This window comes from Psammomys obesus, unplaced genomic scaffold (assembly GCF_907164565.1).
Source record: "Psammomys obesus unplaced genomic scaffold, mPsaObe1.curated_primary_1811, whole genome shotgun sequence".
In the NCBI taxonomy this organism is placed as follows: domain Eukaryota; kingdom Metazoa; phylum Chordata; class Mammalia; order Rodentia; family Muridae; genus Psammomys; species Psammomys obesus.
The window spans coordinates 2,016,773-2,152,040 of record NW_026590663.1 but is presented as its reverse complement, the minus strand read 5'-3'; the positions used below and the strand labels follow the sequence as shown (position 1 = coordinate 2,152,040).

Sequence of the window (135,268 nt, the reverse complement as noted above, 5' to 3'; positions counted from 1 at the left end):
CTCACCTGCTAAACAATTACCTCTGTCCTTTAATTCTGTTACTGTTCCATGCTTTCCCATCGCTGAACAGCCACTGAAAAATTCTAGCCACTTTGCCCTATTTCTCCACTATGTTGTTATCTTTCTTTGTCATCATTTCAGTGTGGTCCTGGGAAAGAGACAAGCGTGTTTTGCCAACCCATTGTCTTTAAACTACTTTTATGGCAAGAACTCAAAACACCAAGAAGATAAAACAATACAGAATAAAGAAAAATAATTAAAGCAAGGCAAATGTCTTCTAGCTGCTATCATGAATCACTGGCAAGGACTGGACGAAAGGGCTCTAGAGACCCATGATGCACTCCTGTCTTAGTTGCTTTTCTACTGCTATAGCAGAACATCATGGCCAAGGCAACTTGCAAAAGGAAGGGTTTAATTTGGCTTATGGTTTCAGAGGGTTAGAGTCTATGACAGCAAAGCCCAGGCATTGCTGAAGAAAGGCTGAGCTCACAACTTGATCTGTGGCCAGCAGGCATAAATGGGAATAGCAGAAGGCCTTTGAAATGTCGAACCTGCCTCCTGAGACGCACCGCCTCCAGCAAGGCCACGCCTCCTAACTCTTCCCTAGCAGTTCTATCTGCCAGGGATCAAGTGTTCAAATACAGGCGCCTAGGAGGCCATCCTCACTAAAACCCCCGCAGCCCTCTTGCTGCCACATTATTAACACTACCAGTGGCCAGTGTCTTTGCAGACTAATCCTGATGATTTCTAGCACAGACCCACGCTGTACATGTTTGCAACTGTTAATTTCTTCTAGCTTACACACACACACACACAAAAACCAAACATATGTTAATTTGAGTTTTGTTTGTTTGTTTGTTTGTTTTGCTTCGCTTTGCTTTCTACTTTTGGATTGCTTTCAGACCTTTGTTGTTTAAAAAATATTTAATAAGACACGTTGATGAAGACCCAAATATTGCTGTAATTCATTTTTTTATCCTTTTATAGAAAAGCAGTCTGTATATTTAAAAATGTAATGGGGCACGGCGGCACACACCTTTAATCCCAACACTAGGGTTGGGGGCAGAGGCAGAGAAATCTCTAGAACAGTAGAGATTTGTAGTCTTTGGGACTACAAAGAAGGGCCCTGTCTCAAAAATTAAAAAAAAAATAACTGTTTTAATTAAAATGCAAGTAGAGATGTAGTCACAGATGAAAAAGGCAGGGCAAGAAATAAAGAAAAGATGATGGATGGTGGCAGCGGATAAGGCAGCGCCCACATGCAACAAGAGAAAATGTTTGGGAGTGGCCAGCCATCTGGTGCCAAATTGGAACACTGTTGTTTCCAGATGTCTTCTGAAAACCCCATCTCTGCAGCAATCACACACTGGGCAGATTTATCTAAATTGAAATACAGAAGAATTGGCTTGGTGACGGGTATTAGTAAAACACACAATTTTACTCTATTCCTGAACTGAAATCCATCATCTCTGAGCCACTAGTTGTTCATTTGGACCTTCTAAGGTTGTTTCCTGTTCTAAAATTTTGGTCCTTGAGCCCAAAATCTGGCCTCTGGGCCATCTCCTCAGTTTTCCTGTTTGTACCACATCCTGTCCTAAACCATGGAATCTGGATTTAGCCCTGATTTAGAATTTTGCTTTTCTTGTTGCAGACTCCACCCTAGACATATTTTTCTCCCCAATTTATGTTTAAGGTTAAACTAAAGTTCATGTAAAATGTAGTAAAACAGAAATCTAGAAAAGAAAAAGAAGGCTACAGGTTATTGTTCACAGGTAAAAGAAATTATTTGTAACTAGAAATGAACCATTTCCTCTCTGATTTGTGAGAATGATTAGTTGTGTTTTTCAAGAATTTTCTAAAGTGGGGTTAGGGTTTTTGTTGTTGTTTTGGGTTTTTTGCTTGTTTTTGTTTTGTTTTAGGTTTATCATCTAGCTGTCATGACAATCACAGCCTCTGAAACAGAGTAAGCCCAGGATTTTTGATACTAAAAGGTATCATATAGTCATCTCTCTACTAGATAATTTTGACAACAATCTAGTTTTGTTTTCCTTCATAAATGTAAAGAACATCTTAAAATTGTATGGCTGTTTAAAGTAGTAAGGAACCCTTTGTTTTCTCTCTTCAAATACAAGAATTATCAAAATCTTTGCAAAGCAATGCTGATTGTTTTGATATGAATAGGTGCTTCCCACCCTTTCATTGTTTTTACATACTCGAAAGCTGATAGGATATTGCTGGAAGTGGCGGCACATGCCTTTAATCCTGGTACTCAAGAGGCAGATGCAGGAGGATCTCTGAGTTTGAAACCTACAAGGTCTATAGTGAGAGTTCCAGGACAGACAAGGCTACACAGAGAAACCCTGCTCAAAAAAAGAAGCAAACGAACAAACAAAGTTGAGAGTATTTGCATAGCAGTCTGGGATACCAAAGCACTATGATCCTGAAGCAATATGTGTAGGATTGATAACACCCCACTGTTTGTGCCTCTATTGCTTCGGCCCTCTATATACCCCAGTAGAATGCTTTGGGGATACAGTAAGACATTTCAAAAATTGCCAGAAAGTCCTCCTAATCATCTTCCTCACCACCCCACCTAAGTTTTAACCCCTGCTTATCCCTCCACCTACCCAAGAAATACTTCCTTTCAAACTACACTAAGCATATGTACTTTTACACTGTGCTACTACATTTTAAATTAAAAACAAAACAGAATTCTATTATTTTATGCCATGACAACATTGTTGCATTACATTAGCAATAAAGTTGTTGACCTGGGAGTCTGTATTTACTGGTCCTGGCAACCATTAGTTTCTCACAGCATCATTACTCATGTGATTTGAGTAGCACATCTAGTCAAAAGCCAACCAAGACGTTGCAAAGTTAAGGAAAAGTGTCCTGAGTTTTACTTAGACAGCGCTGAGACTCCTTAAATTTTCTATTCATGACTTCCTGCTGACTTAGATTTTTAGGAGGTGGAAAAATGCTAGTTTATTACCGCGTTGAGCAATATTATCATATGCATTCAAGTTCATAGAGTAAGAGAGGAAGAGAAATAACAGAAAGTGAGGGCAAAAAAGAGAGCTGTAGTATTAAAAAAAAGTTTTTCTCTTTACAGAATTAATTTTATAATAAGAAAATACACAATCGTGAAATCTCCAGGAAATAAGTGCTGGAAAGCCTATGGCAATTTAATTACATGATTTATTCAAAGACGTTTTTCTTACAAGCATGAAACATAGGTTTAAAATTCGAAGAGAACATAGTGACGGCGGGAATACTCTGAGTTCTGGGGTCATGTTGAGGGGCAAGCTGTTATGTTGGTGTGCAGGCAATTGAACTAGCCTGCCCTCAGGGGCCTTTAGGGTCCTGCCTGTGTCCTGTGTCACACCTGTGTCCTCTGTTATCACCTGCACCAGGTGTGTGGGATATAACCCTCCGTGCTCTCTCTCTCTCCCTTCCTCTCTCCCCCAGTTTCTCTCCCTCTCTCTGTCCCTCTCTCTGAGGTGCACCCCTTTCTCTATCTCCCCTCTCCCTTTCCACAATAAACTTCCTTCCTAATACCAAATACAGTGGGGCAGACTCTTAAGCATTCTTATAACACAAGCATCTTCTGAAATTTTCCTAGATCCCCAACACTTAGGGAACAACCCTAAGAGGGAAACAGAGTCCTCTTTATCACTAAACAGGGTTAAGTGTTGGTATTAGAATACAAGGAAAGGTAAAGAAGCTTGTCCATCCTTTGCAAGTAACACAGTCTTCCTGCTGCTTTAAGCTCAAAATTTGAAGAAGAAGAAGAAGAAGAAGAAGAAGAAGAAGAAGAAGAAGAAGAAGAAGAAGAAGAAGAAGAAGAAGAAGAGACTCGAAGCTATATGGAAGAATGAAGACAGATCTGACAGGCAGTTGTGTGGATGGGAACTGACTCAGAAGTACCCTTGGAAGGAGCCGTGATTGGTCCTGGAGGTGGGAAAGCACTGGGAAGAAACTGCAGAGCTTAAAACTGCAATAGAGCCTCAGAGGAAAAGAGAAGCTTCTCTTCACAGCCCAGGGAAATACTCCAGTAGAGGGACAGCTTAGAGTTAAGAGAAATAAAAATAAAAATAAAGCTGCCGTGAGAGGGATGGCGGGCAGTGCCCAGAACATAGAGCCTTTAGAGAAATTTCACAAGCAAAGGGAAATACCTGGCTTTTATAAGTTTGTTGGGAGGGGGTTGCTGGTGAGATTTTTTTTTTTTTTTTTTTCACCACAAAAGTTAGTTTGGGAGAATTTATGTTGCAAAGGTCCTGGCAAAGTGAGGTGCTGGTTAGGATCATGAATTAGAAGCTTAAAAATTAGAACCTGTTCCATAACCCAGAACAGGTTCTTAACTCTGTCTGAGAGAGAGAGACAGAGAGAGAGAGAGAGAAGCAAATGATTGATGATTATGGCCCAGTTCCTTAAGGCTGTGAGATCTGCCCTCTTAAGACAGACCAGCGTCTTTAAAGGACAGGCTGTAATTTAACCTCTGGTATGGTGGGGCAAGACAATGAAAAGTTTCCTCCAGCTTGCATTCTTGCTGAGGCCATTTCCAGGTTTAACTAAAATCTGATCTCCGTGACAATCCAGGGAAAATTAGCCAAGTCTAATCTAGGAACTAAAGGTCAGAATGTCCTAACTCTTTTAGCTTTGATAAAACTGCCTGTTTGTTCAGAACCCACCTTCTGCTAAGTGCTTATCTTAGTTTTGATAAAACTGCTTGCTTCGGGGGCTGGTGAGATGGCTCAGAGGTTAAGAGCTTTGACTGCTCTTCAGAAGGTCCTGAGTTCAATTCCCAGCAACCACATGGTGGCTCACAGCCATCTATGATGAATTCTGGTGCATAATGAGATCTGGTGTATACATAATAAAATTAAAAAAAAAAACTGCTTGCTTCAAGCTCTTCACTCTGTAAAGCCCTGACCCTGCAGTCACCTAATAAGATGCCAGAACACAGTTTCTGTCTTTAAAAACCCCGTGTTCTGGACACATTTAGATCCCGGAACAGCTGGGTGTGGTCCCAGCCAGAATAATGGAATAAACACTTTTAGCTGGCTATACACTGTCCCTGAGTGGAGTGGTCATTTCTGAGGTGCTCCTATAACATCAGATGTTAAATAAACTCATGTTATCAGTTCATCAGGATACTGACCAAACTCCAGTGGTTTCCAAACTTTAGAGTCATTGGGAGGCTTGTAAGATTCCTAACCTCATCACACACCAATTAAGCCATACTGTCTGGTGAAGGCAGGGAGAACCAAGCATCAGTATTTGTGTGCAGTGTGTGTGAGAGAGACAGAGAAAGAAAGAGAGAGACAGACAGAGACAGAGAGGGTCTTGTGTAGCCAAAGCTAGATGCAAACTTGCCGTGTAGCTGAGGATGACCTTGAACTACTGATCTTCCTCTTGAATGCTGATACAAGTGCTTATACTTGTATAAGGCACCATGACTGTTTTCTTTTGTTCTTGAGTGATAGGGATGGAACTGAGAGCCTCGGGCACTCTACAAACTCACAACCCCCATGGAAGTATGCACATTTTTAAGGCTCTTTAGGTGTTTCTAGTTGCAGCAACATTTGTGAGTCACTGGTGAATGCTGACTGGGGGTTCTATCCTAAAGCTTACTCTGGAGTCAGAGACCTCCTCAAGACATCTCATGGCCGTTCTAGAGCAGACAGTTATTTACCTACAGGCTCTGACTACCTCCCGATTTAAAACACTTTCTCCTTCTACCGTGAGAGCTAAAGTTATATTTTACATTTATGTCACTGTGCTTAAGAGATCTATAAAACAGAGATCTATAACCTATAAGTCCCACTTGCCCAAGGCAGATAACTTCCTCAATGCTGGGGGCCATTGTTCCTGTAAGACGGCAAGCCACTTATTTTCACTTCTGTAAACGAGGTTGGGTGCCCCAGCTGCACAGGTTGTACTTGATCAAATGTACACAGGAGAGATGTAGGCAGAAGGTAAGTCAGGACGTATGCTTGCCTCTGATCGGACCAAGGTGGGAAGTATGCAGCCTTGTGAATTTTGCCTCTATAAGTGCCTGACTAACATAATTCTTTGCCATTCTCTGGGAATCCCGGATATGGATCTGGCCAGCATTCATCATCCTGGCCATTATTTAGTAAAGCTTGCTTCAAATTTGGCACAACAATTGTGGTAGTGGTCTTATTCTTTCCAGGGGGATTAACATTTTCCCCCTTTTTAACTACTGCTCACTGACAGTCATCAGGATAGATACACATGAACAGAGCAATGATATAATAGCCTTTTTTAGTGCGCTGGAGCAATCCAAGCAAAAGAACGTGAGAGACGTGGCAGTTAGCAGTTATTTTAGTGCTGCTAGACAGTCAAGTAGAAAATTTATGCCAAAAACCATCAGCTTCAAATCCTAATTATCCCATTTGACTATCCATCATGGCCAAAATTAGTCACTCTCCTCTGTGCATTTGCTCTGACTCGTGGCACTGCATTGTAAGTAAAAAACACCCATAGGAAGCAAAGCTCTTCTTTTTATTCTATTTTGTACAAGGTTCAGAATTGAAAAAGACTTCACCAATAACCTGAGCCAAATCAATCACTTAATTACACCTGAGGAGGAGGCCCTATTCACTCAGCAAAGCAACTAGGGTCCCAGAAGACTCACACAACTGTAGCCTACTGCCTCAGGGAAGCAGGGTGAGAGGTGATGTGAGACCATGAGACTTGACAGTCACTCTGGGGAGGGGCATGTGATTCTGACATCAACATGTTTGGTTCTCCTAGATACTGGATGGATTGTGTTTAGTACGACATGGATATTAAAAAATTAAAAGAACTAACTGCTGACTGCCTCAACCAGAAAAGGCAATGTGCTTGCAGCCTTGAAACACTATACTGTGGTGGCAGCTGAAGAAAGCAGGGATGGGCTGACTGGCCAGCCATGAAAGTGGGGCTTAGCAGGGCTGTCACTACGAGCCTTGAGCCTCGCTGAGCTCTGAGCAGCTGCTGTGTCTCTCAAGGAACAACACTCCATTCAGACCCTCAGGTCCTCAGTTCCAGAAATCTGTAATCCTATTGCTAAGGCTGGTCTGGGCAACAGGGACAAAGCATCATATTCAGTGAGGCTATTGGGGTGTATTGTGGTAGAAAATATCACAGTATTTCTCCAACCATGCACTGAGTCTTTACAAGTACCCAAAAGTGTGACAGAAGAGATGGGAGCACCACAGAGCCAGGCACACGTACCACATTGTAGGATATTTGATCACACTGTGAACCCTGAGTCGGGGTTTTTTCCTGGAAGAACCTGTTTCTAGTTGTGGTATGGCTCAGCCCTGGCATAAACGCTAATCTAAGAGCTTTCTGTTTGAATTAAATAAAATCAATCATATGTCAAGAGGCAAAGCAAGAAATATAGTGAACATAGAAACAAAACAGAAAACTTCAAGGTGCAGTAGCCAACACCTGTAATCCCAGTAGTGGGGGAGGCAGAGGCAGAAAGGTCTTTGTGAGTTCAAGACCAGCCTGGTCTACAAAGCAAGTCAGGACAGCCAAGGCTACACAGAAAAAACCTGTCTCAAAACAACAACAAAAACCAAGCAAACAAACAAACAAAACAGAGAGTAAAAGGAAGTCAGGAAAGATAGAGAGACATACAGGGAGTAGAAGGAAATAGCATTCAGTTTGAGTAGTTTTTGAGAGCACAGAGAAGGAGAGCTTCCTTTTGAGACATCCTTTGAGGAAGGTCAGCTGGATGCTGTCTCTGCCTCTCCGAGCTAGCAGGCTTTCACTCCAGCATGTGGCTCTAGAGTATTGGTAAAAGTGAAAGATTGAGATTTTTGTTAAAAACAACAGCACTAGCTCTGCTTTTTGCATTCAAAGACAAATCTCACCTCTGACCCGTTTAGAAAACTAAAGAGCTGTCGTAGGTTTGCTCTGGTTGTGCCGGGAAGTCTGGGTGGGCCGGTCCTCTTCTTGCCTGGCCCCATCAGCCTAGTTCCCACTAGCAGAGAAGTTGGGAGTCACCTATCCATTCTGGAGTAAATATATTCTAAGTAGACAGTTGTGCTCCTCCCTTAGGCCACCAGACTCTTGAAAGGACGAAGCACAAGAAATTAGAATTCCCCCATGAGTCTCATGCTGTGAAAAGAAAGGGCTGAGAGCCTTGTGCCTGCCAGGGGCAGAATTTGTCTCCAGGAAGGATTTCACAGAGATTTCTGACAGCTAGTCAGACAAGACCACCTTGAAGAAGAAACTGGAGCCAAGACAGCAATGATGGATGGGACCACATCCTGATCAGGACTGCTTATCTAGGCACACTTCTTTTCCTCCATTTAAACTTAACACTCCCGTACCAAGTTAGGATACCAGAAATAGCTGGATGCAGGAGACTGTCACTCAACCACTTTCTTTGTTCCTTTTCCCCAATGTATTTGCAATGAATAAAATCTGTTTTTCTTTTCACTACTACTTGTTTTTAACTGGCTAACTGTGGACAAGAATGACAAGCACACCCTATCAGGGCTGCCAGGCCCAGCTCAGGTCTGAACATAAAAACCCCAGTAACAATGTAATTTTTAAAATGTGTCCAAATCAGAACCCGAATGGCCTTATCCTCTTGTTCTGGGGCTTGAAGGAAAATGGCACCACACACTGCAGGCTGTTTGTCCTTCCCTGAAATAGTCGGGCATTCTTTTCTAAAGCCATTGAACTGGTGCAAGAAGGAAAAAAAAAAAGAGGCAAAAAGCCATGGGCTGGAAGGAGCTATGTTTGCACCGTGAAGGCAGTGTCCAGTGGCTTTTTAAATGGGTGTTTGTCAGTTATGAAATCACTGACATTTCTTTTCTTAACTGTGATGGCTAGTTTTCATGTCATGTTTAACACAAGCTAGGATCCTCCGAGAAAACGAATCGTAACTGAGAAAACACGACCATAGGATTGGGTTGTAGGCAAGTCTGTAAGACACATTTTTAAAGTCATGATGACATAGGAGGGCCCAGCTCACAGTGGGAAGAGCCAGCACTGGGATGTTGGTCCTGGGTGCTGTAAGAAAGCAAGGCAACTACATAAAATTCAAGTCCAAGTGGATCAAATACCTCAACATAAAACCAGACACACTAAGTCTATTAGAAGAAAATGTGGGGAAGAGCTCAAAACTCATTGGCACAGGAGACAACTTCCTGAACAGAACACCAGCAGCACAGGCCCTAAGATCAACAATCAATAAAAGTGACCTCATGAAACTGAAAAGTTTCTGTAAAGCAAAGGACACTGTCAATAGAACAAAACAACAGCCTATAGACTGGGACAAGATCTTCACTAACCCTACAACTGACACAGGGCTAATATCTAAAATATATACAAAACTCAAAAAATTAATCAACAAACAAACCAACAAATACCAACAGGAGGAAAGGAGGGAGAGGGCTGTGTTTAGGCTGTAATGAGATTAAATCAATAATCAATCAATACATGAAAACACAAACCAAATAATCCAATTTTTAAAATGGAGTTCAGAGTTAAAAAGAGAATTCTCAACAGAAGAATCTCTAATGACTGAGAAACACTTAAAGAAATGTTCAGTGTCCTTAGTCATCAGAGAAATGCCAATCAATATGACTCTGAGATTCTATGTTACACCCGTCAGAATGGCTAAGATCAAAATCTCAAGCAACAGCACATGCTGGTGGAAGATGTGGAGAAAGAGGAATATTGCTCCATTGCTGATGGGAATATTAACAGTTGTCACGAGGGCTGGAGAGATGGCTCAGTGGTTAAGAGAACTGGCTGCTCTTCCAGAGGGCCTGAGATCAATTCCCAGCAGCCACATGGTGGCTCACAACCATTTATAATTAGACCTGGTGCCCTCTTCTGGCATGCAGACAGAACACTGCATGTATAATAAATAAATAAATAAATCTTTAAAATAAAAAAACTTAACTTGTCATGAACAAATTTGATTACAATACAATGTGCTTTGTGTTAATATTTTGTGTATTTAAAACTGTGATGTTGTGTCTTTCCCCGTCTGTTCTGACTCTCTGACTCTGCTTGTTAGATGTGAGATACACACACACACACACACACACACACACACACATATATATATATATATATATTATATGTATAGTGTCACAGAATAGATATATATATGTGTATATGTGTATTATCTGTGTTTATATGTATATACACATACATATGATTGCTTAAGACTTCTGGAAATTGCTTTTAGATAATAAAATACAGAACCCCCAAGGCTGATTCTCACTAGAGTGTCTACTTTTTTTTTTTTTTTTTTTTTACAAAAAAATTTATGAGGGTGAGAGAAAGATTTCTGCAGGTGAGCAAAGGTGAATGTGACCGACATAGCCCAGTTCAAATCTATCATAAGCTTGCTTGTAAAATCCAGTTTTAGTAAATTCCTTCTTTGTGGTTCATACTATCTAATTTTGATGGCTCTTCCCTAAGACTAGATAACATTTCTGTATTTTGACCTGTTAACTTTTAAACACGACTGTGCTTGTATGGCTTGACATCTCATTTTCTCTCTTTCTCTCTCTCTCTCTCTTTCTCTCTCTTTCTCTCGTGTGTGTCTGGAGGATTTAGGTGTAACTAATTGAAGGGATAATAACCCAAAAACCTCACGTGGGATGAGATACACCAAACATAAAAGTTGACTTGGCTGGTAACATTTGCAGACTATTCTGATCAGAGAAACTTGAGATGAAAGCAACATACCAACCTCCATGGTTATTTACAACTTTGACTGTCGGGGAAGATCTGCAGACAGATTCTTGCTACCCAAAGTCCCTTCTTCCTTCCAAAGACCACACATGGTGGTTTGAGTGTGAATGGCCCCCATAGGCTCATGTGTTTGAACACTTGGTTCCTAGTTGGTGGAACTATTTGGGAAGGATTGGGCTGTGTGGCCTTGTTGGAGAAGGTGTGTCCCTGGGGTTGGGTTTTGAGATTTCAAAGACTGGTTCCCTTTCAAGTGTTTGTTCTCATGCCCCCTGCCTCCTACTTGTGGATCAATATATAACCTCTCACCTATTCTTGTCACCATGCCTTTTCTCTCCCATCATGGAATCTAACCCTATGAAACAGTAAGCCCACATTAAGTTATTGTAAGTTGTTTTGGTCATAGTGTTTTGCCACAAGTAATATAAAAGTAACTAAGACAAAGACCATGTATTGGTTGTCAGCCTGGGGTCTGTTAGGAGAGCTAGGGCAGAGTGGGAAGACTTTGGGTCACTGAAGGTATGCCACTTAAGAGGCCGTTGGAATGCTGGTATCGCTTTGAGCCTCCCTTTCCCACTCTTCTCCCCTCCCCACCTCTTCTTTCTCCTCCATCTCTCCCCTCAAGCCCCAAACAACGTGCCATCTAACAATGGGCTTGAAAGCACAGAAATTGTGAGCCAAAAGAAATCTTTCCTCCTCATATACAAGAAGAAGAGGGAGCCCTGAATGAGTGAAGCCCTGAATAAATATGGACACAGCCTGTTGACGACTGCAAAGCAAATTGATTCAGGGCAAAAAAAAAAAAAAAAAAAAAAAAAGCCATCGCCCATATGGGCCAAGCTTAACACTCACTCTTTCCTTGGTGAGTGTTTATGAGTGATTGATCAGTGCAAAGATAAGCAACTGCAGCATCCTCCTCCGGATGTTTACTGCCTGAGACTGCTCACCCGCAGAGACCTCCTACTGAGACACACACACACACACACACACACACACACACACACGTGCTGTACCTAAGAAGCTCCTTTGAACTTCCTGGTTGTGCCTGTTAGAACACCCCACCCGATCCCAGTTTCTTTGTATGTGTGTCTGTGTGTCTGCTTTGCTTTATTTCTTTTAGGCTGCCAGCCAGGATTGTGGGACCCAGGCTGTGCCAGAGTGATATGTTTATTATCTTGAGTACTTTGTCATGACAAAAAGCTAACACACTGGCAATGTTTGCATTGTCTTAAAGCCCAAGGGCTTGATAAGATTACTCAAGTGTACTAGGTACATAAAGAAAATTGCTGAGACCCAAATTCTGGAGCAATTAAACATTCAAAGCTTGAGCAGATAAAAAGGAGCTGCAAGAGAGATAGAGAACTACTGTATTAATCTGGTTCCTATTTCGGTGATAAACACTGGGACCAAAAGCAACTAGAGGAAGAAAGGGTTTATTTGGCTTGCCCTCCCTAGTCACAATCCATTACTGAGGGAAGCCAAAGTGGGAACTAAAGCCGGGTAGGACCCCAGAGACCCAGGAGGAGTGCTGCTGTCTGCATTGTTCTTCACGACTTGCTCAGCTTCCTTTCTGACACAACCCAGTTTCACCCACCCACCTACCCAGCGGTGGTACTGGCCACACTGAAAATTCCCCACAGTTCTGCCTACAGGACAACCTGATGGAGGCGTTTTCTGTGGTTCCTTTCTGCAGATGAGTGTAGCTTGTGCCACACTAAACAAACAAACTAATGAACTAACGAATGAAGAACTAATTAGCTAACTAAACAGCACAAGAAACAATTACAAAATGAGAGAAAAGGAAGTATCCTGGAAGCCCATACCCAAACTCTGAATTAAATATTTAAAAACTTGTGTCTATAAGAAGAAAATTTTAAATGAGATAGAGAAAAGCCAATCACTAAGTGAAACAAAACAAAACAAAAGCCCATCCTGACAGCACAGGGAAGAGAAAAAAAACAGAAATCATACATGTTCAATACAAGAACTAAAGCCATTAAAAGGCCATCAGAACAGACAAAGGACAGACAGAGCTGCCAGAACTGAAAGACCATATGAAGCAGAATGGAGCACAGCCACAGAAGCTAGCCTGGAATGGAAATAAAAACACCTGAGTGGTGGTGAAAGGGAGAGTGGACCAGAGGGCAGAGTGCTTCTAAAAATTTTGAAGGGAAAACAGACTAGAACATGATATTTGAGAGAATAGAGAATATGTGCATTCTTAAAAATATTCCAAGAGAAAGATATGAACAGTTCACCATGATTGAGTATTTAAAGGCCAAAGTTCTTGAGAATCAAGAAAAGGTGCCCATGGCTCAGGGGCTGAGGAAATAAGCCAGATAGCTTATTTGGGGCAACAGGAGGAACTTTCATTCCCAATCTTGGGGGCATCTCAGGTAGGGACTACAAGGTGAGGAGAGAAGGAAGGAGGAGGAAGAGGAGAGAAGGGGAAAGAGGAGGAGAAGAGGAGGGAGAGGAGAGAAGATTAGCACTGAGAATTATATAAATGTATACCTATATTATATAAATGTATACCTGCCCAGTTATTGAGCCTAAAGCTTATTAATAAATTCAGTAAGTCACCATCTCATTTATTAGGGAGTCAGAGTGGGTGCTAAGAAAAAAAAAAAAAAAACAAACCTCAAAATATAAACCAACTTTATCCAGTATGTGTTGGAAGGATGCTGCTATTTGAGGATGCAGTCCTTTCAGTCTAGATGGCCTTTTTGAGCTCGGGGCTAGATGGAGGACTCTCTCTCTCTCCATCAGGGCCTCCTATTATCTGCCTGACCTCATCTGGAGAGGTCAGGCACAGATGCCTCTAAACATGTCTGATATATGGCCATTAACACAGTTCCCTGCTAGTTCTTTTTTTCCTGTGCCTACAGGATAATTATTGTGTTCCTGTTCACATGATAGGACCGTGTTGTTTAATGCAAATCAAGCATCCTTGAAGTGCCTAGTTCCAACTAATCATGTACAGTTATCCTGGGAGCCTCTGTCCACACCCCAGGGACTATAAGCATTTGTTCTCCCTGAATAAAGTTGAACTCTCTCCCTGAGTTGGTTTCTGGAGGTCATTTCTGTCATGCTCTTGTCCTTCGAAGTGTGTGTCTTGCCGCCTTCACCTTCTGTTCCTCCTGCCTTCCTGGGCTGGTGGCCAACAACCCCCAAGGGAAGAGAGGATCCACAAGTATACATACTTAACATGAAGTGAGCTTCTTTCTGTAGTAAAATAGTGAGGGGACAGAAAGATAGCTCAGGAGTTAAGAGCACATGCTGCTCTTCCAGAGGACTTCAGCTTTCCATACTGACTCTGCAGCTCACAATTGCTTCTAACCAGGGGATCCGGTACTCTGCGGGCACCAGACATGCATGTGGTGCTGATACATACATATAATATGTAGTGTATACACACACATACACATAGGCAAACACTCATATGTTTAATCCAAACAAATACATCTTTGAAAAATAATGAGTAATGCGATATCAACAGACAGAAAGAGATGGAGCAAGTCTCAGTGCACAGGAGTTTAGGAAAGGTTTTTCAGAAGATTTGAGCACAACTACAAGAAGTTAAGGTAGTTTACCAGCATTCTACCTAAATACGACAGTAACAGCCACTTTCTCAAGTGGGAGCATAATTCCCATATTAAGTGTAGCTGGCCTAGTTTGAAGATGAGTAGTGAGAGATGAGAAGGAATAGAACCCATTTTTATAGTTCTGTAGATGAGGATAAATGAAAATAATGTTAATAGGCAGAAACTCCACTTAGAACTAGGGTGGCTCTCAGAAAGCACTTGGGGCAACAGGAAGAACAACTTAGGGAAGCTGGATGAGTCTGCAAAGTCATGAGATGAATAGGAGGAAACTCTGTCCTTGAACCCCCATCATGGAGTCATGGAGTTACAAGCTGAAGCACTTTCTCCTACACTATTCTTTCTTTGTTTCCTTCTTCTTCTTCTTCTTCTTCTTCTTCTTCTTCTTCTTCTTCTTCTTCTTCTTCTTCTTCTTCTTCTTCTCCTTCTCCTTCTCCTTCTCCTTCTCCTTCTCCTTCTCCTTCTCCTCCTCCTCCTCCTCTTCTTGTTCTCATTCTTCTTGTTCTTCTTCTTCTTTTTCGAGGCAGGATCTCTTCCTGGATGTTCTGGAACTCCCTTCGTGGACCAGGCTGCCTAAAACACACAGAGGTCAGCCTGCCCCTCTGCCTGCTGAATGCTGAGATTAAACGTGTGTACCGCCATGCCCAGCTACTATGCTATGTTTCTCAGAGGAAAACTCATAGCACCCCACCACAGAAGAGGACAAGCTGCCTTGTTAGGACAATATTCTGCAATTAAAATGGTTCAGCTGATTAGTTTCCTCACATCAAATACCAAAAAACTCCTGTTCTGATAAGAAAGAGGATGTGAAGTATTTTCTATCTAACTGCTCCACTGCTCAGTTTATCATCTATACTCGGCTCCCCAGTCATAAGCAATGGACAATGGATAAGAAACTATTCTAGGAAAACTGTGTTGGTAACAGACTCAGAAGGGAAACTGAACAATCACAACTTGAAAAGGACACAAACCCAGATGTTCCCTTGGATCTCAATGGTAACAACTCCCGAGGGATGCACCATCTTGATGAGTTTTTGTTGGAGACTTGACTTTCTGGTAAGAAACGTTGGTGATCCTAGCCTTCATAAGGGCCTACCCTTGAGATCACAGTATAGAGTTCTTCGACTGGCACTCTTCTTATATCATCCGAAGTAACAGAAAGGTTGACCTTCACAAGACCAGGTCTTAAGTGACCAAAACCTAGATTGGCCCCACTATACATACGTTTTTTTATTCAGTCCTCAGAACACAATGTGAGAGTTTGTATTATCTGAGTTTTACTCAGACTAAAATTGAGGTTTGGAGAGGTTAATTACATTCCCAAGTTCACAGAACTAAAATTGACACTCACAGTTCTAATGCTTTCTCTTGTCTCAGACCCGAGGCTCTTGTTTTTCTTCTTTTTTCTTAATGAGTATTTTCTCTCTCCCCTCTTTGCTCCCTTTCTATTATTCTTGACTCTGCTCCAAGGTTGGGGCAAGTTTTACAATAGGCTCATGTGTGGTGGAAGAGTCCTTGATCAGGTGGGATTTGAAAACTGAATGCACAGCCACAGTGCAGCACTTCCATCATACAATAGCACTGTGCCCATCATACAATAACCTCATCCCATTTGGTCCTTTCTACGTCATGCAGCAATTTTCTACGAGTGTTTATGTTTTTAATGCATTTTTAAGATTCATTTCATTTAAGATTCATTCTTATTTTTAGTTATGCATATCTGCCTGAGTCTATATGTGAGTATGCACGTGTGAATGCCAGGGGACTCAAGAGTTGTATCAAATATACAACTCTAGGCGTTTGTGTGCTACCCGTGTGGGTGTTAGGAATTACATTTCAGGCCACACCCTTCATCTCTGAGCCATCATTCCAGCCCAGTTTTTATCTTTCTTAATCAGCTTTAGTGGCGTATGTTAATCAGTTTTGTGCCACAACAACCAACTTGACACAACCAACTTATCAAGAAAAGATATCAACTTCGGTTCATAGTTTCCATAGAGGTTTCAGGTCTGTGGTGAATTGTATTGCTTTGGGCTTGTAGCACATAACAGCCATGAGGATACATAGGCCTGCAACTGCTCATCTTTAGCCAGAAAAAATGATAATAGAGAGGAATAAAAGAGGTCTGAGTCCCATTACCCCCATCAAGGACATGAATGCATTGCAATGACCTAAAGACCTCCCTCTAGGCTCTATCTCTGAACAGCCCCATCACTTCCCACGCAGGAACCATGTCTCTAATGCATGGATCTTTGTGACCATAAGAAACAGCATAGATTGGGGGTTTATATTGTATAGCTTGAACATCCATGATCGAAGTGTCAGAGAATTTAATTTCCTGGTGAGGGCTCCCTTCCTGGCTGGGGAGTGGCTGCTGCTGATATCACCTCCTCTTCCTTCTCTTCTTCCTCTTACTGCTTTATAAAGACTTATTCATGGGGCTGGGGAGATGGCCCAGTGGTTAGGAACACTGGCTGTTCTTCCAGAGGAACCAGGTTTGAACCTCAGCTCCCACCTGGCAGCTCACAACCCTTTATGACACTGGTTTTAGGGGATCTACACCCTCTTCTGGGCTCTGCGGGCACTAGGTTTGCATGTGGGACACAGACATATACACAGGCAAAAAATCCATACGCATAAAGTAAACTAATAAAAAATGTAAAGATTTGCTGGTTTTTGTTTTGTATGTATGAGTATTTGCCCACATGTACACATGTGTGGGGACATATACCACATGTGTGCTTGGTGCCTGCAGAGGCCGGAAGAGGCCATCAGATTCCCTGGAACTGGAGATACGGACACTGCAAGCCATCCTGTGAGTGCATGAAACAAGCACAGGTCCTCTGCAAGTCCAGCAAATGCTCTTAACCACTGAGTCATCTCTCCAGCCCCAAAGCCGACATCTTACTGTGTTCTCTCACAAGGCAGAGAACCTGTGAGTGAGTTTGCATCATCTTACAAAAGCTCCAATCCTTTGGCGGAGCCCCCCTTTAACAGACAGCCCCGCACCCCCACCCCGATCAGGACTGAATCCAAATCTGGAAGTCTCAAAGCTCTATACTCAGAGATTAGGACTTCTACATATGAATATTATGGGTTATGGGAGCACCTATCACATCAACAGAAGGTGGTAACTTTTGATAGATACAAAATTCTGTAGTTTTATAAGTGCAGAATGGTGGTTAACGGCTCTTAGTGGACAAAAATAAAAAGAGAGTGGGCTGGGGAAAATAAAGGTCTGCCCACAGTTTGGCAAGACTTTTCCTTGCTGCTTTCTGAGTGGTGATAATTGCTGTTCATAATTAATTTGATTTAACAGATAAAATAATTTTGTCTAGCAAAATTATCATTCCCTATTAAATGTTTCCAGCTCTAAGTTTTAAGGGCATAATATTTAGTTTGCTTTGGATTAAAAAAAAAAAAAACCAACTGAAAAAGGACTTTAGATTCTTAAAATGTAGAGCAAGTTCTTGCCGTTTTAAAGCCTCTAGTTGGTTTAATTAATAAGAAAAATCACTTTAATTTTTTATAGAGGTTAATTTTTAACACCAATAATTAGAAGGAGAAAAATATACCGCTGGGTCCACAATGCATCACCTGTGCCAATAGTATGCCCACTCGGCTCCAGGTGGCCAGCGCTTTTGGGCCCAGGCTGCCTGGTCCCAGCGAGCACTTCGTCGTCGGCTGGAGCTCCAGAGAGGTGTCAGCCTGGGGAGAGGACTCCCATCCCATGCCCCTTGCTACCCAGCAAGGGCTCTTGCGTCCCGCCGCCCACCCACCCCACGCTCCCAGGAAGCGGTGGCACTGGGCGCCTTGGCTCACTCCCCTGTGCAGTTGGGCCTGCCAGTCATGCAGGCATAAAAAAGTTGGAATGTGACTGGAGGGATGTTTGTGAAGTATTCTTGAGCCTCTGCTTGTGTGATTTGTAAAACCTGTCGCTGCTGGACTCCAGTGAATTCAGCTGTGGCTGCCGAAAGCCTCTGCCTTGGTCTGAACTCAGTTTTAGCCTCTTTAAGGCAGATGTTGTGGCCGCCTCAGAGGAATCAGTTTTGATCCCGGGAAATTAGCCCTGGTACAAGCCAGGTTTTTGGTTCACTTTTGCCAGAGGCTATAGCTTCATTTCTGTGAGTGTGATTCATTGTCTGTGGTGACCGTTCTCATTTCTTCGGATGGGACTCGAACTGACGGACATTGTGGGACTTCCTCTAGCTCTCCCCTGTTTCTCTGAACGCCTCCACCTGGGCGATGTTCTCATTGCCCTGCTTCCACCAGCAATGGACTGGCAGGTGCTCTGGGTCAGGAAAGAATGTGAGGGGGAAAGAATGCGAGGGTGGAGATGTGAACGAAACTGTCCAGGACTGCTCTTGGCCAGGTGGTGACTGTTTTTTGTCTCAGTGTCTCTGTGCAGTATTTGTGTTTGCATCTCCTTTCTGTTTTCTGTTCTGAAAGGCCTCGAGGTGTCTGTGTCTGTAGGAGTGGTGGGACATGACTGAGTGGACACACTTGAGACTCACAGCCATGAGGGTCAAGAGGAAAAGTCCTTGGCCCTGGGGTGGATGAGGAATCCCACCTGTTAGTTTTGGTAGATATGGAATCCCACCATTGGTTTTAGATCAAGTAAGAACAGTTTTGTCGGTTTAAATGTATGTATGGCCATCATATGTTTGTTTTTGACTGATCTTAAATGGTTAATATGCTCTGTATGTCTTGGTTGTAAATTAAGAGTTATTGGGTATGTTTAAAGGTTAAATTCAAACTCTTATTTAGAACATATATATGTGCCTATGTGTTTATAAAGTCTATAAACACATGTGTTTAAATAGCAACAATGTAGATTGCCCAATGGAATGTGATGTGACTCCGCCATCTTGATTGCCATGTTGTGTGGGTAAGGGAAAGAAAAATAAAGATTACAGAACCTCTTAGTCAAAATGAATTTTGTTTACCATTCTATTTCCTTTTAGAATAAGAAGACAAGGCTCATTCCATATTGGTATTGGTGGATTGTTTGCACTGGTGAGTTTGTGTTGTAAAATCTGGTTTTGATTTTTAAAATTATGTTCATGCTTTGTGATTTCATTCCTAAAGAGGGTACTTTATTTTGATATTTCAAAAACAGGTTTTGAGGAATGTTTAAATGTTTAAGGCTATGAAACATTTTAAAGTTTATCAGGCATTTTAAATAATGAGCTTAGGCAGCATAACAAAAAACTTGGGATAGTTTCTCTGTCCCTTCCGGGAAGAAAAAGAAAAAACTTTTGGTATTTGTTTTATTAATTTTACCAAATGAAACCAAGCCATACTGTTTGAGCCAATTGAGAAAATTGCAGTTTTTACAGTGTATCATGTGGAGAGCTGCTTGTTTGTTAAGCTGCTTTGTTTATCATGTTTTCACCTTGACGTTAACCTTGAGAAAGAGAAAAGTGGAAGTTTCGCCAAGTTCCTTAAAACTTACTCCAAATTCCTTAAAGCTTGTTTGTGTGACCTTGGACCATATCTGCTACAGGAAGTAATTTTAGAAAAGGAGTTTGGTAGTTCCGGAACTTCTTTTTGTATTGATGTGACCTGTTTTTGGTTTGCCTATGAAAAATAAGCTCACACTGGGCTCTGGCAGTATCATGTCAGGATGGAAAGGATTTTGATGGGAGTTTTTATGCTGTCTGAAAAGCAAGAGAGAAAGCAAGAGACCAGGATATTAAAGAATAGCTTGTCTAAAGTAAGAATGTCTGGTTAAACCAAAAGAACAGAGTTAGGAAAAGCTAACTTGAAGGTATATAGAATGTTACCGAAGGTACAGTGTATGCATGGAAAGGCAGAGGGCATATGAACTGTATTTGCTTTGGTTCTTCATACCTGTAGATATGATTTGAGAAAGAACTGTAAAATATCTTGTTCTTCATTTAAAAGCCTGGTGATTCTTCAATGCAAAATGTTTCCTTATGCTCTTTAAAGGGGGAAGAATTCTGGCCGATAGGTTTGCTGTGGCCAGAATAGTTCATACAGTTTAAAATTATTCTGTACTGTTCTGTTATATAGTTGGTTCTAAAACTTATTTGATTACAATGTTAGAACTTCTGGTTATGGGAAATTGTGAATGTTCCACAGAGCTTGCTGTACGATGGGAGGTAGCAATGTCATCAGCTACACCTAATGGCTATGTTTTATATTGTCAGCCACACTCTGTGGCAATACGTGGCTAGCCGCCATGTTGGTTCAGGAATAGAGGGGGGAACCATGATTTTACTGCCATCTTTGTTTATGGCTGCCAGCTGTGTTCAGTTACATGTGGCTAGCTGCCATGTTGGTTCAGAGATAAAGATGGTGGAGCCATGGTTTTGCCACCATCTTAGTTTAGGACTGCCAGCTGTGTTCAGTTCTCTGATTAGAGGTATGTGCAACTTTTGTCCTTTAAGCTTTTTGCTGCTCAGTTTTAATGCAATGTGGTAGGATCAACAAGATTTGCTTGCCCCTTTATGAACTGTGTCTGATTAAAAGTTTTGCTTTGATTTTAGTTCAGAAAGAGCAGATTTAAAGTTATGTTAAGGACTGCAGTTGAGTACAAGATTGAGCTTTACCTAGTCTCTTTATTTAGGTTTTTTTGTTTTGTTTTGTTTTGTTTTGTTTTTTTGGTTAAGCCTAGGAAGGGTAACTATGAAGTTTGCCTATATAGATCTACTTGAAATATAGTCCTAAAACATATATCTAAGAAATATGCGAGAATTAGAGTTTACAGCATTCTGTTTTATAGGATGCAGTTTAGAGCTGATGTTAAAGATAGCCAAAGAAAAACTCAGATATGCTGGCCCTCAAGCTTGTCAGAGATCTGATGAATATGCCATTTTAACATGTGTAAGCTTATTGTGACAGAGTCCCAAAATCCTGGCAGTAGCTCCCCAAGGTCTCTGAGAAGATTTGGGCAAGATAGATGACTTTGACTCTGGATTGTGGCATGCCAACACTGGGCAAGACTGCCATAACTGGCCCACTGCTAGGGCCAGTTTAGGGCCAGCCTAAACTATGGACAAAGCTGTGGACACATGGGGAGTCATTGTTTCACATTGCGGGAAGCAAGGAGAGGTCAATCTCTCGTGTTCCCTTTTTTCCACAGAAGCAGTCTCTCATTTTCTGTGCCTGGCTGGACCACCTCTGCTCATTATGTCATGAGACCACAGGAACCAGGGACACTGCCTGGTTGATGGACTAACTAGTCATCTCTGTCATTTTGATTAGTACATAGATTGGCACATTCATTTAGCTTATAATTTATCCTTCTCAGGTCTCTGATCACATTGATGGTTACCCTAAGCTTATGGTAGCTTTACAGCTAAAGAACAATTAGATCCACTGTTAGTTCACTGGTCAGTTCATTAGCTAGTTAGAACTACTAGGTACTAGATCCTTTATTTAGAAAGGCAAACAAGTTTGCTTTGCTCACAGGCTTCATGTTAGTTGCCTATGTCTTATGATAAATAGCTGGATAGAAAGATGTGGAGTTTATGTAGGGTCTGAGGATATAGGACTTTAGGTTGTGAGAATTTAGAGAGTGTTGTTTGGTCTGGGAAAATGTTTCAGGGTTGATAAATGCAAGAAAAATTGGAGAGTCTAAGTAGGTGTTTTAAGGTAATATGAATATGAGTTGTAATGATATAGAAAAATGATTTAAGGCATATTGAAAATGGGAGCTATTTTAGATTTCTCCCCCCCTCTTTGCTACTGTTGTGCTTATGTTGTTATAAGATTTCAGAAGTTCAGAGTTTTGACATTGATCAATATAGTTCTGATAAGTTGATGGAGCACTGATTGTTTATTATTCAGTTACAAGCTTGAGATTTTAATTTCCTTTGGTTATCCTCTGTAAATAGACTTAAAGGTGCTTCTCATCATGTTAAAAACATCTGTTTAATGTGTATGTTTGACACAAAAGCCATAGCTTTTTCTATGGTATTCTTAATATCTGCCATTTCTGAGGCATACTTTGACACAGGAATATCTTAAACATACTCCTTCTAGTTGTTTTGTTAAGGAAAGTCCAAACATCCAGGGTTTAGCACTAAAGCCATTAATGTATTTCTGCCTACTTTCCAGTGTGTCATGGAGGTGGGGGCTAAAAGTAGATGATGAATGTACAAAAAGTGACCAAGCTCCATTGGTGACTGATTACCAACAGCTGTGCCCACAGAAGTGTTATCGTTTCAGACCGTGGACACACCTAATTTGATTATAAAGGTTACAAAACAAACAGCTAAGAAGAACTGATGCTCATTTCATTGGATGTAGTTTTACCTGTTACTCACAGAATGTTGTTTATATTAGATTTGCTGATATGTTACTTATCTGAGTTTTTTAATATATTTTCATTTGTAAACTAAAAATTCATGTGAGCCTCAGGAAACCAAAAAGTCATGAGATCTGGCATAGCACAAACAGACCACATATGAGTTTTTCCCCTGGTCTTGGGATTCCTCACTTTTCCCATTTAATAGACAAATTTTAATTTCTGTCTCTAGTCTGAATTTGTCTCAGCAGATTTTCATCTGTTTGACTCTATTTCTGGATCAGCTATGGACTTCAAGCTGAAATCTAGACTTGCTGGAAGCTGACATGATTGCTCCCTGCCTCTTCAGGGGAATCAACTGACTAGACACTTCTGAGGACTGCCCCATTGCCCAGCCTTATGACTGGCATATCAGCCTTCCTAGTCCCTGATGCCAACAGTCCTATTGTCAGCACTGAAGTAGTTTCAGAAGATGATACCCTTGGCCCAAAATCCCACCTAGCAGGCTGAAATGCTAAGTCAAAAGGGGCTCCCTGACATTAGGTAATATCTTGGGCACCTGCTTAGCTGGCATAGGAACTAGTATTGCAGCAACTGGGCTAAAATCCTGGAGAGACCCTAGAGAGAAAACATTTCAGAGGATGGTTTAAATCCTGGTATAATAGTTCTCCTTGCTTACTACCCCTATGTCCACCCTGAAGGGACCCCTACTCATTTTGATTTTTATTTTTGGCCTTGTATTTTAAATCACTTGATGGCTTTCATGAAGGAATGCTTGGGAGCAATACAGTAATGGTACTCAGACTCCATTTCAGAAAGGTAAATATGTGGGATTCTAAGGGTCATATCTGGAAGACCCAAGATTGGGTCTTCAAATGATCATGGGAAGGGGGGAATGAGAGACCAAAGGATTAAAATCAGTGGCTATTATTTTAAAGGTTATTGCACAGGCCTGAACCAAGGCCAGCCAAATGGAGATATGTCTAGCCTTAATGCCCTGAGGAGAAGAACTAGCCTCACTGCATTCTTTCCTGCCCACTAATTATACAGTTGCTTAGAAACTGGCCCATATGACCAGGCCAGAACTGTTTGTAGTCTTGGTGCCTAAAGTGGACCAATCATTTCAAAAGTCAATTTCCCTTACCCAATCATGTAATGCCAAAGCATGTAAGTCCCTGCTTGCTTTTCTTTCCCTTTGAAAACTCTGTACCCCTAGACCTTGGGGCCACATTCCTCTCCTGTTTCCACAGGAAGTTTGCATCCTGTGTTCGAACATGTATACAATTAAAAAACCTCATGTATTTACAGTGGGGGTTCACGAACTAGGCATAACAACAGGGGCCTATGAGTATATTAAAATCATATAAAGAAAACAAGGAGCAAGGTGCGATGGTGCACACCTTTAATCCCAGCACTCAGGAGGTAGAGGCAGGCAGATTGCTGTGAGTTCCAGGCCAGTCTTCTCTACAAAGCAAGTCTAGGACAGCCAAGGCTACACAGAGAACCACCCCTATCCCGTCTTGAAAAACAAAACAAATCAAAAAAGACAAGAAGTTACTGGATATACCAGATCATGGAAAGGTTGGTACCCTCACACAAAGTGATGGGTATCTAACACCGTGATGGCTGATAGTGTATGCATCCAGGGCCAATGGTCACGTGACTCAGGACTGACTGGCCCTTCCTTGGGCTTCAGCATGGCTCTCCTGATGCTAATGTATTTTATTGAATGCCATCTGCTGGTCTATCTCTTCTCCCATCTGGACCCAAACCTAGCATTTCCTGCCCTTAGACCCACATTCTGTCCTTTACCTCGCAGCTGTACTTAATTTTGCAGCTTTGCTGTAAAATCTGACTATTCCGCAGTCTCAAAGCCGTTTATGCCCTGCAGCTAGTTCTAGGTTCCTTATCTCATCAATGCGCACTCTATCTGCCTTTCTTTCAGCCTACTGCAGCAATCTTTTGAGCTCTGCCTGGGCCGCTCTATCGTGTGTTCATTCTGAAACTATACATATGCATTTACTGTGTGGCGTATGACACGAGAATTAATATTAGTAGTTAATAATAATACAAGAACCTACATTTGTCTCAGTCAGATGACCAAGGAAGGCAGGATTATTTGAGAAAGTGCTGCTACAGAAACCACCAGAGCTTGTAAATTCTTTGTTATTTGACAAATTCTGGCATTGTGGAAGGACATAAACCTGTTACAGGTTCCTTCAAGATAATATTCAATAAGATTGTTCTTTTCTACTCCATAACGGAAAACTACTGAGTCTGGGAGGGAATGTCTTGTGTTATGGATTGAATCTGAAATTTCCCTACAGTCTCATGTTTTGAGCACTTCATCTCTGCCCGATGAGATGATGTATTTTAGAGAGCTATGGGTGCTTTAGTAGGTAGGAGCCTACCTTGTGGAAGTAGGTCCCATGGGACAAGTCTTTGAAGCTAACATCCTGGCTCCTAGGTTCAGCCACTCTCTCCTTCCTGGTCTAGTGCTGGTGAACATGCCTCTTCCACATGGTTTTATCCACCACAACTGAGCCTCTATGCCATGATGGGATGAAATCCTTCTGAAACTGTGAGCTTATATAAGTTTTTCTATAAGTTTTCCCCTTGTCAGTTCTTTTTGTCACATTAATGCAAAATTAACCAGCATACCCCAGATTACCTAAGTAAGCCCTAAATAATGATACGTCTTTGAAGATCCAAAACAAAGGAAGAAAAAAAAAAGATCATGAGAAATAGGTGCAGTGACTAGAATAGTCACCACAAACTAAGGAAGAGCTATAGCCACCAGAAGCTGGAAAAGGTAAAGAAGGAATCTCCACTGAACCTCCAAGTAAATCAGCTGCTAGAATGGGGGAAAAAATCTTTGTCAAGAGAATGGATTCTTTGGCCTCTATAGAGACCTAACCTTCCAGTTGGGCTGGTTCAATGACTTTGGCTGAGAAGACCCCTAGTCTATAGATAATAAAGTGATGGCGCTGATAATTAGTCTTTACTGGGAAGGAAACACAGGTAGACTGCAAGACAGGTGAATAGGCAATACCAGCAACAGGGGACTGAGTAGAGCCAAAGCCAACAGAACACTGTCCTATGTTCCCTTCCTGCAGTCCTGGATGAACATACCAGGCGTCAGCCACCATAGAGTTAGTGTAAGGTTTTAGTGTACGTCTAGTGAAGTTCTATAGCTGGGGTGTTAACATGGATCCAATGCCCTGTTCTCAGGTTTTCCAGTAGCTGTTTCTCTGTGTGAGTTTGTTCTACGTAATGTGATCACATATTGATTTTCTGAATCCATCTCAACCGTGAAGCTACAGAGTTACTTTATTGCCACTAACTTCTCAAGTCCTTTTATAACCACATCTACCTTCTTTCCAACTCTTAGTTTTGGGGATAACAAACTGGCAAATGGAAAAAAAATTACATTGGAAAAAACAAAAGCCCATATCAGAAGTGATAAAATTGCAGTAATGTATAACAGGCTGCTTTTCACCAGGGAGTAGTTATTGTCTTGAAAATGAGATACATTAAAACATTTCAGGATTCATATACAACTCAAAATTGTTCTGTATTGAGCCTATGAGTTCAATAGACACAAGGGGTTAGGGGCCTGCTGTGTTCCTGACAGTGTTTTGGTGGTGGAAATATTCAACTAGTTTTTCAGAATTCCTCAGGGATAGCAGGTGAGCAGCTCTATAATGAAATTGCACCATAAATGTTTCGTGAAAAACAAAAGGCTCTGGTAAAATTGCTAAAGGGCATCTCTAAGAACCATGAGAGGGGTTGGCACAGAAGTTAAGCATTTGGCAGGGTGCTGCTTAGATGCTAAGTTACAGGCATAGAGAGTAAATGTGTGGCCTCTGGTGTCTTGGGAGAGGGTCGTGGATGAGCCTGTGTGTGAGCACCAGTGGGTGTGTCCTGGAGAGGGAGATGTGCCTGCTGGAGGTAAGGAAGGGAGAAGGTTCTTACAAGCCCCCTGCTGTGACTCAGGGCTGACCATGAGAAGGGGATGGAAGGAATATATAAGGAATGTAAGGATAACGACAAAACTGCTAGAATAACTCTCTGGAGCCCTGAGGACATGTAAGGTAAGTGCAAATAAGTACAACCAACGGCTGTACAAACTGGTACATTTGCATGCAAATCAGGGAGAAGTTGCCAAAAGATGCATCTTCTGACAACAGATAGACATAAGGTGAGTTTCATTTCATACTAAAAGCTATATTAAAAGCAGGGAGAGAATTGTTACTGTTTTAATTTACAGGTACAACACTGCCTTAGACAGACCAAGCAGTTTGCTTCAAGTCACTGTGTAGGTGTTAATGGGTGGAACCAGGATCCAAATTCCTCTTTCTAACTCCAAATGCACCCCTGTTATCTCAAGCCTGTCAACATTACCACCGGATGGGGCAGGGCAGTGGCCTGGAGGAATGGGATTTAGAACTTGGGACGTTGGGACGCTGAGTTGACTTTGGAATTTAGACTTTATAATTCCCACTGCTGTTCCTTCTCCTTCTTTTCAGTGAAGTGAGCAATTTCTTTGGCTTTGGCTTCATGAATAGAGATGGAAAATTTGACTATTGAATGGAATGATACAAAATGCCAGATGCTATATTTGAGCAGACCTTCTCTGGGGAAATAAATTACATATTAAAATACAAACTCAAGCCTCAAAGAGACCACAGCAGTTCTACAGAAAATATTTCATACACACACACACACACACACACACACATAGACACAAAGGATTCATAACAAAGCTTTCATATTCAGTCAGGATACAGGCAGAATAGCTTAGATGTGGATGGTCTCTGTGGAAATGAACTTGAACCAAACAGTCCACTGCTGTGCTATTGGTGCCCTGCAATGGTAGAATGAAATCCTTTTGAGATTATGGGCCAATATGAATCTCCTTCCATGTCCCCCCCCTCCCCGCAACTCCCGGTCAGGTATTTTGGTTACAGAAACACAAAAATAACTGATAATGCACTGGGTTACTTAAATTTGTCTGAAATAGTATTATGGAAGATTCAAATTAGAAGAAACATTGAGGAACATGAGTATGAATTCTCTTACTGTGGGAGTGGAAGCAATGAAGACAATGCAATAGACATTAACCTAGAATTTGTAAAGCAATTTAAAAAGCCATAGAGAAGGATAATGAGGCAATTCCTGTTCTATATTTAGGTCACAAGTATACATCAAGGAAAGACATGTTACACATGGAATAATGCCAGCATTTGAGAGTCAGTGCAGCAAAACAGCAGTCCAGCATTTCCATCTAACAGGAGCAACTGAACTAACACTAGTTAGAAAGGGGCTCCACAAATTTAACAGTGGGGAATGCCCAGTGAAAAACCTACAGAAGGAGCCCAAGCAATGTATCAGCAAGTTCTGTTTTATTTTATCTGTTCTGCTCTTTGTGTATTTCTTAGTCCTGTTCTGTACATGTGGGATTTTGGCCCCTACATTGTTGCTAATCTGCCTGCAAGTAATTTCAATAGAGAACAATCTTTAATGGGGTACGAACAATTGGGTGGTATTTTGTTACACATATTCCTACTGCCCTGCCTTTCAAAGCAAAGAGTGCATTGCAATTTAATGTAACTAGAGAAGTTAATGTTTAATAAAAACAGCCTGAGTCCTTTTGTGTTTAAAGGGTTTCCATATCACGTCTTCAGAAATGAAGTTGCAGTCATGAGCAATTGTGTCTTAGGATAACACAACTTTATTTGATACTTGTTCGGTTGCTTTTTTTGTGAAGCTTTTCTGGCCAATTTTTTTTTTTTTTTAATGGAATGAGGACAAAAGTGTTTTTAGCTGACTCGAGACTTACTTAATTTTCTTTATTGAGAGATACCTGAATGTCAAAGGTGTAGTCATATTTTCCCATTTGCTCCATAGCAGTGAAAAATACTTAAGCTATTTACTTTAAAAGTCTGACAAATACATGTTTAAAAAATTGGATATATTTATTTTTATGTGTTTTACATATATGTGCGTGTGCCACAGGCATGCCTGGCACCCTCAAAGGTTAAAAGAGGGGTTCTCAGCCCCTGGAGTTATGGCTGGTTGTGAACTACCATGTGGGTTCTGGGAACTGAACCCAGGCCCTCTGCAAAAGCAACAAGTGTTCTTAACAGCTGAGCCGTCTCTCTAGCCCCTGACAAATATAAGGTTTAAAATACCTTAAAGACTATGAACATATTAGACATATTATATGCTTCTGTGTATGTATAGTGCACATTTGTTTGCCTATATCTCTGAGCATGCACATATGTGGATATGTGTCTCTTTTTTCATGTGTTTAATGTGATCCATGGTTTCTACATCTCTTTTCAGCATTACATACATAATGGTACCATATTAACCTTTCATAAAGCATCGTAAAATTAGGGCATTTAGTCATAAACTTTCTAGGAGGTGATATTTTATGAGGCAGAATTGCAAAGTATTATTTGAGGGATCCACTAATAATCCTAATAATTGTTTGTAATATAAATCTGCAAATAATTTTAAGGGCAGGGAATTTACTTTGTAGTCACTACTTGAATACATTTTCAAAATGTAGGTCACCTTTATACACTGTATCATCTAATTTAATCTATAAGTTAGACAAACATACTGTTTTCATACACTGAGAGACACCCTAGAAGCAGAATGGAAACTATATCATCAAAATAACCAAACTATGGGTTTTATGCAAAGGCAAATGATTATAACACACACACACACACACACACACACACACACACACACACACACACACATATATATTAAACCCCTTAGTTTGTGGAGAGTATTGGGTGTGTACCAAAATATAGTGCTGTGAAAACCATCAACATTCTAACGTTTTTATAATTGTTGTAATTAATAATTATTTTTAATCAATTAATAATTTATAATTAATAGGTCAAATGACTTATTTAAGTTAACTAACATCTTATGAGCAAGGACAAAGTTAGGAATTCTGAATGTACCATGTTATAAAAATTCTGAATCATAGCTTTAAATTAAACCTCTGTTTTATATTTTACCCAATATGTATGGCTATTTTTACTCTGTATTTTCATTAAACTGTTATGCTTCCTGACCTTCTTTTAAAGCAAGATAATTTTCTGGCTACCTCTCACAGTTTGAGCTTATAATTCAATATAAACATACACACACATTAAGATTACTTGTGTGTGTGTGTGTGTGTGTGTGTGTGTGTGTGTGTGTGATTTTAAAGTAATCTTACTTCTAGCATTGGCCAGTCCCTAACTCTTAACAAACTACGGTTACACTATTGACTACTATTTTAAAAACTACCTTAGAAATTAACAAAACAAATGTGTGTTATGTCAAGATGCTGTCGGCTGTTTCATCTGGGTAGGTGTATTGTCATTGTCCAGCATCACTTTGGGGATTCATTTAGCTCAGAGAATTAGGTGTGGCCGTGTTAGCTTTCTGTCAGGGCATACAGTTCCTGAGATTATCAACTCAAAGGAGGAGTGATTTATTTTAGCTCAGAGTTATGTAGGTTTGTATCCAGGTTGGTTAGATTGATTCAGCTTTTGGGCCAGTGTCAAGGCAGGACCTCAAGGCAGGAGCTGGCCAGGAGAAATACTTTAACACATAAAAATATGTTTATATTAAATTATAAGCTCAAAAACCTGCAGGAAGCTACTGCTGTCACAGTGTCAGAGAAGAAGAAAGAAAGAAAGAAAGAAAGAAAGAAAGAAAGAAAGAAAGAAAGAAAGAAAGAAAGTAAGTAAGAAAGAAAGAAAGAAAGAAAGAAAGAAAGAAAGAAAGAAAGGAAGAAAGAAAGGAAGGAAGGAAGGAAGGAAGAAAGAAAATGGTTGGGTTCCCAATGACCCTTAGCAAGCTAACTTCCTCACCTAGACCTTACTTTTTACAGAGCCACCAGTATCACAGACTGGCAACCAAGACTTTAGCACATGGTTCTGGGGACACTAACCCAAACCAGAACAGGTTGGAATGCAAGATACATCACACTCACCGTAGTTCATGCCTTATTGGGGGTTACTGCTCTGATTTGGAGATATTTACCCTCCTTCCCCACACGGTAGTCTCTCACTCAGTACCCTGGATTGAGTTACTTTATGGTGCCTGGAATCTTTGATGGCCATATTTATATAAAATCTATTCTTCTAAATACACAAGAATGATTCCAAATGGCTTATTTCAGTTAACTAACATCCTGAGGCTTTTTAATAAGTTTTATGTTTAAAATAATGTGATGGACCCTTTATAATTACAGATAACAGTTTTATCTCAAACCACACACCCATTGAATTGAGGATGAATGTCTTTTCTTTTCTTTTCTGTTTCTTTTTCTGTTTTGTCTTTTGAGACAGGGTTTCTCTGTGAAGCCTTGGCAGGCTTGGCCTTGAACTCACAGCGATCTGCCTGCCTCTGCTTTCCAGAGTGCTGGGACTAAAGCTGTGCACCACTATACTAACCTTGAATCATCATCTTCTTCTTCTTCTTCTTCTTCTTCTTCTTCTTCTTCTTCTTCTTCTTCTTCTTCTTCTTCTTCTTCTTCCTCTTTCCTTCCTTCTTCTTTTCCTCCTCCTTCTCCTTCTTCTTTTCTGAGATAGAGTGTCTTTGTAGTCTTGGCTGTACTGGAGCTCACTATGTAAAGCAGTGTGGTTCTATTCTTTGATTCCTCCCTCAGGGCATTCAGGCACCACTGTATGGGGAAGATAAGGCAGAGCCTGAAGATAAGGTGGAGTGAGTTTGAAGGATCTAGTCTGGACAGCAGGACTGTGGGGAGAAGTCCTTCTCCCACAGTTTTCAGTTGGTAGAAGTCTCCATTCTGGAGGGGAGGGAGAAGTCCTTCCCTGTAGTTTTCAGTGTTACAGCTCTTATGAGCAATAGTAGCCCTGGGGTGACTTCCCTCCTTTGCAGTGTCCATGCACTTGAGGAAGAAAGGAAGCCTAGCTGGGTGGGTCTGAGGGTTCAGGTCTATGGGTGAATGCCTGGAGAGAGAAAGCCCTCTCTGGAGCAGCTCTCCAAGTGTTACAACCTTTTAGCTCAGATGCAGCAACTCTCAGATGCTAGCTGGTGAAACAGCTTGAGCCAGTATAAACCTTGGAGGAGTGGGAAGGGATTCCAGGGTGGGAGCATATCATTGGTTGGAGCTGGGGTGTTGGTGATGCTTTATTTGCACGGAGAGGAATTCTTCGTGCCAGGCTATGTGAATACTCCAAAAATTGCAGACATAGGGGATCGAGACTATGTGCGCCAGGGCATGCTGGGACAGAACTGGGAGGGAGAGTTCTGCCAATCTCAAGACAGAGATTCCTAGGGTTTGGATACATCTCCAATGTGTTCTAACTCCATGCCAGATTCCCTGGTGACACGGTCCACAGGCCCCACAAACCAGGCTGGCCTTGAACTCACAGAAATTCCCCTCTCTCTGCCTCTCAAGTGTTGAGATTAAAGATATGTGCTACCATGCCCGGCCCAAGAATAGTCTTCTTAAGCGAGCCAAAGAGAGGGACTCTGAAGTTACTCATATGGGTTGCAGCTTGGCCCTGTGAGGTCTGAGCAGTCTGACTCCGGGCATAGTTTCCTTCTACTGCCTCCTCCCTGCTCTGTATTTATAGGATTAAATGAATAAGCAGATGCAGTGTGTGCTGGCACATAGTAAGCGCACATGCCCCATGAGCTCTAGAACAAAAGTGATGATTGCCTGTCGTTATAACACACGTAACGCCCTGTTGATTAGCACCTCCCAGAGCTGTAAATTTCCCTGCACTCCCCTTAGCTGTGACCACTAATCCTGAGCTCTGCTCTCATCTCCCTACCCTAGAGAAACAAAACATAGGAAGTTAGCCTGACTTATCCACAAAACAGGCTAAGTGACATTTCATTCTAAAGAAGTGATTTATTGACTTAAAAAAAATCACCATCTGTACATTTTAACACAAAACATATACACAGGCACATGGATTCTTACACACTGTAGGCAGCACGTTTTGGGAATAGTTTGGTTCTATTCTATTCAAAGAATCAAAACAAAACAATGTTGTTGTGAATCATTTATTAAATTCATTGGTGACCAAAGAAAGGATTCTGAGCTATATTGTATATTATTATTATTGTATATTATTGTATGTTGGGAATAGGAGATCAAACAGACTTTAGGAGCAAGTATTGCATGTGACAAATATAGTTTCCTAACTATATTTAGGAATATAGTCTGTTAAGTTAGAGAGGAAAAAGCTCATTCCCAAACAGGAACTTATCTTCCTGCTCAAGAGGCTTCATAAATTCTCTTAGTGGGATACAGGAAGTAGAGGGCAGGCATGTATACATTAAGTGTTATGGCTTTTTGATACTGTAAAAACCAATTGCTTTTTGTTTGTGGCTGGGGGAATTGGATGGAAATCCAAATTTACAACTTAAATTTTCAGCAGGCGATTTAGAAATAACTTTTATGTCTTGGTTCATTAATTCATTAAAGTAATATATAGATTCCTGCTTAGAGTAAACATGAGGACACATACATTAAGGGAGTGGTGCTTTGAATGAGAATGCCTCTGTCCTTCATGGGTTTATATATTTGAATGTTTAGTTGTTAGTTAGCGGAACTGTTTAAGAAGGACTGGGAGGTGTGGCTTTGTTGGAGGAGGTGAGCCACTAGAGGTGGGCTTTGAGGTTTCAAAAGCCAAAGCCAGCCCAGCAGTGTCTACTGCTTTCCGTCTGCTGTCTGTGGATGAGGGTGTAAAGCTCCCAGCTACTGCTCCAGCAGCATGCCTGTCTACTTCTCACCAGGATGATCATCCACTATCGCTGGTACCATAACAAAGCCCCCAACTAAATGCTAAACAAACAAACAAACAAACAAACAAAGAAACACCCCATGAGAATTGACTTGGTCATAGAGTTTCTTCGCAGTAACTAAGTAACGAAGGCAAGTAACTATGATAAAGGTCTGGAAAAGTGTTGGACCTTCAGAAGGTGCTCGGCTGTTTGCTGTTTCATTGCCTTTCCTGGTCAGAAGCATCAGAATTCATAGTTCTTTTCTAGGTTGTGTGTTTTATGTTTTTGGAGGAAAGCTGAAATTTGTTAACCTAATTGCTATAGTACAAACTTCATTATAATTTAATTTTTACTCCCATAATTTATCCCGATTTCCAAAGAAATAAGTTAATAGTTGCTAATTATTCAGGTACGGATTTGAAACTAGGAATATTATTGTATACTTAGATTGTGTATACGAAAACTTGTGTTCCTTTCCCAGTTACCCCTACAGTCTTGCAAAAGAACATTTGTCGTATTGGTGATAATTTGTAAAAAGAAATTGCATGCAACATGCAAGCAGTAACCTTCCTCTTGGATAGATCATTCAGGGTTGCAGGATTTGATATGCCTATAGGATGTTTGTGATCAGTTACCTAGTTTCCAGGAGTCAAGAGAAGATTCCCTATGATCCTAGTCTGATCCAAGTCTATAATGGGGCTGGGCATTTCAAACTGCCGCGGGAAAGGTTGAGATTCTGTGACTGAAGGGCGGAGGCGCTGACTCACCTCTCCTCCTCCCCGGGTGCCACTCGGCTTCTCGCGGCGGCCGCTGCAGCTCCCACGTGGCAGGTCCAGACTGAGCCACGCGGGGCTGGAGTGGCAGAGGGGACCCTGGAGCTGCGCCGCTGCGGCCCTTCCTCCCCGCACCCCCGCGTCGGCTCGGTCCTCCACCGCCAGGGGGCGTGCGCGGCTCCGCGGCGGCCCGGCCCATCGGCCCCGGCGGGAAGCGTGGGGAGGAGGCTCGGCGCGAGCTGGCTTCCTCCACGGCGCGGGCGGGCGCGAGCGGACGGGGGAGCCGGGGGAAGGCGGGGCGCGGTCGGCGCGATCGGGAGGCGGCGGAGGCTGCCGTCGGCCTCCGGCAGGACTGACGGCCGCAGGCGGGTGAGGCTCGGGCGGGCGGCGGGGCTGGGCGCGGCTGGGCGCGTGGAGGCGGGCGCGGGGCTGCACGCCGGCTGCCTGGCACCCCGACCCGGGGCGCGGCTGCAGCGGGGCCCGGCCGTGCGGAGCATCGCGGCCCGCATAGCGGCGTCTGCGCCTGGCGCCGGGTCGGGCTGCACCCGGGCGCCGGTTTGCCCCTGGCGGTCGGAATCCCGCGGGCTGAGCGCTCCCAGGGAACAGGAAGGGATGGACCGGCATGCTGGACTTGAACTCCGTGCAGGGCCGCCTTGACTCACTCCCGAAGTTTAGGTCTCCGCCAAAGTGGAGCTGCTTTCTGCTTGGGCAGGCTAACACGTAGGTGTCTTTGATGAGCGCTGCCTTTTTTTTTTTTTTTTTCCTGCTGTGTTCACAGCTGTAGTATGTATGATGATGGCCAGTGCTTGTACCTGAATAATGAGTGACAGATGGAGGATTTGAGATGTATCAGGCTGTACCTTGTGGGAAGTCATCAGCTCCAATTTACATAATTACTTCCTATAATGCTGAACTATCACCTAACAGAACTTTTGCCCTGTTTCTTTTTAGGCACAAACAAATGGATACAAAGTCACGAATTTGCACCTTTGCTACCTCACATACAGTTTCCCAGTATTTTCAAGAGCATATTTATTTTTCACAACTTCTCACATGTGTCCTATTACAATTTCTCATACTTTACGGATTAAAATATGAATTTCGCGAGCTATTGTGTTAAATTAGGTGGTAAAGGCAGATTCCCGGGCCTGTGCCATCCTGGAAGGACCAGTGATAGACTGTTACATTTTCCAAGTCTTTGGAAACATTGTTACTCAAACAGTGACACAGGGAGATCTCCATTTAATGCAGAAAATAAAGTTAATGACTTTTCCGATGCCACTGAACAGGAAAGCGGCAGAATGGTTCCTCTGGACTTACTTGCTTAAGCCTATTTCTGGAGGTTGCTAGTTGGGTGATTTCTCAGGCAGTTTACTAGGTTTTGTTTTTAGTTTTGTGCACGTGATTAGGTTTGTTTCATAGGTTCTTAAAAGGTGTTCTCTACTTATTAAAAACAAACAGCTGATGACTTCCCGAAAGTTACAGCTAGACAAAGCGATCTCAAACCGTCCATACGTCACTCGTTATTTGGTATAAGAGCACGGAACATCACATCTATGGCTGTGAACACAGCAGAAAAAAAAATTATAAAATTCTTTTTTTGTAGGAAAATAATAATAATAATAAAAAGGGCAAGATAAAAATTCCTTTAGTCAGTGACATTCTGTGTCTCCGTGGTTTTGGAGAAGGGAGGCCACAGAATGATGGAATTATGTAGACCGGAGTGACAGGCACAAACTCTCAGTGTCACAGTCTCTGTTTTGGTCCCTCCTTTGGTCAGGCTGTTGAGCATCTTGTGTGCTAGTCAGATTGTTGCATGAGCATCCTCAGCAGGCGGCTCCTGGTGACTTTCATCACAGCACCTCCAGGCTCCTTAGGGCAGTGCTGTGGGATCAGCTGTGCTAACTAATGGCACCCAGGCTTACCTGTAATTAGGGCTCTCGGAGTCAGTTTTGAAGGCCATTGGATAATAAAAATAGGAGCTTGTAAAATTGTTTGGCTGATAAAAATTTACCTTAGTGGCTTCTTTCTGGTCTCTGCCACAGGCTGCTGACCCGCTTCCTCAGGGGTGGTTTGGCTGCTGAAATCTGGGAACCTTGGTGTGCTTCAGTTTTACATTTGACCTAAACTATAACTGAAATGCCTGCCGGTGCAGAGGAATCCTGAAACATGAGATTAAAAAAGCTGCAATTCCTTATCAAGTGTAATGTAAAGTAGTTACAGGAAATGAAGATTCCACCACACTGGGTGTAAATTTATGCCTCCCTTTCTTCTTTGTTTTCTTTCTTAAAAATGAAACAAAACAAAACACCAACAATGTTTAATAAGCTGAAATGTGGATGCCCTATTTTGTTCCTCCTGCAGTTTAAATGTGTATTTTGTTTTTGTTGTTCTTTTTAAACGAAGCTTACTTTTATCTTCCTTTCTTTTTGTATGCAGGAGGTGGGGCGAATGTCCAGGCTACAACACATATGTGAGGATCAGGGGACGCCTTGTAGGTGTTTGTTTTCTCTGTGGGAGTTGAATTTAGGATGTCAGACTTGTCAGCACAATTACCTGCTTAACCATCTTGTCAGCCTTTGTCATTTTACTTGATATTTGTCTGTCTATCTTTCCCCTAATAGTATACAGTAGGATTAAGGTATTTAAACAGCTGTAGAATTCTAAAGGAGCAAGCAAAACTAAATGTCATTTTTTTTAGGCTCCTGTACTGTTACTGTTCTGGGTTCCAGAAAGCGAATCAGCCATTTCAAATGGCTACTAGATTTTTAAACAAAATTCTACTTTGAGAAAGAGAAGATCTGTAAGAGAACATATGAACACTTTAAGTTAGAGTAGTCAGTTTTATTGCAAACAGAAGTTCTTTTTCTTTTCCTCACTCTAGTCTCCAGATTTACTGCCTGGCCCTCCCTCTCCACCTGGCAAACCTGGCCCCAGGACAGCCAGCCTCATTTCCATTAGAAAAGAGTAAAAATTCCTATCATGTGAATCATACTTTGGGGATTTTATTTTGTCTTAGCTCTGCCTTGATTTTCACTTTTCTTTTCCTTTCTTAAACTTTTTCTCTGTGTGTGTTGATGTGCTGTAATCCTGAAGCTCTCAGCTCTAAGCCCAAGAGAGAATCATCCCCAAGAGCTTGTTAAAGATGTAGGGTTTTAATGCCTGCTCCAGGGTTCTGATCCCACAGGGCTGCAGAAGCAGAGAAATTTGCTTGTTAAAAGGCACACTAGCAATTCTGACCTCCCTGGTGTGGGCAACACCTTCCTGGGGCCTTCAGAGGCTTGATAGCACGTGTCCCTGAATCCTTGGCCCTATTTTACTAGAAATCATGTGTGTGGAAGCCTCTCTGTGTAGACTGTTAATGGGAACAGCATTGTGTTTCTTAAGATTAACAATATAAGTTTTTAGGCGTCTATTGTTTTAGGGCTACCCTTGTAATATTCCTGTGGGTTATTATGAGGGTTAGGATGTAATATAAAAAAGCAGCTGGGGAGATCACTCAGTCTGTGAAATGCTCACCAGAGCATCTCCGGGGCTCCCTGCTTCGTCAATCTAGCCTAATGAGTACTCTCCAGTTTCCATGAGAGACCACCAAGAGATTAACCAAAGAAGACACCTAACAGTGACACACACATGCATGCATCATGCATACCCTCCCACACAACACATGCACACACCCACACAAACATGTACACCCGAAAATACCACACACACATACACCACATACACACACACACACACACACACACAGTAATTGTATTAATATTTCTTCAGGTGTGCAACCCTGTGTAAACTATTTGTAAGCGTTTATGAAAGGTGCCCTTGCCTGACAACTGCTTGTGATAAAGACTATGCTGGTGGCTGAGCTCTTAATGTACCTCAGGATTGAGGTATCACTCACCGTAGTCTGGTTACCCTGCATATGAGCTTCCTTGCCGATGGGGAAGGTAGCTTAGGTATAGTTGAGGTTGAAGGAAGAGGCTGCTTTCTTTTCAATCCCGTAAGTGTTTTGTTGGAAAACATGGTTTGTATGCATGGAGAGCCACTGGCATATTTCAGTAACTGGCTAGCTCTCGCACATGCCTGAGAGGAGGACACCACTCTGCGTCTCTTTCTGGTTTTCACAGTGTCCAGAGTTCTGCTGTGAGGTTGCCAACTCTGAGCTCTCTGATGTTGCAATACTGCCCTCAGAATGTCTGTCAGGCTTTGGGGCAAAGTTGACCTAAGCTGGGCCCCTCCCCTAACCTGTTTTGAAGCAGAGACAGTGGGTGCTATGGCTACGTTTGCCAGTGTCAGAGAAGAGAGCTTTCTTCAGGCTGCTGCTGATCAGATAACAGGTTTCTGAACTGTTCTTCCCCGTTGCCAACCAGGAAGAGCAGTGGAGAGATAAGGTTTAAGGACAGTTCATGGAGTTCGCGTGGAGGCTTCAGAATTGCTGCGATGGAGTTTGCCTCATCTCCTGCACTGCACAGACAGTCTGGGTGAAGTAAGGAACGCTGTGGTCCGCTTAACCACTTACAGATGTTAATCACCTTCTTTCAATAAATTTTCATTTTGTGCTACTGAAGACAAACAAGAAAAGCCATGAGGTGTTGATTCAGATAACTGAAAATCTGAGAGACAGGCATGGTGGCCCATGCCAGTGACCCCAGCATTCTGGAGATGGGAAACTGAGGCAGGAAGAGCTAGGTGTTGAAATGTGTCAGACAAACAAACAAAAGTAGCCATACAGAGATCATCTGCATCCAACTATTCCCAAGACTTTTCAGTAGAACACTATTCTGGAAGAATTATTCCACTGACTCATTATTTAAAGTTTTTGGCCTGTGATTCTTTATTCTTCCATTTGGAGTATTCCTTTTCCAGGAATGGAATTATTTCTTGTTGTTGTGCTTAATTTTTTTCCTTCCTCTACTCAAAATACAAGATTACTTTGTTTCCTTAAAAACTTTTAAGACTTTTGTTGTTGTTTGGTGTTTTGAGACAGGATTTCTGTGTAGCCTTGGCTGTCCTGGACTCATTTTGTAGACTTGGCTGGCCTCAAACTCACAGGGATTCGCCTGCCTCTGCTTCCCTGAGTGCTGCGATCAAAGGCATGAGCCATGCCACCATACCCAGCTACTTGTAAGATTTTTAATTGTTAGGTAACCATTAAATTTTTAAAAATAATGTTCACGTTCTTTTTGTAGGGTTTTGTTTTGTGGTTTGGAAGAGTCCTGTGTAGCTCTGTCTGCCCTTGAACTCCCTATCTGGGCAAGGATGACCTTAAACTCCTTGTTCTCCTTTTTACCTCATAAGTGTTAGAAGTGTATGCATCATACTTAGTTTTCTATCTGGCTGTCTTTCACTAACTCACTCTCACTCTGTGCAGATTCTATTTTAAAAACCTGTGTCTTCTGGTGTTCAGTCCCAAAGCGTCCTGCCAATAGGAAATCATTTTTAAGTTAGTATTTCTAGTAAGCACTTAGTGTTAAAATATTTAAAATCACTTGATGTCAAAGTCTGTCTGTTAAATTTGCAGTAACATAGTGGTAACAGCTTATATTGCATACTGAGCTATTATTTGTTCTTGTTCAGCAGTACTGGAGAGCCAGCTCCAGGCCTCTTGCTGTACCACTGAGCTCACCCCCCTGCCCTTATTCTGCTTTTTGTTTTTGTTTTGGACAGGGCTTGAAGTAGCCCAGGCTGGCCCCCATCTCATTTTGTAATGAAGGATGATTTTGAAATTTTGATCTTCTCGTCGGTCGTAGTCACTATTTCTGTCGCGGTGAAGAGCCACAATGACCAGGGCGACCCTTATAAAAGAAAGCATTTATCGGGGGCCCTGCTCACAGTGTCAGAGGGCTACCCCGCTGTCATCCCGGCAGGGAGCATGGTGACACGCGTGGCACTGGAGCGGTCGCCAGGAGCTGCCTCCTTATCTGCAGACTGAGAAAGAGCCTGCGCCCAGCGTGGGCTTTTGACGTCTCAGGGCTTTCCTCAAGTAACGCTCCCTCCAAGGCCTTCTAGTGCTTCTCATGTAGTGCCACCCCCTGACGACTCAACATTCAAACACATCAGCCTGTGGGGGTCATTCTTGTTCAACCCACGACTTCAGCGCTACCTCCTGAATACTGGGATTGCATGTGTGTGTCAAGACATGTAGTTTCTATGGTGTTTGGAGGTTGAACCCAGGGTTTCGTGCGTGGTAGGCAGGCACTCTGCTGACCGCGCTCACACTGGAGTTTTAAGTGTTAATGCTCCTCTCCAGTGGATATAGTTTTCTTGCCTGTCTTTTTCATTTGTTTCTTTTTTTTTTTTTTTTTTTTTTTTTTGTGGCCTGGCGGAGATCCATTTGGCTCTCCTTATGTTCAGTGGCTCGAGACTCCTGCCCACATGGCTGCGCAGAAGTGCCCTGTCTATTGATCCATCTCCCCAGCCTAGCAGATGGATTCAAGAGCTGAATTGTAAAAGTTGGTCAAGCATCAGGCACTCAGTTACCCGTTCTTTTTAAATGAATGGCACAGTAGCGATGCCATGTCAGCGCCCCTGCGAGGAGAGTGTGGGCACCGTCGTCGTCATGTGAACCCCATCTACTTCTGTCTGCGACTCTTGTCTCCAGCGAGGGATGGGTTTGGAAAGAGGACCCAGTCCAGGCTCACTCCTGCCTTTTCTGTGAGCGAGCAGCTACAGCTGTGGGCAGGTAAAGGTGTTTCCCTGTTGGAATTAGATTCCTTCTGCTTCTTATGGAGTCCAGGCTTCTTTGCATGGAGGTACGTGTTGATGAAATGTCTGATCAAGCATGGAACTTGTGTGTTTGGTCGGTTCCCTCTGTAGCAAGCCTGCCTTCTGAGGTGGGCCATAAAGGCCATCTGTATTCTCCAAATAACCAGTCAAAAAGGTTCAACTATTGAGGTACCTTTAGGGAAGTTTGCAGTCTTCTATTTTATTTTTCTAAATAAAATCACTCTTCCTTGAGGCTCAGCTAATCATATCCGTAAGCCTGCATAGTCTTTAAAGCAGAATCATTTTCAGAGTAGGCTGACAAATAAAATTTGAATTTCTGAAACAAGAGAACGGTATGAAACCCAGATTTTATTGTCCGTAAATAAAGCTTTATTAATAGGTGGTGCATGCCTTTATTCCCAGCACTCAGGAGGCAAAGGCAAGCAGATCTCTGAGTTCAAGGCCAGCCTGGTCTACAGAGTGAGTTCTAGGACAGCCAGGACTACACAGAGAAACCCTGGCTTGAAAAACTAAAAACGAACAGACATACAAACAAAAACCTCACGGCCAGACCTGGTGGGACACTTGGGAGGCCCTTAGAAGGCAGCGCTAGGCACATCTCTTGAATCTGAAGCCAGCCTGGTCTACTTAGTGAGTTTTAGGCCAGCCAGGACAAGTAAGTCCCTGTCTCAACAGCAAGAGCAAACTCCAAAAACTGCCTTGCAGTTGGAACATCCATCTTTGTTCCAGGTAGCTGTGGGCGTACAGTGGAGGTAGAAATTATGGTCCTTAAAGCCAGAGCATATTTTTGGTCTGACCCTTTCATACAGAAAGTTTCTGGGCTTTTGCCTGGAGTAGTCACATGTATTGTGTTGTATGGTACTGCAGCTTGTTGTTTTTGTTGGTTCGGGTCTGCTGGCCTAGCTATGAACTGGGGGCCCCACAAGCCCTTCCTGAGGCTCAGGGAATTTGAATGGTTTATGCTTAGCATTCACTGCATTAGAATTACAAATGACACTGGTACGGGGAAGCAGAAGTTGTGGTGTGGGAAGGAGGACCGAGTTCCCCTGCCCTACCTAACTGTACCACTCCCCAGGAACCTTCACATTCTGCTGTGAGGAAGCCTTCTGGGCCCTGTCCTGTGGGAGTTTGTGAGACTTCATTACGCAGGCATGACTGAAACATGGGCAACCGTGTTGAAATGTGGTTGGACAAAAAGGAAATGAACTAGTGTTAGCAGGCTGAAATAGGAAACCCCAGCAATTCATCTTGTCTCTGCCACAGTCCTTAGGACCGAGGAGGGTCTTATGATCTGTTAGACAAAGCTGCACCGAAAGGTTCTCTGTGGTTAGCGTCAACGCAGAAAGGTAGATTAGGTGCCTATGTCTTGCAAGAAGGAAGAAAAATCATAGTCTAAGATAACAGATAGCTAGGTAAGTCTTACATCCCTACTTGCGGGAAGGAGTTTGAGGCCAGAAACGACGGATGGAAACCCACTTGTATAGGAAGATGCAAACCAGCACATCCCCGTTACGCACCCTTGTCGTCAGGTCGGGATTGGAGTCCTAATGAGGAAGGCGCTTTGCATTCCTCAGTGTAGGTACAGATGCTTGTCATGCAGAAAGGTCCTTCCAGGCACACCCAGAATGGTGTTGACTTAGAGGTAGCCTGTGGCCCCGTCAGGTTGGCACATGGAATTCACTGTCACAGACAGGACTTCAGTGTAGCCTACATCTACTGTTTTATAGTTTAACATGTTTTTATGTAGTGTCTTGGAAAGTTCCAGCTCCCCAGGGGATGGAAAGCCAGCCCAGAGGTTAAGAGTACTTGTTCTGATAGAGGAACTGGGTACAATTCCCAGCACCCACATGGCAGCTCACGACCTGGTGTAGCTCCAGTTCCAGGGGATCTGGCAGACCTCTTCTGAACCACGTGGGCACCGTCAGCACGAGGTGCTCAGACGAACATGGAGAGCATACACATGACACAACAAATAGATAACAAAAGACCCCTTGCACTTGAATATTGGAATCATCAGAATTCAATTCGTTTGGTTAAAACTGTTATTTGGGCAGCGCTGAATTAGGGTTGGATTAAAGTGGATGGTGGTTCTCTAGTTTGTGAAATGTAATTAGCAATATTTTCTTTTGGCTGGATTAATTTTTTTTTCTTTTAGTATTATGCTACTGTATTTATTTGTATGCATATTTTTTGCATCGTTTTTGCCTTGAGGTGGTAGTGTGGTTTCTAAGACTACACTCAAACATATGTCAGTTTGAGTGTTACCCCTGGAAGGGCTAGTTTGCAACAGAGATTAGCAGTTTCCCAAAGCAGCTGGCATAAGCTCCGCTTGGCATAGCACGTAGTCAATTGATTGACATGGCATGTTAGCAACAAGATCTTATCGTTGAGTACATCAGTGTGCAGGGAGAGCAATGGGATGGGGTCTGTTTGCAAGCACCCTCTGTGCTCTTCCCAAGATCCCCTTGTCCTCATCTATAAGGCCATCACAACACCTAGGGCAGCCAGAGGGTTGGTGGGAGGATTACCTGGCAAGACAGGCCTCTCCTGGTAATTGTTTTTATGGCTTGTTTCTTTGATACAGAACACTGTTGTAATTTAGACTTCATTTCTCCAGGAAGGAATGGGAGTGTCATTGGGCCTGTGCTTTTATTACCGTTGCGCTGTATCTTAGTGAATTTTAGGCAGGTCCTCCTTATGTAGGATCCCAATTCTCAGTAAAGAGATATTATTAAACGGGACTAATCTAGGTACTGGGCTAAAGGAAATGTTTAAATTAAAACATCCAGCGAACTGGCCTTAGGCCCGCTTCTTTGCTCCAGGTCACAGACTGAGTATACCTTCAGGGCCGTGTTCCTTCACCCAGGGGGCAGTGTGGCCTTCCCTGCTTTACTTTCAGGGGACATTGCACTCTCCATGTGGCATCTGGAGACTATACAAAACACTGGAACTTGTTTTGGTCTATCCCTTCACTTTTGGAGCAGTGAATTCCCTAGGTAACTTGTCTTGAATATTTACTTTTTTGGGGGGGGAAGGGGGTCCTGGAACTTGCTTTGTGGACCAGGCTGGCCCTGAACTCGGAGCTCCACCTACCTCGTCCTCCCAAGTTTTGGGGAATATTTGCGCTTTTATCTGTTCTAAGGATACGCTCTTAATTACTAATGTTCTGATTTTAGAAACTAGTTCTAATTTCTGTATCTCTACCTTTTACTGAGTACGTAGAAAATTTGTGTACTTTTGAGTTGCTGCCTCGAGAGTAGCATTCTGAGTTTTTAGCCAAGGTCTTTTATTCCTCTGTGTGTGTCTATTGTCTGTGGACCTCTCTCTTGATTGCCAGAAGTCTTCATGACACACCTCTGACTTTCATACGTCTTCAAATGCTCTTTAAACAGCCAGGCACAGTTTGAACTAGCACATCACAAACACTCACCATACTCTGCTCTTACAGCTATTTCAGTGCTCCTGTTCTGAGGATTTACACTTTTGCATCATTAAAGGTGCAAGAAAGTTAATTAAGGAAATTAATTAAAAATGTGTTAATGACTGAGGCACTTTGATGAGATTTTAATATAGAAATTCTTTTAAATGTCAATTCCCTAAGATATTTAGGTGGAAAACAATTGTGTTCAGAAATGTAGTTAGTTGCTTATAGAGTGGTGAGTTTAGAAGCAGAATCGCTGGGAAGAGCAAGCAGGAGGCTGGTAGCATAATTATACAGATTATCCAGGTGTGGTCCCTTCTCTCTCCCCTCCTCCCCAGGCCCAGCAAGGGAAGCTGAAATAGAACCACAGATGTCTGGTACCCAGATACTTTTCACATTTTTGAGAAAAATTTTCTAGGCCACATTCAGATAGGAGTGACATTACTTTGGCATATGAGAGGGCAGGGAAAGCCATGTGTTGTGAACGCAGAGTTCAATTTCACTGGAAGCCAAAAGAAGATTCATGACCTGTTGAGAAGCTGAGGTCCTTATTTATTTATTTCTTTTTTAAATGTGAAGTCTTGTGGATACTTGAGTATCTCTTCTTTCCTTCGAGAATTCTAGCTGGTGGCTAAGGACTTTAAATAGATAGCATTGACTTTGGCTATTCTATAGAAGGCATTCACATAGATAACAAAGGAAAAAAATAACAATAGCCAACAACTCAGTTAAGTGTTGATGTTTTTTCTTCAGGTTAGATGTGCAGAAGAACGGGAGCCAGCTAAGACTGGTGAGGTTGGGAGCCATGCAGGCTTCCCACCCTATTGCTTTTCTCAGTGAATAGGAAAAGTGGATAATAGTCTTTTCAGTGTTCTTCTGGGAAACGTCTGCTTTTTGTTTTGTTTTGTTTTGTTTTTTGAGGCGGGGGTAGATGAGCTATCTGAATTATTAAATCAGTAGGTGTGTGCATGCTTGTGTTTGGGGACCTGTGTGCCACAGTACATGTGCAAGACATCAGAGAAATAATATATTTCTGACTAATAGGATCCATTACTCAAAACTTACCTTTTGAATTCTGTTCCTTTACAAAATATTGGCTGAAGCAGTATCTAGCTGTATTTTGAGTTGTGTTGTAGGAAGGAAAAGCAAACACACACACACACACACACACACGCACACACACACACACACACGTTGTTAAAATAATATCAAAGAATAGTTTCTTTGTTTGATGTATATCATTCTGTCAGTAATGATAATTGCTGATGTACTTAAAATTATAATTCTAAACTTCTAGATCTGTTGTTTTGCCTATGGGAATGGAAAAGCATAAAGAGGATTTGGTATTAGAGCCAGTGTTTGCTGCGAATGCTTACAACAGTGATACTCAAATCATGAAAAACGAAGTGGCTTCTGTTAATCTGAGAATAAGACCACTGCCACGATTCTGAGCCAAATTTGAAGCAAGAATAGTGGCCAGCAGAGTGGACTGTGGCCAAGTCCATTCCTGGGTTCCCAGAAAATGGTTACATTTTTCAGAAGCTTAAAAAGATAAAACTACAAGGCCACCATATTTCCCATCAGGTCCAATCAGGGGCGAACATACATCCTGACATATTTCCTGTCTGGGTCCACACACCTCCCATCCCCTGACATCCAATCAGGCATTTCTAGTGCAAACAAACTTGTTTCGGGGTGCAAAAGCACGTGGCTTGTTATTTCCCAAGAACCATAACCTCCACCGTTCCAGGAAGTTACCAGTCCTTGGGCAACTGGGCGATACAGGTTACCTTTGGCTCTTACTCGGTGTGTGCTGGCATGAACTGGCCTGTCTAAACGCCATTTCTACCGATGGTTCCTGTTATTCGTAAAGAGCGTGTTGACAGGATGTACGAAGCTGTATTTGAATCTGAATGTTGGGAGTTCCTCATGGATGCGTATTCACGGCGGGCGATAGCCATCCTCTGTAGGCACAAGTATGAGGGCACGTGCCCTTGCTTATTCATTCAGAGGAGCAAAGGACACAGCTATTGGGAGACGCTTGCAAGGAGTGATCAATGATAAAGAGTTTTTCATTAAAGAATGCTCTTCATAGAAAACTTAGAAATGTCATGGTATTTACTTAATTGGTTTTATGTATGTCTTCTAAATTAAACTCAATCTAAGGAAGAATATCCTTATAGTATAATTCATGGTGTTGGTCTTTTCTTTTGATTTTAGGACCTTGTTTCTGAGGAGACGTGCCATAGACTGAAAAAGGAAAAATGAGGGTAGCAGGTAAGATATTTATTTAATCCAATGAAAATGATTTTTTTTATTTTATATTTTTTATAACCTCTTTGATCAATAATGGCTAAAGGAAAGGGTGCATAATTGATTAATTCTTCTTCATCTTCATATTCCTTCTCCAACTTCCTTTTGTGGTGGATCTTGGTTCCTAGACCAAGCTGGTTTCAAGCTGTCTTCCAGCCTCAGAGGTTATATACTTGTGCCATTGTACCTATAATGCTTCTGAAAGTTAAGTACCAGGCTAAAATAAACTAAATCGTGCTTAGCCTTTCCATTTTACATAGTCAGCAAATTACCACCTGTTCATTAGGTAATTCTTACATGTGTTCATTATTACATGTTTTTGTAGATGAAACTTATATTGAAATTACGGCAAATATTAATCTTTATTTTATGGGGTAAACATATTTGCCAAGTAGTACATATATTCAAAGAATAATTTGGAAAATGCAGAGACTGACCTTTTCTTTCTAAGTTCTAGCAACTAAGTAAAAAGGAATTCTAAGATAAAACTTTCTCCTATGTGCAGTTGAGTGTAATATACATGAAGAATTTACAGAAAATGTGTTTTTGCTTTGAATTATTAGTCTAGGTACAAATCCAGAGCATTAAGAGCAATCTGAAGTAACGTGTTATATACATTGAAAATCCTTGTAAAGTCCATAGAATTAACATAGATATTAGTAAGCATTTTTGAAGGGTAGATCCATAAGTACCCAACTGGCCTTTCCCTACATAAAAGTGAAAATAAATTTGTTTCTGCTAGACTGCCTCTAGCCACAACCCTCCCACAACACCAAAGGAGCCTTGCTCTGAGGAATTCTGCTAAGTCTGTGTAACAGGAGAAAACAGGTTGTTTTTCCACTCAAGATAATCATTCATAATTGTCATTTTCTTACAAGCAAACCAAGTATTTTCCTAGAGTCGTCTCTCAGAGATGCCAGGAGCTGAGGCGGGTGGACAAGCAGCTTTTCATAGTTTGCTTATAGTTGCATAGAATCAAGTGGAGTTGATCAAACACCACGATTACTGAACCAAGTTAACTGGAGGTTGCTACACATGCTTTAGTAGAAATTTGAAAAATTGGATTCTCTGTGCTGTGAAGTTACAAAACATCATTTTGAAGTAGTTAAACACTTGTGGAGGAAGAAGGTTTCAGAAACCAAGAGCTTGTTTGTGTTTTTAAAGACATGTAGCCTCTTACTTTGTTTGTTTTCTTTTTGTTTCTGTATGTTCTTGGGTTCAGCAGGACGATCCATAGCTGTGGTCCCCTGTGGATTTTTAAATACGCTGTTTAAATGTGGTGATCAGAGAACGTTCTTATTTTGCACACAATCCTAAATTTATTCTCAGTGAAATGAATTTCATCATCTAGTTTTTATGTTTGTGCTTTTCTTGGCATAGTTCTTGGGGCCCCTGCTTTTGATGGATGAGTAAGGACTGTTAGTTCTGAGTTCACGGCTCTGAACTAATGAAGATCTTCTAAATGAAAATAGTTTCTGGTTGCTCTGAAAGGCTCACATAGCCTGGAGTGTAATGATCCTTGGTTTATAAATGTGAGATCAGACCCAAGGCACTGCTGTCAGTGGCTGGAAGGAAGAGCGAATGACACACCTAGTGGGGAATGGCCGTTGTGGTTGTGATATTCTAAGTCCCTTCCGAGTTCGGCATTGGACGTTGGGACCAGCCCTAGAGACCACGCTCTGTAGGAAGCTCCACTCTACCGCTGTGGTCTGTGCTGCTAACTTGTCTGTTTCTTGGAGCGTCTGGTTCTTCCTTGTTCTAGACCAGTGAGTGAGCAGGTCCTTCTGAGAGACTCAGAGTGGGTAAGAGCAACGCTCTTGCTGCAGAGGACCCAGGCTGAGTTCCTAGCACCCGCACGGTGACTCAACCATCTGACACCCACTTCTGACTTCCACGGGCACCAGGCATACACATGTGTACACACAGGCCAAAACAGTGATGTGTAAAGTCAAATAAGTAAATCTTTGAAAGGCTGCCACTGATGTGACCCTAAAAGCAAGTTTGGCCTTGCACACTGCAGGTTTCATTCATCTACTTTTGGAGACAGTGAGGGCTTATCCCTATTATGTGTGGCTATGACTGCTAGAAAATGAAGTAGAAGACTAACGTGATCTGTCACGATCAAGCCACTGGTCTCTATCTTGATAAAAACGGCGTGTGCCACCTGCTAGCATTCATCTATTGAGCGTATGTATGTGTTGTGCGCATGCGTTGTATGAAATCCTGGGAGAAGGTGGTCCAAACCAAATGGAATTTTACTCTCTTACAGGGTAAAATGTAGGCAGTCAGTAGTTGCTCCAAAAAAACAGGAAGCAGCCTGTGGAGGGGAGAAGTGAGGAGGGGGAGGTGAGAAGGATTAGGCAGTTGGTGGACTCATTGCCACTTCATTCCTGTGTTAATAGAAAAAAATTTTTAAGGCTTTGTTTTTCAGAGAAGTTTTAGATTCATAGCCAACTTGGGAGGAAGGTACAGAGATTTTTCTTGTATCCCCTAGCTGTGAATAGAGCATCTTTAAATAGCACTGAGGGGGCTCTGGTTGTGGATGGCTTTCAGCGACAGCCCCCTTTCCAAACATCTTCAATTCCTCCCCGCCCCTCCCCTCTAAGGATCTAGACTATTCTTTTGGGTCAATGACATGAGAGATTAGATGAACTTTAATATATATATATATATATATATATATTTCTTATGTTGAGTTTGGCAGAAGAAGAATTTGTCATTTAGTGTTAGAATGGGGTACTCTGGAGATCTCCAGGTTTTTTGGGGGGAGGCTTGAGTTCTGGCCCACATCCACCCACTGACTTATCTGTAATCTTAGGGCACTGATTCATCACTGGGATTTTTTTCTCTTTAAGGTTAGATGACTGTAGATTTTGTCAACCTCTTTACCTTTACTCTCAGTAGAGATCAAACCCTCCAGATGAGATTGTGTAGACACAAATAAGCTAATACTGTTTCCGAGTAAACACGCTGAAATCCAGAGGTAGATGGAGAAGTTGTTGTTCTGCTATTGGCCCTTTCCTACCTTGTGCTTTGTGATTTGATTCCTAGATTGGGGTAGCAAGGAGTAAGAGATGATTCATAGTAAGCAGGTGTGGCAGTGACGACTATTGTAAGGTACCATAAAGACACAAAGTCTAAAGTCGAGGCGGGTGCCCTCTGGAGCTTTTCACATAGCCAGTGTTTGTGATGTCCAAGCCTGTTCTGCAGGAGAAATGCCCTGTCTTAAACTAGGTGGTGTTTGCAGTCCCTGTGGGCTCATGTGGCTCCAGGAAATGGGTTGCTGATAGTATAGTACATTTCTCTTCAGCTCCCCACTTCCTAGATGTCCTGGTCTTGGCCTCCCCAGAAGATCTGGTGTTTTGTGTCCTCCCTGGCAGGCACTGCTCTTTAGGATTGGCAAGGATTAGGAGCATGTAGTCCTGCAGGCACAGTTGAGGTGTTCCTTTCACCAGGGCACCTGTAGTCAGCCAGCAGCTGATGGTAGGTACCTCCCTACCCTCCCCAAAGCAGCCTGGACAAGCATCTCAAGTCACCTTGCATCTGAGAGTTCTTTGATTGGGAGAACAATCCTTAACTTGGTGGGCCTACTCGTTATAAATCCAGGGACATTACCGTCTTGTCCATCCCAACATAGAACTGCGTTGGTCTTACTGTTTCCATAGAAATGTGGCGTTTGTATATCAGAAGTTCTTTTGGCTTATAAAAGCATGCTGAGTTATTCCTGCTTTTTTTTTTCCCCCAGGAGCTGCAAAGTTGGTGGTGGCTGTGGCAGTGTTTTTACTGACGTTTTATGTTATTTCTCAAGTATTTGAAATTAAAATGGATGCAAGCTTAGGAAATCTATTTGGTAAGTTTCATGCCTTTTGTTTTTGTTGTTTTGCGTCTTGTTCCGTTTAGGCTTGCTCACAGGAGCATGGGTTCGGGGTCGTCTGCCAAACCTGGGTACCTCGGCAGTGGCCCCACCACTGGAGGAAATGGCTCTCCCTCCCACTGCACCAGTTCAGTCCCAGTGGCTGCTCGGAGAGGTGTGGTGTCTCGCCTTTCCTCCCCACCCAGGGTGGAATGTGGGCCGGTTCAGCCTTGCGTAGTTAATCACGGCCGGTGTGATTTCTTCCGTGCTACAGCCACGTTAGGCCTAGCCTGCAGTACTTCTCCCCACAGCTTTAAATGCTCTCTGTTCCCTCTACCGTAGCATCCCTGAACTTTTAGACATAAACCTTTTGGTTACCTGTGTTCCACCTGTTAGATTTAGGCACTGTTGGAGGGCAAGTGTTTTGTTTTAATCTTCTAACTGTAGTGCATTTTATCTATAAAATGTTATTTATTGGATTTCACTCTAGATTGAACTGGTGCAGATATGAATTGTGGGGCTTGTTTCATTTCTTGTTTAGAATATGTTAGTTCTCTTAACCGCTTGTTTACCATCCAGCTTAATTTAGCAAAGGTCATCAGATTTGCATGCGCCTAGGTTGGTTTCAGGACCCTGGTTTCTAATTACCCACAGAGTTAATTACAGTTCATGCGCTGGTGAGTTTTCTTTCAACTTCCTTTGTAATAACGTAGTAGCTTGAACAGATAATTTTTTCCTTTTTTATTGGAAATATATTCTCTTCTTACATAATGTATCTCCATTACAGTTTTGTCTTCCTCTGTTCCTCCTGGTTCCTCCCCACCACCCCCAGCCAGATCCACCTACTCCCTCTCTGTCTCTCATTAGAGAAAAACAGGCTTCTAAGAGATGGCATCAAACATGCCAAAAAATATATATATATATAGTAAGATGAAACAAAAACCATCACATTGAAGTTGGACAAAACAAACTCTGAAAAGGGAAAAAGCCCAAGAGAAGGCATACGAATCAGAGATCCACGGCTGAACAGATCATTTTGGCTCAGGCTTTTTTGTTTGTTAATCTTTTGAGACATGGTTTCTCTGTGTAGTTCCGGCTGTCCTGGAACTCACTCTGTAAACCAGGCTAACCTCAAAATCAGAGATCTGCCTCCCGAGTGCTGGGATTAAAGGTGTGCACCACTAAACTCAGCTCATTGACTCGGGATTTTTACATTGTATTGCTTTAGAAAAAGAAAACAGACATTTCCGGACAGGAAGAGTGAAAAATTTGTCCACGGTTAATATTGAAAGTACCAAGATAGGCTGTGATCTGAAACAGTGGAATAAAATCTAGAAGGCAGAAAGGAAAGGGCTACAACAACTAGAGTTCTGAACCCCTAAACACGGTGTTTTAGCAGGAGGATGTGGCGCAGTGGTAGGGTGCTAGACATACCTGGCTTAACATGACCTAGCTTCAGTGCCCAACACACCCCGCCCCCAAGCACATCGTGGCAATTTTCTAAACAAGACTTAAAACTGAAGAAATTATAGTGTCACCCTCTGTTTGTCACAAACAGTACCCAGAGGCGCTGGATACTCTTGACTTAGTTCCCCCTGTAGGAACCTCGTAGGAACTGTAAAGTGTCACAGACAAGACATGGTCCTGAACACAGCCTGGCAGTCCTGCCCGGGCTGTGATTCAATGCACTGTTAGTTTCCTGCATGGGCATTCAGCAAGTACAGAACTGAACGACGTCCAGATCATCTCTACAGATACTGCTGCGGTGAATGGCCTGGACCTGGCTGTTTCTACCCTTCCATAGTTAAGCCACTGGGAAGTAGTAGATGCATAGATTACTTGAGCTAGAATTAAAAACTCAGGTACAAAGCAGTTCTAATCCTCTAGTCTGACTTAATTGAAAAGGCATTCATGGAAGTCTGATGAATTGGACAGGCTTGTGTCCATTCCTGGACGTGTTGTCTGAGAGAAATGAGAGATTATGGGTATCAAGTGAAGTCAGACGCAGAGCCTGCAGGTGAGGAGGGGCAGTTATGTTTGTGCTGTGCGTGATACTTTAGCGATGCCCCGTGTTGATGAAAAACAGTTCATCTGCTTGTCTCCAGGGTCTCACATTCTCATAGTTGCAGGCCTCGGGGAAATCTTTTAGTTTTGGTGGATATTGGATAAAAATAACTCTCCTTTGTAAAAAGTGCTTCGGGAGAGTTTCTTTACCTTCAAGCATCTTATCAGCTAACACAAGTCCCTTGGAGATACCCAAAAACTTGATGACTAATGAAGTGATTTCCATGAAACTGCTTTTAATTAAGTAGCAATTACAGGCTTGACATCTGAAATTCAACAAGCAAACTGATTTGCTCTTTTTCATTTTTTTACACTTATTTTTACTGTTTTATGTGTATGAGTGTTTTGCCTGCCTGTATGTCTGTGCACCACATTTGCACTTCATGCCAAGGAGCTAGTGGGCCTCCATGTGGGTGCTGGGAATCGAACTCGGGTCCTTCTTTTACAATAACAAGTGTTCTTAACTGAGCAAACTCTCCAATCCTGATTTCATCATTTTTTAGTCATTCACCCTTTCCTTCTCGCTGTTCACCATTCGAGGCTCCTAAGTGTCGTCTTCTTTGATTGTTACTTGATAGTTGATGTCCTAGGATTCTGTTCTCTCTGGATGTCTGTATCTGTTTGCTGTTTTCCAGTTTCTGTCTTAATCCCAGCTCCTGTTTCTAGCTGGCCTCCATATTGTTCCTCTTAGGTCCTCAACAAGTATCTTAAAACACGGTAGATAGAGCCTATCACTGGTGATACACATACACACACACACACACACACACACACACACACACGCACGCACACACACACACACACATTTCCTTACATGGTTATAACGGTCTTGAATACAGGTAAAGTGTTTTGATCATCTCTTTGTGTGAATGAACGTAGAAATACCTGTAGAGCCAAGCCAGTGTCTTTGACTCCTTTGTTGTAAATAAAAAGAGTGTTGGGCTGTATAGTATCTATTATTTGCCCTGAGGTTATCATGGCACTATTATTTAACCCACTTTCACAATCAAATAAAACACAGACACCTGTTAGATGTTATAATTGCCTTAAAACACCCTTGGGCTGGGCAAATAATTCCATCTATGCTATCTCAATAGCCTCACCATCCACCTCCCAGCTCCCATTCAATGCCAGCCTCCTTAACCCTCCCTATCTGGGCTACCTTCCATCCATAATCCTACAAATACTTGCTTATAATTTTCATCTTGATGTTTTCTTCATCCACACCATCATGGCCCACATAGTTCCTTCTCCATGCTAATGCATTATAGCCTTCTCCTGCCTCCTCTCTTCCTGTCCAGTCTGTTTCCCCTGATTCTCTTGAACTGAAAGCCTGGAAACCTTAGCCACACCTACCCCATTCTGCCCTGCCCAGGCTGTTTAATCAGCCAATCAGGTAGGTTTACACGAGAAGGCTAGGTGTATCCAGGCAGTAACCAGATCTTGAGAACCCGTTATTAGCATCTAAGTACAAGCATCCGACCCACCGCAGACGCTCCTTCCTTTGTACCATCCCAGCAACTGCTCCATTTCTGAGTCTGAGCCCGGCCTGTCTTCTTTCCTCAGTATCTCTGAGTCTGTCTACTTAAAAAACAAAACAAACAAACAGACAAAAACCCCTCAACACTTCTCATATGTTCTTCCCCCAGAACTAGCACACACCCCCCCCCCCCGCCCAGATTTCCTCAGCAGGGTGTTTGTGGATAGACTCAGACTGGAGCCTCTCCAGCCAGAGGGTTATGGTAAAAGGTCCCTAGCCTGGGCTTTCTGCTCCGGGAATGACTGGTGCTTTCTCTTTACGTATTCACCCTGTAGAAGTGGTACAGCGGGCCTGCGTGCTACCTGAGACGGTTTTAAAAGCCAACTCTGGACTGGCAGGGTGGCTCAGCAGGTAAATACGCTTGTCATCAAGCCTGACCACTTGAGTTCAATGCCTAGGACCCACAGGGTAGAAGGAGAGAGCTGAGTCCTGGAAATGGTCCTCTGAGATCTCCACATGTGTCCCTGGGCATGCGTGTACGCACACATATACACATATGCATACACGTAAGTAAGTGCAGAGAAAGATTTAAAATAAACTAACAAATAAAAGCTAGCTCCACCAGTTAGTTATGACTTAAACAAACACCAGTTAGAGGGTCTGTCCTCGGTTTTCTTGTCTCTGAAATGGGATGACTATGTTTGAATGGTTCGTGTTTGGGATGACCATCGAGAAGTACTTGACAGAGCCAGCGTAGAGGAATAAGTGGTGCTTTTCTAGCCCTGCTCAGATCCCACTGTCCTCATTATCACAGATCAGACCATCCACTATCTAATCAGCCCTGCACAGGTCAGGGAGACCAAAGTTCCTGATTTTAACTGATGATACACTGTTTTCATTCTTTCATTCCTTCCTTCCTTCATTCATTCATTCTACCATTAAGTTTTGTTTGTTTTGTTTTCTGAGTCGAGGTTTCTCTGTGTAGCCGTGGCTGTCCTGGAACTTGCTCTGTAGAACAGGCTGACCTTGACTCAGAGATCTGCCTGTCTGTACCTCCTGAGTGCTGGGATTAAAGGCAAGTGTTGCCGTTGCCCGGCTAATTGTTTTTTCTTGATTGCATTTTTTTCTTAATTGCAGTTATTAGTGTGGGTGTTGTATGTGTATATGAGTGTATGTACATAGGTGCCACGGCACATGAATGGTCAGAGGACAACCTGAGAGAGTCAGTTCTCTCCTGGCAGCGTCTGGGTCCTGGGGACCAGCAGGCTTGGTGTTAAATCCCCACCTACTCACCGAGGTATCGCCTCCCTTTTCTTTTTAAAGACAGACCAAAGTTAAGAATTTTTGGTCTTCATATTGCTGATTCTGTTCTGGGCTTCAGTTTTCTCATTTAAAAAAGTGAAAACATTGGGCCAAGGCTCTGTAATTACACAAGGAAATGGAATGAATGAGCTAAGGAAACCCCAGCACTTGAATTTATGGTCCCCACCGCCCCCTCTTCTCCCCCTTTCTGTTTTGTTATATGCTTGTTCAAGGCTCTCCTTCATAAGAATCATTTCTGTGTTTAGGTTCTGGAGTGGCGCAGTTTTGCTGTGTTCCGTGCATTCTCCTTTCCCCACATTATAGCTGTGTGACTTTAATGGTATATAATGTTTTACTAAGTGTTCTACTGAGTGCTGGAACTGTTGACCTGGTCTCCTCTCTTTAAAATCTACATACTGTCTCTCAGCTTCAACTTTCTGTTCCATAATTTGAATAATAGACTTACAGGAAATTCACAGTTATCAAAATAGTACAGAAGTTAAAGCTGAGTGACTATTTATAGTTAGACAGCTGGCCAACATTTATCTTACTGTGTACTTATTAGCCAAATCAGGAACCTGCTGTCCACAGTACTTTGATGATCTGTGTTAAGATTTCCTGGACTAGGATCAGACACTGGGGCTTTTCAGAGTACTAAGTGTAACTGTCATGGAGGAGAGTTGAGACCCACCGTGGGTGTTAAGAGTTGACCTATGTCCTTTCTTGAACTGATGAACCAAGAAACTCTCAGTAGCAGCACTAATTTTATTATGCCAAATACAGTTCTTTTCTGCTGAAGCTAAGGTTTTCCCAATGTTCACCCTCCCTTCTTCTTGTACTCCCAAATCCTCTCCAACCCCCAATTAGGTTTATATGCATTCTTCAGGACTGTGGGTCCCTGGCAGGAACAGCAGCATTTCAATTTACCAACACACACTGACAAAAGTCTATAGATTGTAAATGAATGTTTTCAGACTAACTTTCTGGGTAGAACTGAAGTTTGTGGTAAGTAATTAAACAACCTATAAAGTTTAAAATGATGTTTCGGTAATAAAACATCACTGTCCATGATTTCAGCACACACTTGTCTATAATGAACTACATGGTAGAAAGATACGGTTTCTCTGAAGTGGTGTTGCTGTGTACTGTGTGTGAGCTGTCATCCAAACACACATTTCTAGCCTTATGAGGCGCTTTAGTATGTTTAAAGTAGGTAGTGGCCAGGAGGCCCGTGCTTTCTAACGATACTGTTTCTCTCCCCAGCTCGATCCGCGCTGGACTCAGCCACTCGTTGTAAGTCCCTCGCCTTGCTGTTTTATAGGTCTTTGTCCTGTGTGTGGCCATGCGAGAGCTTATGTACATGCTGTGTGGGCATTTGTGAATAGGTCCCCAGGGAGAGAAGTTGAGTTGGCCCGGCTAGTATCATAGGTTCCTCATTCTCAATGGGCTTTTGCTCTGCTTATGGGCTTCGGCAAATAGGCAAATAGAGGAGACAGCTGCAGCTTGTACCTGGGTGGAGGGAAGGACCATGCTTTTACTGATTCTAGTTTGGGACCAGACATGCAGAAGAACAATTCAAAAGCCTCAGGCACCCTGAAATATAAAGGTATCTTCAAGAATAATTTAAATAGCATCAGCCTTGCTCAGCTAGATCATTGAGCATGCTCTGTTTCTGTCGGTGGTTAGCTCCTTCCCCAGGAGGGTCTGAATTGAGTTCTTGAGTCCTTTTATTTTGGGGCCTTTGCCTTCCTTCCTTTCCTGGTTCTTTGATACCCTTAGAGAAAAACGTTCTGGAAGATTTTAAAAGTTTTTATTATTTGTTTATATTTTTTAAAGTATATGTATCTCTCCTTCTTAATCATTTCTTTTTATATGCATGGTGTTTTGCCCACATGTATGTATATGAACTGCATGTGTTCCTGGTGCTCAAGGAGGCTGGAAGAGTGCATCTGAGTCTTTGGAACTAGAGTTAGGGAACTAGAGTGAGTGGGTACTGGGAATTGAACCTGGGTCCTCTGGAAAAGCAGCTGGTTCTCCTAATCACTGAGCTGGCCCTAACGAGGTATACCTCAATGTTTTTGTGTATATGGTTTGAGGGCTAAAATAAGCTGATTGTAAAATCTTTTTAATTTGTTTTCTAAGAAATCTCAAACCTAATTCTATTCTTCCCAAGCTACGAAGCCTCCCAGGTATAAATGTGGGATCTCAAAAGCGTGCCCAGAGAAGCATTTTGCTTTTAAAATGGCTAGTGGAGCTGCCAACGTGGTGGGACCCAAGATCTGCCTGGAAGACAACGTGTGAGTACTGGCTGGCTCGGAACACGAAGGCCTTGAGGGACAGCTGGTGGACCTGAGGGCCATGGTGCTTCCGAGATGCTTTTACGAACAGTCTGTAATTTCCGTTATCATCATATGGCTTTTCTTTTCCCTATGCATTAAGAGAGTGAATGAGGGACCTGTAGTCATTTGGCTTTGGGTAAAGATGCACATGGCTGTTCCATTTGACTCTGAAATACTGGGGGGGGGGGGGAATTCATTTAAATTCATTAAAATAAAAAAACATTTCTCCAATCATGGTTGGCATATTTTAACCGCTCAGTGTCTCCACAGGGCTCTTGACCCCAGATCCCGTATTAAAAACTGTAGTGTCAGAGTAAAGTCCCATTGACAACTTTTCCCAGAGCAATGACTGCTTCCCATTTTAGGGCAATGTCTTTCATTTCTGATACTTGGATGCTGCATGCTGAAGTGACCTGGTCATGGCAGGCCTGTTGAGCTACTCTAGGCTGCGCTGAGCAGCTCCCGAGTTGCAATGCTCTACCTAGGACACGGCTGTTGTCCTCCTGCCTTGCCAGCTGTCACAGGTTCCTGCCTCTGATGTTGCAAACCCGGTTTTTAGTTCTTTTTCATCTGGGGACATGAGCGCATTTAGAATTCAGGTAAAATAATGGATGTGACATTAGTCTATGTGGACTGAAGAGTAAGAAGACAGTTAAGCAGGGCAAATGGGGCTGGTTCTCCCAGCTCTTTCCCTGTGAGTTTCAGATAGAGCTCTTAAATTAATTTTCAGTGAACTAAGGAAGGATTGACCTCATGGGGCAACACTTTCTTAATAATTGATGCCCATTAAGCCATGCTAATAATGAGCAGCCACTGTCAACCAGTTGGTTACCTTCTGACTTCAGTATCCTGGATCTGTTTAATGATACAGCAAAGTACATGGGCTTTGGAAGTTTCTAGGCCTTTAGAAACAGTCCTCTTCGTTTCACTGGAGAGTGCACTTTTGAGTTTAAATAATAGGACAAAACTTCTTTTGGAATACCTCACCCAACAGATAATCTTCTGCCTCCTTTTTCCACCTCTTTGAAGCATGGAGTTTAGTGCATGGAAGAGGTTAAACACTTTTCCAAAGCTGGTTTTCCAACCACAGTGATGTAGGTCAGAAGATAAATGTTTGTTGGCAGGAGGGCTTAGTATAACCAACCGGGCTTAGAGCCAGAGCCTTTGGTTCTAGCATGGTGGGCATGTCGTGTAGGATTTGCACAGTGTTGTAGAGTGTTTGACCAAAAAATTGAGGCTGCCCACTCATCAGCTGCATTGAAAGAATCACTCTCTCATTCCCACGAGAAATTAACAATTGATGAAGTTTTATAACTCTCAGGTTACGAGGCTGGTCTCTGTAGAAGAGCTTCACCATTGACCAGAGATGTCTAGTGTGGATACCGCAGGGGACATTTCCTAGTCCAGAGCTTTTCTTTCTATTTATTTCTATATGGAAAGCTTAGGAAGCTTTTCAGTGATGCTAACATAAGGAGACTGCTTGCCCAGGGATCACCCATTCCTCCATCTGTTTAAGTGCTTATTGAGTGTGGTTTCCCTCTCAAGGAATGTAGGCCAGTTTCTTTCATTTTGACGCTTGGATGCTGCATGCTGAGGTGTGAAGTGACCTGCTGGTCATGGCAGGCCTGTCCGTGCTCACACTGTTCAGGGCTGCGCTGAGCAGCTCTCGGATTGCAGTGTTCCAGACAGGATGGTTGAAGTTGTCCTCCAGCCTAGCCAGCTGTCACAAGTTCCTCCCTCCGAAATTGCAAACCCGGCTTTTAGTTGCTTTTTCATTCGGTTGCCAAGAAAGCTAGGTGTCATGTAACGTACAGTTGAGCAGGGGTGACAGGTACCTAAAAAGTAAGTGCAAGCAGTCTGGACCCCACCTATGCAGGCAGTGGGCATGAGAGATGCTTACGAGTGGAGTGAGTGAGGTAGACCCCAGCTGGAGATGTCAGTGAGGGGAAAGGTCCCACTTTAGACTGTTGTGGATAGATTCTAAGACACTGAGTGTAGTCTGAGAACCTAGGGATCGGGAGACAGCCAGAGGTAGACCAGAAGTTTCTGAACATCCCAGAGAGGAGGCTCATGCTTACGGGCCATAAGGGAAGAAAGTTCTAGAAGTGAGTGGGCCAGGTCACACATGAACTTCTGAGTAATGCAGGTAAAGGATTGAGATAGTTTCCTAAGTGTGCCGAGAAGGCTTTCAGATTCTCACTGTGTTACAATCTCATTCGTATTGAAAAACTAGTTTCCTAGCTATGTAAAGTGACTCACGCAGTGGAATTAAGAACAATGGGAGAGCCATGGTTAGTTGTGCTACCTGCTTGACACAGCGTTTCTACTCATAATGACTTTATTTGTGCTTGTCTGTCCTACAAGGGCAAGTGTGCAAGTACATAATAAAAATGAGTGTATCCTTGCACCTGCTCGGAGTTCAGGAACGCACCGTTAAGACAACTACTCTGGATTGCCGTGTCTGGGGAGGGCTGATTTTGCTTCCTGTGGTACATTTGTTATTGTCAGAGTTGTAGAGGTTTCACCTGCAGAACCAGAACTATTTTCAGTACTCAGGCAAGCTCCTTCCAAGATGTTTAATGTAGCCAGATCTGGTAGCAGGTATGTGAGCAAAACTGTATTTGAAAGTATATAGTGTTTCTGGCATTTCCTTTACAGTTCTTTTGTTCGGTTGTTTTTGTTTTTGTCTGAAGGTATGCGGGCCAGAAGGCCTTCATGGTTGTAAAGAATAAAGTAAATATTTTAATTGCTGTGACTACTCTGTGTGTTGGGTATCTTTTGTGTTTTTAGTTTGTTTGTTTGTTTGTTTTGTTTTTTGTTTTTCCATCGATGGCAGGTTTTCCTGTATGTATAACACCAATAAGTCTGAAAACTTTCTCAACACACTTAGGAAACTCTCCCAATTTAATTCTGTTTAAAATTTGATAGGCTGCTGCCCCCTTGTGGGAAGCCTGTGGCACTGTGCATTCTGCTGCCTTTCTTCTGTGATGGACTTTTATGTCTTTTGGAATACGGAGTATGTTTTCAAGATGGTGTCTGCTTGAAAAGTCACTGGTGTGTGATTATTAACCAACACTTAGTGGTAACCAGGTCTTTTGGGTAGCATCGAATGTGCTTCCTCGGAGTCCCACATGCTCTGACGTGCCCCTCCTCTGAGGCAGCCCCGCCAGTTGTCCTTCTGTGGTGAAGCTTATGTTCATCTATTTTGTTTTTCAAGACAGGGCTTCTCTTGTAGCCTTGGATGAGCTGAAACTCACCCTGTAGACCAGGCTGGCCTCCAACTCACAGAGATCACCTGCCTCCCTGAGTGCTGGGGTCAAAGGTGTGCTCCTCCTCCGCTTAGGCCCACCTTTGTGTGTGTTGAAGACAAATTCTTCTTTTTAAACATCTTGGAGATGTAGTTTATATACCCACACTATACTCTTCTGTAGCGTGCAGTAGTCACTGGTTTGTAGTGTGGTTCAGTGTCATGTACCAACTCTGCCATGGTCATTTTGGGCTCCCCCCCCATCTATCTTTCTTTCTTTCTTTCTTTCTTTCTTTCTTTCTTTCTTTCTTTCTTTCTTTCTTTCTTTCTTTCTTTCTCTCTCTCTCTTTTTCTTTATCTTTCTTTCTTTTTTCTCCTTCTTTCCTTCCTTCCTTCCTTCCTTCCTTCCTTCCTTCCTTCCTTCCTTCTTCCTTCCCTTTCATTCTATTCCACACTCCACACCCAAGTTCTAAATAACTTTGTTTGCTTCTGTCTCTATAGGTCACCATGTTTTTGATGTTTTATATAGGTGTATCATCTGTGGTCTTTGGTAACTGGCTTCTTCACTTGGTATAATGTTGTCAAGGTTCATCTACTTTATAGCTCATATTCGTTAATTCTTTCCATGACTGAAGGATTTTCCATTATAGATATGCCTCACTTGCTTTGCCCTGAATCAGGTTAATAGGTGTATGAATTATTTCCACTTTCTCACTGTCAAGAACAGTGTTTCTGAAACATTTCTATACAGGATTTGTATGGACGTGTTTTCACTCTCTGTGCTTGTACTGTAGGGGATTTTTGGTTCAGATAGCTGTCTGGCTTTTGGAGGAGCTGTTGTTTTCCAAAGGGACCCCATCTGTTGACCTTTGCACCAACAGTGTATAAAGTCTGGGGTCCTCCACATGCCTGGAGACTATGGTGCCAAGTAGGAGTGAAGTTGTGTGTCATCGACGTCTTGATATGTGTCTTCCTAATTGCTATACTGTCCTGCACTTTTTAAAGTCACCACAGAGAAATTTTCATTTGGTTTGTTTTTAAAATTGATTGATGACTATTGATATTTCGTCATTTTAATTGTTTGCGTAATGTCATTCTTACCCTTTTACTTTTGCTTACCTATATCCTGATGAATTTGTTGTCATCATTTTGAGTTTGGTTCTGTAGCAACCATGGTTCTCCCTCTGTCTTTACTTGGTATGTTTGAACTACTTACATTCACTGCACCCGCTGATGCCACTGATAGGGGAGGCCTTAAGTCTTCCATTCCTCTAGCTTTTTTTTTTTTTTTCTGCTTTCAAATTGCTTTACTTTGAGTTTTATGATTATTTTTTTTCCGTTTGAGAGGACTATTTGGGAAGAAGAGGTAGGATCAGCAGGAGTGGCCAGTGTGGGATGATGGAAGGTAATAAGATGTGTGATTAAAGTATGTGCTAACCACATGCAAAATTATTTGAATTAATGAAAGCCATTCATATTTATAATGTATGATAATATAACATTTTAAGAAGTTTTTCTTCTATTTATTCACTGTTTTTTGAGTGTATTCCTTTGTAGAGACATTATAGTGATTACTGTCTGTTGCTTCACAGTAGGTTTTGGAATTAAGACCAAGTCTTCAGAAAAAGAGGAGAAAATGTTAATTATGTAGACGAGACCTCGTTGTATGTCATAATACCCTGTTTGGTTTGCAGTTACTACACTGCAGCAAACAGAATGAGGAAATAACTGGCTAGTACTGAAAATGTATTTGATTTAGTAGAGACATTCTTATCACCGAATAAATGAAGCATCAACATTATTTCAGTTTTTCTTTACTTTGTCCTTCTCATTTACATAAATGAGTATGTCACTCGGTATGCGTTACAATTATATTCACTCTAACTGTAGTTCAGTTACAGATACAAGTTCTGTGGAAGTCACTTGACACTTTCTGTGAGAACCAGTTGATAAAGAGGAATATATGGCAAAGTATTTTTAGATTTCATTTGCAATTATGTGCCACACATTCTATCAGAAATTTGCAGTGTATGTGTGAGTGTGTGTGTGTTTGTGCGTATGCGTGCGTGCTTCTATGTCTGCCCGGTGCCTCTCTTTCAATACACTACTGAGGAAGTCGCAAATACCTTGAACTCTTTTAACATTGCCTACAAATTTTGGTGTCATATTAAACAAAGTGAGCTGCTGGCAACCCAGTGCGCCGCTGTGCCCTCCGTCTCACAGTGTCATCTGGAATCGCTAATGGTCGGTTAGCTGCAGCGAAGTTGGCTGTCTCGGTAGCCTGTGTGTGGCTGTGGTGTGATAATTAGCAGCACAACATTTCCTCTGAGAACGGAGAACGGTTATGTTGATAATGACTAGGAAAATATTCACAGTGAGGTGACATGGGCATGACAGTGCTCTGCTACCCCTCTGGCTTCAGGTACTTTGGGCAGAGAGTAGTAAACCTCATGAAAGAAGAAGGAGATAGAAAAGCCTGGAGAGAGGAGCTCCACAAGGAGACCATCATAGCCAAAAACCTGGGCCCAGGGGGTACTGCAAAGACCGCTATTCCAACCAAGGACCTAGATCCCCCTGTTTAAAGGAAGCCCATAGGCTGCTCAGTTTCCAAGTGGGTTCCCTAGTAAGGGGGACAAGGACTGTCTCTGACATGAACTCAGTGGCTGGCTCTTTGATCACCTCCTCCTGGAGGGTGCAGCCTTGCCAGGCCACAGAGGAAGATGATGCAGCCAATGCTGATGAGACCTGATAGGCTAGGGTCAGATAGAAGGGGAAGAGGACCTCCCCTATCAGTGGACTAGGGGAGGAGCATGGGAGGAAAAAAGGGAGGCAGAGTGGGGCTGGGAGGAGACAAGGGAGGGGGCTACAGCTAGGATACAAAGTGAATAAATTGTAATGAATGAATGAATGAATGAATGATTGAATGAATGAATGAATTTAAAAATGTCTATATAGCATTTCATGTCATGGTATCACAGTGCGCCTATGGAAGATGAAGAAGAGATGATCTGTTCTTTAGCTTCTTGAGAAGGTAGAGATTGTGTCCTGTGGTGTCGTGGGCTGAAGGGATGCCTCAGATGGCGCTGCACGGTATTACAGAGTGGTAACTGTGGCATGTCAGCCAGGAGACTGTTATTTTAGGGAATTTATTTTCATTTGTGTCTGGGTAAGTAAAGTACAGGTGTTGACAGGGCATTGGATCCCCCTGATGAGGTTACTGGCCTTCTGACGTGCATGTCCGTCCTCTTTATGGTAGGACATGGCTGTAACCACTGAACCATCTTCTAGCGCTATTATACCTTTAGGCATATTATTTGGTTTTATGAAGTATTATTTGAGTTGACATCATAGTTGACTCCACCTAAGGCCATCTTTGCTGTAGTAAATGTTTTTCAGTTTGCTAAGTTGAATATTTGATATGTGTATAATACTCTTTTTTTTTAAATTTTATTTCTGTGACATGTTTATAATTATACGGTATAATTCTAATGTTTGCCTTATTTCCCTTTAGTTTAATGAGTGGTGTTAAGAATAACGTTGGAAGAGGAATAAATGTTGCCTTGGTAAACGGTAAGAATAATTATTGTACTTTATCAATGTAATCAGTACATATATATACATATATACATATATGTATACACACACACATGCCCTCCTCTGGTGTGCAGGTGTACACACAGACAAAAAGAACACTGTATACATAATAAAGAAATAAATCTTTTGAAAAAAGGGAATCTACCCATGAGTAGCATGTCTTCTTGGGCACATTGTAGCCATGTGCACGGTGTGGCAACCTTGTGAAATTACCAAACTACAAATCTAATGCTAACTTGGTGCCATCTTGCTGTATCTTTCAAAATTCTCAGTATGAAAAAGAAAGACGGGAGTACGGGTTTGTAAAGTGACAAAGGATGATGGATCGTGAGATAAGTAGAGGGAGGAATAGAGTCATAATTTGTTGGGAGCTTTCAGTACCGTCCACAGTCTTCCCACAGGATTATTGCTGGGAATAAGTCCATTGCACCCTGTGCGTAGTGAGTGTTCCAGAAGTGAGTCTGAAGCATTCAGCCCATGGCGCGCAGGGCGCTTCCTGTGTGCAGCTGACCCTATTCAGGCACAGGTTGCTGTAAGTGCCTGGGGCCAGCAGAAACTGCCCACGGTTCACCCCACCCCAGCGGGGAAGGGCGCTGCTTGCTGTGTTCAGAGGTGCTAGTTAGACGACTTTGTACTTTCGCTTTCCCCAATAGAAATTTTAATGTCTCTTTATCTATTCACTAAAAGTAAGATAAGCGCAATTTTTTAAAAAATAGCTTTAATATAGAGCGCGTTTCCGTTCTGATGTAGGCAGGTAATTTCTTTGCCGTAAAGGTGATGTGTGGGTGGTAATTCTCACAGGGTGATGAGCGCACATAAAAATGAAGGGTAGTGTTAGAATCTATCTGAACTCGGTGATGAACATTTATGTGTTAGAATCGATCTGAACTCGGTGATGAACATTTATGTGTGTGATTCAGATTGTGAGTTCTCTGAGCAGTTCCCTCTGTTAATGAGCTCACGTCATTCATTGGGTAAGACCGTTCTTTCTACCCTCATATTTCAGTCGTGTGACTTAACATGTACTCTGTCTCTTTCAGGAAAAACGGGGGAGGTGTTGGACACCAAATATTTTGACATGTGGGGAGGAGGTATGTGTGACTTGTATTGTGTCGGTATGTGCTGCCGAAACACTGAGCCCATCCGCGAGACAACTGTGCCACTGGTCACATTTCCGCTTTGTCTCCCTCCCGGTGGTCTCACCATGTGACGGTGCACGTGCTTTGGTTGTGGTAGGGAAGCTGTGTGTGATTGAGAGTCCAGTTAGATTTGAGGGCTGTCAGTGCCCCATGATTGACAGGACAACTGACCCACAGGCCCGAGCTTGTCTAGATTTCTGCATGAAAATTAGAGTCATAAAAAGAACAGGATAACCAATTCTCACAGTTTTTTAATAGGCCTTTGTACGGTTTTTGAATCTCAAAAATTAAACAGAAGTGGGAGCCTTTAGTATCTGATGTAAACTCAGTCAAAAAAAAAAAAAGCGTTAATTCCACTAATTCATCCTATTTCCACCTTTAGACTGTGCTGTTACAGCAGCAAACATTTGAAAGAGGTTTAGACTTTTCTTTGTAATTTCTTGGACTGAGAACAAGCCACAGATTTTTCTTTTTCTTTCCATGTTTGGGAGTCCTAGGGACAGGAAGAGGTGGCCATCATGCAGAGCAAGCACTGTCTCCCCAAAGGGTACCCCAAAGACGAGGGTTTCTTTTTTTTTAAGATTGTTTTTGATGATGTGTAGGCGTATGTCTGCATGTTGGTATGTACACATGGCTGCAGGTGCCTGAGGAGGCCCGAGGCACTGGACTTCTAGAGCTGCCTGATATGGGTACTGGGAACCGAATTCAAGTCCTCTGGAAGAGCAGTAAGCTCTCCTCACCTCTCCGCCATCTTTGCAGCCACCAGGATTTCATCTTTAAGGAAGGCAGGCCAGCCCCTGGCTTATATTCAGGTTCCCTGGCCTGTTTACATATGTCCTATAAGCCAGTAGCTTTCAGGATTCCAATCATTTATGTTCGCTTTCAAGATGAGCTAATATGTCTAATATTTCTTCAGCTTTTAATAAGATGCTGTGTGTTATTTATTTAAGGTTTAGAGAATGTTTCATAGCTGTCAGAGCTATATTAAATTACACTGTTCCCATCAATTTTAAATTCTGAGGGCATAATTGCTCTTGGTATAATTTATAACATGGAGACTCTACCGTGAAGCCGTTGAAATCAGGCATGTAAACAGAGCTCTGCTATTGCTCTCATTGCCCATTCTCAGAGCTGAACTGCTGCCAAAGACTCTTCCTGGTTGAGAAATAATAGCAGTTCAGTGTCATCTTTTCATATCAACGTTAATGACTTGTTGGCATTTATGTTTCTGCATTGAAAATGCTCTTTGTGTAAAATATAATCAGTTAGAGAAACATCTTTGGAATCCTCGATGTTAAAAAAAAAATGAGAAGGCTTGAAGTAATATAGTTTTGGAGTAGTTTTAGACTTGTGGTCTATAACAAAAACTAACCTTGCAAAGAGCTCACAATGGAAAATGCTTTAGCACCTAACCAGCCTTCTGGCAACACCAGCTTGCAGTCAGTGAGCTGGATTACTGTGACGTTCCTGGGCACTCGATGCATAAGAGGACCAATGTTGGCCATAACTCGTTTGACTTTTAGTTACCTTCCCCAGTTTGTCACAAAATGATGGACCTAGAAACTCTATTTGGATTTGCCTCTTTACAGAAAAATTTGTTTTATAGAGGGGTCGGATAAAAGCACCCATATTAACATTCAAGGCTGTGACTCCCGCTGCTCCCCAAAGCTCTACATGGACCTCAGAATCAGGCTTCCTATGGTTGTAGACCTACTTACCTATTTCTGAGAGATCACTGAGGTCCTTGCTTTACAAGTGATACTCTTACAAGAATTTGCTATGGATTTTTATTTGCCCAGATAATATGAGTATGAAAGACACAGGATAATTCAGAGCTGAGAAATAAATTAGGAAATGGAGGGATCATATTGAGAAATAAATTTGGTAGTCTTGTTTAGTGGATTATTTTTTTTAATAATTCCCTAAGTGGATTTGAGAAACTTGAGTTTTTAAGCTTTTTCTAAGGTTTGTCCATCTTAACTACACATTATTTTTCATGAGAAACAAGTATTTTAGGCAAACTTCGTATAATACTAATTTTAGAGATTATTGTATAGTAATTCCATTATTTACAGAGAACACTTCCAATTCTTCTTCAGATGTGGCCCCATTCATTGAATTTCTGAAGACCATACAAGATGGGACAGTAGTATTAATGGCAACGTACGATGACGGAGCAACCAAGTATGTAAAATTAAAGCCTAACACAACTTTCGGAGCTATAATTTATCCTTAAAAAGCAACACATTTTCACTGAAAAACAAAGTCTATTAAGTAGATAAGTACCATCACCTTTTAAAAAGTCTTTTTTTCTTTCTATCTTTACATGTCCATCATTTGTATATTATGAGGAAATTTGGATCACATTGTACATAAGTATTTTGTACTTTTCTTTTATGTTATAACAGTATTAAACTGTTTTTTTCTAACATTATTCTTTTGGATTAACGTTCTTAAGTAGCATCTTCATGGCTCATAGCAGTTTGTCCTGTGGTCATAACATTTGTTAAAACGTTCCTCTTTAACTGCCAAGTTTTTCATTTAACTTTCCTTTACACAGATTTTTTTCATTTTTATACCTTTGTTTATAACCTTAGGGTGAATTTCTGAAAGTGGAATTAATGGTCAAGGACACATATGTGAGGTGTGTGTGTGTGTGTGTGGTGTGTGGGTTGATGCCTATGCAGCCCAGAAGTATTAGATTGTCCCTTGGGCTGGAGTTACAGGTGGTTGTGAGCCGCTCACATGGGTGCTGTGAATCTAGCAAAAACAGGAGCACTCTTACCCGACGAGCCATCTCTCCAGTCCTGACTCTTACAAACTCTTCATAAACTCCAACAGATAGTGGTTGTCTAGCTTGCCTTCTTGTGTTGTGTATGTTGGGAAATTTGGAAACCATGGGAAAGCACAAAGAGGAAAGCAAGTTAGGTCAGCCCACCGTGCAGGAAAAGCGTGCAGAAATATTGTCGTTTCTTTCCATTTCAGCTGACTTAATGCACATAGTTTCTTCACTTGGTGTGTAGCTTCCTGTATTAAATATTCCTTACAGTATGGCTGATTATATCTCATTGTTTAAAAATGTATGTTACGATTTTGTAATCTTAAAACGTCAAAACTACCTGTCTATTTCCTTACAATACAAATTTTAAGTGAGATTATTGAGTTAAACCATGTGTACATGTTTTAGAGTTTCCAATCCTGGAAATTTTTAATGGCTTATTTTATCGTTTGTTAGATTAGACCTTTGTGTGTGCATGCTAAGTGGATTTTTTCTCTTTTTCGTTTATTTTTTTATAAATTTTCCTTCGACCATTCAAGTTGATCCATATTGATTTATAAGACACCTTTATATATTAAGGTATTAACCAGTTCTCTTATTAAAATTACAGTTTCTGCAGACAGTTTGTTTTTCTCAACTTAAGGTGCCTTTGACTTTTAAAAGAGAAGAGTAGCATTTACATACTTGAGCCTGTAGATTTTCCCTTTCAGTTTCTCCGACTCTTAAACTCAAGAAGTATTTTTCCATCTCCAAATTAGGTAATTAGTAGATTCTCTCTTGCATTGATTTTGCTCTTTTTTTGTATTTTAAAAATCCAAATTTAATTTCAAGACTTACAGTGTCTGTGTTATGTCAGGTTCTAAGATGGCTTGAATTTGTCTCTAGTTCTCTTGCATCAAACTCTTTCTTTCTATCCCTAAAGACAGAAAGCTGCTTTATGACTGTTTTATAAAAATGTATATGCTTTATTCCTCTATGATATTGTTATCTTTTAAAGCATTTTCCGAACAACGCTGACACTGTACATTTTCACTGCAACTAATGGTAATGTGAAATCTATAAATTGAAGCTTAATGTGACTGGCAGATTTAGCTGTTTTTGCATAGCTAAATGCTATGCAGAATCTAATTAACTAAGCTCTTTCTTCATTTAAAAAAAGTGACTTGTGCATTCGTTTGTCTACAGTATAGAGTATTATGTGTATAACATCAGCTTTTAACATAAAAGCTTTTTTTGTCAAGACACACATGGCCTTTCTTTTTTCACGCCTTATTACTGAGCCCGATGGGAATCAGAACTCTGGTTGAGGTGCTGATGTAGTCTTGAAAAGGTTGCATTGTGGGTGCTCCGAGGGCTGCCTGAAGCAGCCAGTCAGCCTGGGCAAGTCCCTGGAGTCTCAGCCCTTGGGCTTCCCTGCTGCTGGAGGCCAGCTCTTGCTCCATAAGAAGGAGAGGAGACTGAAAAGATGCTGTCTTCTCAGGATGGGCTCTAAATTCTGTACCATGGTCCTTATTTGGAGTAAATCAAAAAGCAGAACAATAAAAGTGTTCCCTCGTCACTGGATACCACAGTATTTGAAACTAATTGACATTTTCCTTTTAGTCTTCCAGGCTTAGTACACATAGCTTTTTTAACCTTTTATCATATTGGATTTCACATTCACTTCCCTTCCTGGCTGTGTTTCTTGGACATTCTTTAGTTCATTATTGTCTCTCTTAAAGTCAGTGTCTCAAATTAAGCACAGTGTTCCAGATGTGGTCTGGCCAGAACTGGCTACAATGGAGATGCTAACTTGCCACATTTCAGAGATTACATTTCTTTGAATATTCATGCAGACTGGAATTATATTAGTTTTCTCTAAGCAATCAAATCACATTTTGGCTCATGAATTTTTGGTCAAGTTAGATTGTTAAGTTGTCAGATCTTTCCCTTTGATGGCAGGTTTTCCACCATTCAGAGCTTGCTTTTGTTTAATGTAAATGAAGAACTTTATATTCATTTATTCCTGCTAGATTTGATTGTACTGATTGGGCCTGCTTGGTCTTGAGTCTGACGTGTGTCCTAGGAGGGTTCCATGATCCAGGCTTTGTACTTGCTCCAGAGTCATTCATGTGTCTAAATTTAAGCCCTTGATAAAAATGTTTACCAAGGGCAGTGTGCCACCATGCTAGAGACCTGGTCCCTCGTGGAATTCTCCTGTTAATCCATTGCAGGGATGGCTTTGCAAACAGCTGCCAGTGTCCCCCCGCCTCCCGCCCCAAGGCGTGCCATCCGTTTGCCGCACAGCTATTTTATTCACAACAGCTATTTTCAAGGTTATCAGATGCTAACTTAAAATTCATAGAGGAAACTAATTTATCGTACCCTGATCTGCTGCCATGCAGCTTAAGTTTCAGAGATGTCGTTTCACTTGGCCTGCCTCACTGCCGTGCCCTTTCGGCTACACCCCTAGCACCACTCCCCTTCCTTGTTAGGGTTAGTGGCTGTTGGTTGTTTTCCAGTCTAGATTTTTGTTAGGAATTGGAGTTTGTTTTATGGGAGCCAGGGTTATAGGCGCTCAGTGTCACTCCTGGCTTTTAGGTGTGATTCTAGACTCAAACCCATGCCTTCTTGTTCGCCAGCAAGCACCTTCACCACTGAGCCAGCACCTCCTCTGCCCTAGACAGTCAATTGGTGTACCCTTCCCTGGGGAAAACTATTTCTTGGCATTTTTTAGTTGTCTGTCGTTGTTTCTCTGTGGTTGCAGCCTCCCAGCCACGTTGGCATGGTTGCTGCTTTCCTTCCTTGTTCAGGTCATGTTTACACATGTTTGGTGAGATTTCATGCCTGCAGCTACTGACATTACTATAGAAAAAAAAAAAAAATCTCACAGGAAACTTTCTGTTCCTCTGGCTCTTATAATCTTTTTGCCTTTTCTTCTGCAATAATACCTGAGCCAGGCAAGCATATGGACAGAGCATGTTGTATTTATTTAGGAACACACACATACACACAAACACACACACACACACACACACACACACACACACACACACATATGCTGCCTCCACTGCCAGGCCTCCACCGCCACCACCATCACCCCATCACCAACAAAAAGTTAAAAGAATAACAAAAGTTATTTAAAAATAAGATACAATATTTACAAAAATAAAATCCTGGAGTGTTAAAACTTTTCATGGTTTAGCATCTCCATTTTTCATTTCTAAAACAATTGGTTAGATTATACCAATGGTTTCTTTTAAAAATTGCTTGTGTGATGTATGTAGATCCAGGGGCTTGGATTGACTTTACAATACACACCTGGACTCTGTTGCAGAGTTACTGTTCACTGGCTCAAACAATGCTTGCTTCCCTGGGCAGACTGCCTTGACCAGACGGTATCCTATTACTCTTTCTTGTAACATCAGGGTGCCTTTATTACACTTTGTTACTCAGATTGTCTTTGTAGCAGAATTTTTTTTTTTGACCTGGCAGGTCTTCACACTGTATTACTAATAGCTTTGTCTTCAGTAATGTAGTTTATTCTTTAAAAGCTTTCATGTTTTCACTTAAGTGCCATCTACAACAGCACTAATGTAGAAACCAGCCGCCTCCCCAGATTGTTTTTTATATTTATGTTTGTTTATTTGTTTATTTATTACGTGTATGGTACTCTGCTTGCATATATGCCTGCACATCAGAAGAGGGTATCAGATCTGATTATAGATGGTTGTGAGCCACCATGTGGTTGCTGGGAATTTAACTCAGGACCTTTGGAAGAGCATCCGGTGCTCTTAACCTCTGAGCCATCTCTCCAAGTCCTCACCAGACTGTTATATGGTGAAAATTATTTGTTTGCTTGCTTGCTTGCTTGCTTCCACATCTATCTATCTATCTATCTATCTATCTATCTATCTATCTATCTATCTATCTATCTATCTATCTACCTATCTGTTTGTATGTGGAGGGTGTATGCCACATATGTGGAGGTTAGAGGACAACTTTCAGGAGCTGGTTCTCTGCAAACTCAGGTCACCAAGGTTGCTGGCAGGTGTCTTGGCCTACTGAGCCATCTCTTGGGCCCATGTTTGCTTCTTTTCAAAGAACTACATTTTCATAAGAATTTCTGAGGTGCTGTCTTTCATCTCTGGTCTGGAAGGCCCCTTGAGTCATGTTTCTTAGTCTTCAGCCTCTAGAGGAATATGACTGTTTTCTTTCCAAATCCCTGTTATAATCAAAATTGATCCCAGAAAATCAGCTCTCTTGGGCAGGAGGCATGGCTGGATGGTATAGGCCTTGCTGGATATACCTCTTTTCCCAGGTCAGAGCACAGCTTGCTGGAGTTGGTTGTTTACTTCCACCATGTCTATCCTGGGGACCAAACTGAGATCTTCATGTTGGTGTCAAGAGCTTTTATCATCTTGAGCAAGCTTGATGACCCCCAACATTTTTTTAAGTGTGAGTGTGTTATACAGGTTTGCATAGTTGCGTGTGCTCCTAGGACATGAGGTGTCCTCTTCTGCTCTCTGCATATTCCCTGGAGACAGGATCTCTCACTGCACCTTGGCCATTGATCAGCAAGTCTCAGCACCATCTTGTATCCTCCATGCACTCCCTAGTACCATAGAAACAGATGTGTGCAGGCTCACTGGCTTTTTATAGGTGATGAGACTCAAACTCTGGTCCTCATGAACTGTTAACCACCAAAGCATCTCCTTAGCTTTTTCAACATCATTTTAGAAGAACTTAGCCAGTAATTCCATTAGTAAGTGCTGAAAACACAATACTCTCTCAGTTCCTCGTTCAGAACAAAAAGCTTGTATCCCCAAATTTTAGGCTGTATTTATTATTCTGGGCTTTAAATTTTGACACCTGTATATATTTCATTGTTAGCACACGGAGTGTTTTGCATCAATTTTAACTTCCTTCTGAAATATGAAATTACCCTTTGCTTAAAATAGAATAAAACAAAAAGGAACACTGAAGCAACCCCCCAGACTATACATAGGAAGGCCAGAAAGCATTAGAAGTCATTGAGAAGTGATTTTATAGTTGGACATAGCCACAGGCATCAGAGTTTGATCCTTGTGTCCATGATTTGTTTCAGGAAAACGTAGACAGCAGTTACCAGCAAGGGCATGAGTCCAGGGGAAAAGGCTGGAGGGAATCAGGGCCGGGTTTCCAATAGTCCTTGTATTTATTTTTAATTCTTAAAATCTGTGTGTGCATATGTGCATATATTGGTATATGCACAGAAGTGTCTGCCTCCGTGTAGGGTCAGAGCAGGATTTTGGATGTCTTTTTTCCTTGCCTTCGAACAGGATTTGTTAGTGAGCTGAAAGTTCACTAGTGGAGCTAGGCTGGCTGGCCGATGAGCTCTTGCGATCAGTCTGTCTGCCATCCCAGTGCTGGAGTTACTGGTACATTCAGCAGCACCCTTTTCTGAGGGTGCTGCGGATTTAAACTGAGTGCCTCTGCTGTCGGAGCAGGTACTTCGCCCATTCCCCCGTGTCTCCTCCGGCCCACAAGAATCTGTCCCGTAGGGCTGCACAAGGCTCGCTCAAATGATCCAGCCCCAAAGGAAGGCGAGCAACCGATGTGAAGTGCTGGTGTGTGGGGAAGTGTATTACTCAGTGCCCAGCATTTTGACTGGAAGCTGCTCAGGAAACCAGCCTACACATAACCCGTCCCCAAGCTGCAGACACCCACGTAACAGGTGTTCAGTCTAAGTGACACCATTTTCTGCCCCACAGGTACCTACCCTGGGAAGGGTAGGTGCTCGCCTCAGATCCAAGTGTCCAGATGCCAACAATGCTAGTCTCGCTGGCAGGCCTTTCTGAGGGGAACTCGGGTTTTTATGTTAGTTCCTTGCTGCACAAGTACGTTTTAACATTCCCGTGAAAAATGCAAGAGCTCGTGGAGTTGCTTTGTCTCAAGCTCTCTGGCTAACTTGGCTTGCTTTATCCATGTGGGTCATAATGCAGAAAGACGACTTACTTCCCCTTCAGGAAATATGTTTTTAGCTCATATAAACTCTTCAATGGGAAAGATTTTACTCTATATTTCTTTTTTAAATAGGGGAGCATATCTGCATTTGGATAACCCAGCTATTTTGGGGGCAGATGCTACTATTGTTGGTGAATTTAACACTCATTATTTCAGTTTATCAAGATTGGAAACTACATTTTTTGAGGAATGAACTCGACTGTAGCCCCATGGCCCTCTGAGGAGGCAGCCATGTTGGCACCCTGTGAGCCAGCCCCACTGTGATATGTTTTATGCTTTGTCCGCAATCACAGCTCCTCTACTTGTGTTGACAGAAGCAAAGTATTCTTTTCAAAGTGGCGAGAAAATGGAGCGTACAGCTAAGTTGCATGTGTAGAGGAACCATGGCTTTTTGGGAAACAGGGCTCAGGCGGTCTTTCCGGCAATAGGTGCACTGCAAGAGAGCAAATGCATCTAAGTGTTGACAGCTGATTCCCAGGAGGCTGAGACAGAGGCGTGTGGACCATCCTTAGGAAGGTCTTCATATATGCTCAGGTGGCATGGGCTCTCTCTCTCTGTCTCTCTCAGTGTTTGTCTCTGCGTCCTTGCACAGGAGCTTGTTGTGATTCACCCACTGTGGGAGCTGGGGACTGAGCTTGTTGAGTCTTTTGCGAGCTGCACAAGCTCTTTATCTACCACTCAGTTTCTCCGGCCCCTTTAAACATTCATTAATTACTTAATTTATTGTTAGTTTTCATGAGCTCTTTTTTAACATGGCTGTTATACTCCTTTTTAGTTCACTGGCTCACACTCTGTCATTCAGAAGTAGATCTGACGACAAGCTGATCTTCCCAGGGGCTTCTGCTCATTTTCCCACTGATTCTCATGAACTTGATCCAGCTGTGTTTGAAATAGCTCCCCTGCCCTATGGATGTGATCATTTGCATAGTTTGTGAAAGCTGAATGATAACATCTGTACGCATTTCATATTTCTCCGACTCCCTTTTTAAATGCAAAGCGCCCCCTAATGTTTAGATTAGTTTAAGATAGTGAGGGCATGTGTTTGTTTGCTTCATTAAGGCATTAGAGAGCTGAAGGCTACTTCTGGCTTATACCTTCCTCACTGACTGTCCTACTGTTGCAGGTGGGACACTTAGCCTTGGTGTTAGCAGGGCAGATCTGTCGAAATAGTCTATTAAAAGTTGGGTTTGTTGGCAGTGGCAGTTTTGTTTGTTTGTTTCTCTACATGCCACAGGACTTCATGTCAAATAACTTGTGTACCTGGCCCTTCGCTTTCTCTTTCCAGCTCTTCAGCTAGGATTCATCTGCTTCCTTTCTGCTCCTTGTGAGACAGGAAAGGGGCTCGCTCGACATTAGGTGATAGACACAGATGTTTCTAATGGCATCTTTCAGTTGTGGGCTTCTCTGGAGGCTGACATCTGTCACTGCCTTCCTGATAAATGTTTAGCTCTTTTGTGGTTCCTGCACCCATTTTTGTCAAATAACTAAAGTACAACCTACATATCTGTTCTCAAAAAGTGTTTTAAATAAAAGATAGTGCCAAGAAACATTTCCTTCAGTGTCTAACAGCATTCACATTTGTTCCACTCAAATGGAATTCACAGAGGCATTGGTGGAAAGTCAGTGAAGACTGGTTGCTTGAGACCTGGTTCTAGCCTGGGTAGGAGTCCGTTTGCAGGGCTATACCTCTTCTTTCTTGAAATAACAAAGGAAGGGAAGACAGATTGTTAGGCAATGCAGATGTTTGACAGGCTTTCTAACTAACTTCTTGACTTTGTTTTTCATCACTTAAAGAACTCAAGTAGGAATATTGTAGAAAAATTTTTCTCTATCTATTTTTTTATATTCTTTGATGTAATATGAAATGCTTTCACCTTCGTATTCAGTGAGTCTTTTGGTAAATATTTAAAAATGAAATGCCCCATGTTGATTGTTCTCTCTTCTTTCTCAGACTCACTGAGGAGGCACGGCGGCTCATTGCTGAGCTGGGGAGCACTTCCATCACTAGTCTTGGTTTTCGAGATAACTGGGTCTTCTGCGGTGGGAAGGGCATTAAGACAAAAAGCCCCTTTGAACAGGTTAGTGTCTGGGATGCTCATAATTAACAGATAAGAATAAACTAGTGAAATGTTCTCATACAATATACTCATACTAATTATTTGAAAATTAGATGAAGCCAATACTGAATATCTCCAGATGGTTTTTGTAAGTTCTCAGCAAGTAATTAAAATAATGATAACTTTAAAAAAATTCTTAGATAACTTTAAAAAATTATTCCCTCTTCTACAACAATGCATTTTCACTCTCAGGCCTTTTAAAGAAGTTCAGTTTTTAAGGATGTCAGTTATGCACGGATGCGAGAATCAGGTCTGCAGATGTCTCAGACCTCAAATAGAATAGAACAGAAACTTTTTGACAAACAAACAGTCCTTTAAAAACATTTGTAGTGTCTTTGAAGGTATGCCACATGGCACCCTCTCCCCAAGGCTCATTCACTTATTACCTTGAGTCTCAAATTCACGGGACTTCATCGTTGACATGTGTGTTACTGAAATGTGAGCAAGCGGGCTATGCTACTGCAAGTTAACAGACCACAGACGTTCGTTAAGCCGTGCACTGCCATTGTGTCCCCTCAGCACATAAAGAACAATAAGGATACGAACAAGTACGAAGGCTGGCCTGAGGTGGTGGAGATGGAAGGGTGCATCCCCCAGAAGCAAGACTGAAGGCACGCGAAGAGCGGAGGAATGCACTTTGACGAGAGCTGGAAAGCAGCCGCTCCGTGTACATATTTTAGCAGCATGAGGCCGTCCAGGGTGTGCATGGGCAAGACCGTCTCAGTTGATCCCGGGATTATTTATTGCTAACATAAGAGGCTACCTTTGTAAATAGTCCTCATCTGGAGCAAATCACTGAACCATTTGTAAGCACATTTCCCTAAAAGTACAATGTTTAGACTACAATGGCAATAATGTACTTAAATGCTAAAAGCATATTGATTGGGTAACCAGGCAGATTGTATAGGACACTGACATTTATCCTGGTTGCTGTGAAACCCTAACATGGAACAATGTGGCTTTTAGGGAGGAGATTTTGTTCATATATATGTCTCTGTATAAATATCTGGAACGTGATGACAGTATCCTTTAAATTAAAGAGTTTTTTGGTTTTTTTGGTTTTTTTTTTGGCTAGTTGTATGTGTAATATTACCTTATAGACTGATTCCTGTTGGGCTTTTTTCATAGTCTTCATTTTTTGTTCCAAAGAAATCCAGAAATAAAATGTTTCACATGAAAATTTACATCAGAGTTCTGAAAAGCACAACAATTTTAATACAGTGAAAAGAAACATTAATGTAGGTGTCATTCAGGGCTCATTTTTCTAGATTTTGTGTTAGCATCATGAATTATTTGATTTTGTATAAACTGTTTAGAGTCAGGCCAGAGCTGGGATCCCACAGAACTGGGGAACAAGGCCAAGTCGCCTCCTCAACCTAATCAAGTCATTCAAGACAGCAGGCTTAGCACATGAGGAGTAACGAAGGCGTCTACCTGCTCACTGTCACTGACCACGTGGTTTTAGAACAGGAGAACTTTACTATCAAGGCTTTGATTTGTAAACCAAGAAATTCTGTTGTTTACTTCTAACTTCATAATAGCCACCATGGCCTGAAATTGTAGCGGAATATTTTAAAAGCCCTAATTATGTTTTTTTTTTTTTTTTTAGGGCATTAAATACCTGTTGTATGTGACATATATCAAATACTCATGTACGGAACTATATAAAATGCAGCATAAACAAGTGTAGTGCTCATCTTCCTCTCATGGGATGAGGCAACACTTAAAATTTGAACCTAAAATTTAGGTGGTTTGTATAAAAATCTAAAAGCAGTATTTGCTATTTTGTTAAAAAGCTGGAAGCAATTCAGATATTTCTTGACTCTTACTGACCTTGTGGTACTGTTTCTTTCCACAAAATGGGTGTAGTTCATAAGGAGACACATCTTTTATGTTCAGACAAGTTTTGTAAACTTTTAAGAGTTCTGCTGTTTCTGTACTAACTCACATCCAGCATGTATGTTTGGCATGTAAAGCATTTCCCTTGGTTCTGTGAAAGCGTAGCCATTTTACGGTTCTGGGGAATAGAAAATAAATGTTGTGGGGTCTTGTTTTTGTTTTTATTTTTCTAAATAATGAACATAAACACTCTTGGTTTCACACTTTGATTTTTAATTTGGCAAAGTACTATGCCTGCAGAACATCCCAGGAAATCTTTCCAATCAATTTTTGTACATCTTAACATGCAAAAAAGAAATTAAGTCTTTGCCATTAAATACAGTAATATGCTCTGGATGTATTTGAACATGTAAGTTGCTTGGTAACAGGCCATCCCTTTGAGAGATGGGTTTACAGCTGTATAAAATGTTAGAATGGTTAAGAATGGTTATGTAACTGCTATGGAGCTGCCGTTTTTTGTCTGGATTCTGTCTTGTGTTGGTTGTACCAGCTTAACTCTGGAAGCAATAATCAGCTGCTTTACTTTCACATCAGCCTTAGAAGTGAAACAATGTTCATTTGATGTTGAGAATGAATTTTCTTTATTAAAGTCAAAACTCTAACACTAAAGTGTAGTAGCTGAAGTGATGTGTGAGGGTCTACAGGTGCAATTCTATCTGCAATCATAGATGCGTTCCTAGAACAGACATGAGAGGGAGGTGGGTGCTAAAAAGGCAAAAGGAAGGCAAAAATAAGAGGATATCTGTGAAATTAGAAAAATATAGAGAACCTTTATATCCTTCATTTTAATTTGGTTAAAGGTAAAATCATTCATTCTGTTTTGTCAACCCTCTGTCCCAGTTCGTTTTAAGTGAAAAGAAGAGAGAAATGCACTGTGTTCAATGAGCAAAGTGGTTTAAGTTGGAAATACATTTGGTATCTTTTCAAGTCAATATGAAAGTGGGAAAATGCTTGTTGATTGGGTAAAAGATGTGCCTCAAACAATTACTGCCACCTTTTCAAATACATGTGAATGCGGAGCTGTAGAAGCCAGAAATGGATTTCCCCTTTTCTAAAAGCCTTTTAAAGGATTCTTGTTTTGTCCTTACCAGGATGAATTTTCTACCATAAACTTGGTTACTGATTGTCACAAGATAATGGTCAGTCAATCCCCCCCACCCCCGAAATCCCTTCTTTCTCCTCTTAGCACTCCTTCTTTCCTGAAACTCTTGGCACCAGTCAAATCAAGGGTTAGATGGGATGAAAAACAGGCAGGCCTAGCCAGGAAGTGTCCGTTATCTGTTGCCAGGTAGTAATAATGGAGCATCAAAGGATGGGATTGAGGCTGGTGAAGGCCCCTTGGGAGCCTTCCTCCTCAGAGGAACTATACCTTGAGAGCATTGTGCTGAGGAAGCAGGTCCGTGCTGGCTGGAGTGAAAGGGGACAGGTCAGCCGTAACAGTGCTGTTTCTCCTATATGTGATTACTGTCAGAAAAATTGCCCGTTCATTGAGCTGGCAAGTACTACTTGTTTCTGGTACTAAGTTCATTCATTATCTAGCTTGGCATCAGTAACGGAGTGCACTGAATACGGAGGGAAGTTGAAGCCAGAATAATAAAGATGTTCCAGTTTAACAGGGAAAATTAACTTGTGAACCTGCAAGCTCCTAACATTTCATGGACTTCGCTTCTGTTTCCTTGCTAGTCAAAAGAGGACCCCAAACCTTAAAGCAGGAGACTGTAAGAGGAGATGTGTGGTGCCCAGCCTGACACCACAGATGTGCTTGTATGTGTTCATGCGTGCACTCGTGATGGTGTGAGTATAGTCAGTTTCTTTCCCTATAAAGACAGACAGTCCTTAGAGTGCTTATGGTACCAACCAAAGTACCTGGAACAAAATGCTCCTTAAATCCAGATACTGTTATTAGCTGCATACCTCTTGCAGACTAGTACACTTATAGATGCAGAAAATTTACCAAGCATGCACCTGTAGCTTGCCAGTTCTAAGCCAGAAAGGAGGCAGGCGGTGAAATGGACGTGGCCTCCTTAACAGATGAAATGCAGCTACACTCGAGGCCGTCTGTGATCTCCAAGGCTCTGACTCTCGCATTCTGTCTCATTCATTACTCAGAGCACCAAAGGCCCCGTCACATGGAGAACTCAAGATTTCATGTCTTGTACGTAGGCATGAAATTTTAAATCTGATAAATAAGAGCTCCACTCGCTGGGCTAGCTATGGCTGAGAACACAGACGTTGGTCCCTGCCTCTAGTAACTAACTGTAGGGTGATGTGAGAAGAAGGGTAATAGGGGGCCAGGGAGACATGGGGTTTAGCTGCATTCCTGCTAGCATTTGCCTCTTGCCTAGAAGGGCCAATGAAGAAGGTTCTTACAACCAGGATTGCCTAGGCAAAGGAGGACTCTTAAGTGGGAATTCTGAAACTTTTAAGATTATTGCTATTATTGTTTGGTTTGGGGGGGGGGCTCTCCAAACATATTTCCCAAAATGTGTTAGCTACCATTCATATGCGGACTGATGTGAACAAACTCAACGTGGGGACAAGTGAATTCTCTGCCAAACCCTGCTTTTCTGCATCACCAGTGAAATGTGATGGCCCGTTGTATGTCTACTGCTAAACAGAAATGTTAGTTACCTTCACCCTGGGTTTGAACTAAGAGTCCAGTGTGAGCCTAAATATCTTATCTTAAAACTAAGTGTCAAGGTCTGCATTTTTATTTGTTTACGCATGTTGGCACTAAGGTGGAAATCTGAACAACTCTGAATTTCTGATCTAAAACTTCTGTGCTTACATTTGGTTCCGTTTATTGGGAACCTGGTTAGAGACCTGAATTCCTTGACAAGAATAGAAATGGATGGCAAGAATGTCATGAGGGTTCAATGCTGAGCATGGGAAAGATTGAATCATGCTGGGCACTGCCTTTGGAACATTTTCAGTTCACAGACAAGCCAGTAGACAGTAGTGCCTGTAGGCTGGGAAGTCTGAGGATACAGAGTAGAAGGTTCAGCTGATGAATTTTGAGGAATAGGATCCAGAGACTGGTTTTCTGCTCTTTGGGAGGTAGATGTGAGATACAAGGTGAGTGGATGAGCCTGTTCCGGGACACCGACAGAAACTGGAAACTCTTGTTCAGAATGATGTTGAAAGCCAGCAGAACTGTTAAATGTGTATTTTGCAACATACTCTATAGAAATATTCTGGAGTAGGCTCCCTAGAGTTCTACATTCTAGGGCATGTTGGATATGGACACAATTAGATATTGCCACAACTAGAATTTTGAGATTGTTTCAATATTCAATCAATAAAGTTTAAGCTGCAGTATCTTGAGAAACAATGGGTTGGTTACTTTAAGAGAGAAAAAGTCTTCAAGTTTGCAAAAGGAAGAATTTCTCAAACTAATGAAATTTATCTTTGTGAAATCCTGTACTCATTAAATAGAAGATAGGTCAGACAGCATGTATCTATCCCTTTGACTTCAGGGTTTTTTTCACTTTTCTGTCTGTATGCTATTTTTATCCCAAAGATCTTGAGTGGAGCAAATATTAAGTTTGCTGGGGAGCTTAAGATACAGGAATGATAGCGGGCACGGCGGTGCACACCTGTAATCCCAGCACTCACAGAGGCAGAGGAAGGCGGATATCTGAATTCGAGGCCAGCCCAGTCTACAAAGTGAGCCTAGGACAGCTGGAGCTCCACCGAGAAACCCTGTCTTGAAAAACAAAACAAAACAAAACAAACAAAAGATACAGGAATGGTAGTACATAGGACTAAGAAAGAATAGAGATTATGTACTGGGAAAAAAAGGAGATCTTTGATTCAATTTGTGTACCCCTTTTGAGTTGTCTTTAAATATGCAGTAAAATAAAAGAGTTATCGGAGACACAGGTTTTCCTTTGCTTATTTTTGAATACCTAGAACTAGGTTGTTACTAAGATGTTTCTTGGCAGGTGCGGGTGTCATCACTGTGCCCAGTGCTGGACCAGCCATTTAGTAGGGAATAGGTAGTCACATTTTCTTCCGGTTCTTACAATTCAGATGAAGGCTTCCACTCCAAGGACCTTTAGCTTGTGTTGACTCCACATTTAACTATTCTCTCTTCGTAACACTCGGTGGGTGACGCAGAGGGTTTCTTTTCAAAGCTTTAACCTGGTGCAACCCCCCTCTGGTAGTTTGTCTCTGTATGTGAAGATAAACCATTTCAAAGGATGAATGCTACCCATTGTCTTACTAGAATACCTTGTGTAGCACTTGGCCATAAGCAGTAGGTGTATTTATTTTATTTACTCAGATCAATTCTTCTTGGGAGATTGGTAGACTCTTGGGTAGTCCCACTGTTAGCTCTGTTGGGATCTAAAGTAGAGGTTAGCTTCAATCATTCTGAGCTCCAGAGCTAAGTTTAGATAAGCAAACTAGGAGGAAACATCTGTAATTTTAACTCTTCTTACAGATTCCTCAAGGTCTTCATATGGTGTAAACCTAATCCTGATGATTTGATGAGTGCACAGAAGAGTGTAGATTTTGCAGCTGATCTATCTTGTGAGTGGACACTATCTGAGAAATGGAGCCACAATACTGGTGCCTAATTGGTGGAATTGTTGTGAAGATTATTCACATCTATATAATTTGATATATATTCATACACATGTACATATATACATTATATGTACACATATATATGTGTATGGACATATGAATAGATTTATTTGGCCCATGCCAGCTATACAGAAAATTCTATCAAGGTGTTTACTAAAGTTATGTTTGCCTGCAAAGGAAATTAGTCTCTCCCATCTCTCTTTGGTTTACCGCTACGTCCGCTTTCATGCTGTGACTCAGCCCTACTCTTTATGCAAGACCTGTTACGCTTGCATAGTAAAACTGAAATTAAAGCAAGTATCCGTACAGCTTAGCTGTCCTTAGAAAGGTTTGTCTTGGGGACTATTTGTGGTTCTTGGGGAAAGAATTTGAAGTTTTCTTTCCTCAAATCAGCTTAGTAGAGCACAGTGTTCCAAATAAGGAGCTAACTAATGGGCAGCTTATTTTTGTCTTTGAGGGCTTAAGGGAGGAGACCTTCAAACTACCAGAAACTCATGAAGGGCCAGTGCTTTGGGCTCCCCAGCTCCATTTCCATGTCCTCACCTAGTAAATACTAGCTTTGTTGAATTTTAAGGGTCACTGTTACATGTTCTCTATTGATCTTAACACTGGAACTGTTCATATCAGTACTAACAAAGCTTTGGAAAAAGTGTGTTTCAAAAATTTGTACTGTGAATATCACATGATTCTAAAGCTGTAAGAATATGTAATGTCATAGCATGTAAGCATAGAAGGAAGTGTCCTTATTCTTGGTATAAGGTGTAGTTCCTTAAACTACAAAACAAAGCAAATGCCATCCAAACTGGGAGTGGGGGTACTGTGGTTGGTTGTTTATACTCAACAGCATGAATAAGTTCTGTAGTGTACTGTTAACAGAGAAATGCTTTCCGCACTCCTAACCCAGAGGTTACAGATAACGCTACTGTTTAATGCACCTTTATGTTTTTTTAAAGATGGAGTCTCACTCTGTGGCCCTGGATAGATTGGAACTCTCTCTCTAGACTGGACTGGCCTGGAACTCCCAGAGATCCATGTGCCTCCCCTCCCGAGTGCTGGCATTAAAGGTGTGTCACCATACCTGGCTTATTTTTTTTTTTTTTAGTTTTATTTGAAGATGATCCATTTCTCTCTTATTAGTTCCAAATTAAAAAACAAAACAAAACAGAAAACTTAAATTCTTAAGTTGAAAAACATCGGTGCCACTGCTCCCATATAAATGATCTACAAGCACCAGGCTTCGTGTGTCTGGCTGTGAGTTCTGTGTGATGCAAACACATCACTAGGACCCGGTCCTGTAATGCTCTGTTGGCGGTGGGCATTCAAGTAGCCTTTCCTGGTAAATTAATGCCCTGTTTTTTCTCTACACATAACTCCCCCTCCCCAACCTCAAACTGCTTCAATTAGTAGGAGTTAAAACCTGCTGCTGGTGCCCAGCAAGGGCCCAGATTGCTATTAGACAGATAAGAATAGCTGTTGACCAATCCCAACTCCCAACTGTCAAATATGAGCTCATTTAACCAGACGCTGCTAACACTAACCCAGATGATCTTTGCCAGACCTTCTGGGAAGAAAACTTTTTCCAGTCTTCAAAATATACAACTAAAATATGGCCTCTCTCTCTCTCTCTCTTTTTTTTTTTTTTTTTCCTTAGAAGGTGAGGTCTGCAAACATGGGGGCCATGTGACCAAGAGAAGCAGAGATGGAGCTGCCAGGGGTACAAGAATTAGAGGCGCACAGCTATGGAGCCTGGCATTCAAGACAATGCCAGAAGCAGATGGGAGTGATGCTGAGCGCTGAGCCTAGGGACTATGGTGGGCATTTTCTGATGCTTCCTCCGATCCAGTTAAAATTTTGATGTTTTCAGTTTCTGAGCCAATATGTTTTTTTTTAAATGTCAGTCTAGTCTGGGTTTGGTGTTATTTGCAACGTAAAGATAGATGGTGAAAAATTCAAAGGTCACTGCAGGGGTTTTGCCAAAGATAAGAAGGGAAAGACTGCACAGACAGCTTGGGGGTGAAAAATTCTTCCTTGGCTTCCTAAAAAACAAACAAACAACAACAACAAAAACAGCCAAACAGGCATTGGGGTTTTCAAGCAATGGCTGAGGAGTCCAGCTATCATGAGTCAGAGGCTGACTGATTTTCAGTCAGTTGATAGGGGTTATGAAATTTTCTAATTAGTAGAGTCAGTCTTTGCTATAATTTTAAAAGGATGATTACTGTCAAGACAGATAAAGTAGACTTACTTTGCAAAGAGAACATGAGAGTACCCCAGACCCACATCACTCTAGTCAGGGAATAACAAGAAATGAGAAGCAATTCTTTCAAATTAACAGTGTATTTGTTCATTTGCAATGTCTGTATTTCTCATTTAGCAAACAGTAACTGTTATTAGACCTTAAGAATCACAATTAAATGTTCAGTCTTGATCTTTAACATCAAAATTGAGAAATCTTCCATAGGTTTGCTTTTCAAATTACTGCTCAATGTTGTTTTAAAAAGTCAATAGGAAATAGATTAAAATATTTGATAAATATTTATCTTATTATAAGAAAAAGAATGTTTTTGTTTTCATCCTGAAATTAGAAAAACAATTTTCCAGATAATTCTAAAATATTTAACAAAGTATTAAAGCATAAGCATTTATGTTCAAATACAGCCTTAAATACAGCCCTTAGACATTTCACTAGGTGTTTTGTGAAATATGAACATAGATGTTTAGGGTAAAACAAGAAAGAGGGGTTGGAGATTTAGCTCAGTGGTAGAGCACATGCCTAGCAAACGCAAGGCCCTGGGTTCTTAGCTAACCCTCCCCACCACACCCCCCCCCCCCCCCCAAAAAAAAGGAAATAAAAGAAAAGAAAGAAAAAAGAAAATCAGCACTTAACATTCAAATGGAAGGGTAACATTGCATAAAGTATGATAAATACCCAGGGTATCAAATTCAGCATTATTCTGGCTTAGATTTCTTTTCCCAGCTAAGACTTTTATGATGAAATGTGTTATAATACAGCAGAGCTAAGGCTGAAGACAAAAGAATTCGATTACTCAGGCTACTGAAATAACATGATCTTCAGTATTTTGTAACGCACTTTAATCTATAGCACAGAAAACTGTCACTTTCAAGACAGTCAGGTCTACAGAGAGGAACCCTGTCTCAAAAAACTAAAAACAGTTTTTTGTTTTGTTTTTTTAATGAAAACTGTTATTTTTGGCAAGAAACATATATTCAGGTAATTGCCTCAATTACCTTCTTTTTCAATGTTTTAGAAAAGAATTGGTAGTATGAAAAAGAAATAAAAGCTATTGTTATTTCTCGACATAACCTTATTATTCTAGTACTCTCAGACTTTAACAATAAATGTCTTTAAGTCTTAATATATGTTACATAAATTAAATACTATATTTACAACATATAAAACTTTTAAAGTAAAATACTATACAAATACTGTCTTTACATTATTAAGGGTGCTTTTTTTTTTCAGTTGTTTTTTTTTTTTAAGGATCCCACCTCCCAGCATATCACAGATAAGTTTTTAATGGTAGAAACTGTTCTGCAATAAAAGAATAAATCCAAAGGTTAAAAGTGGTATAAATTTTACAGAGTTTTTACACTTCCTCGGCAAATCTAGACACATAAAAATCCCAATCAGGTATTACTTTTTACATTTTGATTCTTTTATTACTTATCTTTAAAGAGACTTTAAAAGAGATATTATATCTGTTAACGAGAATACTTTCAACCGCCCTTCTTTTGGAGTGTATGAAAGCGGAAAGTAAGCACCTGCCCCTTGGTTACTTTTCAGCATCTTTTGTCTACACACAAATAATAAAATTGATTCTATTAAAATACTAAGGAAAAATGCAATTCAACTGTACTGCTCCTTGCTCCTATAAGAGATGTCTTTAAGAAATGATCGATGTGCAGCCTTCCGTAACTGTGTCTCCAGTCTAAGGTCTTATTCTGAGCCTGGACCAGTTCTCTGGGACAATCCGCCCCACCTCGGTATCACTTCGGAAACAGACTGATGCTCGCTATCTGTCAATACGTGTATATTCCCCAAACCATCCAAAGGCGACTGCCAACCTTTCCAACTTTAGAATCCTAAGCAATCCTCATGATGGACTTGGGGACGGGTCTGGCTGGCGCAGGGGTCTGGAACTAGCACAGGCAGCGACTTCCCCAGCCGCGCACGGTAGGGGACGCCCTCAAGATCCCGGCGCCTCTGGTTGCTGCCGAGGCGTCCCGCGCCGGGCTGGATGGAGAGCTCACTTACAAGTGTGGACATCGGCCATGCTTTCACACCTCCTGCAGCGGACGTAGCAGCACCAGATGAACTTACACTCACACCTCTCCACGTGCCTGACGACGTGCGTGTTGTAGCCTCGGCCACAGCAGAGGAGGTTGCAGCCGTCGGCGCCTCCGGACGTGCGGTTGCACTCTCTGCCCTGGGTCCCAGGGATACCCAGTTTCTTGTTCTCCACACAGTAGTTGGGAGACTTGTGAACGTACAGCAGGTCGTCCTTGAGGATGGGGGTCTGCCTCTGATCCTTTTCTCTCCTGCGCATTTTCCTCCTGGTTTTGTCTGAAACCTGGACGCTGTTTTCATATTTATCTTTTAAAAAATGCCCGATCTTTTCAAAAGCAGACATAGTTTTCCAGCAGGTCTTCACGGCACAGGAGCCGGAAACGCCATGGCAGCGGCAGTCCACAGACATTAGCTTGGCGACAGCCTAAAACCAACAACGATTGTGTTCAGATGTCATTGGCGCGGAGTTAAACTCGACAGCAGAAACAGTTAAACTAGCCACGCCAGGTCCCTACGCTTCCCTCTATAAAAATGATGGCTTGAACATAAACCATCCTTAAGGCTGTTTAGAGTTCAAATATTTTGTCATTTATTTCTGTCTAAACGTTTTGAGTCTATACAGAAAACCTTCCCACACTACATTTAAAACAGGAGGGGATGGGGTGGGACAGGGAGGTTCTCCCTGAGTGCCGCCTAGCCTGAAGGTCTGAGTGGGATTCCTGGGAAGCCGCGTGGTGGGAGGAGAGAACCAGTCCCTGCAAGGTGTCTTCTGACTTCCGCGTGTGCGCCGTGGCTTGCGCATAAACCCTTGAACAATAAATAGCTACGGAAAGGTTGTAAGATAAGTGAGTGTCAGGACACCTACTTTCACTGCTCACCAAAGATGGTCTGCAGCAACCTCAAAGAACTCTCATTCTAATACCTCCCTCATTTGCGGGTGAGAAAGGATGCTCCTGCTTGCCTGCATGGATCTGACACTTTTGCCCTTCAGAGTATGCTTCACGGACCACCAGCTCCAGCATCCTTTGTAAGAAATGCAGACAACCCTGGTCCTAAGCATGATGGACAGAATGAAAAGCTACATTTTAAACTGGAGTCCCAGGCAATCACCAGGCAAATCAATAACAGGGTAGTTGCCTTCAACTTTGACAGTGTATACAAGGGGAACCATCAATAAAACTTTCCAAGTGACCAGTTCTCAAACTTGAAATCTGATTGGCTGGGGTAAGCTGCTTACGATGATATAGTGGCACACCACAGCGACACCTGTTGATGCCAGTGAGCCTTCCTAGGTTTGGTCACTATAGAGTCAGTTACAGGAGGGGGGACAGGGGGGAAGGGACATGAGAACATGCTATGCTCTGGCCAAGGACCACACAAGTAACCTTGCCACAGGTTAGATTTTCAAAGGAAGAAGGAGCCAGAGTGTGGCAGCAGCTGACTTATTCTTGTGCTTTTCTGGAAAATTAGTAGAAAACACAGCTCCTATCCCTGATGGATAAACAGAATACCCTTAACATGAAGAATAAAAAGAGAATAATATGCCCAGTGTCACAACTCTTGGGTGGGTGACATAGGGAGGCTGTGAAGGTGAGGCTAGAGCCTGGGGAACTTAGTGAGGTCCAGGCCAGGCTAGGCAGCATAGGACCTTGTCTGAAGCTAAAGGAAGAGAGGACCATGTTTATATAATTTTAAAATTTAGTTTATACAGCCTGGGGTGCTAAATGAGCTTACACACAGTTGCAATAGCTCATTGTTTGACGCACGTTAAAGTCTAAATGCTCCTTCCTATCTTTGATGACGTTAGAGTGAGAATTAAGATAAATTTTTCAATGAGCCTGAACTAACAAGTGAGAGAGTTCTAAAGTTTTAGGTCTCTAGCTTCTTACATATCAACATATCAACTGCTTCCTGCAGTCCCCAGATGATGGCAGAGGAGATTAATAAATCGTCAGGACTAGGTATAGGGTTGACACTCTGTCAACATGCTGGGCAAAATGAAAAATGAACCCACCCATTTCAGTGACTTAAAAAGTAGGCTTATAACCTCCCAATAAAGAAATTTAAACTCCACTTACAGTTCTTATCAAAACTACAAAATGACCAAGGTTCTGTTAGTATCGATGTGTCTGTAAGACAGCATTTTCTAACACTTTCTGAATATTTCCACAGAACTATTCAGAATATTTCAAAAAAAATATTATATTGCAGCCTTAAATGAGAACATATGACATTGATTTGTACAATGTTTAATACTTCTCAGTAGCATTTAAAACAATCCATACAATAGTATTTAAACCTTGTTCTTTCTAGAACATAGGACATAATCATTTTAATTCATAAAACTTCAAAACTAATAAGTGTATCCATTTCTTAATGCACTGAGAAAAAACACCCTATGGTGGTAAAAAAAAAAAAACCAACCTTATTTTTTATTGCATAAAGTATGGACTACAAATAATCTGATTTACGGCATTTGATACCCACAAAATACTTGCTTCTTTAAGAGGTCTATATGCAGATAAATGTTTAAAAGTAATACAATTGGCCACCTTTGTTCATATTTTAAGTGCTAAAGGATATGAGAAAAAAAAAACAGCCCAATCAATGTAGGTAATAAAATAAATTGTCCGAGAAGCCCCAGACCTGAGTGTAAGTTTATGTTTAAGCCAGATCAGCGTTCCTGATAGCCATGACTTGGTGATTTAAAGCTGCCTTCCCTTCAGATCATGACGGAGAGCCCGACTTCTTTTATTAACCAGTTCAGACATGGCTGTCGGTGGTTTGCAAAGCACGAGAGACAGAGTAGAAGGCCCACCTAATGGCTAATTGACTGGCTCACTCACACATGCAGTCTTAACCCACCTTGGGTGGGGGGGCTAACCTTATTGGAAGAGGTAACAATAATCACCACCATTAAGCCGCCGCTGGCAAGTGAGTGGTCCGGGAAGCCATTGAGCGAGCGGGGGTCTCCTCCAGCTCCATCATAACTCTCTCCCAGACAGCATGGGTCCACCTGAACTGCTTCATAGTTTGGAAGAATAAAAATAGACTTGCAAATTCAATTTTGTCACCTACTAAGCTTGCTTTAGGATTCTGAGGGATTTTCATACTCTAGAAAGCAACTCTTTTTAAATACTAGAACTTCGTAATTTCTCGGTATTATGTTTTTAAACTTTTAGTTCTATGACTTTTGATCAAAGTTGATCCTAGCATAAGCAGAAGAAATAGTATTCTTATCATAGACGTGACATGTAATTTTCCCACCCCAGAATTTACTTACATAAACGAATTTCAAGAAGATGAATTTCAAATATAATTTGAACAACGGTGTCCCCATAACACTCCAAAGATAGAACTTGGAATTAAGGTAGAGCAATACAGTCGCTGCTTGGAGAATTTTATGAAATGAGGAGTTTCTGGGTACACACGCACACACGCACACACACACACACACACACACACACACGGCTTAACTTTGCCGGCATTAGTGTTTCTTGGAGTTCGTTTTCATAAATTATGTACTTGATCTGGTTTTATAGCAAGAAATTCTTTTCACTTAATATCCAGTTAATGAACAGGTACTTGGTTGTGATTCCAATTTTATAGAAAAATAAGCAATGTGGTTAGGACACTTGTCTCACATAAATTGCTGACATATGATATACGGTCCTTATAACTCAGCAGGATAATGTTAGAAAAACAGAAAAACGAAAGTGGAAAATATAAGTATATTTAAAGATATTGCAGAGACTGTCCAAAATGTATATCCTGTATCTTTTCTGCTGCGGTTCTTAATTAATGTGAAACAGCTAGTGTGAGCAGCAGTGGTTGCTCTGATGTTTTCTGGTAACTGGAGAAGAGAATAGCAACCGAATGAATTGTGTGCGGTTATGGGAAAATTCCTTTCTCTCCTCCAGTTGAGTTGTTAAGGTTTATAACAATGTTAACAAAGGAATGTTTTGTTAACTATTGCAAACAGATGTGCGCATTTTGGTGGAGTAGTGTGAAACCTATGGGAGGGCAATTAGGAAGGTGGCCTTTAATCTACAGGGTTCCTCATGGAAGTTTCGGGTTGGTAAGTTTCTAATGACGTGAAATAGGGAAGATGTATCGTTAGGACTCAGTGCAAAACAGACAGCACATAAGAGATGGTTTCAGGACTAACGGCCTCGCAGTTTTGAGTCAAAGGAAATGCTGTAATGAAGACTGTTTTCCACTTACTGCTTTATCCAAACTTTACTAGGAATGGCCAGAAACTGGTATGGAACATTCTGTAACCAATACTTCATTGTGTCAGCCATCGGAGGATCTGTTTAATTTAAGAACTCCGCCAGTTAAGATCAGATGGATGTGTGTAGGATTCCTATGCCTCTGACCCATTTTCTCTCTTTCCAACCCAAAGTACATTTGAACCTGCTTAAAAGCAAAACACTGTTTTGTTGTTTGACTACTTATAAATATTCTTGAAACAGGTCAATGAAAATTTGGGGTCTGCCCTTCCCACTTTGTTGAGTTACTCATAATAAAACAAATTATGGGGTAGGAAAACTTAAAAGTTTATGAGGTAGACATGGTAAGAATGGAAATATTTTAAGCACACCAAAAGAAATACCCATAAATATTCCAAGTCACATTATTCCCAGAAGTTCTGCCCCTGGAAGACATCACATCATTCTTCCAGCCAATCACCGCCCAGCAACATTATTCTTGGAGTCATAACTTTAGGAATGGTGTCAGAAACCAATTGGGAATCGGAGTATTTAAGGTCAGCGGTTAGAAAATCATCTATCCTGCTCACAGTGCTACCAAGCGCCAGTACCCACACTTCTCTGAACACTTTCCTACATTTTGAGTTTGGGATTTTGAGACTAGAAAAACCAACTCAATTGAATGCAGACCTTAAATTTTACTCAGACAAACATGCCTGACAGATCAAAGTCATAATGGCCAATATTAAAAATTGAGTCAGTTTCTTGTCCATGTTGGAGAAACCTACTTTTTGTTTGTTTAGACTTTTTTTTTTAAGCTACCGGTGGAAAGAAAAAATACAAAAATATTTTAAATTATAAATACCTCTTGAGAAATGACCAACAAAAACACCCATGTATTACCCTCAAAATAACCAGGTAAATGTTTTGTAATATTTTAGGATCCCATCTAGAATGATGTGAGAAAAAAAAAAAAAGATTCAGTAAGGGCACCAAATCTGCACAACATGTGTTCCTCTGTGTGTGCTGAATTGCTCTTCGCCAGTACAGAAAAACAGCAAAGATCTATGTGATATGCAGAAATGGAGTTTTTTCCTAGCTAACAGTGAATATTGAAATTGATGCTGAACAAAATAAAAATGTAAATAACAGTTTAAGACCAATATTAACAATGATAGGGTCAAATATTGCTACTTAATTTGCAATTGCTAATACATATGATGAAATAAAACTGAATGTTATTAATAAAACTAATTTACTTAATACAAATGTTTCAATGTCATTATCTAAGAGTTAATCATAAGATGAGCTTCTTAGTTTTGTCTTTTTTTTTTTGGATATATTAAATCACCTATCAAACTATTTAAAGACTGCTAATAATAAATACTTATGTAATTGATTTATCAACCTTTAAATGTAGTGATTGATATGCCTTGATGTTTTTCTTGAACATAATGCTAGAGCTTAAAAAATATGTTAATTGCATTTTACTTCTTTCATATTGATATGTTAGAAATAATACATTTTCCTTTATTTAAATTCAATCAACTTCTTATTCTTCTTTTCACAATGAAAAACCGTAAGAGAAAAAGGCATATAGCTAAGTGCAGTGCTGAACAAGAACAACATAAAATAACTTTTCTGAAGCTCCTAAATAAAACAATGGAAAACTTGCATAACCTATTTATTGATTTTCTTGTTTGCTATCTTGCCTTTTTAAATTGTATAGTCAAATGAAATGGAAACTGTAAATATAAACTTTAGAAGTTATGGTAAAGTTTTACTGAGTCTTCTAGTTTTTTGTATTTTAAACGAAGGCCGTTAAATAAAGAAAGCTGGCTGGATATTCCAAGCATTGTGAATGAGGCCCATTATTCACTTGCCAAAAATGTAAAAAACAAATGCAACATATACTTTAACTATTCCTAAGAGATGCTGCAACTTGTCTGAATTGGCTTCAGGAGGATGTGGCAGATTGCAGTAACCACATTTGGGACCTTGACAGGTAATTGGAAATTCAAAATAATATACAATATATGCCAATATGGCTGCCTTGAAAAGTTTACTGTGACACAGAAAATATGTATGCATAAAAATGTTACAGTCTTTTAGCAAAGTTACGGTGAATTGCCAAACAATTCAACAGTGTTGTAGAATCCAAAGTTTATTGTATGGATAGGCAGTAATGTAAATATATAAAAACTAAGTAAGCTAAACACATTTCTTTTTAAGAAAACAATTTTTAAAACCAGAATTTATATAAAGGAGTTCACTAGGTGCTAGGTCCTTGCATTCAGCTCTCCTCAACGTATATTTAATATAGCTATGTTTTAAAATGTCCTTCTTTACTTTTAATATAGTCATAGCTTTATATTCATATTCTTTTATGAGTTTTAATTGAAACTAAGTTATTTTATACAATTAACAATTTTCCACACACACACAAAAAAAACTTGCTTCACAAAAAATATAGCGGTTGCATATTCCCTAAGGAATCTTACTGGAGAAAATAAGATAAACCTGACAGCAAACTGACATGTTGAAGAGTCACTGGCTACCAAACAGTAGATTTAAAACAATAATCAAAATTCAAACGGTGGGGATAACACTTGATTCAGCCCAATAAATGATAAACACTGTAAATCCCATTCTGGAAATGCCAGGAAGCAGGTTAGTGAGTAACCAATGAAAAAACAGGACCTTGTATATCTTTTAATTAGTAATCTTTCAGTATGTGAAGTGTACCAACAGTAACACACTATTGCAGAATTCAATGCTTACCAGCTGGTATTTGCCTAAACTAAGCCAACAGAGTCAATACACACGCATGAAGGGATATGTGCCTATTTATTGCTTATCCCGCCAGTGTCTGGCTTTTAAGTTTTTGGCGTGGACTTGCCCAGAAGCATAAGCCAAGTATTATTTACCCAATGGCACTAAGGTCTTAATCAGGGCTCTCATACATACCTGCCGTCCTGCCTCGTTGTTGTGAAGATTCATGGCTAGCAGCACTGTGCTCTCCTTTCCCGTGGTGTTGCTGATGGGGAGATCTAGAAACTTTCTGCTGAACCACATGCCGTACTGGACATCATCCGAGCATCCTCCCCAGTGCCAGCCTTCACTGGCCGAGCCACCATTCTGCAAGGTGGTGTCACAGGAACACTCTGTCATGTTTCCCGCACTGCATGACCTCGTTACTGAGTGCACCAGGCCTGCAGCCATGATGGCATAAATGAATGCTGTCTCCTTGGTGCCTAGGAAGAAAACATCGATAAATCACAGAGCCGTCATTTTCTGCTGAAATTCAGTCCTAAGCCTCTTATTTGTTTTCTTGTGAGGCAATCAGTCTTTCAGGTGTTCACAATGGATGCTGTAATGCGTGAATATTTGGAAAGGAAATCTACTATTCTAAACTTTAAAAAAGAGCAGCATGATAATTTTCAGGATTCGATGCCATTTTGTCACCCACTCTCCTCATATATTACACTCGTGCTTGTCTGTAAAATCTGTCCCCCTCACTAGGACCTACCTTAGTGTTTCATAAATAGGAGTAGCTCATTAGTACTTGTTGAATGTAAATCTTTTGCATGGACAATGTAAATGGAAACTGAAACGGAAACAGATTCCTCATCCTTTTTCAAAGTGTGCTGCATTCACAAAACACAAGTGGAAATTTTTGGTGTGGTTTTTTTCTTTGAATAGATGCTATGCGTCAGAATGCAAACTGAAATCAGCAAAAATCAAGACAACTGGCAGATAAATATTCATTTTCTTTCACAGCAAAGATAAGACTTTAGAACGGGAGAATGTAATCAATCGGTAACAATCACTGACATTAAGCAGTTAACATTTTATGCAGTACAGCTGGTCTTATAGTCACAAAAGTAATGAAAACAAGATAATTGAAAACTTGCAAAAAATCGAATTGTTGTGGGAAAGTACACTATTTTGAAACAGTTGCATTTTGCACTGCTTCAGTAGAGTTGGAGTTAAAAATCTTTGAAATCAAAGTTCCATTAAGACATTCATAAAATAGACTAGAAAGGACTCAGCAGGCAACGTTTTTTTTCTTTGCAGATGTTTAAATTGGAATAGAAACAGCTTCACACCCGTTGTCCAATAAACCTTTTCGGCAGCGAACGCTTTTGCATCTCAGAAACTCTTTAAGACACGTCAATTTTCTCTTTTCTTAATTTTCTTTCTTTCTCCTCCAGGATCTTACCCCAACCCCCAGCTCAGGGATCCTTCAGCAGAGCTTGCCAAAACTCAGAACTGGGTACACAGAGCTCTGGTGAGGCGCGTGCAGAAACTGAGTGGGGAAGGGTCAAGGGTGAAACAGGAACGGAAACGATCTTTAAAAACGACAGCGCATCTCTCAATGCCTCGGGCCTAAAACTCTCTGACTGCTAATATCCCAGAAAGCATCCTAGCTTCGAGTACCATCATCCTCGCTAAGTCACCACGCACGTGGAAGAACTTTTTTTTTTTTTTTCTCACTGCGCTTTGATGTCCCGCGGAAAGCGAGCCCAGTCATGGAGAGGTAGAAGGAACAGGCAGCTGGGGGGACGCAAAAGAAGTCGCGCTCAGGTGACAATCCTTTTAAAAATCACCATTGTGCACTAAACCTGGTGTTCCCAGGAGTCAATAAGACTGTGCTTCAATTAGGCACTTGTCTGCGGCTCTGGGCGCCACAGAGCTGCTTAAATCAAAGCAGATGCGGCAGCAGCATTCCCGGCTGCAGACCTCATGTTTGTCCAGCTGGTCACCCACGGAGCGGGCCGGCACGGGGTCCTAGGGGTCGATGGGGTGGAGCCTCGTGGTTTCTCTGCAACTTTGGCAGGGGCCGCGGGAGGGAGGGAGAACCGCAGCCCTTCTAAGCGCCCCTCGGTAGATGTGGGACGTCCCTCTCGAGGGCCACACCTGCACGCTGGGCTCTGGCCCCTGCCGACCCACTCTCCACCGCACCAAAAGTCCTATTTGAAGGTCTCGCGAGCACCGAAGGGTGCAGGCGCTATTCAGTCTCATCGAAGGCACTGGCAGAAAAGTTGTCGCTCGTCTGTCCCGCCATCCCCCGGGGTCCCGCTGACTCACCGCTACTCAGCTCATAGCCAAAGAGGGGGCCGGTGCCGAGCGGGGCCGAGGTGGCAGCGGCGACCATACAGTTCCACCTCTCGTGTCGGAACTGGCTCCTGCACTCCTGAATGCCCAGCCGGGCTCCTTCGCGGATGCTAGGGAGCAGGTACGGTTTCCTCTTGCACAGCTCCTTCTGGCGGCTGTTCAGCGGCAAGCCGGCGCAGCCCAGTTTCTCCGGTACCCCGAAGGAGGCGATGCCTAACCACCTGTAAGACGCGGCGCCCCTGCGGTAAGCCGCTCCCCTGCCCTCCCCTGCGCCCCCCTACCGTAGACCCGTGAGACCAGCGGTCCCAGGGTCCCCGCCCCCCCCCCCCCGCCCCCCCTGGAAGGGCCCCCCCCCCCCCCCGGCCCGGGTCATCCCTTCGACCACCTACCCTACCTGCCTCCGCAGCGCCCATACTCACATCCAGTTGCCCTGGGTTCCGCAGGGGAGCAGCGAGAGCACGGCTGCCCAGAGCGCGCACAGGCTGGGCAGGGCCAGGAGCGCCGCTCTGTCCATGGCCCACGCATGGAGTCCCCCAGGCTCGGCCACTCCTCTTCTGTCCCCTCTCTCCAGAGGCCCGCAGGGCCTGTGGTCAGTTTCCTAGCACCCAATTGTTCCTTGCTCTCTCTCTCTTGGAAGGTAACATTAAAAAGGGCAGCAAGGACAGAGACTACCAGCAGTCCTCCAGGCCCCAGGAAGATGAAGTGGAGAAAGTAGCCTGAGGTCCTCTCGCGCAGAGGTGCGTACGCGCTGGAGGTGCAGGAGCGTCCCTCACGTTCCAAGGTGAGAAACTTCTGCTGATGGCTCGGTGTCTCCATCGCCCCAGGCTTCTCCTCGCATCTCCTCCCCCGACCGCGCCTGGCGCCTGATTGGCCTAGCAGCAATCCCGTATCTCACCATCTGGAAACTTCAGTGTCTCATTGGCTAACAGTGGGCTCTGCGGGGGGCGCTCCTGTGCTGAGCCTCTGCGACTGTCTGACTAGACCTGGGAGTGTCACGACCTTTCTCCTCTTGTCACAATGTCCTTAGAGGAGGTCACTGCGAGACTGAGTCAACCCGAAGAGCGAGGAAGTGATGGGCGCTTCTTAGCATCCTTACCCAGCCGCATCTAAATTAATCCTCTGAGTAAAAAGAATGAAGGCTCTCGCTGGGATGGGTGTGCGAGGGTCGGGGAGGCCTCCACTCTTCTTTCCTGTATTTCACCCTAGAGAATTAACTTTTTAAGGTCAGAGTTGGTACCACGAAAAGTTGACCTTTAATTCCCCAGGCTGAGGTGCCCCTGGCCAGCAGAGAGGATCAGTGAGAAGCTGTTAGGGCTAGCTCCTCGCGTCATTTGGATATGCATTTATCTTTAGCATCAAATATAGACCATATTTTAGCTGGGTTCTGTGATGGCTTCCCTTTTTGTCTTATTTCTGTAGCTTTCTCCTTAGGAAAAAATGGCAGGCAGGCAAACGTGTGAGGGCTGACTAGAGAATTCCAAATAGGAGGAAGGCTGTTCCCTTCTCTTCCGAGCCACACTGACTTTCCCAGAAATACCATACACAGCGTTACCGACTGAAAACAACAGCGACGATGGTTAAAGCCCACGTGCTGCCTCCACACCAACTGCATGCCCACACCTAAGGAAGTCTGCAGAAGCGACCCCTTTCCACAAGTGTAGAAACCAGCCAGGCAGACAAATCTAAGGCCAGAGAAATTCTGAGCATCAGTAACGCGGATTATAGGTAATAGGTATTGGCAGTTTATGCTTTGGCCAAATATACTTTAGAAGCAGGAAGTGTTCTGGCAGCTGGTAGTTTTGGAAGGTTAGGTAGCCAGCCTTTGCCCTCAAGAACTCTTTGAAGATGCCTGGAACGTACTTTGCCGTAGAATCAAAGAACCCTGCTCCTCCTCTACACACACACACACACACACACACACACACACACACACATATACACACACACTGTTCCATCACCTGCTCCCAGCAGGACGTCTGGAATGATAGCGAACTCTCCAAGGTACTATCATCCCAGCAGGTGCCCTAACTCAGCCTCAACACAGGAAGGCTTTGTCAGCTTTGGCTGCTTCTAACCCTGAGCATCACCTAGGGTCAATCAAACTTCACCCAAACTCTCACCCTGTCTCCTTCACTCCCTTATCCAGCAAATATTTATTGGATGTACTCTGTGTACCACGTCCTAAAACCACATCATAATTTTTAGGAAGTCAAGTTGATCATAGGGTATAGTTACTGATCCAGAAATATTTTGGCTCCTGGTTAGTGGTCTCTCTGAAGATCAGAGTCTTTATCCAAGCTCGCTTTATCCTCTCAGCCTCTCCAAGAAGGGACCGTGCTAGATCCCTGGCTGTACCACCACCACTGGTCTCGGAGCTCCAGACGCTGTTTCGAAGCACAGCTCATTGAGTGGGGTACTGTGCTGAGGGACATCCTGAACAGAAGCCTATGTGGCCTAAATGCTGAAAATAGAGACACTTCTTCCTTGTGAAAGAAACTGGGGAGGGTGCAGTCTTGGGTTTGGAAGGAGGGCGTGGAGAACATCAATCCCTTAAGCTGATTTTCTTCTTTTTCATTCACACACTGACATAGAGACGGCTTTGGGTTTGAATGTGGGACCAGCATTGACTCGCATGGTTGGAGGGTTCATAATTTGCTTGACAAATCCGACAAGCAAACCAGAAATTACAATGTGATACAGGGAGCGTGGGAAGTACACTGTGCCATGAGCTTACAGAGGATAACGCAGGGATGGGCAGACGGGCGAGCGTGCTGAACACTGCCTTCGTTTCTAGTTGGGATGCAGCACTGTGCAGGCATCCTTAGAGCCTTGGGAGGAACGCCAAAGTATGCAGCTCGGGGACACTGGAGCTCAAGCGTTTCCAGGTCCAAATATATAATCCCGTAGTGTCTCTTTCATGTGGTCTAGGGCCTTAGGGAAGGGGTGTGATTCTGTGTGTGCTTCTCCATCCAAGTGCGCATTCCCATTAGGTCATCCAGCTGAGGGATTAGGCTTGACACTTAGTGAGTAGACAGGTGAGTGCGGGGCGTTGTGAACCCCGACACACTCAGAGCCTGCTGTATGCCCTCGGATTCTAGGTCGTTTCATCTCTTTCTTTTCATTTTTATCACTGCCCCTCCCCCCAGGCCTGCAAAGGTAAAACTTGAACTGTCAGAGAAGGGCGATGTATAGGGGTCAGTTCTCACACTCCACCGGGTGGGGCAAGGGGATCAAACTAAGGTTATCAGGTTTAGCAGCAAGTGCTTTCACTCGGTGGAGCCATCTCAAAGGCCTCCGCACCATCTTTCTATCTTTCTTTACTCCTCTGTCCACACTTACACAATCCTGCCCTCCGCACATAATTTATCCTAATTTTGCATATGAGGCAATAAATTTGGGAAGATAAGGAAGTTTACTGGAGACGTCTCTGATAATAGCACAGAGTCCATGGCCAATTTTATTTTAAACGGCCCATCGAATCTACCACACTTCTGCATATCCTCATACAAAGCCACCATTTGCTTTTTTTTTTTTTTTTTTATTGTGTCCCTGGGTTCTGAACACGAAGTACACAGCGCTTGTTTGTTTTCAGGAATAAACAAAAGCTGTACTTGGAAAGTCTCCCAAGGAGCTCTCTGGGAAGTGGGTGTCCCTGAGGCAGACAGCAGTTTGCAAGGACAGGCTTCCATTTTCCTGCCTTTGCTGAGTTGGGTTTGGGTGGGGCATGGGAAAGAGCAGTGGAAGGAACAAGGCCCTGGAAGGCCAGTTGGCAGAGGTGACAATCTGGGACACACATCTGAACTCTGAGCCTCAGTTTTCTTGTTTGTAAAATGATCAGTCCTCCTATCAAGAGAAGGAAGGCTGCTGTACTGAGGGGCTTGTCTCCCTATAACATGGCGGGGCACAAACATCCCTTTTTTTAAATTTTTTTCAATATTAGTTACAGTTTATTAACTTTGTATCCCAGCTGTATCTCACTCTCTCATTCCCTCCCAATCCCACCCTCTATCCCCTCATCTCCTCCCTGCCCCTTTCCAAGTCCACTAATATGGGAGGACCTCCTCCCCTGATTTATCAGGTATCTTCAAGACTGGCTGCAAAGAAGGAAATCATGAAATTTGCAGGCAAATAGGACCTTGAAAAGATCATCCTGTGTGAGGTATCCCAAAAGCAGAAAGACACACATGGTATATACTCACTTATTTAGACCTATAAGATAGGATAAACGTACTAAAATCTATACACCTAAAGAAGATAAACAAGAAAGAGGACCCAGGGTAAGATGATCAATCCTCACTTAGAAAGACAAATGGGATGGACATTGGATGTAGGAGAAAACAAGTAATAAGACAGGAGCGTACCCCAGAGGGCCTCTGAAAGACTCTACCTAGCAGTGTATCAAAGCAAATATTTAGACTCACAACCAAACCTTCTTCAGAGTCCAGGAAATCATAAGAAAGAAAGGGGAGTTAATATGACCTGGAGAGGACCGGAGCTCCACAAGGACCAAATATATCTGGGCCCAGGGGTCTTTTATGAGACTGTTTCTTCAACCAAGGACCATTCGTGGATATAACCTAGAACTCCTGCTCGGATGTAGCCCATGGTAGCTCAGTATCCAAGTGGGTACCCTAGTAAGGGGAACAGGGACTATTTCTGACATGAACTCACCCCCCACCCCCTAAGGGAGGAGCAGCCCTGCTAGGCCACAGAGGAAGTACAAAGCATCTTTACATCTCCACCATCATGCTTGTTTTGAATTTCAATGAAACGATTTAATTAGATCAGGAAATCTTCTTTAAATGGTCAAATTGTGATTCATCAAAGAACCTAGTCAGATAAATTAAATTTTATTGTCAGAATAAAAGACGTTATAGGTACTTTATCTTGGAAGATGAAATTGAAGAACTCATTTATGACCTAATTTAGTTCTCTTAAAAGGTGGCTCATCTCTACTCTTGCCAATACGTGTTAATGTTCTCTATTTGGACTAGAATAACAGAAAAGATGGGTTAAATTTAACTGTACCTACAGCTACAGATTTCAAATATCTTTGTTTCTGTAGCAGAATGTTATTGAATGCTTTTAATTCTGTAATGTGGAGAGGGAGACAAACTCTTTTTACTTAAAATTTTTATTTTTTTATATTAATTACAGTTTATTTACTTTGTATCCCAGCTGTAGCCCCCTTCCTCCTCCCCTCCAAATCCCATCTTCCCTCCCTGATTTCCTCCTATTCCCCTCTCCAAGTCCACAGATAAGGGAGGTCCTCCTCCCCTTCCATCTGACCCTAGCTTATCCAGTCTCATCAGAACTAGCTGCATCCTCTTCCCTGTGGCCTGGCAAGGCTGCTTTCCCCTCAGGGGGAGGTGATCAAAGAGCCAGGAACTAAGTTCATATCAGAGACAGTCCCTGTTCCCCTTACTAGGGCATCCACTTGGATACTGAGCTACCATGGGCTGCATCTGAGCAGGGGCTCTAGGTTACATCCATGAATGGTCCTTGGTTGGAGTATCAGGGAGAAAAACTCTTACCTGACTAATGTGCTATGAGCATCATTGAAGCAGGAAGCACCACTGCAAGTGGTCATTGACTGAGGAGGACCTTACACTTGCTGGGTGAGCGCTCTGTCATGCAGCATACGAGCAGTCCCCAGATATTTTAAGAGCTGTGACATTACCTGTTCAAGAAGTGAGACCTAATACATTGTTTGTTTGTTTTCATTTCTTGCTTCTCAAAACAGGGTTTCTCTGTGCAGCCTCAGCTCTCCTGGAATTCACTTTATAGAACAGACTGGCCTAGGACTCAGAGATCCTCTGTCTGACTCTACCTGTTGCGTACTTGGGATTAAAGGCTCATGCCACTGTGCAACCATGCCATCTCACAACCTGAGCTTACTACCCTGAATTTGATCAGTGCTGTTAGCATGAATTCAAATTTTCACAGTCGACTGAACTCCGTAATTTATTGATCCCATAAGAAGGACGTGACCTTGACCTTGTTTCCTTAGCAGGAGGGGGTATTTTGAGCTGGCTTCTCTGAGAAGAAGGCTTAGGCGGGAAGAAGCAGATTTTAACTGCTTTCACTCAATGAAGCCTTATATATCCCGCTTCCCTTCCCTTCCCCCCCCCCCAACTCTCCCTCTCATCTGTGTGGTCTTCTCTGTCCAGATTAGGAACAGAACCAGATGAATATCCAGTTGCCAATAAATCCCACCTCCTGCTTGAGACATTTGCGGATTACTAGATGTAGAACCAAGTGGAGCCAGTTCCTTCTGGTAGTTTTCTCCCAGTCCCTGGGAACTCAGTAAAAAGTCTGCTTGCATAGATATGCCTTGGACTCTGCCTCTGGCAGCCCATCAGAGAACGAGACTTCTAAGGGCCCTGTTGTAAGAATTTCTGCTGCAGATCACAGAGACTTAGGCACTGGAAACTGATACCAACAGCAACACAGCTGGTCTTAACTCCCACGATAGAACAGAAGACCAGAGGTGACTTTTCACATAGCTGGGTCTCCATTCATTCTATTTTAAAATTCACCTGGATTCTGCAAGTGTGGAACAGAGCACATGCTTGGGCCACTGGCTCTCGGGTGGGGGTGAGAGTGGGGGTGGGGGTGGCAATTGCCTTCTGGACACCCTGCTTTCCTTTGGTGGCAGAAAAGCTTGTAGGAATGACAGACCCACCCAGGGTAAGAGGAGACACCAGTGGCCACTTCGGGAGAAGGAGCAGGGTCTGGCAAGGGATAGGCTCTTTCTCTTTAAGTCACATGCTAAAGTGGCTCATCTCTTGACTGACATCTCCTACCACCTGGCTTGAAATCGTGCACATGCTCCTACCATCTTGATTAAAACACAGTATTACTATTTTATTGTATACGTGTGAGCGTGAGTATATGTGCTTCAATACGGTGTATGGTACGTGCTCCTGTAGGCAGGTACCTGTTCTTACACACAGGACTGAGGAAGCCAGTCCAGGAGGTCATCAGCTACCCTGCTCTCTCACTCAGCTTGGAACTGGGCTGGCAGCCAAGAAACTCCATAGGTCATCCTGTCTCCACCTCCCACAGTGCTGGCATTACAAGATCACACAGCACTCCTGGTTTTTATGTGAGTGCTGGGATTTAAACTCAGTTCCTCCTGGTTTGAGAGCAGCAAGCATTTTTACCCACTGGGCCATCTCTTTGGCCCTCGGATTTAAATTGTGTAAAAGTTCATCTTAAAATCTGCCCCAAATGTGGCTTTTTTTCTTGCAGTATATGTAGGCACAGTGCAACCATTTAAGGAAGGGGGGAGGGAGGGAAGAGCAATTTATACAAAGAAGAGCCAGTCACAACTCCTTAGAGTCACAGGCCAGAAGGACACACAAAAACCGAAATATACACAGGGACTATATTCTTTAAGTATTTCTTTAATTTTTTTCCTGAATTTTGCAAAATAAAGCAACTTTACCAATGAATTCAGCATTACTTGTTCTATTGTTATCAAAAATCAGTTTAGAAATCTGACGTTTACATTTTTTTAAAAGTTAAAATATTTATGGAATGGTCATGGGCAGTTACAAAGGGAAAAATAAAACAAAGTAACAAATTGCCTTTCCTAGAGGGCTTTATTAAAGTAGAACAATCAAATTTGTTTGAGAAAGTTCATTAAATCTCCGCAATGTTTCTCTTAGTCTGGGGGGTGGGGGAGTCCGTGTAATTATACTTACTATTGTGTGCCATAAATGCCATTTAGCCAACAAATGCCAGCCAAGAACCAACGCTAATGCTGCATTCATACGCAAAGCTGCTCTTCGCAGTGTTTCACGACCCACACTGTTCTCACGTGGTGCGGCAAAGTAATAAATACAGGGTTTGCTGTCCTTACTCAGGTCTCAGCCTTCACGAGGGGCAAATCACATAGGAACCTGACCTGGATGTTTTCATTTTCTTGACTGAAATCTTTCCTGTTTTTAATTTTTTCCTATGTCAGTTTCAAGCCCTGTAGTCATACCTCTAACATCATTCCTTCAGGGTTTTATCTGTAGCCCCCATTTTTGATTAGTCACTCCCTTCCTTATTCACTGTAGGCATCCTGAATTAATTTTTTTCTCTCTCATGAGCAGGGCTTTCATATTTGTACCCAATGTCTTGAGAAACACTGCCTCTAAGATTAGAATCTCCTCTTCCCATTTTCCCACTCACCTTTTTTTCTAGATCTCAGCACTTTAGGGGAGAGCCATATTTATATCTCTTTCTGCCCAGTGCTCCTTCACTTGAGATGCCTAACACAACATTTTTCTCTAAACTTGCTTTCGTTTTACAGTGATCCGATGTACCCTGGTATCAGCCATCAGTTACATTGTAAGCGTCTTTAAGTCAGGAACTATGAGTAAGTGCTCCCATCTTCTGCTGTCTAGCACAGGGCCAAGCACACAGTGGGCATTCAGTAATGGCTGAGCGGGTGTGGTTTTAACAGACAGGGGAGCTTCCCTAAGAACAGCAGATTCAGGAAGCGTTAAGCTGAGAGTTATTAGCGTTGCCATAATGTACTGTTCCTTAACTTTCCAATAGGAAATCAGTTATGTCTTGTCTCTACTAACCCTTTCCATTTGGGACGTGTCATGGCGACCCTGGCGCAAGTTCCAAGGGGACTTCTACCTGGCTTTGGCTAGAGCCCTAACATCTTTTGCTTCTTCTAGTGTTCAAGTCGGTAAGTAAGCGGAGATTCTTCAGTCATTCTGGTAAATCTTCAGTCATGTCATGTGCCCCTGTTAGGTAAGCATCTTGAGCTATGCTAATAACTCAAACTCTTACTGGACTTTTCCCTGGGGAAAGCTTTGATTCCAGTGGTAGAGCGCACAGAGGCAGGAGATTTATGAAGGCTCAGAGACAAAAACACAAGTGCGCAGTAGGTGTGAGGTGTGTCCCAACTGCAGCCTCCCACCTTCTGTTAATGATTATGAGAAGGGAGGCATCAATACAAAAACAGGCAACTTGAGGCCTCTCAAGTTCACAATCTGATGATGTCTTCTGGTGCCAGACCAGCTTTTGGGGTTGTCACATGGTTTAGTGGAACAGCCTCCAAAACGGGCTGCAAAACCACAGTTTTGATATGCTGGGCCAGACGCCAGAACAGAATCGGAGTCCAGCCGACTGACTAAGAGTTTTCAGTTGCTTCCTCAGCACCGGCACGTCGTCCAAATTCCCCAGGGCTTGCTCACGTGATCAGAAGCAGCCCAATAGAGTAGTCTTGCTTTTTAATGCTGGTGTGGGGAGCGAACCAATATTTGCCTTATAGGTTAACTGAGTTAGGGCAGGCTTCGCCGGAAGGAGTTACGTTTCAGGAACTGATTTGGCCCTCAGCATATCTTCATCTTATAGTAATTGCTGGCAGCACAGGGTGGGGCTCTACGCTGGAATCTAACTTGTCATGCTCCACCCCTCTCGCTCAAGGGCTTCTGATGAAGAAAACATGCATGCAGGGGACTGAATTGGTTTGAGTAAATATCACTGTTACAGAGGGGGGGAAAAAGCTTATTGGTGGGGTTAGACTATGCAAAATTCATTTCCCCAAACTGAAGAAGGCATGGCCGATAAAACAAAGCTGATCCAATATTCACACCAAGCCTCAGGCCAGAGGACAATCATAAACATGTCTGACCAAGCAATGTCTCTCATAGTTAGCTCAGCACTCATTCAGCACCTACCACTGGAAATAGGCATCAGGAAGTGGAGCCGCCTACTCTTCATGAGGATACAGAGGGCTGGAGAGAAGGAGGGCGATATCTCATTTAGAGGCTCCCACTGGGAACGGGATCGAATTCACCAACCACATTACTTCCAACAGGAGGAGATGGGAAATATGGTCAGATGCTTGCCATGGAGGAAAGAATGGAGAGCACAGAAATTTCAAAGGGGCTGAGAGAAGCTGATTCTTCGGTGTGCCGTGAAATGTAGTTTTGCAGGACCTCGGAATAGCCAGGCAGGCTGGAAGGTGATGGCCCAAGCCCTTAGTCCCAGTACTTGGGAGACAGAGGCAGAGTGATGTTTGTGAGTTTAAGACCATACTGGACTACAGAAGAAGTTCCAGGACAGTCAGGGTTACACAAAGAAACCCTGTCTCAAAATTACATAAAACAAACAAACAAGCAAAGCAACCACAAAAACAGAAGAGAGGCAGGCAGAGGGGCATCACAGAAGCTGAAGCTGGCTCACCTACAATGCACATGCTCTGGACTGTATTCAGAGAAAAGGAAAATTACATGATGACAAAAATTAGCTGCTGTGTGTATGGTAGTTAGCAGAGGGCCTGTCAATCACCACTAAGCACTCTGCTATTATCATACACCTCAAACTATCATGTTAACCCAGAGGCAGAGAGGAAGATTCCACTAAACTCATGGTGTGCCTGTGTGACATCATGCTCTGTGGTTTCTAACTGTACAATGTATTATCTGTTTTCTTTTTTCTGTTTTCAGTTTTCTTTCTTAACATTACAATGAACTCATCATTCCTCACACTTTGTCACCTCAAGCAAGTAGCCCAGAAACATTTAGAGTGGCTAATTAATAAGGAGGCTGGAAAGTTGGATAAGATTAAATTTTAAAAAACAATTAATCAGGGTCAGGGAGAGGGCTCATCGCATAAAGTGCTTGTTGTACTGGGGATCTGAGTTCAGTCCCTGGAAGCCATGGAAAGGTGGGAGAGGAAAGCGGACTCCAAGGAAGGACCAACCTCACAGAGTTGCCCTCTGGTCCCTACACCTACACGTGTGTGCACCCATGAGAATCACGTGTGTACAATAACAGTATAGTTTTTATTTTTTTAATTTGCCATGAAACGAGTACGTTACGTTTGAGAAATATCATTGAAGTGTGTAAGCAAGCATCAAAATAAATCCTAAAGAAATATTTTGGTTCATTTAATATGCTCAGTTACCTGTTGATAGCTTATATATTTTTCAGGCTTCCAAGCACATAGCACAGGCGTGTGACTGCTACATGGAAAGAAAGAAATCTGACAGAGCTTTCAGGGTGACACAAGGCAGCCAGTGACATCGTGATGGAGGGTGATTGTTGGCAATTGCTGTCTTAAGGTGTCTTCCTTGGAATTCAAAGACCAGCACATAAAAGGATTTCGAGGCACAAATACATCTCACAGCTGGAGAAAACGGAAGAACGGAGGAAGTTGTGGCTCATGTAGTACTGCTTATCCTTCAGGCTCAGTTATGTCTAGCAACTTCGGCAAGCCGAGGAGTTTTTCTGCAGCTATTTCCTTCCTTCCTTCCTTCCTTCCTTCCTTCCTTCCTTCCTTCCTTTCTTTCTTTCTTTCTTTCTTTCTTTCTTTCTTTCTTTCTTTCTTTCTTTCTTTCTTTCTTTCTTTCTTCATGTTTAAACAATGCTATCTGGCCAAAGGCATGTGATAGACACTCAGCAGCACATGGCAAAGCAACTTGTATACCGTGATCTTCCTGTAACAATTCTGATAACTCCAGGGCTTACAAAAAAGTCATATCCATGATGCAAATAGCCCAGTGAGTCATGTAATAAAAATTACCATCTCCCACTTCCTCACTTACCAACGTCTTCCCCGGAAGTAGCAACTTCTGTTTCTTCAATTGATTCTTTTAGCATTTTTTAAAATTGTTTTATATAATATTTATTATTATTATTATTATTGTGTATATGTACGTGTGTGTGTGTGTGTTAAGCCGGAGGTTGATGTCTGATATTATCCTTGATAACTCTTATATATCTAGTTTTTATATTGAAGTGGGGTCTGAATTCTTTGATTCAACGTAGTCAGCAGCCTGCCCTAGGGTCCTGTCTCTTCCTTGCCTGGGATGGCAGGTTCGCCATTGTACCAGTCCAGGATTCACATGGGTGCTAGAGGTCTGAAATCTAGTTGGGACACTGGTGTAGCCAGTGCTTTCTTTAGCCACTGAGTCACCTCTCAGTCTCGCCTACTACTTTTTAAATTGTAAAAACCTTAGACATACTGACTTTCACCCTAACCCTGAACACACACACTTGAGAAAATCTTTTCTAGCATGCATATGGCCATTTCAAACTTAGACCAACAATGAGCCTTTATACTACTGTTGTTGAGGAGACAGCGTCCCATCGTAGAGCCCTGGCAGGCCTGGATCGTGATGTACAGACCTGGTTGGCTTAAAGCTCACAGAGATCCACCCATCTCTGCCTTCCAAGATCAAAGGTGTGAACCACCACACCTGACCGAGCCTTTATGTTATTATCTTTAGAATTATTCATGTTGAGCCAAGGGTTATATTATGATTAGTTTTTTTTTTCCTTCCTTGCATCTTCCATCTGACTAGTTTTTGTTTCAGATTTTATTACAAATTGAACATCTTTAACTATGTGTTTTCAGAAATGAAGTATTGCTATAATCAGCCCCACAGTGTAGAATGCATGATACTCACCAACACAGAGATTACCTCAAACATTTATTTATTTATTTATTTTGTGACGAGAACATTGAAAGTTGTTAAATATGCTGTGTTTTTTTTCCCATGTGTGCTTCTGGTTTTGGTATCAAAAACCATGTGTCCATAGGTGTATGGACTTATTTCTGGGTCTTCCATTCTATTCCATTGATTAACATGTCTTTATTTCTTATCACCCTGCACAAAACTCAACTTCAGAGGGATCAAACACCTCAACATAAATCCAGATAAACTGATTTTTGACAGAAAAGAAAATGGGGGCTAGCCTTGAACTCATTGGCCCAGGAAAAGACTTCCTGAACTGAACACTGATAAAATAGGCATTAAGAACAAGAATTAATAAATATGACCTTATAAAATTGAAAAGCTTTTGTATGGTCAAGACCACCACCATTTAGACAAAGGAATAGACTATAGAACAACAAAAGCACTTAAAAAATGTTGAACATTCTTAGCCATTAGGAACATGTAAATCAAGAGTCCATCTTGAACCAATCAGAATATCCAAGATCAGTAAAACAAGTGACATCTCTTCTGGTGAGGATGTGGAGTAAGGGAAATAATCATATCTTGCTGGTGGTAGTGCAAACTTGTATGGCCAATATGGAAATCAGTGTGACAGTTTCTCAGGAACATGGGGCTCGATCTACCCTAAGACCCAGCTATACCACTCTTGGGGATGTACCCCAAGGATACTTCATCCTCCTCAGAGATTCTTCTCCATTAGTAGCCTTCAATCGCCAATAGTGCTTCTGCTAGAGGTGAGAGTTTGGAAGGCCCTCCCACATTCTTGCTGGCACTTTGGCTGGCCCGATCTTGTCCAGGTCGTGTGCATGCATTCACAGCCTGAGTCCACGTGTGCACCATGTCCCACAAATACTGTTTTGATGCAGATGCCCATTGCTTTTGGCTCTTCCCATACTGCCTCCCCTCTTCCACAATGATTCCTGAGCATCGCGGGAGGGGCGATAGAGATGTGGTCTTATAGTCCCTCATTCTCTGCATGTTGACCAGTTGAGGGCCTATGCATTAATCACTATCCACCGTAAAGAGCTTCTGTGGTGAACTGAGAGATGCACTAACATACAGGTATAAAGGCAGGAGCTCAGAGAATAGCTTATTCCTAAGTCTATTTAGGAGAATGGTGGTATTAGGTTTCCCTCTAGGGCCTAGGACCTACCAGTCCACAAGCTTAGGGGCCCGTTAGTGGTAATAGGTGTGGGTTCTGTCTGTGGAGCAGGCTTTATATCCATCAGAGTTGACACAATATCTATCTCTCAGTGTTCTCTTGATCTGTGTGAATCAGGAATGGTTGCTTCCAGCCTTGGTGCCTGCTATGGAATCCTCTTCACCTTCCTCAGAGAGTTTGCCTTTCCCTCGTTTCTCTATAGAAAACTAATTTTCTGAATTTTGCATTTGTGGTTGTTGTAGTTTTGGCTTGACTACCCTCTTAAGGCTTTTGAAAATGTATAAAAGGTGAATGTGAGAAGTTCCCATTGTCGGACGGCTTTTCCCTCTCTGATACTTTGACTAGATAGTGAATGATAGGTTAGTAATAGTTTACTCTGAGAATTCTGAAGATATTTTTCTATTGTTATTTAGTTTCCACAGTTACTATAAGACTATCAGGCCATTTGCCTCTGAATGATTTTCCTTCCTATATATCTTGAAATACCACTTTTCTCTGTAGTTTGGGAACATCATGACCCTCATTAAATAGATGTACTCACACTTGCCAGTTTTACTAGCCTCCCAGCATGCTGTGCTTTCCCTGCAGAAAAAAAAAATACTAGAAAAGCATTTCTTTGCCTTCCTTCTTCTCCTTGAAGAATTCCTATTTTGTGAACATTGGCTCAGCTTTGTGGTAAATGTTACTGATAAACACTACTTGAACATTAATTTGAATTTTTTGTTTATTTTTTTCTGTAAGCTTTTCTAAATCACATCTCACTTATTTCTATGAGATTTTTCATTTCTGCAAATATACATCTGGATGTGTACATGAGCACGGTGTGTATGATGTCTAAGAGCTCCTCTTCTGTCCTCTGTATGCTCCTTTTTTCCTTTTTATTTATTCTTCTCTCATACAGTACATCCCAGCTGCAGCCTCCTTTCCCTCAAGTCCTCCCAGTGTTGTCCTGCATGCCCCTGCTTCCCATCTCTCCCTGACCCATTGCTTCTCTGTTTCTCTTCAGAGAAGAACAGGCCTCGAAGTGATACCAACCGAACATGGCATAACAAGATGCTATAACATTATAACACTAGGCACAAACCCTCATATCCATACTGAGGCAACTCAGTAGAAGGAAAAGCATCCTGAGAACAGGCAAAAGAGTCACCCCCAACTGTTAGGAGTCCCACAGGAATTCCATGGTAAACATCCACAGCATGTATTCACAGGACCTAGCACAGACCCATGCATGCTCTGGGATTGTCACTCCATTCTCTGTGAGCCCCCATGAGTCCTGTTTAGTTGATTCTGTGGGCTGTGTTCTCCTGGTATCCTGAACCCCTTGTCTCCTACAATCCTTCCTCTTCCTCTTCTGCCTAATTTTTGGGTGTGTGTCTGCTCCCATCAGCTGCTATATGCATAGATGGCTGCTTAGCCCAACCATCATCAGAGAGGCTTCTTCTAGCAGCTGAATTATTTATTAATTATTTATTAATTATGTATTTATTAATTTGTTTCTTTTGCCAGTCATGTTTAGTTCTACTCTAGGTCTTTGAGACATCCAGCTTTCTGTTCCTGGCCATCCAGGACCTGAAAAATGGTGAACTATGCCTGGGCAGGGTGAGGCCAGAGACAATAATAGTGGAGGTCCAGAGTTGTTCTGATGTGCAAATTGAACTTTGGACATGGGCATAGAGGAGAAAGACTAATCAGACCATATAGTAGATGGTTCCCACCAAAGTTTCCCTCAAGTTAGCTAGTGCTCTTTCAGAGACAGACAGACAAACAAAAATCCTTGTAGTTTTATGCAGTAAAGCAAATGGTTAGAGGTCTTGTGCCTGTATGCTCCTTTAAAAAACGAACCATTTCATTCTGATTTTAAACTGTATTATCTTCTTTTATCATCATGTGTGTGCAAATCTTGATTTCTAATTGTTCCCATTAGAAATTCCTACACATTTATGTTTTTTTTGGGACAGGATCTTTTTTTATCTTGTAGGTCTGATTGTTTTGGATCTTGATACATAGACCAGTGTGGCCTTGAACTCAAAGAGATCCACCTGCCTCTGACTCCCTAGTTCTGAAAAACCCTCGATCCAAAATTTGTCCTGACTACAAGGTGTGCAGGAATAAATGACTGAACACAGTTTGAGGAAATGGCCAGCCAATGACTGGCCCATCTTGAGACCCACCGCATGGGAGAAATCCAACCCCTGACACTATGAATGGTGCTCTGCTCTCTTTGCAGACAGGAACCTAGTGTAACTGTCATCTGAGAGACTTCATCCAGCAGATAATGGAAACAGATGCAGAGACCCACAGCCAAACATTAGGCAGAACTCAGGGAGTCTTGTAAGAGTTAGGGGAGGATTGAGGGTGTTGGAGGGGTCAAAGACAACACAAGAAGACCTACACAGCCAACTAACCTGGGTACATGGGAAGTCATAGAGGACTGAATCACCAATGAAGAACATGCATGGACTGGTCCTCTCTACACATATGAAGCCAGTGGGCTGCTTGGTCTTCAAGTGGGTCCCCTAACAATTGGAGTGGGGGCTGTCTCCTGACTGGGACTCTGTTGTCTTCCTCTAGATCCTGTTTCCCTAGCAGGGTTGCCTTGTTCTGACTCCATGAAAGAAGAGACACTTAGTCCTAATGTGATTTGATGTGCCCAAGTGGGTTGTTGGGGAATGAAGGGGGTAATGTGGCAAGTAGGGAAAGGGTGGGACTGGAAAGAGAGGAGGGAGTGGGGTTGCAATCAGGATGTAAAATGGACAAACAAATAAATTAACAAAAAAGGTGTGTGCCATTATACCCAGCTAGAAATAACTACAATTTTAATGGCTCCCAGAATACACATTCACACCACACTGTTCTGTATACCAGAAGTGTCTACCATGGATATCTGAGACTGGATTCCATCGGGTGTTCTAGAAGAAAATCTTTTTCATTGCTACTTATGCCTTGTGATCCTCTCATCACATTAAACTGACCTCTTGTAGCGTCTTCTCCCTAGACCATGACTGTACTTTCTTATTTTTAAGGATCTCTCTGGCTATGTTAGAAATACATAGATCCAGAAAAATTTCCTCATTTTTACGATCCTTACCCACATTTGTAAGGTCCCTTGTGCCAAGTGAAGTAATTTATTCACGGGTTCCCAGATAAGGACACTGTAGGGGCTTACTGTCAGATTACCCAAAGACATAAGAAAATTCTAGTACCCAGTGTCTATGGATAAAGTGTTGACAGATAGAATTAAGTTAAACATATTGAAAGGAGGGACTATCTGTGAAGGTCCTGAATTCAATGCAAGCTATTTTGTCAGGGACGGGAGAGAAGATACAGGCATAGGGCAGGGGAAGGAATTCTTCTGAAGGCAAGGAGGGCAGAGTGTGCGCTGAAGCCAGGAGGAACCTCTGGAACAATGGGCAGTTAGATAGCAAGACGGCATTTCTTCCCTAGACTACCTAGAGGCTCACAGCCCTGCTGGAATTTTGATTCCAGACTTCTGCCCTTCAGCACATACCTGCTCTGACGCTTGGGTACATTTGCTATACCAGCACTTGGAAACCAACACAGAGTAGCACATACCTGGGGCCAGGGGACATTACACTACCTAAAAGAATATACAAAAAAAAAAAAAAACCCTAAAATTTTTTCTTATTTTTATTTATGCATATTTGTGTATGTCTCTGTGCACATGCATGTGGGTGTCCACAGAGAACAGAAGAGTGGATCAGATCCCTGAGAACAGGACTTATGGGCAGCTGTGGACTGGTTGACATGGTACTGAAAACCAAATTCAGGTCCTATGGAAGAGCAGCAAGTATTCTTAAACACTGGACCATTTATACAGCTTTACTCTATGGAGATATATATATATATATATATATATATATATATATATATATATATACATATCCTTCTCTCTGCTTCTTCTAAGCTTCCCTTTTCTGCTGTTGCCTGTTTTGTTTGTATCATTTCAGAAGTTGCCTCGGATGCCTGGTAATCCTTGGTGGTTGATCATAATTAGCTCCGAGGGTGTAGTTAAAGAATCAGCAGCTCTGAGTGTATGGGTGGGGCACTTGGTCTTTTATTTTACCATGACCTTGATGATGAGTCATTTGTTGTGGCGATTCTCCAAAGCCAGTATGTTTGTGCTTTGTCCCGTAGGCTAGTTAACTTCCTCAAAATAGAATATTGCAATCTCCTGTTTTGATGGCTAATGTTCATCAGTCTTGTGGGGGCAGAGGGCTTAGTAGGTATTTTTAATGAGTTAACTATAGTATCTGTGTTTCCACTGTGGTGTCCCTTCATCCTTACACTCTTCCATCTGCCAGAGCACAGGACGAGCCTGGCTACAGCTTCTATGCTGGGAAAAATAAGTTAGGATCTAACTGCTTCCTGAGTTTTCAGTTCTTCCTCTTGTTTTTAGACCTATAGTTATATTGATTTACAGAAATTGTGGTTCATCCCAGGTTTGGTTTTTGGAAATTCTGTGCCATGGTTTCTGGTGACTCAAGACTCCGCTCACCTGGCTCTGGTGACATAGTGAGCATTCAGCTTCTGATTCTAGTTTTAAACTCATGTTACCTCTGCTTCCTTTGTTGTCCTTTTCTTTTAGACAAATGTTCTTTAAAAATCAGTTACCGAGTTTGCAGGGGACTTTTAAAAAAGAAAAGAAGTAAATATTTCTGGTCACTATATAACTACAGATTATACCATAAACACACACACATAGACACACATATTCATATAGATATCACGTCTCTGTTACTGGCTAATTTAGTTAGTGCCAGGAAATCTTACATAGTGTTTCTAGTTTTAAATCAAAATTTTTCATTTTGTCATTTACTGTAAAACTCTAATTTTTGAAAGGTCTTGGCCACATTAGCACATGTTTCTTATGGGGAAAGACTGGCCTATGTGGATGAGCACAAAGGAAAGTCATTTGCTATCTCATGAGCAGAACTGTTCCTGTTGACATTTTATTATATGTTATTCTTTATTTTGTCTGTTTGTGTATGTTTCATCCAAAATACCATATCATAATACTGCTTTAGTATTCTACATTTTATTTAATATATAAAACGAGATCATTTTAAATTTTAATTTAATAAAAATAAAAATTTTATTCAATCTTGTGACTACATTAGCCAGTGGTTACAATTCTTTGGTAATTCTTGACCTAGTACTTTGAGCCACTTTTGTGAGTTTCGTGCTGCTCTTAGTAAGACTCCAACAAATGTACAAGTTTGTTTACACTTGAGTATGTTTTTGGCCAATTGTAAAGCCTTGCACCAAGTAACTGTGTTTCAGTCACCAATAAACCAAATGATCTATACGGGCAATTTACAGTCTAGGTGGGTAGCGGGGTGGGGTCTGGTTGCCTAGGGCTGTACAAGGACTACCTGAGGCCTGCACACTGCTGGCTTGCCTGAGGACAGAGCTTTCAGAGTCTATCCCCTCTTGTTAGGCTCTGCACGGCGGTGCCTTTTTTTTTTTTTTTTTTTAGAGAAAAAAATAGATTCTACTTGAAAGTCCTCAGGATGGCACCTCGTGAGCACAGTACACGGACCCTGTGGCTGCATTCAGTCCGTTTGCTCTGATCCCAACTCTAAAGCTTGCGAGTACAGAAATGTCAGAAATCTCATCTCAGGGACAGAGAGCACACAGGGAGCCCGATGGTTTGAACCCGGGAATTCAGGGGAGACATGAAGTGTGTGGGGCCATCGCTGCACGGGGAACACAGCCAGGCGGGACCTGGACGTATCTGGAGGTCACATACCCTTCTCTGTAGCGGCTGCTCCTCGATATGAACATCCGGTCGCTGTGACGCCGCACTTACTGTCTGGTGCATGGTAATGACAGACAAAGTGAACAAGCAGTTCCAGGGTTTGGAGTCACAGCTATCAACACAGATGCTGTTGGAAATGTGTATTGACAGTGAAAAAAAATCGGAAAATGAATCTTTAGACATTAGTTTAGGGCTCCAGATGGATCATCTTTAGCGTGTAAAGCGATCGACGGTACTCTGGAAGAACAATGAGCCACGAAGGTCGTACCGAAACCCTAACAACAGTCACTGAAAGAGCTGGGGAACATAATGGCTTAAGTTAATGCCCTGGGGACACTCAAGCCAGAGTGAAGGACAGCTTCCATTACTGGAAATTGTGATGACTACAATAAGCAAATAAACTGCACTGGGCTGCACGTATTTCTGATGCTGGAAACCTTATGATTCTGAAAACTAAGCTAAGAAGAGATTTAGCCCCTTTCAAAAGGGGCTTTTGAAAGCAGCACTAATCAAATTAGCTTGCATAAAGCACCATATTTTCTTCTTGTGACTACCCCGTCCTCTCTCCGATTAAGAGAATCTTTGATTTTGTTGTCCCAGCAGTTATTTCATGGCTGTAAAACCAAACACACATCTGGAAAAGTAGGTTTCACTCTCCTAAAGGCTTCATTCTTTGCTGCCTGGTTTTAGCAGAGCTTCTGAGATCTACACTCTGAGAGTTTGAGTAAATTCTATATCACTCTAGATAAGTGTTATTGTGATGCTAGCAGCCCTGGCTACCACTTTATTAGGTTTATTACCACTTTATTAGCCCCTTGGCCATTTTCTTTTTAACTGCTTTCTCCTCACGTCTTTCCTCAAAAAGATTTAAAATCCTCTTAGAAATAGAATGTTGTCATCATGTTCTTCAACATTCCCAAATTCTTCTCTGCTGTCACCTGCTTTTTCTCTGTTTCTTTTTGTATTCTGATGAACAAAACAGGCTTATCTTCTCAACGGGGCTACTAGGAAGAGGGTGGATCTTCTGGAACCATGAAAACAGAGACAAGTTTTCCTATTGCTCATCTTATTTTATCATGTGGAAACCAGCATGGCACGTTTAGGTAACATGCATGCTCTCAACTGGCACAAAAAAGACAAATCGGAAGTTTTATAGTTGGTTCTCAGGCCAGTGGACTACTGGAGATCAGAGGATTCCATGCACTTAAAAATCAAAAACCCAGTCAGAAATAAAATACACAGTCGCATCCTTAACATTTCATTCAGTGGCTGTCCCAGGAAAATGTTCTCTGTATTTGTTTTTGTTCATTCATGTCTTGATTCACTGGCAAAGTCATATAAATGATCTGTACTAGTATGTTTAGAAGTTCTAGGAAAAGACAGCTGTTGCTCTACAATTGCTTGGGTAATTCCTTTCCTATCAGAGAGAAGCATGAGGCCTGGTGACTGAATGGAGGACAGAGGACACTGACTGCTGTGGATCGGTGAAATTAAGCCTAACAATCATGAAGGGAGCTGGCATTTTATCCAGACTGCATCAAGAAGCAAAGTTTATTCGTATTCACTAAGTAATAAAGGACGGGTATAAGATTTTAATTGCACCAGCAGTTAGGCAGTGGCTGTTTCTGTATGAACAGTGTTTCCTGTCCTTGGCAAGCTTCCCAGTCATTGCACTTGACTACACTTGTAGACAAGGAAGTAGGCTGGAGAGCCAAAGTTTCACAAAGCAATGCACAACAGCAACTGGAGCAACGGAGCAGGCAAGCCCATGGCTTCTGTTAGTTCCCTGGCTGTCCTGACAGGGTTAAGTGCAAACCAAAGAATAATGGGTGTAGCCTGTTCGTCTCTGAAATCTTCAGTTCTCGGGGTAATCTGTACCTCTTTAGCAGTTCTTCAAACTGCTCAGCTCGCAGAGGCGAACCTGGCACACTTCAGCACTCGGCCACAGTGGCCCGTGGCAGCCAATGCCCTCTGTTTCTAGGTTCTTCCCCCGTCCCCACCCCAGAGAAATCTTCCTTTCAACATGATTTCTTCAAAGTTAAATTCCACCCCCAACCCTTTATTTGCTCCGTGAATTAATTTAGCCAAGTGCTGAAAGGAGAACAATGGGATTAAAATTTATTACAGGGAGAAGTGCCTGCTGATCTCTAACCAAGAACATGAGTCTCTTCAGATACTACAGGTTAACTTAAGTGGTTTCTATATTTGAGTGGATTTTGAATACAGAATCATGAGATACATTGTGGACACGGTATGGAACCAGTCGGTCACAACTTTTTTAATTCCTTATATAGATGAGTATAAATAGTACAATTTTCAAGCTTTGCCATCTTCTTCATTCTTCCTACACTCATACTCGAAAGGCATATATAATGACACTTGCAAGATAAATTACTAGAAATATATCTGTCAAGTTATCTTAGGAATAAATATACAAAAAAACCACTGTTGCAAAAAAAAATATGAAATGGATGGGTGAAAAAGATTGAAGTACCTTTTGAAACTCTCCAGAAACAGGTGCCTTCTTACCTGTGTTTTCCAGTGTCAGTGTGATCTCTCCATCCATGCTGCTTTTAGTCCTCTAATTAAATTCAGCTGCATTGTTAATGTACTGTTGACATTAACTTGTATTTCATACACACAAGACTGGGAATACACATATGTTAACTTGAAACAGCTGCTTGCAAAATTACTACAATATGGACAGTTTTTGCCCATGGACCATTATGTCCTCCTATTCAAGCATGATTTGCAACCATGAGAACTTATTATCTATAAAGTTAAATGAAAATTTATGACATAAAATGAATTTTGCTGCTACATTACTATCGCATTTTATAAACGTACAGTAGAAAAACAAAAGCCAGAAGAGATAGTTCCTTAGATCAGCAGTCATGACCCGTTGGCAAACACGTCAGAGGGGCAGACGCTGCTACCCTCCCTCACACTTTAAGATCCACTTAGCTGACCAATCTGAGTGGGCTGTCAGTCTAGCGCCTCGCCCATCTCCTGTGACCCTGACGTAAGAATGGCATTTTGGGGGTAAGTTTTGTAATACCCTTTGCTGCTTCTAATGGTCCTAATTCTGACTAGCTGATAACCTGACATTTCAGAACCCAAATAATATTACTTTACCTTCTTTTAAAACTTCAGTGCCTTTGCCTGGCCCTGAAATATGAAACCTGATTATTTCTTTAGACCTGGGCATGGCTTCATCCAAGCCTTCCAAGTTTTAATAGGGGCAGAGTAGAGAAAGCATTCACTCCTGCTATGGTAAGCAATGGGCAGGGGTGTGAAAAGGAGGAGGCCTGGAGCACTTCATGCCTGTGTAAGCCACAGTCCTTATTCTGGCTCAGCATCCCCATTGGGTCTAGGCACTCAGCTTTTGTTTGAAGTGTTCATCTTCTCAACCTACTGTCATAGCACAATGGAAACAAACAATTGGTCCTTAGTTATGAGGGTTTCAAAGAGTGATGACATTGTTTCCAAAACAATGGGTTTTCTGTTTGGAGCACAATTTCTAACCCCAGGAAATGCTAGTGTTTGCTAGAGCACGCAGCCATTCACTTTTTTAAAAATTATTTGTCCTTTTTACACTAAGTAAGTAATTTTTAAATGGTATGTAAAAATGAAAACATCCCAAGAGTAAGCAAAAGAAGCCAGCTACAAAAGTTTACTCCTTGTATGACTTTATTCGTATGAACATCCGGGCTACGTAAATCCATAGAGAAAGCATGTCGGTGTTGCCTAAGTGTGGGGATGGAGGACAGGATGTGTGAGTACAATTCTCATGTTTCCTTTTGGAATGAAAGAACACTCTAAAATTATATTACTGTGAGTAAGCCAATTATTTAGGTGTATTTAAATGCAAGATATAAGTGTATTTGCAACTTCAGAATTGTTTACTTTGAAAAGAGTAAACCTGGGAGAGATGGCTGAACAGTGAGGCATGCATACTGCTCTTTCAGAGGACCTGACTTTGGTTTCTCAGCACCCACACGGGAGGCTCACAACTGCCTCTAATTCCAGCTCCAAGGCATCCATAGGCACCCATGCTCAGACACACATAGACATACACACAACTGAACTTAAAATAAATTTTAAAAGAGAAAACTTTATGGCAAAAAAGTTATATCTAGATACTTGAAATAATAAGCAAAAAGTTATCGAATAATCAGATAATAACAGGAAACCCCACAAGACAACAGAAAAACCCTTTGTCCTTAAAGCTTACATTCTAGGGAACATGCTTAAACAGACAAAAACACAGGCACTGGTGAGCAGAGAGAACTAAATCCTAGATACAAAGGAGAACGAAGAAAATAATTTTTTTTCTCGGTATTTGGGAACTCAAAGAGAGTTAGTTCCATGAGAGGGTACAGAGAAAAGAGCATGGATAACAATATTTGTGCAACCCGTGCCCTGTTTAAAACCTGTACACTGTTGTTCAGCGTACAGATGTTAAGGTTATTCAGAGATGTTCTGGGCCTTGATGAACTCTGTTTATTGATGCAGAATAAACCAATGTTATTAGAGGTGGCCTGAAACTGAGATAGCAGGATGGCACACACACACACACACACACACACACACACACACACACACACAGAGAGAGAGAGAGAGAGAGAGAGAGAGAGAGCGGGAGAGAGAGTTACAGAGGGGCTTATATTTTAACAAAATAAGCTGCGTAATTGTGGTCTGGCCAAGCCTTCTACCCAATGGCAGTCTCATCCCCATCTCACAGGATGCAGTTAGGCTGCTGTCACCGCTTAGTCCTCATCCACCCATCTCCACACCTGGCAGTGGGGATCCGATGAGGTCAGAGGCACAGAGGGAGGCTGTAGACAAAAGAGCAAAGGTGCAACTTGCATCACTAGTGTTAGCACTGGATAGTTTCTTCACCAGCTCTGCGATTCATTCATTTCCAGGGGGTCACAAAGCTGACGGTGAGGCTTCTGTGGCTCCAGTTTAGTATCTCTCAGTGTCTTCCTATCCTGGTGATGTGTAGCTGTTCTGTCACTTGTCACCTCTTAGGAGACATCTGGCAGACACTTTGCCAGCACATCCCTACAGGCTCTGCCACTGCTTGACATAGACCTAGAATCACATTCTCTTCATGCTCAGACAAGCACCTGGCAAATGCATCCAGAGATACAGATAGAGTCTGTTATTCTAAAGGTTTTGTGTACTGTTGTAAATCAAAACCAAGAGGACTACGTTAAGAATAATTTAATGGCAATAAGATGAATTGGTACTTTAACCTATTGCTCTGTGGATGTATATGGCCACATGCATATATGTTTATATCACACATACACAGTATGGATGTTCTCATTTAAAATAATACAGAATTACTTTTAAAAAGCTTTTATTTGATACAAACTCTATCCAGACGCAAACCAGGGGAGGTCTGGCCTTGCCCCAATAGTTTAGGTTTTCTATCTGCAGAACAGAATAATGAGTCCATGATGGAGGTAAGGCATTTATTTTCATTGTATTTAGTAACAGTTTACTGGGGATGTCTGCCCAAAGATGCTTCCATTGGAAGATAAGTTGACTTCAAGGAAGACAATACTTCAAAGACAGAAAAACACAACTTAAGCCAATTGCCCATTGGAGATTGCCTATTCTTCTGGGGAGCAGGAACCTGAGATGCAGGTTAGCTTAGTTTCATCTCATATTCTATAAATAATTCATGGAAGATGTCAATTTATTCATAAGGTAGGTGGCCAAGAACAAGTTCTGGGTGTTTGCCAACAATGTGGCTCTGAATACTCCATCCTATTGGAAGGATCCTGTTCTTGGCATGAGAAACTTGTGATGAGGGTTGGATCCACACCCTTTAAAAAACATGCCACTGTTTTTGCATAGATGATGTGAAGGTTGAAATGAATATCCTTGTGAGGCGTGTGTGAACTGGTTTTCCCCAGTGGGCATGCACACACGGTGGAAATCAGAGGATCCGAATCGGTGCCATTTGATGACTAAACTCACTTTAGGCTACAAAGGTCTTGTTTCAGTTCCACTCATACTATTCTTAATGCAGAGCAAATTTTATGTTATAAAGAGTAGCCGCAGATAATCCCATGTTCTGCCAATTATTTGGGCAGTGATTTTAAACAAAGGGTCATAAATTCTCTTTATGATACTGTAAAGCTGGAGAGCCCATTAAGCATAAACTTCAGGTTACATGTAATTAAGGCAAGGGGGAGAATGTAAAATATAAGCTTTAAGATAAATCTTGTGTTACATATAGATGCACACAGAGAAATGCTGCATAACTTCCATCTAGAAGGCGAAGGTAGAGATGAAGAGGGATTGGGATTGCCCTGGAGGAATGACCTCTTGGCCGGGGGCTGGGGAGCCAGTTTGATGGGAAATGAGCTGTCATTTCAGGCTCCCCAGACAAAGACCATATGAGTAATCACAGCACATTCTCTACTTTTCTTATTAAATGATATGCAATTAAAAGCACATTGGCTTGCTATTTGGTTGGTTTGGGTTACAGAGTTTGGCTCAATAAACACATAAAGTGACTATTTATGCTTTTACTTTATGGGTTATGGGGCCTTGCAGAATGACTTACACACTAGGGAGAAGGTTTGAAAAGGTGTCTACCATTTGTCAAGGCCTCTAGAAGGTGCTTATGATCTGAGTCATTTCCCAGACCTCCCGAGGCCTGAACAGGGCCTGGGTCCCTTCCTTTCAACCTTGCGTTGAGTGTGGTAGTCCTTAGGGACTAGCCTGGGCTACACTTGGTTCAGTACTGGTATTGTGCACCACCCTCTCCTATCACATATCTACTGACAGGGGTCACATGAATTATTTGGTCAGGTCTCTAGTTATTAAGGTAAAAATGGGCTGGAAACCAAACAACCTTTTATATTTAGGAGAACCATGCACACACACCTACCCAGAATGGTGCTCATTTTATTTTAAGGTCCTTTTTTCTTCCTTCCTTCCTTCCTTCCTTCCTTCCTTCCTTCCTTCCTTCCTTCCTTCCTTCTTTCTTTCTTTCTTTCTTTCTTTCTTTCTTTCTTTCTTTCTTTCTTTCTTTCTTTCTTTCTCTCTTCCTACCTTTTTGCCAAATATAGTGTCCTAACCTTATAACCTTAGCACTTTGGAGTCTAAGACTGGAAGATTAACAGTTCAAGGCCAGCCTAGGTTAAAGAGGGAGAACCTGTCTCAAAACAAGCAAACTGAATTTATTTTCTAAGATCAATTAATGTTCGAATGTTAAAACATGTAAATTATGGACCTGATATGAACACGAGGCTTTTAGAAAATTAGAATATTGGTCTTAATCTCATACTGAAGTGAAAATGAAATTCTATAAGATTTCAACCCATCAATTTTTATTATAAAAAGAAAGTGGAACTACAACTAAAGGTTGCATCTGCAGTCTGAATCACACGCTATCCGCATTTATACATATTTGATTAAAACTTCATCAAGTTGATGCACTGTGCCCACCAACCATATAAGAAGAAGAAAAAAAACACTACATAGTTGAGAATCAACTGAATACATTTTAAAATATATGAAACCCTCTTACTTTCAGATGCGTATGTGATCATAATCTATTATAATTACTTTGCTTTAATTGTGTCTAGGCATTCTTATGGAGATTTACTGAATTACTTTTTTTTATGCAACAAAAGAATGCATTTTTTATTACCTGCAACAAAATGTATTGTGGATGTTATACATAAATCACCCCAGCAGGGCAAAAACCTTGGTTTGAAATAGGAAATATCTAAATTGAAATATTTTCCTAGCTGTATTACATGATGTTAGAAAAAAAGGCTTTTACAAAGTAAATGAAAACAGCTCTTTGCAGAAGCCTAGAGACTTAGGTATGTTTTCTCTAAGTGTAGCTATGCTGTTCTTTCAGTTAGAGTTAAGAAATTATGTTGACTTACATTGTAAGTAGGTTTACAAATTACCCCTGATTAATTGTAAAAGTGGACAGATTGTGTATTAATGAGTGTGCTGAGGCTCAGTGATCTGTGATTCACAAAATAAATTCTTTAAATTTCAGTGAACATAAAGAGAAGAAGATTATGATGTTAGGAAGATGGTTTGTATTGGCAAGGGGAAAATGAGTCTGGTCATCTGCACACCGTGAGAGAATCATCAGAGGAGTATGGAAGTTGATAATCACAGTTATTGCACAATAAAAGGCCCTCAGATCATACGAAACCTCCGAAGCTTTGCCAAACACAGTCTAGTTTACAGGCATGCACAGAATCCTCTTGTCCTAAGCAGGTCTTTGAGGGGGCAGTTCTTACAACTTCTAGATGCACTCCTTAAGCTGCAAAGATAGATTAAAAATGACTTCCCTTCCAAGAGCAATCAAAATTATTTGAGATTTAAATGCATGTAAAAATTGCTGCCAGGAATGATGATTCATGACTGTAATCCCAACATTCATTAGGAAGATTGTGAGTTCCAGACATGGGTTGGCTTACATAGTGAGCCCCTGTCTCAAAAAATAAGCAAGCCAAGAAGAAAACAACAGTGAAAGTCAAAATACCACTTGAAGAGCTCTTATTCCTTGATCCAATCAGAATGGTGGGATCTGGGTATTGCTGGTTTGTGTTGTGATGCATGCTTTTTTAAGTTAATGATACATTTGTTTGTTTTAACCAAAATATCACTACTATAGATTTTGGTGATTTTCTTATATTTTTGTTTTATCGTTTACTTAAATGAAGAACAATGCTTGGTGTCCACTGGGCTCCAGCTTTCATAACAGTAGATGCCTTTTCTTTCCTTCCATACCAAAGCTTTAGACTAATGAAAAAAACTCCATTCGATAATGTGATTTTAGAGCCCCCTCCTTTTTATATTTCTTTTGGTGTTTTTCAGTGAAATGGAACTAAAGGGAGAAACTAAAGATGTAGGGTACCATTGATATTTATTTTCTACCTTATTTCCACTAGGATTCTTTCCTGTAAGTTCTCCCAGTGCTTTAAAGTGAGATCTGGTCCTCTCTGGGGAAGACTTCTGGACATAAAGGAAACTCGTCTAAAGAAGGTTTGATGACTCCAATGCAAGGCAGCCCAGCAAGAAAAGGTGAGTGCACTCTCTCATCTCTATAAGGTTCTTCTTGGCTATAGGTTAAAAAGTACACTGTACGTTTCACACACACACACACACACACACACACATGCACATACACACACACACACACACACACACACACACGGCTCCACATACAAACGTTCACACACATTTCTACGCATACGCACACCCTGTCACCCTCACACAGTGTCAACAAAGCCGCTTGGAAATGTTTGCACAGTTATTCTTGACTTTTCATATTATAAATATATATTTTTTTTAAGTTTAGTTTAGATTGGATGCTGATCAACTCTTACTCAAAACAATACACTTCCTGTAACTAACTTTCACACTTAAAAAGTGTTTTTAAAGGCCTACTCCTATTTCTCCCCCGCTCAAATTAAAACATTCTAAAATAGAGAAGTATGTTTGTAAAGGCACACATTCATATTTATTTACCCAGGGCAAAATACAGTTTCTTCAGTTAAGAGGTGTCTGGCACAGTCACCAGAACTTCAGTGCCCCCTGTTACAGACATAAAAAGAAATACTTATCGCTACCCTGTGTTCAGAAGCAGAAAGTTCATCCCAGTGTGTTATTAAGACAATGCCAGAGCTGAAGAGACAATGTGGTCAGGCCTACTGATCACACTAGACCTTACACCTTTCCCAAATCAGTCAGCTTCTGCGTGGTTGTATAACTCTAGTAGACAGAAGGATAAGGGGCTGGAGAGATGGCTCAGCGGTTAAGAACACTTGTCTGAGCAGAGGACTGTGGCTTGATTCTCCACATTGACACGGTGGCTCTGAATCCTCCGTAGCTCCAGTTCCAGGGAATCTAATGCTCTCTTCTGACCTCGAGGAGCACCATGCACTCACATGGTGCACAAAACAATACATACATGTGGACAGAACACGTATGTATTCATATACGTAAACATATACTCCATATACATAAAGTAAAATAAATCAATGTAAAAAGTTTTTGAGAGAGGGAAGGTAAAGGAGACTCCCGGAAGGCAGATTATTACCAGTTAAGACATTTATTGACCAGACATTACAGTTGTTTCTAACATCTAGTGTTATCTGGGTGGTGAAGAGGAAGACGCCAGACTAGCTGGAGTCGGAGGGTTCTCCCGGTCATGCTGACAGTGAGTCGAGAAGCCGGCGCTAACTGTGACACCGCTGGAGCGTCCGCAATGCGTTAAAACGTGACAGAGCAATGGCGACAATTGCTAACATCTTCCGTCCTGGAAGGACAGCTGAAGATTTAAGCACAGTGTTTGTATACAGATATCGATATTAAAGACATTTCATAGTTAGGTTAATTCTGTACCGATGTTCAAAAAACCCTTTTCTAAATGCATATGTTGTTTATATAAAGTGGTATTTGCGCTTAAATATAAGTTAATATAGTTAAATATAAATTCATGTTTATGTTCTTATAAAAATATATATAAAAATAGAGTATTTGAAGGAAGTGAATATTCATTCTAAATAATTGATGGGTCAATAGATCAAAATAGTTTCATTTTTTTATGGCAATGAACTTGAGGTATTTGTACATTTAATAATCTCAGCTCCATACTGAGTATATCCTCAGCTTCCTCTCCTCACCCCCAAACCATCCTTTAAAACCCGCTATAGCAGTGAGAAGTTATCTCACAGCAAACTATTTGTATAATAAGAAAATTTACCATCTCGTACCTAAAAAGACACAAAAGAAAGTTTTCAAAGCTAGAATTAGGGTTGTTTCATACTTATGCCACAGTTTTCATAAGATACTTGTATGCCTATTCTAATTTCAATTAAACATATTTGTTCAAAGAAGAATACAGATCCTAGCCACACAGTGCTATCTGAGGACACATAGGAAATGTTTTATGCTTATACATTTGAGAACCCTCGATCTTTTGCAACGTATCTGAAATGCAACTGTCTTCCTAAATCAGATAGGTCTGTAGGCAAGCGAACACGTCTTCAGCATCCACAAACATAGCAAAGTAACAGGTGGGGAAGTTTATCTGGCTCCACACTTTAAAATTATGTGTATTGTCAGACTGTGCACCCCATCTAAACTCACAGACATTTGGGGTAGGGGATGTTTGTGGATAACACAGGATCGTAGACTTGAGTATAATATTGCTTTTTATCACTCACTCTCAGAGAATCCCTTTGGATTCCCCCGTAAAGAATCACTCCTGTTCATTCCCTGCCATTACAACATTTTAAAAGACTAAGAAGAAATAGTTTTCACCTGCATTAAATCCACAAAGCTCAAATCACCATAAATACGCATTTTCTTCGGGTAGAGGCCTTAAGTGCTACTCTTCCTTGCACATGGAATGCAGTTGCTTCTTTGACTTTTTTTTTTTTTTTTTTACATTAGTGAACCTTTGTTGTGGGTAGCCCACAAACAGCATTACCCTACCCCAACGCTGTTACATTTCTGCACTTCTGTTTTTTGTTGCAATCCAATACCTAGTCTGGTCCACGTGGTCCTACTTAGTGATCACATTTCAGGTGATCATCTTCTAGCTCTGTCCTTTGGCCTGAAACTAACAGATGCTCAAGGTCACTTTTGACTGTACATTTATATTTAAAAAAAAAAAAAAAAAAAAAAGGTGTCACTACTCTCTTGTGAGCTGTGTGCTTTGCTGTGTGTGCTTGCACTGGGGAGTATCCAGTGATCGGGAAGTACATGTGAGGCACGTTTGCTACTCAGACCACTGTCCAGGTGAATGACTTGTCTCTCACTCTGACGTCAGCTCTCTGTCACGGAGCCTGTGCAGATCTCTGGCTGGCACACATCCTGCTGAGCAGGATTTCAGAGCAAACCTGATTTACTGGACCTCTGACATGATACGGTGAATGAACATTTGGGACAGCATTTTGTCGCTGCAGTTTGCTTTGCCTGCTGAAGTATTTCCCCACCATGTGGTTCTTGGATCTTTTCATCTTGATGATATGGTGCTCTCTGGATAACTTCGATTTCACTACCTGCAAATAAAGAAACAAGAGATCAGAGGTGCAAAAACCGCAAATATCTGAACACCACATACAGCACTATGACCAACAGTCTCATGCTTGCACTGCGCTGCGGCCGCACAGATGATGCCTAAAGGGCACGATACGATTTACATAAACATGGACTACTGTCACCTGTGTTTCAAAAAAGACCAAAGCCAAAGTTACAATTCCTGTTGCTTTTCAGAGCTTGAGTCTTCTAAGTGCGACGTGGGAACTGTTCCGTGTGATGCCTTTGCCACTCTGTGTGTGTGTGTGTGTGTGTGTGTGTGTGTGACTGTACCTTCATTTCAAGTGTTCTTTTGAATAGATGGTATTACAGAACATTCACGGTGCCTAAAAAGCCTACGATCAAGCTTCCCTCGCATCTTTTTTCTTATTTCAGCCACTCAGATCTCTCTCTCTCTCTGCATGTTACCATTTTTCTATGATTCACAGCTACTTTGTACATACCCATGTCATACACACGTAACCCTACAGTTTGGTTTATGTTTCCAATTTGTAAAACATTGTCCTGGTGGGACAAATGTTTTAAATCACTATGCCTAAATGCCTAAATCACTATCTTCTGCCTCTGAGACAATAGAACTCAGGGTATTAAAACTGAAGGTTTGGCAGAAGTGAAGGAGAAACCAAGATAGGAACTGGAGAAGGGATGAGTCCCTGGGAAGTCACACAAGAAAGAGAAAGGAAAGAAAATACTAGTGATGATGTTTGGAAATAAGAACTTCATCTTGTTCATCATGCACACGTAACACAGTTTTGTTTTGTTTTTCTGTCTGTGTTCTTGAGACACAGAAAAGTACTCACTGATGGGAGTATAAATGGGAGTAAATTATGTCACATAGATTTTTTCCTTATTCTTTTAGGTGTAATGTAATTATTAAGGTACATATCATTTGATCCCATAAAAGGGAATGCAATGAAAATGCGTCCTGAAAACAAAACAGGATATTTGGGGAAAAACCCACATAATTGGGAAAAAATATGATAGTTACACACTTTAAATAAACAAATTATTTTAGAATAATAAAACAAAAACTTTGTAAAGATCTATAACAAAATATTAAGAGTGATTTCAGTACAAGGATTCTATATGGTTTTAATTTGTTCTATTAACTTTTATCTTGACTTAAAAAAAAAAACAACCAATGTGCATGATTTTAAGACAATGAAAAAAATGGAATTTAGGGAAAAGTGTTTCAGTAGTGTATTATAAAACCAGTAGCCCTTGTTAAACCATTGGATGTCATTGTTTTCTTTCTTCCTTCCTTTCTTCCTTCCTTCCTTTCTTTCTTTCTTTCTTTCTTTCTTTTTTTCTTTCTTTCTTTCTTTCTTTCTTTCTTTCTTTCTTTCTTTCTTTCTTTTTCCCTTCCTTCCTTCCTTCCTTCCTCCCTCCCTCCCTCCCTCCCTCCCTTCCTTCCTTCCTTCCTTCCCTTTTTCTTTCTTTAATTTTACATTTATTTATTTATCTTTAAATTAAAAAATTATTTAAGTATACTTACTTTACATCCCAAGGGTGTCCCCTCCCTCTTCTCCTCCTAATCTCCCCTCTCCCTTTTTTCCTCTTTCCCTCTTCCTTTTTCCTCCAGAAAAGGGAAGCTCCCCCATCAACCCTTCCTAGTTACATCAGGACTGAGCATATCCTCATCCCCTGAGGCCAGGCAAGGCAATCTGCCAGGGGGAAGTGATTCAGAAGCAGGCAATAGAATCCATATTAGAACTCTCCCCTACCTCCAATAGCCAGACAACCCCCATGAAGACCAAGCTGCCCATCAGGCACATGCGTGCAGGGACCATGCACACTCCTTAGTTGATGTCTCAGTCTCTGAAAGCCCCCGTGAGTTTGGATTAGTTGTCACTGTTGGTCTTCTTGTGGGATTCCTGTTCCCTCTGGGTCCTTCCATCTTTCTCCCAAAACTTCCATGAGATCCCCAGAGCTCTGCCCCATGCTTGGCTGCAAGATCCACCATCTGTCTTAATCCGTTATGGTACATTTACACAATGTTATACTACTCAGCTATTAAAAATAAGGAAACCATGAAATTTGCAGGCAAATGGATGGAAATAAAAAAGATCAACCCAGACCCAGAAAGACACACATAGTATGTACTCACTTATAAGCTATCCTTGCAGATGGAAGCCTAACATGACTGTCATCTGGGAGGCTCCGTCCAACAGCAGATAGAGACAGATGCTGCGACTTGCAGTAAATTGCTTTCTAGAGAACAGTCACCACGAGAATATGCCTTTTCTTCTATCAGACCCTTAGATCGGGTGACTTGTGAAGGGCAGTGAAAGCATCCAGTTGTGGCAAAGAATTACTGTGGATTGTGATTTGGAGATCAGCTTGCCATTAAGCTTGGGCTGACATTCTAGATCCCAAGAGTGAAGTTCCTGAATGTCCTTCCACCTGAAGGTGTGTGTATCAGAACTCCAGTATGGCGGGCCTGAGAGGGCACCGACGCTTCCTGAAGATCTTTTGTATTTTAAAGGGGATTGCCCTTAATGTTAGTGAACAACATTCTAGAAGCTTACATAAAGAAACATTTAAGCATAAATATGGCATTCAACCTTGAAATAATATTATTCCACTGTTCTGCAGCCAAAATAAAGGCAATTTTAAGATACGATACCTTAAGTTTGGTTTCTACAGTTGCCATGATAGTCTATGTGCTAATTACATGTGAAATGAAAGCAAGTCTATATCATAACATACAGGGCCATACTGCTTTAACCATTGTTTTAATGCTTGGGGCTGATGTATTTGCTACTCTTAAGTGAGGTATGTAGGTAGGATATCCAAGAATATGTGCGTCCGTACATTCTCTGAGATAGGTTTCCCCTAAAGTAAGTGTCAATGTTTTACCAGGTTTCAATGGGAAACTTGATAATTTATCTACGATTTTAGAGAGCTTAAGTTGATCTTGGAGAAAGGGGGATGAGATGATGGCTTTGCCCAGCAGTTGCTGAAGGCCAGGCTAGCTAATATTCCTGAATTACCAGTGCTCCTCTTAGATGCTGTTGGAAATAGACTCTGGTGACTTGGCCTCCACACTTGCCTCACTTTGCTTTGATTTTTGAAAGCTATTTTTAGATAATAATAAGAGATTGTGTTTCCAAACTCCTTTTTAAAAGTCACTATTGATTTGATACTGAATCCTGAATGCCAACAAATAAGGAGAATTATTTCCATTTTGATTTACCAAAATATATGTCGAGATACAAAATTTCTCTGAAAACTGCTAGTGTGAATCAAGCCTATTTAAAAGCCCCGTAGTAGTATGTGTCACACCACTAGTACATACAACTTACTCCAAGATGGAAAAACACTTCAACGTTAGGAAGTATTTCTTTACAGGAAATTACCAGAGCATTATGTAGGAATATACATACATACATACATACATACATACATACATACATACATATATATACATATATATGTATATATATATATATATATATATATATATATATATATATATTCATTTACTCTGAAAACCCAAATGAGCCTACTAGAAATGATCATGTATTCTAAAGCTGATGTTTAAAAATGATAAAGCTTCTCCATAGCTTATCAATAATTAAGAAAGTTATTTAGAGAGCATTCCCTACAACACCATATAACCAAGTTCGACAATGATCCTACTGGCTGCAGGTGAAGAATCCATCACACGGTTAGTGAGGCACAAAGGATACATGGTCAAATAAAGAGATCAACCATGTTGGGGCTTCACGGTTGGTGAAAGTTCACTGGGCAATTGAAGGATGCACAGCAGATGAAAATACATGTTAAGAATCAATATAGGAAAATAACCATGATCACTTGAGAACACAAGGTCCTGGTGGTTGAGAGTGGGCATTCTGAGTGAGCTGTTCTTCATGAATATGAATGAAGTCTACCTCAAAACTGAATGTGACTCAAGTCATCCTTGCCAAAATCTAAGCCTTCTTTGTTAGAAGCTTCGCTTCCTTCTTTTTCCCACACAGTCTTCTCCACTGTGTGTGTGTGTGTGTGTGTGTGTGTGTGTGTGTGTGTGTGTTCTTATGGCTGAACCTAGGGCCCGGTGCATGCTAAGCACTCAGGGCCGTTGAGCTATAGCCATAGCCACAGCCATGGTTCATCTGTGTTCTCTGCATCCCTCCCTGTCCTTCAGAAACATACCTCTTCTGTCCAGCCTTCCTTCTGCTCCTCACAGATCCGTGCCAGCTGGGAATATCTTCCTCTCATGCCTTTATAGTCAAACATCTAGGGACCCATTCTAATCTCATCTGCATCCTGATTGTCAGCAGGATATTTATACATAAGATTTGATAAGCCATTCATCTTGGAATCAGAGTCTCTCAGGAGCAGGAGGGAGATATGGGCCAAGGGCTTCAGTTACACCTAGCCTTTGTAACACACTGACAGGTACACATTCTGTCTAGGCTGCACAATTTACCAGGGCTGCAAAGTCTTGTGGGAAGAAAGTCCTAAGCTGTACTTTTTTATTTGCCTGCAGATGCTATTCATTGCGTCTCATCAACAAGCTGGTGGTCTGTGCTGAAATAGCTCAGGGACCACTGAGCTTACTGGAGTGGCTTGTCCCAAAGTACAAGTCACCCTGTCTCATTTCCTGGAGTTGATGTTCATCATGAGTTTGTGGGGTCATCTTGAGATTTGCGGTGCAGCATACTGAACTGAACGTATCTGTGGGTCTCTCTTGCCCATTTTCAGAGGTCGGAGGTCTGAATGCAGTATTTGGGACAGAAGCAGGCATTGATCACATGCTCAGTGTTTGTTAAACAAACACTGAGTTAAAAGTACCTTTTAACTTGCATTATTATGTTTCTGCCTACATTTAGATAGAACATTTCTTTATGGAAAGCAACCTTAAGTGCTATGTTTTCTGGAACTTGATTGTAAAATTTGGGCTCAAGGGCCCTGCAAGATGGCTCAGTGGGCAGAGATGCTTGCCACCACGCCTGACAAGCTGAGTTAGATTCTCCAGAACCCACGTAATGGAAGGAGAAAGTTGTCTTCTGTCTGTGTTCTTTGATACACATGTACACATGCTCATCTAAATAAAATAAAAAATAGAGATGTAATGGAGATCATTGAATTATTTCCATTTAGAAATATAGGTTAATAGCTGAAATGCATGAAATAGTCAATACTGACATGGAAAGAACAGTGCTCATTCTTCAGATTAAAAAGCATGTCACACGTTTTCATTGTTACCTAAGCTTTTCATGGAGAAATAAAGAAATTCTAAATTGCTCTCAGTGTTATATAAATTTTTATAATGTTGACAGCCCAACACTTTTAAATAAAATAGGATTAAAATCAAGAATATAGTTTAAAATGAAGCTATGTACCACACTGCACCTATCTAATATATAGAGAGAAGAGTTTTATTTTTAATTAATCTTATTCAAACTCTCAGAGTGAACAAGAATTTATGTAATCCTTTTGCAATGAAAAAGAAAAGGAGAAATAAGGTAGCATTTCACATATAAATACTTAATTACTGCCCTCTCTGTGTAATACCCATCTCTCTGAGTTCTCTGCGCTAGAAAACACATGGAAGAATTCAGATATGGTCCCTACCCTCAAGGGGACTATATAAAGACACATGTCTAAGATACTTGAAGTAGGAACAAGAATGAAGGGACTTCAAAGACATTGTCTGGGACTAGATCTACAAGGTCAGGCACCATGTTGTTTCCATGTAATGAATAGTTCCTGAGTACATTAAGGAAACTTGGTGCTAATTTATGGTAGGCATGAGAATCTCTTTACATGCCTATTAGTTCTTTGAACTTGTTTGTGAAAGTTAGCATCCAGCCCTCAAGCTGCTACCTGTGTCCAGATGCCAAAATATCATCTTGTTTTACTTCCAGGTTCTAAAATGGAGAAAAAGTAATTTAGACACATTTTTTTTAAAGGGCTGGAAATATTATGCCAAAAAAGATGTTTGATACCTGTATAGTAAAAAGCTCCTTCCCTTTGATGTTGTGTGGAACCCAGCCAATTTGGGATCCTCCCAAAAAATCAGAGGACCCCTTGAGGTTGCTAAAATCCAACTGATGTGTCAAGTGGAGTGCAGCTTTGAGAGAGAAGGTCTAGTGGCACAATTGTTAGGTTGCCTCCAAGCAATGACAATAAACAGTATAAATAAGCTACCCGGGACCAATTAACAAATACTAAGCTATACACCCAAACACTGCTCTAAAGTGAGCCACGGAGGAAGTGACCCCTGACCCCTGAAAAGTCGGCATGCTTACATAGTAAGTAAGGGATCCATTATGTGTTGTTAATAATGATGGTTAATGGCATATACATATACGACTTGGCAAATGTTTGACGTATTTACCTAGGAGTACTAAACAACAAATCTCTCGCCCCTTTTAATCCAAAAGTGGGTCTTTTTACCTATTTGCTTGACCTATTTTGTAAATTTTCTGTTGTGAATTATATTTTAACTTAGTAAGATATGGAGGACAATTGGTCTCATAGAACATGATAGCCCATTAATGCGCTAGCATTGTTCGGTATGATAAAGAGCCTTATTGTTTATCATGTCTTATAATAAAGATTTATCAGCAAAGATCTGGGTTAGAGTATGATGCACACAGGTATAGTCTTCCAACTTTATTTTCAAGCAAAAATTACAGTCTATCAATGGTGATTGATATGTCACCATGCTAACGGCAGTACTTAGGATCAGCTGCCTGATGCCTGAGAGTGTAGGGAGAACAGAGATTTTATTCTTTGCAGCCCAGAAGTAAATTTTACCTTTCCATAGATTTAAAAAAAAATATGTTGAGATACCTCTCAGTTTGCAATTGTATGTTTTTATTTCTATGTAAATAAAAATGTGGTCATAGAGATATTTTGGAATGTGTAGAAATACCACATTTCAACTTGACTAGTTTTGACCCCTAACTTTCGTTAAGACTTTCCAAACAAACAAAAAAATCATTTTAAGTTACACCACAAAATAAGCATTGCAACTTTAACTGTTAAACTTGGGCAATTTCAACACTGAAAATTGATTTCACATAAACGTTCATCAGAATGAATGACTTGCCATGGCAATTAGTAGCTACATCTGAA

The 135,268-nt window shown here is 41.7% G+C and overlaps 4 protein-coding genes across 7 annotated transcripts in view; 1 reads left to right on the top strand and 3 right to left on the bottom strand.

The window, feature by feature from the left end:
* Positions 1 to 14,173: 14,173 nt before the first annotated feature.
* LOC129677514 (sterile alpha motif domain-containing protein 1-like) lies at positions 14,174 to 34,793 on the bottom strand. The gene is made up of 3 exons (XM_055608139.1): positions 34,164 to 34,793; positions 31,089 to 31,318; positions 14,174 to 14,915 (listed from the first exon to the last, which is right to left on the bottom strand). Exons 1-3 carry the CDS (start codon positions 34,791 to 34,793, stop codon positions 14,672 to 14,674), a joined length of 1,104 nt encoding a protein of 367 aa, XP_055464114.1. The 3' UTR covers positions 14,174 to 14,671.
* On the top strand, positions 34,462 to 79,036 carry Fam3c (FAM3 metabolism regulating signaling molecule C). 4 transcript variants are annotated; one of them, XM_055608162.1, is made up of 10 exons: positions 34,462 to 34,538; positions 46,537 to 46,593; positions 50,375 to 50,479; positions 56,592 to 56,621; positions 57,502 to 57,625; positions 64,426 to 64,484; positions 65,549 to 65,599; positions 67,747 to 67,831; positions 76,363 to 76,489; positions 77,048 to 79,036. In XM_055608162.1, the coding sequence occupies exons 2-10, from the start codon at positions 46,581 to 46,583 to the stop codon at positions 77,135 to 77,137; spliced, it is 684 nt and encodes a 227-aa protein (XP_055464137.1). In that variant the 5' UTR covers positions 34,462 to 34,538; positions 46,537 to 46,580; the 3' UTR covers positions 77,138 to 79,036. The 4 variants fall into 4 exon arrangements, with proteins under 4 accessions (XP_055464137.1, XP_055464140.1, XP_055464139.1 ...); XM_055608165.1 differs by lacking the exon at positions 34,462 to 34,538 and adding an exon at positions 34,871 to 34,889; XM_055608164.1 differs by lacking the exon at positions 34,462 to 34,538 and adding an exon at positions 36,645 to 36,663.
* An 8,129-nt stretch (positions 79,037 to 87,165) lies between these two features.
* Positions 87,166 to 97,497, bottom strand: Wnt16 (Wnt family member 16). The gene is made up of 4 exons (XM_055608208.1): positions 97,075 to 97,497; positions 96,629 to 96,876; positions 94,505 to 94,791; positions 87,166 to 87,750 (listed from the first exon to the last, which is right to left on the bottom strand). The coding sequence occupies exons 1-4, from the start codon at positions 97,167 to 97,169 to the stop codon at positions 87,286 to 87,288; spliced, it is 1,095 nt and encodes a 364-aa protein (XP_055464183.1). The 5' UTR covers positions 97,170 to 97,497; the 3' UTR covers positions 87,166 to 87,285.
* A 28,666-nt stretch (positions 97,498 to 126,163) lies between these two features.
* The window catches only part of Cped1 (cadherin like and PC-esterase domain containing 1), a 269,206-nt gene continuing 260,101 nt past the window's right edge, over positions 126,164 to 135,268 (bottom strand). Inside the window, exon 22 of the mRNA XM_055608217.1 lies at positions 126,164 to 128,139. Coding sequence (XP_055464192.1) covers positions 127,915 to 128,139 — 225 coding nt within the window. The 3' untranslated portion in view covers positions 126,164 to 127,914. The remainder of the gene's footprint in view (positions 128,140 to 135,268) is intronic.

What these genes read in the sequence shown, in the direction of transcription:
- Fam3c (XM_055608162.1), top strand. An exon ending in AAGCTTAGGAAATCTATTTG is followed by an intron (nt 50,480 to 56,591) that starts GTAAGTTTCATG and finishes TTCTCTCCCCAG; the next exon opens with CTCGATCCGCGCTGGACTCA. An exon ending in GCTGGACTCAGCCACTCGTT is followed by an intron (nt 56,622 to 57,501) that starts GTAAGTCCCTCG and finishes ATTCTTCCCAAG; the next exon opens with CTACGAAGCCTCCCAGGTAT.
- LOC129677514 (XM_055608139.1), bottom strand. Translation starts at nt 34,793, where the DNA reads ATGCCGGTCCATCCCTTCCTGTTCCCTGGGAGCGCTCAGCCCGCGGGA. An exon ending in GCACCCGGGGAGGAGGAGAG is followed by an intron (nt 31,319 to 34,163) that starts GTGAGTCAGCGC and finishes TTCCCCATACAG; the next exon opens with TGGTGCCTGAATGCCCTGAG. An exon ending in GAAGAAGATGATGATTCAAG is followed by an intron (nt 14,916 to 31,088) that starts GTTAGTATAGTG and finishes TGTGTGTTTTAG; the next exon opens with GCAGCCTGGTCCACGAAGGG.
- Wnt16 (XM_055608208.1), bottom strand. Translation starts at nt 97,169, where the DNA reads ATGGACAGAGCGGCGCTCCTGGCCCTGCCCAGCCTGTGCGCGCTCTGG. An exon ending in GGAACCCAGGGCAACTGGAT is followed by an intron (nt 96,877 to 97,074) that starts GTGAGTATGGGC and finishes CGCGTCTTACAG; the next exon opens with GTGGTTAGGCATCGCCTCCT. An exon ending in ACAACGAGGCAGGACGGCAG is followed by an intron (nt 87,751 to 94,504) that starts GTATGTATGAGA and finishes TGTTGGTTTTAG; the next exon opens with GCTGTCGCCAAGCTAATGTC.